The following is a 141,851-nucleotide window of genomic DNA, read 5'->3' as shown; positions in this document are numbered from 1 at the left end:
ACAGTATTCTGAGTTTTTAAATCTCATGTTTGGGGCGACATTCCCGCGCTGGCCGTCTGGTTGTCAATCGTGCGGCTCCTCTAGACTTTCCAAATGTTACTGGACCAAATGGACCAAATTCTGATAATGAAATGAGTCATTTTGTGGGGGTTGTGTGCACATTATATAATAATGAATTTTGAATTCCGTACATTACAGATCATACATTTCATTAATTTGGTATATGGTAGTTCAAATTTTATATAGATACTGACAAATAGCTGCAGCTAACCTCTGTAGGGTCAGTATATATGTATATGTGGGGGCAATAGGGTGCACAAAAGCAATTTGATGTATTGCTGAATAGGCAAATTGTTGAATGGAAATTTGACCATCAAGATGAATTATTATGTTGTCATATCCTTGGCATTTTTTTTTCTCTTTCCAGGATCACCAACTGAGATGTAAAAATGGTTGAACGGGCCTCTTGTCTAGCCTGGAGCTATGTCCAAATCTCTCATTCAAAATTTCTCAACCTCTGAAAGGTTCTCCTGCAGACAATTTCGATCTCTAATCCTTTAACTTCGTCTGTGATGGTTTAGATGTTCAAAAAAAAACCCAAAAAAACAAAACAAAATGAAAACTATGTATGAAAACATAGTGTGTGACTCACATGGTGTGACTGACAGAGAAAAAAATTTCCAATTACAGTACATGGTCCCCTACCTCCCTTAATCTGTCTGACCAGTGACTCCTTGGATTTTTTACTCCTTTTAAATGGGTTTCTGTGTTGTCAGCCATTCCAGCGTGACCTCCGGCACCTTCCTCACAACCCTCCGGCCTTCCAAAAAAATACATCTCCAGTGGAAACGTGGTATATGCACCTAGAAATGACTTTCTTTTCCCCGTGTCGGCACCCTGGCAGCAGCACGCTGACAGCTGGCATCACAATTCATTATGTCTGTGCCGGAAAAAGCTGCAAAGAGCCAGGGAGAAGCTCTCACCATATTTCACTATCGAGACCTGTCAGTAAAATCATCACTGACACTGACAAGTTGCCAGTGAGTTATTTTATTTTTTTTATTTTCATTCATATAAAACAGGCAGATGTTAGGAAAACACTAATGCTGGCTGTGGGATACACGTACTCTTCTTTGGCCCCTGTGTGAGGTCATGCTCCTGCACTCCGTCAGCATTTCGTGAGTTTTTCCAAGGCCCCTCTTCATATTTTCTCATTCATCACTGTCACCAGCTTCAAAGTATAATCTTAGAGTACTTTTCGCCCTCCAGCAAACACTGAGGCTGTGCTGAACCCAGAATAAGTGTTGCTCTTCCTGGCCTGATGAGTGTCAGGGAGAGGTGTGTTCATAAACCCTGGAGCAGAAACTTAAGCTTGCTCACAGCTTGATTGGAGGATTTATTCCCCAGTTTCCTTAAAGCAGCTATGATTGATATTTTTCAGTATTAACAGTGTATAAAATTACTGTGTGTAATGTCAGAGGTGTTGCTTGTAGTGATGAGACTACAGAGAATTATCACCCGACTCTGCAGCTTTGATTTTTTTCTGACTTAAATTTGAAAAACCAAAAGTTATTCAATTAGCACTGATATAAAAACAGACAAAAGCTGTGAACCAGCAAATGTCTGGTATTTTGCTTGATAAATGACTCCAACAAATAGCTCATAGTAAATATTAAAATTTGTATTAATTAATTTTCTGTTGGTTGACTAATTGATTAATCTGTTATTTGTTTAAACCTGCAGTGCAGAACTTTTACATAACGAGTTTACACAATGCTGATTAATCCTATCACTGCCAGAAAAATCTCCCTGTATTTCACAATATACACAGTTTTTAAATGTCATGTCGGGCGCGACAGTCCCATGCTGGCCATTTGACCATTAATCATGCAGCTCTTCGACACTTTATACACATTCTAATAGTGAAACGAGTCATTTCATGGGGGTTTGTGTGACGCTCAAAAATATTTATTCACCGTTTTAAAACCATAACAGGAGGTTACAGTCAGTACTGGCCATGGGGCATACAGGGACAAATCCTGATGGGCCAGCGGACTATCAGAAAATATGTTTTTTGGCCGGTGGACCATCAAAACACATCTGTTTTTACCGGCCCTCTGTGTGAGCCTGTCAATCAGGGTGCACATGAGAGCGTGTTGCATGCCTGTGTCAGGCAATCACAGCCAAGCACCCCCCTTTACTCTCACTGCTAGAATGGGGAGACAAAAGTCCTGCACTCTATCTTTAAAGCATCTATAATTAATATTTTTATAATACCAATATATCAAATAACAGTGTGTAATGTCTTGGCCGTGGCTCATAGTGATGAACCTCCAGAGAAATATCAGCGACTCCTCAGCTCCCCTCGACTTTATAGCGAGTTTCATCCCATTGTTTAACTGTCCGGCTGCAACTTTACAGTTTTGGTTCTCAGCATTCTCATAGTGTTGCTGTTTCAGAGAAATAGCTCTAAAAACCAACTGTACACTATCTGCTCAGCACCTAACGGCAAACAGACACAGTTAGCTGTAGACTAGCTGGTGAACATAGTGGAGCATTTAGCAGCTAAAGAGCCAGATATTCCCCTCAGGAGTTGGTAGAGAGCATAAACAGAAACTAAAAGAGAATGAATATTGGACTTAAATTCACCAGATGGACAGAGACACGACTCCAAATGAATGATAATGTTGCTCCGTAATTGCTGGATGTAGAAATTAGTTTGCTAACAGCTCACTTTATCAACTTAAAAGGTGATGATTTTGTGCATTTCTGCTGCCCCCAAGTGGCCAGAAAATGAGTAATTGCAGGTTTAAACATTCATTCAATATTCAAGCATTCTAGCACAAAGCTATAATTTGATGATACTGTACCACATTCCTACAATATGTACTATGACTTCTCAGTTGTCTTTTCTACATATTATTTATGCTGTGTTTTCATACCGTATTTATTTTATCATTAACTACATTTATTTTGGCTTTCAGTGAGACAGTTGATTAATGTGCTTTAAAGTCATTAAAACAGGTAATTTTGTTTGCACTAAATGAAGAGAACCCCTTCATTTTACACCTTAATGGTCCTGTACACTTCCTGTGTCAAAATGAAGGGGTAACAAGATAAAATAAACTTAAATGGTAGAGCAAATAAATTTATTATTTAGAAGATTCAAGTGAAGCATTAAATGCTGCTCATACTCCATAAACTGCTCTTACATGAATGATAAGGAGTTTTCATTTTATTTCATCACTTAATAATAACATCATTTTAGTAATTTTATTTAAGATGCCTGTTCCCTAATTTTGCAAATTTAAGCTCTGAGGACTAAATTTTGTCATACCAAGCAAGCAGTAATAGATTGTATATATGGTGGTTTAGATGTTGAGATATTTCACTGTGGACCAAGTCCCACAACCACCAATCCAAAGTACCAAAGCATGTCTCTGATGACTGTCAGCTTTGTCATTATCATCCACAATGTCATCCTGGATCAAAGGACAATTTCTCTCTTTTAAATTGTCTTTTAACTGAGGGACCGGCTCTTTGGTTGGGCCACCTCAGCTCCCTCTCGGGATTGTATGCAAAGGCTGCATTTTCTACTCGCCCTCAAGACTCGATTTAAAGGATCTGAGAAAGTGCCTCATTAAAGTGAGCATTAATTTGAGCTTGTTAAACACCCCGGCACGACTTTCATCTCATTTTGTGACAGAAACCACTTGCTGAAATTGACAGTAAAGGAAGTTTTCAGTTTTAAGTCGGGCAGCTGGATCTTTCCCTGTCAGGATGGATTGTGAAAGCAGGGTGAAGGAGCCGGGCAGAACTTTTCTGAAGTCCCTTTTTCTAATTAACTTTTCAAGTCTTTGAAGCACTATGTGTGTTCACGCCTGAGAGGAAGACGGGTGTTAAAATGTCACCGATTGCCCAGTGGGATGGATGTCATCACGGTGTCAAGGTTGAGCTTCCTGGGGTCATTACGGTTATTATTAGTGTTCAAATATAAAAATGTATTCAAGCCTTGGTGGTTGATGCTTGACTGAAATGTTTCATAGAGCTGATGGAACTGCAGAGTCAGGTGATAATTGTCTGTCGTTTAGATTAGAACATTTTGCAGTACATTTCGCTAATAATGCTTGCACATTTTTAATTAAGTGACATTTTCGATGCAATACTTACTTGAAAAGAAGTATTTTTACTTTACTTGTTTTGGAGTTATTTCTGGTGTCCATGGTTCCTGAAGTAAAAGTTCTGTTTTTCCTGTCCTGTTTTTTTTGTTTTGTTTTGTTTTGTTTTTGTTATTTTCTCTCATTTTCTGCATAGCCAATGTTAGGTGACTGACAGTTGAAGCACTTTGAACACATCCCACTTCTTAAGAAGCAGGCCTTTCTTGAAGAGCAGAGCAGCCAAGCAGGTAAACAACAAGATGGCAGAAAAGGCAGACAGCATGGAGATGGTCTTAACTGGAGAGTACTGGACATAAATACCATCCTCAAGAGTGCATCCTGGGAAGTGGAGGTATGCTGCTAGCACTATCGATGGCTCTCCACACAACAGTCTTAACACCAATCCTGCCACCCAACCCATAATAGTGCCGTAACCACTGGAGATGTTGAAGAAGAAGAGGACGCAGATGAGTTGAGGAAAGATTAAGCCACTTTAGTACCAAACAACCACAACATCAGGATGCTGTTTTTCAGGTTGGTGAGTGCTATAGCAGCCAGGCCTATTATCACCACAGCAACACTGATGACCCACTGGAGGTCTCTTTGTGTTGCCTTATTGAGCACAGAATAGAAAGCAGGAGTGACAGTTAAAGGGCCTGTTCAGCCAAAACACACACACAAAATACACATTTTCTTACTTACAGTGGTGGTATCTAGCCATGCAGATATCTACTGTTTTATGTTTAGAGTTTTTGAGATATGAGCAAAATTTTATTTGTGATATTCATCAAAAAGTCACATAGGAAAACATTAAAAATGTCTTATAATCCACAGACTTTGCAATGGACAATTTTCAGTTTCAGTTTCTTCAGTAGAAAGTAGTTCCATCATTTGAACATTATTTAAGATACACAAATTAAATGCCATTCACCTCCATTTTATTGTTTTTTTGTGTATTTTTATAAACCTCTCTTCTCTAAATGTACTTCTCTCCTTACCTCTTCTACACTGTACATATTAACAAGAGCAAACCTGATGCCTCGGGATGTTTTTGTAGATGTTAGAGGTGAAGATGAAGGCTGCAGACAACAAAGCGGCATCAGTTGATGATATAACAGCAGCGGTAATGGCTCCAATACCAAAGATGGAGATGTAGGATGGGGTGAGGTGCTGCAGGGTGATGGACAGTACTAGAACCGTCTCCCCCCCCGTTCAAATGGAGATGGAGAGCCATAAGAAGTCAGGTTCCAGTCTAAGAGACAAGACAGATTTGTTTGACAGTACAAGTTATGGTATATAACACATTATAAACAACCATATCAAACTGAGTATAATTAAAAAGTAGGTATGCGCTGATATGGGTCAAATACTAGTAGGGTTGAGCATTAAGCACCACTTCTGAACCAGAACTCCAAATTTGTGAAAACCAGGGAGCTGTTAACACATGTGAAGGTTCAAACTCCAGTACATTTTTATGAATTTGTGCCCTGCAACTTTGGTTTTGATGCATGCATGTCACAGCATAGGGCCTCACACTCCAATAGCTCTGAATGTAAACCTCCTTTTCAGCATCTAGGACTAAGGCTACAAAATAGCACTTAATAGAGTTGCATAAAAAAATGACTTAAAGTTACCTTTACCTTTCATATAGCTGGAATTTAGGGACACTAGCTTGCAGATAATTCTGATAATTATTATTCATTACTATTGTTATTATTTTTGGAAAGGCATACCACTTTACAAATTACTGTTGTTTGATAGTTGACCACTCAGTACAATTTTGCTAGCATAGCCCACAGATTATAGGAGCATTAGCCATGGTATACCAATCATGATAAAAGTGTCTATATAGGTTAACTTTTCAATAAACCCTAGCTTAATTTATAAGTACATTCTTCCCTATATTAAGTCTGGTATGTACAAGCATGGCCAATAATAAGTCATCACCTACAACTTTGTACCTTAAGTCACTTCTTAATAGTATATATTCTCTGTAGTAGAGATTACTGCAGTGACCACAAGAGCACCTGTTGCAAACAAAGCAGATTACTGAAAACAGGCGTGTCATGACTTTACATATCCATGGCAAAAAAGGAAAAAAATAGAGAATGTTAAGATCATTTTCACAGCATTATAAAGTGAAATCTCATAAGAGTTTTAAGATAGTAGCATCTCAATAGTCCCCCAACAGTCTCTCCAATGTCACAATACTTGCTGCATCAGCTGCCTCTATCATAAATATATCTTCTTACTTTATATTTCACTACGTTACACCAATCATTGGCTCCCTAGATAAAGAACATCAAAGGCGCTTCATATTAAACTATGTGAAACCTAATACAGGAGCAGGCTGGGGAGGTGGAGGGAATTCCTGATGCTGAACTCAGCGTTGTTGTATGCAAACTGAATGAGCACCAAATGGTTATATGAACCACCAATTGAGTGAAACAGGTTGTGGACATACATAATTGGAGGAAGTATGGACTTACTTGCCAAATCAAATCAAAGCCATTTGATTTGTCACTTCTCCTTTTGTGCCTCCTTCGTATAAACTTTTCATGGCAGGGAAGTTTATTTCCTTTGAGCATGGTTTATTTCCCTTCCTGCAGCTTGTGTGGATAGGCAAGAATAACCCTAATATCCTCTAACTTGTGTTGTTACAGTGGTGCAGCTTTAGGAAAAAGGGTGTATATGTTGTGCAGGGTGTGCATGAAAAAGTACATCTGTGATACATCTGTGATCATGTGTAATTAATTAATAGCATTAACAGCTGGATCAAGTGTCGGCCCCAAATAGCTTCCTAGTCACAGAGGGCGGCTTTATCAAAGTGAGACCTGCATGGCAGACGAATGAGTTCATAACTTATTACAAAAACAGAAATCCCACTATCCAAAACCAAAAATGTCATGAAGAAATACAATTTCTGGGTAATCATGACATTGTACAGTTTTGTACAGTTTTTGACCCTAGTATAGTCTGCAGTGCACTCACCTGACGTGGTGAAGATGCCCACCACCCAGGTGATGCTTTGGTTTTCCAGCAGGGCCATTTCCATTCTGGTGGCTGCACTCTTCTTCTGTTCCCTTTTGGACTTGAAGGAAGCCCAGATGCCGGTCCCAAGGACCAGCAGGTAGAAAAACACCATCACTATAACTCCTGGGATGCTAAAAGCCATAATGAACCAAACTTTTGATGGAATGTCTTTCTCATTAGCTGATGTTTTACTGAGCTAAAGAGTGTAGTCATTCCAGAGGGCGATAGGAAAAATACAAAACTTATCTAATCTTATATCTTAAAAGATATAAATCAGTTCTTGCCTTTTGTGAGAGATGCATATCTGGTCACTGCTCAGTTTTAATGATGGTAAATGGAAGGGTGATTTTAAGATTATGTTTATGTTTAAATATGCTTACAGTGACAATTTAGTTGTCTCTCTTGTGTTGATACTATTGCAACATGATCACATCTTTTAACAGATTTCTTTTACCCTTAATAAACCATCTCAAGATGAAGTTACTTGTCGTTTATTACAAACTTCTTTCTCTCCCTGACATTTATTATTATTATTAGTTTATTTGTCAGGGACGATGCAAAAAACATTGTAACAGGTTAAAATAACACGAAACAGATGTATTGCATATAGGATTTATAGCCAAGGCTAATTTGCAACCCCTGTCCCTGGTTAGGCTTTTTTACTTAAAATAGTCATAACATATCACTACCAGAAATACATTAATTAAATAAAGCTCATGATAAATAGTGACATTCTCAATAACAACAGTATTTACATCACATAAAAATCAATTTACATTTGTTAGGTTAAGATGATTGCAGTAAACAGCAATTTCAGGGATTTTGTCAAAAACACATTTTTACATGTGCACTCTATGAAAATCATTCCAAATATAACTGAAAAAAATCATGTGAGATTGTTATGGTACATGCAAAGTCTCACATATGAAAACAGTAGGTTCAACGGGTTTATTCAAGCATTGGATGCATTTTTCACATATGAACAGTTGATACAAGGCAACATGTTTTCAGCTTGAGATGTGACTCATACATGATTCATGTGAAGAATGTTATAGGCCTTCAATTTCTAAACATAAATGGCCAACACAAACAGTTACTGTGCAAGGACAACATTCAACACAGCATACCAATGATAAACACACATTAAGAATATATTAAAATTACATAAAAATATATTAAAATTCACAAAGTAATAATTATATAAAAAATGAGATAAAAACAAGGAAAAGTTTGCAATACAGAAGTCAAACAACCTAAACATAGTAAATTATGCAAAATAGCATGAGAAATTACAATCATAAGTAAAAACAGAATTAATTCTAAATAAAGTTTAGATTCAGGGAGAGTGCTTCTTTTAATGTAATGATCCTTATGATCCTATCATCTCAGACAGGTATGTGCATAATTAAAGGGCCTTTTAATACAAACACACATTAACACAGTATATATTTATGGTCAAACATGTTTTAGAAATTGTTTCTGTTTCATTTGATTCCACCATTTAAGATTCAGTCCCTGCTCTAAACTAACTCTCTTACTAAACAGTGTCAAGTATTTGCATATCATGCTGCTGCCATGATACTGAAATCTGTCCAATCAGGCCACTCTCCAGTGTTTAAACTGAAAAGTGTCAGTTCAGCAGGTTTATTCCTTTCAATTAGAGAAGGTACTGCTGTCGGATAGTCAGGGTCGAGCATTCTGAAGGCTTAGCCTTCAAATTCATCCAGTAAATACCCTTTTAATTAAACTAAATTGAAGAACCCTTTTTTCAAATGAGGCAAAGTGCATTTGAAAACAAATCTATGAAAAATAGAGAACTTTTAACTACTTCAACCACACAGACCCTTTAGTAGGTCCATCATCATAACAAACTCATATTTAGTGTTATTGCCAAAATGACGCCTTTGATTAGAAAGTTTAGTACAATCACTGTTCTTAACTATAAATAATAATGTAACTCACCAAAAATAGAGGGAAGAAATTATTCGTTGTGATGAATTACAGTCGATTTTCATGCCTGACTGATATGAATGGAACCTCTGGATGTATGAAAGGAGAAAAAAAAGTTGAAAAAGCCTTTGTTAATTGGCAATAATGTAATTTTTTAAAAGTACATACAAATGTATAGCTAATAGGCTAAAATATGAAAAAAAAACATTGCCATCTGATTAAGGTTGGGGATGATCATAGTCATGTTTTTTTGTTTTTTTTTAAATCAATCCTTCCACCCAACCAACCAATAACATCATGTGATTTCTGCCTTTTCTCAACTAGAGGGTGTTGTCACTTGAACAAAGATATATGTTGTTTTGGGGAATAAATGACTGATGACTGTTGTTTTTCTTGGGAAGACAGTCTATTTTGATATTTGATTAATCGTTTATTAATGATGTTATTAAAGATTCATTTTTTAAGAAAAACAAAGCCAAACTCTGATTCCAGCTTCTCAAATGTTAATATTTTCTGGTTTCTTTAGTCTTCTATGATAGTAAACTTTACATCTTTGTGTTGTGGACTGTTGGCGAGACAAATGAAGACATTAGAGGACATCACCTTGGACTTTGGGGAACAGTGATAGATATTTTTCACCATTTCCTTACCTTTTATGGACCAAGCAACAAATCCATTAATCCGGAAAATAATCAACAGATTCACTGATAATAAAAATAAGTGTTAGTTGCAGCCCTATAAATATGTCACCATTTGCTTTTGTGCTGTCAGGTGGATCAGTAAAGTTGGTTCCTGGCACCTTACCAATCATCTTTGTACGTCAAGCAAGTTGCACGTAGTCTGGCATGTCCCTCTGCAAAGTCACAGCAAGAATTTATGACCTTAAAATCGTCCGATGTCTGACTGTACAATGAACCCCTGACCAATCATAGCTTGCAGGCTTTCAAGACCAGAATGATGTGCAAAGGTGATCGGGCAGGCAGACTTCCGGGATCAGGAATGTCAAGGTCCAAAGTGTCATGTAGCATGTTGTAGATGTTGTCAAGAAGGCAAAAAATTGGTTCTTTTCCTCCATGACACACTACACAGGAATGTCTGTAGGATCATCTTATATCTGGTGCCATTATTAATCTCACATCTATAACAAAATGTACAGAGCAACGATATAATTACAAAATGGGACTTGAACCATGAGGAATAGCAACAGGATGTGAGCTGCATAAATTGCTATCCAGGATCTGCCAACTTAGAAGTGCTCATTTGAGCTTATACAAATACACAGTCTGTAAATTGAAGGACCACATGCCCCACTATGAAACGATTTTGAACCCTTTTAAATTTTGCTCATTCACCTCAGTAAGTGGAGGCTAAATAAGGATTTGTAAGCCTTATAAACATATTTTGGAGATTGCCCTAATATTTACATGGAAGTACAACCAAAGAAAACTGGTTAGATTGCCCACATACTCTTTATCAGTCAGATAAAAATAAAGTACTGAAAGAAGTTGTTATTTCACAAGCCAAGTAAAGAGTCTGCAACTCACTCTCTCCTGCAACCCCCCCACCACAACTCTCACTCCACTGTGTCTGTGCTGTTTATTTTAACTGTAAGCCCGCGTTGGCAGCTTGCCCGGAGGTTTTTGGGGAGGACTTGTAGGCCGCAAACCGCAGCACATTTGGAGGCTTTTAAATGCCCCATAAACACTGGTGCAGAAACACATAGAGCTCCAGCACACAGTGACAAGACGTCCATCCGCTGCCTCCCCCTAACACCCCCCCACCCCCTCCACCCCCCCACCGAGCCAAATACCGACTCCTTTTTCCCGAAAATGGCTTCAGTGAAAACTATTACATTTCTCAATCTGATACGCCTTTGCATAGGCATTTCCATGAAAGAGCCTTTTATGCTGAGGCGAACAAGAGGAGAAATTACAGTTGTTATACGATGTCTCGGCTGCCAGGAACATCAGAGGGTACAGTCCTTCTTATGAAACCCTTCCTAACTGATCGAATAGAGCAGACTGAGCCAGAGCGGATAAACAATTAAAAACCTTCTGGCTACTGTGGGGCAGGAGTCTCAGAAGTAGCTGATTAAACCTCTGTGCTTGTAAGTTTACACAAAGTAATTTGCTTTACTGAGTCATAGCTTAGCATTGATTCTGAACTGACCTACCTCTCAGCAGATCCTGGCAGCATCTGTCCTCCCCTGCCCTTTGTCTTACCTCCATCAGCGATAGCCATTACACAAACTACTGGTTTACCAGACCGCCTTTTTTGCAGCACATTTTGTAGAGGATCTTGTGGCTGGCTCAATGAGGAGCAGTCTGTGCTGTGTTTGGCTAAAATCTATTCAGGCTTGGATGTAGGCCCATTTGTGACCTCAGCACTCGACTCAGCAAAAAGTATAAGTGTCTCTTATTTACCAAGCGGGTAGCTCCAGGTCTCAAAAGTGAAGCCAATGTGTAAGTGACTTAAACCTGCATTCTCTCTTATGGCCAGCAGGGGGCACTTCCACTGCCTCCAAAAAGAAGTCAGATTGTATGGAAGTCTACGAGAAATTGACCCAGCTTCTGACTTGATTTATTACCTCAGGAAACAGTTTTTCTAATGAGTTTATGGTCTCAATCGCTTGTTTCAAGTCTTCTTCAATACAGCATGATGTTAATTTGTAAATTATGGTCCCATTTAGAGTAAAATAGACAATAAAGCAGGATATGCTTTAGAGTGTGTCTACATTGTGATTCACAAGTCGCTACCACAGCGACAACGTTGGTTAGGTAACGTAACCCTGGCGTAACCTCAGATTCACAGAGTATAGACATAGCTGTTGCTATTTCAGTGTATTTTCAGCTCATGAAAGTTAATTATAACATTTTGGTCGCCTAAAAAAGTCTTGTTCAGCTTTTGTGGTTGTAGTTAAAGACCCTCTAAGGAGTTGGATGTTCAGTTTTCCAGTAAGTACATTTTGTTTTAATGGTTTTAAGCCTGTTTTTCGCTAGCAAAAATTAGCATTAACATTAACGCAGTTAACCATAGATTGTAAGCACTGTGCTAACCGAGCTAGCAGGTAGTGTTAGGTCACTTCTAGCTCCAAAAATCCAAGATGGCAATGGTCAAATTGCCAAACTTGATGCTTCAAAACAGGAGTCCACAAACCATCACAGTGACTACGGCCATTTTTTTTTCAGTCTATGTTTTTTACCTGTTGTCCAGCAGCACCTTGCATCTTCAAAAGCACATTCATGATCTCACAGATGCTTTCTGTCTGCCCTGAACAATAAAATGTTTGCCTGGTTTGTCACGTTTAAATCCAATGTTTACACAAACTGCGCCACTTCACTTTGCCTGCTGAAAGATACTTTAAGTCCATCACTCAGGCTGCAGCAGTAGCAGGCAGAGACTGCAGGAATAGTACATTTAATGAATATGACTGGCGATTTTCTACTTTTTGTCTTATTAGTATCATGTGTGTATCCAAAGCCTCATATATCTTATTCCTCTGTGCCGTAGACCTCCGTTGTTGTCCAAAAACTATTAAAAACATCAAACGAGCCACACCACTGCACTGTTGTTCCATCATTACAAAGATTTTGGTTATGTCAGTTTGTTTAGAAATGCCTCCAAGGACTAAAAACAATGATTGCATTTTCAGTGTCAGGAGGTGCTTCACTTTTATAGTTAAATTATGCTTTTTCTGTCATGTATATACTGTTATGATGTTGGAAACCTGTGTTAAAACTGGTCAAAGTTCCAAAGCTTGAGGTGAACATATGTAGAAATACTCCCTGCATGTCAGAAGTATGGGCTTCAACCTGCCATAAACGCTTCATTAGCAACGTTTTTTTCTACCTCATATTTCAGATCAGATTCTGGCTCGAACATGTACAGATGTATTTGAGAAGTTGACATTTCAAGTAAAGAACAAGAAAAAGAAGGGAAATCCTACTACTATAGTTTGTTGACGTTGCCTCCCAAGTTGCCGGAAGTCAGCCGTGACGTGGCTTCCAGAAGCTAATCAATCAGAGCAGAGTGGGCTCATTGGGAAGGGGGCCTAAAAGAGACAGGAGCTAAAATAGCATGTTTCAGAGAGAAGCTGAACTTATGGATTGCATCAAGAGCCAGTATAAGACAAATAGGGAGTTTTTTGAAATGTTAATCATCCAAAGATATTCCAGTAGAGCCCCAGGAGAAAAATATAAACCTAGAAATGTGCATCATATGTTCCCTTTAATAGTTTTTGGACAACAACGGAGGTCTATGGCACAGAGGAATAAGATATATGAGACTTTGGATACACACATAATGCGTGTAAGTAGATCAGATCATTGTTGGTTTGGCTCTGAATACATGATTTGTTGACAAAAAGAAAGATATAGAAAATCAGCAGCCTTATTCTTTAAATGTTTTTTTTCATCATGTGCAAACATTTTGTCTTTCTGAACAGACAGAAGATACTGTATCTGCCAGATCACGAAAATAAGATACAACCCGCAGCTGGATAACAGGTCCCTATGGTTTTCTTTTGGAAGGCTATGTGACAGAATCACAGATTAACATACAGAGTGCTGAGGTCACACCCTGATCCTCTCTGTATGCCGTAAGATTGAAACCTTCTGTTATGGCAAAATGAAAGCTCAGCTACTACCGTGTGTGACTTTTAGATTCATTTCAATCTCAGTAGAGAAAGTCGGACAAAAAACAGTTTTTTCATACCTTGACAATGAAATTTCATTTTCCATCATTTGGATTTCCCTCGAGAATGTTTTGTCGTTTCTCTTCAGTCTCTTCAAATCTGTTCAAGTGTCATTTCCTTTCACAAGCACTAAGAAGAGGCGAGGGAACACGGCTTCACTTTGGCATAATAAAACAAACCTTAATGCAGAAAAGTCACAAACTACTCATATCTACTCTGTTACTGATGATTACTACATCTCCCAGCCTCCTTTCTCTCATCTTGGAAAGGTTGCCAACAGTTAATGTGTTTCTAAAATTTAAACTACTGTTTAAATTGGAAAATGGGAATTATCACAAATGTGATTTTACCTCAAATAATAACATCTGATCATGGGTTTTGCAGTAAGTGTTACTGTATTTGCATTATATTACATTGTGATATGATGTCAGTGAATGTGAACTGTTTAAGTTGATGCAGTCAGTTAGCACTATGACATATTGTATAAACAGTGTGAGCCAAAGGGGACTGCCCATTGGTCCAACAGCCCATTATTCCGAAACCCCAATAGTCCTAAAAATGTCCCGTTGGACCGAAATCCCATTAGTCTGACAGCCCGTTATCCCGAAAACAAATGTGCATTACTCCCAAGATACAAACTGTGGAGCTGTTGGAGTTCACTGACTGCCAGCCTTACTGCTTCCCTCACTCCGTTAACATATTGCTCAATTTAACAGATCTTGGTTCCCTGTTACACAGATGATACTCCTAAATCTTAACATATGACTTTGTATGACTCCTAAAGAAAGACTTCATTCTGGCTGACATTTAAGTTTAACAACTCCACTGTGAACTAAGTTAAATAAACTTAAGTATCCTAAAATGTGTAACGTTAGCCTGCTGTTTGACATTGTAAAACACCACCAGTCAGCACGTCCATGCAATTTTAATAATGTGATTTCATTAAACCAGAGTTCTGCTTTATGAAACATAATGCCAAATTTAGCAGAAGACCTCAGTAATATATAAAAAGTCTGTTTTGTCAGGTAATAAACATTATCAGTGATAACCAATAATGACACACTGCCATTAGGCTACCTCTGTCGTCTTGTCCTTAATATCTTAGTGTATTTTGACGTGTTTATTAAAAAATAGTTTTGTTTTGTCGACCATGTTGATGCCATGTGTAGATGGGACGTTAAAGTTGTATGAAAGAACCTGCGTGCTGGATGAGATTATTATTTTTTATTTTTTCCAGCTTCCACTTGAATCACTTATTTTAAAATTGTTTCCATTTGTGTGGCATTATCTCACCCCTTCATTTCTTGTTTATATATAAATATACCAGTCTTATCAGCTCATGACAGAAGCTACAACAGAATATGTCATTAGACACTGCTTTACCTACCCAGATGAAATTCTGGTCACTGCTAAGTTTTTACTACTCAGGACATCAAAAATCCAAAAGAGCCACAAAAAAAGCACCTGACATGACAAACATGACATTGTTTCTGGGAAGTAGAAAGTAAAAACTGTTTGCAGAGAGGTCTGTGGATGATCCAGCATAACTAGGACATTGTATCTGGAAAGAGATGTCGCTGTTAAAATTTTCAAAGTCATTTTTGAATGCTTTGACTACCACAAAGAAAATTCAAATCACCTCCATTGTGTTGTGACAGAAAGCTCAGGGATGAATCTCTCTAAACCTCAGCACAATATACTATAAGTACGGCTGGAGAGCACTAGTGGTAAGTGACAACACACTCAGAAACATTTAACATTCAAATTGATGCTCCTCACCGACGTGTAGAGTTACTAACAGCAGCTTTAAGGTTGTAAACTGTAAGGACATACAGTATATTTTGCTTTTTTATTTTTTTTGGCTGGCTGGCTGCCCTGTATTTTGTGGCACTTCCCTTTGCCACAATAAGAGCTGAGGTCAGTAGGCAGTTATGCGATATGGTTGGCATGCCAGGCAGTCGTGGCCTGATGCCTCACACACCCCAAGTGACCCGGTAGCGTGTCTCTGTGTGTGTGTGTGTGTGTGTGTGTGTGTCTGTTACTGGTTTAATCCAGAACGGTCAAGCGAAGCAGAGGTCTCGACTCAGCAGTTCAGACACTTTCACCCGGAGACAAGGACCCACCTGTGCTTGTCTGTTCCATGAGCGCTCTGATTTCACACGCAGCCTCATCTGTGCTCACGCTCTCTCTGCCTGCCATAACCTGTTCATCCTGCACCTGTCCTCACCAGTCCCCCCACTTCACCTCTCCTCTGCTGGCCTCCATCACTAGCTGCATTTACATGGACCCTTATATTCCACCAATAATCAGAATAATAGCCCAATTGGAATAGAAAGGCCTCATGTTACCACCTCAATCGGAAGAGAACGAATTTTCAATTGGGTTGAGAGGGGTGGTTTGATAATCTGTTCTGTAGGAAAATATTAGTGCCTAATAACCATGTAAATGCTTAATTAAATCACTTCTCTCTGGAATAGCTGGACTCTTTCTGCGTACGTTTGCCTCACATGGAGGTAACATTAGGTGGCGTGAACGAGCTTCCAGGAGGGACAGAAACATGGCGGAAGCAAAACAAAACTGGTCTAGTCTGTCTCTATTTTCCTGTTTGAGGACTGCAGGAGAAGTATGTGCTGCTGAGATTGCTGCTTAATTATAAAGAACAGCAGAAACGCAAATATTGTTCCCAGCACACGATGTGGATGCATCTTGAAAATTGCATCAACAGGCTGAACCACTTCTTCTTCTGTTATATTTCCAGCAGATTAGATGCTTCACAGCGGGCGGAACCACTTTGCACATGTCACAAAAGTTATATCCTGATTAAATAGCTTTGAGGCATGTAACCGCACAGTTTATCGGATCACTTTATTTAGCGTCCATGTAAACAGATAAATTAAATGAATCTCTAATCAGAATGATTTCAATCGGGTTAAAGAAATATTGTCCATGTAACCGCAGCTATTGCCCTGTTGGAGCCAGCTGGAAATCCCCCAGCACACTTGTTTAGGCCACACCCGACCATTCCACAGTGATAACTGTCAGCCAAAAGCTCAGTCTGCAGAAATCTGTCCTGCCAGACCGACTGTGTCCTTATTAAAAGAGAAAAACATGACTCAAAAGGTCAAAAGGTTCAAAAGTACTACTGGTACAAGTGAATATAATAAAAGTGGTGGGCAGTAATGCATTACTTTTTAACACATTAGTAATGTAATTACTTTCTTCAGTAACTATTAGTGTAAGGGATTGCAATTTGATATTCAGCGATTACTGCTTTGGCCCAAATGTAAGGTGGCCCTGATTATAAGACGACCCCCTTTATCAACACCTGTTTTTGAAAAAATACTTTTGAATATACGCTACACATTCTCTTACCGGGCTCTTGAAAGTGGTCAAAATTATTTTCTCCAGCAGTTTGCATTATTCAGAATGTCTGTTTGACTTTTTGAGCTCCTTATGGACTGTGAGACAGCGATAATTGGCAGCTTAAAAGATTATTCAGTCCGCAGTCTGTTTCTGCAGTAAAGACGTCGGAAGACGATTTGGACTTGTTTTCACTCTTCATGAATTTATTTCCTCTGTGGCAAAAAAGAAAGATGTTACACAAACTTTCAAAAACTCCTGCAGGTTAAACTGAGTTGACAAAACACTTTTAAACCGGTGCTTTCTCCGTTCTCCATTTCTCCATGATTTTTCTGTTACTGTTCTGATGTCGGATATCTATGCTAAACATGGTCAACATTCCAAAACTTGAGGTTAACGTATGTAGAAATGCTCCCTGCAAGTCAATATACAGGACTTCAACCTGATCTGAGCGCTTCGTTTGTGATGTTTTTTTCTACCTTGCAGTTCCTCAGCAAGGTAGAAAAAACATGTCCATTAACAGCCATCCGTTCTGTACATCCTCTTATGTGGACATCCACACTGGCTGTTGAATTTACAGTAAATTCATGGTAAAAAAAATATTGGTTTGATACTGTACAAAAAAATAGGATCATGCTTACAAAAACATAATTGTAATAATCATTATCCTACGGGCTCTCGGGGCACCCATCGAGGGCCCCGCCCCCGAAATGCGGCCAAAAATGGCTCCACAGCGCCACCTACAAAAATACAGATCGCTGTACAACAATGACATTTGGTCTGCATATATATCATGACCGGACGCACCAAAAACTCCCTTGGAGCCATACCCTAAATCCAACAGGAAGTCGTCCATTTTGGTTCAAAGTTGCCATTTTGACACCAATTTTCACGTTTTTAGCCTGCGTACTTTAACAAACTCCTCCTACAGAATTCATCGAAACGCCTTCGAAATCAGTATGTGTCATCTACGCTAGTGTATGATCAAAAGTTATCAAAAGATTTATCTTTCGTTGAAGCGTGTGGCCGTGGCATGGCGTTGAGTTTTGATGTTTCGCCATGACAGATGAACAACAACAACAACAACAAACAACAACGCAGGGTAGCACAGGCTCTCGGGGCAGCCGTCGAGGGCCCCGCGCCCCAAATTAAAAACATTGAAGAAATACTTTAAAACTACCTCATTTAATTCTGCAGCTGCTGTGAGGGTCGGAGGCAAAGTTGCCATTGTGTGTACATTGAAAAAAATACAGGCAAAAACGTTGACATCTATATAAAGTAAACCCCATACATTTATGGGAAAAGCCTGTAAATATATTGGAGAGTTGCTTGTAATTACTGTCACATAATGTTTATATAAAGTAAACCCTATACAATAATGGGAAAAACCTGTAAATATATTGGAGAGTTGATTTCAATTACTGTCAAAAAATGTTTATATAATGTATACCCCATACATTTATGGGAAAAGCCTGAAAATATATTGGAGAGCTGCTTGTAATTATTGTTGAATAATGTTTATATAAAGTTAACCTCATACATTAATGGGGAAATGTATGTAGATATATTTTACAGTTGCTTTTAAATAAGATCAAATAATGTTTATATAAAGTAAATCCCATACATTTATGGGAAAAGCCTGTAAATATATTGGAATTACTGTCAAATAATGTTTATATCAGGTAATCATTTTTAAAATTATGTTTTTGTAAACTATTATCACATGATCTTATTTTTTTGTACAGTATAAAACCAACAGTTACCAGGGATCTACTGTGAATAGATTGGATAATTACATAAAATAAAAGCTTAAAGCTCTCAAGATACCATTAATGGGATAGTTATTCTACAAAGAATTTTTTTTGAAAATACAGATATTTATTGTAGATGTTATCTGCATTTTTACAGTCCAACTGTTGTAAAATAAAAACAAAAAAAAACAAAAAAATATTGCTAGAATGCTAAATAAATGTATAAATGTGCACAAAAATGAAAAACATTGCAGAAATACCTTGAAATTACCTAATTTAAATAATGGCTTGTTTTATACAGTATTCTTTTGTAAATTCATAGAATTATCCAATTTATCCTTAAGACTGCCCCATCAAAGCACAAATTTCTGGATGTAAAACATAAAAAAATTATGTAAAATTATATTCAAATTATCCTCCTTTAACACCCATTAATGGTATCTTGAGAGCTTTAGGCTTTAATTGTATGTGATTATCTCATCTATTTACAGTAAATTCCTGGTAAAAATATTGGTTTGATACTGTACAAAAAAATAGGATCATGTGAAAATGGCATCATATGGCCAAAAGTATGTAGACATGTGAACATAAAACCCACAAGTGATCGTTGAACAACTTATTCCAGTACCACGGACTTTCCAACAGATTTTAGTGATGTTTGCGTAATTTCTGGTTGACAGTCAGTGTTCCAGTTCATCTTGAAAATGTTGACTTAAGAAGTTGACATTTTGAGTAAAGAATGATAAAAAGTAGTGAAATCCTACTAGTGTTTGTTGCATGGTTTGTTTACGGAGCCAGAGGAAGCTTCCTGAAGCTGGCCAATCAGAACAGAGTGGGCTCATGGGGAGGCAGGCCTTAAAGAGACAGGAGCTAAAGCGACCTGTTTCAGACAGAGGCTGAACTGAGGGGCTGCATAAAGGGTCAGTATAAGATATAAATAAGGATTTTTTTGAACTGTAGAGCCCCAGAATAAAAATATAGACCCGTAAATGTACATGATATGTCCTCTTTAAACACAAAAGATGGAATAAATGGCTGCGGAGGCTTTGAAGTTGTTTAAAAACCTTCAAAAAACCTTCAAAAGAAAAAAGCAATGTAACTACTTTTGCTGTTGAGTAATTAGTAAATTAATGAAATTACTGTTTTAATAAGTAATTTGTATTGTGTAAGTGATTACAAAAGTAAGTAAGTAACAAATAAAAATAATAATACAACTGGAATAATAGGCAGCATATCATAACTATATCACAAGATCACAACTCTTGGCAGTGTTATTATCTGGCCAACACCTTTAATGCCTCTGAGAAATACAGAGTCTGACTGAGAAGGGGGACGGATATAGACAGAAAATAATAATTAGAGATAGAAAGAATTGGGCAGAAGTTGGAAAACACACACAAAAAAAGAAATATATTCATATCCCTTACCCCAAAACAAACCCCTGCCCCCAACAAAGATGTCTGTATATGGTTTCACCCTTAAAAAGCAAAGTGTTCAGGTATCCAGATGTAAACATTAATTTGGATTCTCGCCATGTTTCCAAGTCCAACAGCCATTCTCCTTTTAGCTCTGTTTTGGTTTCTACCAATTTCCAAAAAGATATCTGGCTCTTTAGCTGCTAAATGTTTATTTACTTTCTTCACCAGTTAGTCTCTAACTTTGTCTTCCATTTTGGTGCTGGGCAGGTAGCGTACAGTGGGTTTATCAGCTGAAAACAGCTGCCTGCTACTGTTTCTGGAAACAGGGTTGATGAAAGTGCTGAGACTGATCCAAAACAGTAAATGTGCTGTAAAACCAAAACTATGAGTTAAAAGAGGCTAAAAAAAAAAAAAGAGCTGCAGAATCAGTGATAATTCTCTGTGAGTTTGTTCCTATAAGCAGCCCCATGAAATTGAAATGTATGCACTTAGAAAAGGTATAATTTGTTTGGTTGTTAATTAAAAAAAACTGATTAATGAAGCTTTAAACATGATCCATTGAACCTTTTGACCAGACTGACCAGTTATTTTTCTTTTCTGATGTCCTTTTTGGGGAGGACGGTGTATCAACATCATGTAAACCTGTATGTTTATACTGATTGGACATTCAAACAAGCATGCCTGGAGTAGTTTATTTGAACTCTGGAGAGTTAATGTCTTTAATACTATTTGTACTCAGATGACATCAAATAACCACAAGGAGAAGGTCAAAATATAAGTACAGTATAACAAGATAACTTCAGTGCGGTCTGTAAAGGAGTGAGAAGATAATCCTGAACAAATACAGTAAACGACCCAAAATCTAAGGGTTTATGGGTACAAGGAGACAGATGTTGGCGTCCGACTTCAGCCGTTCCTCATGCTTGGAAAGCTGAGCTGAGCATAACAAAAATGAACTGAAGGCAAACATAGAGCCAAGATGAGGTGAAATTCCTCTTTTAGGGCCAAGGAGTAAATTTCTCAACTCCTTTAAAAAAAAAAAAAAAAAGGGAAAGTAAAAGGCAAAGAGTGCAGAGAAGTCCGTCATGCTTAGCTTAAGTTACAAACACTGGATTTAGTTTGTGACATGCATGAAAACACAGTGTAAATCATTCTTAATGAGAACAGCGCAGGACAGAAATTTAAAAAGTAATAAAGTTTGACTTTGTGCTAAACAAACCTCTCACTGAAGGTTCAACCTCATCCAAAGTGACTTTGTATAGATTTTTGACTCTCAGTCGATGCAACGTTGATGGTGTGTCATTGGATTTTCATTCATTGCTGCACTGAAAACACAAGTGTTGTCTGAGACCGAAGTTATAGTTGAGGAAACGTAAAGAAAATAATTCAGAGCTGATGAGACTATACTATGCAAGTTTAAAGAAATCAACTGATCAGATATGTATATGTTATTATGTTATTATATTATATTTTCTCCCCCGTACAGTCTTTATTCTCATTTATAATTCATCAAATCATGTAGCTGTCACAATTCCCACTATGAAATATTATGGTCACAACCTTAAATTAAGTCTGGTATTTTTTCCATCCTGATTACACTTCTATTTTTTACTTTATTGAGGTTATAGCTACTCCCATAAACTCATCATTTCCCTCTCAACTCTTTTTCTAATCACTGAGTGAAAATTAGAGGCCAGTTTCTGCTGCCTTCCTTGCAGGAAGAAGAAAATTGTCTCTTTCAGTATTCTGCATCTCCTGAGTGGTGGTAGCAGAGCTGATTACTCTGCGGGTCATAAGTTAATTGTATATGTGACTTGCATGTCAGCGAGAAATATGTCACCCGCATCCATAAGAGAGGAATAAAAACCTTGACACTTGCATTGACATTAGAGAGCGAAGACAGCAGAAAGTTAAAGAAAAGAAAAAGTGTCAGAGATTAACCCACAGATCTCAGTAATCACCGACAATAACAAAACGCCTCCTCTCACCAGGTTATAGATATATTATTGCTTGTAACCAAAATAAACTACATGTTTCAACTGATAACATACTTACAGACGTGTTTAAAGTCAGAAACAGGATAATAGAAGCTTAAAGGTTATATACAGTATATATGGTTTTAGCATTGTTTAACTTGATATGAATCAGACAAGAAAGTGAACAAATGTGCTCACCAGATAAGTTTCTCTATCTGTCGGAAGATGATTTGTGTGCAAAATATCAAGTTAGTGATAGTAGTTTTGTGCTTGAGGGTAAGAGAAGTGTATATTTAATGGTGAATAAATTAATGAATCTACTCTGTTTAACACGGTCATGAATTTTAAAGTCTATAACAGGTGACATTTAATGAACTTTAGCATCTTTTTTAGCATCACACACTGCTGCATAACTCAAAACAAAACAAATGACACAGCATCTTTGAAAGTTTGACTATTTTAGTGGTGGAAAGTGGAAAAGAGTCACTCAGTCTGCTCCAAATTTCCATCCAATTTAACCATAAAACTCTGTGAACCGATATGAAACGAAGCTTTGTGCAAAAGAAAAATCATAGCCTCAATCATTTTTGATTTTTAAAATATAGAAATAAGATGGCTGGTTTTAAGGATAATCAAAGCTCAAATTTAATGGTGAGCAAACAACCTACTCTAGAGGTTTAACATTGACCTGGATTAGAAAGATCAATACAGAACTTAGAATACAGCACCACAGTAGAAATTTGTCTTGAGACTTCAACTTTGTATAAGTATGAAACATTGCAACATTAAAGCTGCACTAATCAATATTTTTTTTTTTATCAAAAATGAATTAAATGACTATGTATGATGTAAAAGCCATCGCTCGTAATGCTGCAAAAGAAAATTATTACCCGACTCTGTAATTCCCTGCAGCACTATGGAGCGTTTAAGCATCTTTTACAGCCCCCCTACAATGTTTGGTTCACTCTCACCACTCTCATCAACCTTGTTTCCAACAGCAGCTGTTATCAGCAACAAAAAAAAGATAAACTGAATATACTTTACTCGCACAGCACCAAATGATAGACAGACAAAGCTAGCAACAAGCTGGTGAACATTTAGCAGATACTAAAGAGCAAGACATTTCCCTCAGCTAGTGAAAACCAGTTCTAAAAGGAGAATAAATATCAGATGGCCAGAAACAAGTAAGACTCCAAATGAATGCTAATGTTGCTCTGTGTCTGCTCCATGTGTAAATCAGCAACTATTTGCTAGTACACTTACCATAACAACTTTACTGTATAGGGTGATTATATGTCGTGGTAGTGTTGTGATTACAATATGTTCCATTGCCCCAAAGTGGCCAAATAAATCTAATTAATATGTCTTTAAGTCATAAGAGCTGCATGCAATTCAGCATGGTGGTAATTTCAATTTTCATTTCTACTTTAAAAATCTAGTTTTGCTGGTGATTAAAGGTCCAGTGTGTAGAATTTAGTGGCATCTGGTGGAACGGACTTGGCCGAAATGGAATATAAAATTCAAAAGTATGTTTTAATTAGCGTATAATCCCATGAAAATGAGAATCATTGTGTTTTTGCTATCTTAGAATGAGTCCTTTATATCTACATAGGGAGCAAGTTGTCATGTTGCACCACCATGTTTCTACAGTAGCCCAGAACGGACAAACCAAACACTGACTCTAGAGAGGGCCTTTCATGTTTTTTGTGAGTTTTGGTGCCACCGTAAGTTCTCCTACACGCTTGGAAGAGGAGGATGAGGGGAGGTGTATTCATTTGGTTGCAATCTGCGACCTCACCACTAGATGCCACTAAATGTTACACACTCGTCTTTTAAGGTGAACAAATTCATTAAAACAAGATACTCTAGAAGGTTAATACTTTCCTGGATTTTCATTTTCAGTACAATTCAACTTCATGGTCACCCATTGTGGAAATTTGTCTTTGACTGCATATTAGCAGTGTAAGAAATGTCTACATTAGGACATGGGTGTGCCAATCTAAAATCCCGCCTAGTGCGCCAGCCCCGTTTCACAGTCTAGGCCTCCTTAGTTCTTTGAAATGTCCACCAGCTTGTCCACTGAAGCCTTCAAAGCTGCGTCTCGTTAAACTTCAGGAATTCCCATATTGCTCCATTTTTGCTAACTTCACCTCTCACAGCCGCCCACCTGCTCATGCTGACGACAGCAGCTTTGAGGCCGACCCGCCCATGGCTCATGCTGATACTCAATTAGTCCTGGAACAGCGGTACTCCCATCGAACTAATGATTCAGAGCAAACCCCCTCCACTTTCCCCTCTCTTTCTCTCTCCTCTCCTCACTCTGAGACATTTTTTCTCCTCCTTGAGCTCATTTTTTCTTTAAATTGCATGTCTCAAAATGGCGGCTCCTCAGGATCATTACTGTCGGCATGAGATTGAAGAGATGACAATTTTGAAGAATGCAGATTTCTCTTTGCAGGCGGTATCATGTTTAGTCTTTGTCACCCTAAATGAGTTTGGGGACGTGTGGAGAGTATGTGTGTGTGTGTGTGTGTGTGTTTGGAGAAAATGGAAGCCATGAGCGCAACCACAGGATTGATCTCGAAGACTCACCTCATTGATTTCTCTCTTCATCACCCATTTGTTTTCTTGTTCCATGAATCAACAGACATGCTTCATATGAGTCGCGCTCACATGGGAAAGAGGTGCAAACTGTTTTGTTTATGAATATGTAATAATTCCTGTTAATTTGTGTTCAACACATGCAGCACAGTTGCCGTCATTGTGCTTTATTACTGTATAGCTTCGTCAGTTTGTAAAAATGTGAGGTTTTTATAGTAACACAAGTCAAGTCGATTTTATTTATATAGCACAAAATCATAACAGAAGTTATTTCAGGACACTTTCCACATAGAGCAGGTCTAGACTGTACTCTTTACAATATTATTTACAGAGACGCATGATTCCCCCATGAGCAAGCACTTGGAAAAACTCCCCTTTAATGGAAAGAAACCTCAAGCAGAACTGGGCTCTAGGTGGACGGCCATCTGCCTTGACCAGTTGGGTTGAGAGAGAAAGAAGGGGCGAGAGAGAGCAGGAGGAGAGAGAGCATAGCACAATGCAGGCTCTACATAGAGATGTAGAGTAATACTAATGGTAATAATTATAATGGCAATGACGATAATAATAAGACTAATAATAATAATTGTCGATGTGGGTGTTGAGCAGGATTACATATCCAGGCTCTACAGCTCCGGAGGCAGAAATGCCTGCAGAGAGCAGGAGGGGAGAGAGAGGAGAAAACTACAGGAGAGAGAAGATGCTGACTTAGTAACATGCATTAATGGGACAAGAAAGTGTACAGATGGAGAGGGAGAGAAGGAGAGAGGAGTTCGATGTATCATGGGAAGTCCCCCGGCAGTCTAGGCCTATAGCAGCATAACTAGGGACTGGTCCGAGGCAAGTCTGGGCCAGCTCAGTATGATCAAAAAGGAAAGTTTTGAGCCTACTCTTAAACACAGAGAGGGAGTCTGCCTTCTGGACCCAAACTGGAAGATACAGGAGAGGAGCCTGATAGTTAAAGGCTCTGCCCCCCATTCTACCTTTGGAGACTCTGGGAACCACATGTAAGCCTGCATTTTGGGAGCACAGTGTTCTTTTGGGGTAATAGGGTACTATGAGCTCTTTAAGATATGATGGGTGCCTGATCATTAAGGGCTTTTTAGCTGAGAAGAAGGATTTTAAATTCTATTCAGGATTTTACACGAAGCCAGTGTAGCGAAGCTAATATGGGAGAAATTGTATCTTTTCCTAGTTCTTGTCAGTACATGTGCAGCTACACTCTGGAACAGCTGGAGAGTTTTTAGGACTTGTTGGGGCAGCCTAATAATTAGGAATTGCAATAATTCAGCATAGAAAGTAACAAAAGTATGGACTAGTTTTTCTGACTCTTTCTGAGACAGGATGTGCCTGATTTTTGCTGAAAGTTAGATAAGTGAAAAAAAAACAGTCCTTGAAGTAGTTCAGAAGAAGAGTGAATCACAGATTTTTGTCATCGCAGGACACCAACTTTGATAGACCCAGAATGGGCTCCTTTTCATTCACACGTTAAAGCTCCTCTGATCAATATGTTTGGAACATCCAGCAGCTGAAGAGCCAACAATTTTTCACAGGAGTTGGTGGAGACCAAACCGGTGCTAAGAGACATAGATATTGGAGTTACCTAATTTTGTTGGACAGAAATATGACTCCAAATTAATGCTAACACTGCTGATTTGTAAGCAATTGTTTGCTAATAACTTTATAAGCCGGTCATGTGGTGGCTATATATCTGTGTATCTGCCTGGATATTTTTTCTACTCCACTTGTGGCCAAAATCAATTAGTACAACTTTATTACCGTACCTTTCAAAGCCAACTGCAGCATAAATACTTACAATTTTACATTTGAATTTTTTCATTTTCAAAATTTAAGCAACATTAGCCATTTTAAATATATAGTTCACTCATGGTCACCTTTACTTACATTAACAAGTACTTACATTAAATATGTTCATTATTGCTGACTTCTAACCCACTTGACCACACTGGCAGGTAACTTTAAAAGCAAACAGTGTCTAGAATAAATATATCATTACCTAATGGCATTAGTTACCTAGTTTAACAAGTAGGCCCTTTGAGCATGCTATGGCTAATGCTAATAACATCTGTAGGTTATGCTAGCTAAATTGTACAGACACACCAACTATAAAACAAAAAGAACTTGTAGAGTGTTATGCCTGAGCAGAAATAATGATTAATTCATTCCAATATTAATTGAATATCGGACTTAAGTTGGATGGAAACATAACTCTAACTTAATGTTAGTGTTGTTCTGTGTCTTGCTGAATATGTGATAGGCATTCATTTATTTAATTTATTGCATCAGCCAAAACAACTTCATTAGGAAATACTATTCACATGTACGTGTTTTTCAGTTTGTTCCCTAGTCCCCTAGTGGCCAAAATAAATAGAACAGTTTTAAACCTGCTGTGCAGAGCTTTTACATATAAATGAACATCTGTTAGATTCAAGCCCTTGTCAAACGAGTTCACACAATGCTGATTAAGCCTGTCATCACCAAGTAAATCTCTCTGTATTTCACAGTATACCGGAGTTTTTAAATTTCATGTCAGGTGTGACATTCCTGCGCTGGTCAGATGAATCCATACTGCCCATGATCTATATATGCACCAGAGACCTCTGACGGCCGAGCGACTAACTTCCAATTAGCCTTCTGCTAACTTGAATGGGGATAAAACAATTAAATCATGCAGCTTTACTAGACTTTCCAAATGGATCAAATGCTGATAATGAGTCATTTTGCAGGGGGTTGTGTGATGCTTAAAAACAATTTATCTACCATTTTACAGCCACAACAGTAGTGACTGAGCAGGCTATAGCAGAGCCTATGACGGAAGTGTCAACAGTGTTTTTGTAATTACTCTCACTGCCAGAAGCGGGAGACAGAAGTCCCACACTCCAGCTTTAAATCTCTATTAGGGTTGGCAACAATACTATTATTGTTAAACTTAATTTATTCAGGAAATCTCATTTAGATCAAGATCTCTTTTTCATGAGAGACCTGAGAACAGATTACATATACACAGGATCACAATAAGACGGTTCATTCATGTCACAATCACAAAATAATCATCATACACACTCAAGACGCACTAAAAACAATCACAAACAGTATGAAGAATAGCAGCTAGTAAAACAGTCCCCCAGAGGAGCAAGTTACTTCAGCAGTTCATTCCAGTAGTAAGGCGCATAGTACCGAAAACCAGTCCTCCCCAGTTCGGAGTTTGTATGAGGAACTGTCTTGTGTAATGAATCAAATGGCGCTGTGGTAGTCCAGGGGTTTAAGGGTGCTGTCAGCAGCGTGAGCATACTGGATATCTCCATAATCCAATGTATAACATATGGTAGATTGTATAATGTTTTCTATTTTGAAAAGAAAAACATTGCTTTTTTGTTTTTGAGCAAGATGTTCAACATGAGTTCTGTAAGACGATCTGCTGTCTAACCAAAGTCCAAAGTATTTATAGTGCCTTACTGGGTCAATTAGTTCTCCATTTGGAGCATAGATAGGCATGGGAACATCAACGGTTTGTGCTCTTGGGAAAGTGTTTAGAACAAACTTTAAATCAAATAGAAAGGCCTGGAGGTCATCAAAGAAGACTATAACCTGCTTCCAGTCAGTTTAAGAGAAGTGTTTTTCCACACAACGGCATGGTAAAAGGTGTAGTTTGAGGCACATTGAGGTAAGCATCTCTAGCCTTAAGTGCTCCTTTCATTATTCCCCCCTTTTCCTTCTGAGCTGATCTGATGTCAGAAAAGTGCTGAAAATTTAGCATTCCTTTGTCGACCAGTTATTATTATGTTACAATGGGCTAAAAAACAATGAGACTGAGCTGTTAGATGGAGAACAGGGATGTAGGAGTGGACCATCACAGTTTGCCTTCCTCCCAAGCGGGACCAAAATATCACAGGACAGCGTGGTTATCTCCTGTTGTGACAGCTCAGTATTGTTAAAGATTATTGAGTTTGTTATTAAAGATTAGGCTGATGTTTGCTGGTTGGAAAGGTTTACTTGAGTTCAGCTACATTCAAATTCACACCTGTATACGCTTATTAAAAGTTCCCAGTTGGAAGACAGTTATTTTGCTGCACTAATACACAACGATCATTACAATAATAATTGTAATGGCCTGTTTTTGTGGTTTTAGGCAGATAACCAAGTGCCCTTGTTTTTGTGATTGTACTCAATTATTGACAGAAATTATTTACCTTTTTTCATTCCTGCTAGAGTAATCTTTTAGTGGCATTCAGTTTACAATTCTTAAAGAAGATGCAGTTCTTGAACAGACTGACATGAAATCAATTATGTTAATTTTAATGTCACGGAAGTGAAGAAGTTCAAGCTGTCCACATGATTGACAGGGCAACAAAATGACTCACTCTGCCTGTGCTCCAACTCTAGGGCTGCAAATTCCTGCAAATCCACTATTTCTCGCCAGCAAAGTAATTCTTTGATTTTGACAAACCACTGACATCAAATCAAGGTGATCCATCCGACAGACAGTAAACACTGAAGGGAAATGACGCGAGGCATATTTGTAAAAACTGAAGGGAAATGAGGCATATTCATCATCGTATGGTGTGAACTCCAATTCCATCAGTTCAGGTTTCTCATCAGTTTGCCTCATTAATTCAAATGATGTGACACAAAAAATCCTTGTTGTGGCAGTCAGAAGGTTAGTTAATCCAGCTAATTAGCCTGCAAGTGGCCGTAGACCGATCTCAGTCTTTGAAAGGGCTTCTGATCCCTCCCATTTGCACAGTAAACAACTAGATGAAGACAAAAGCATTGAGCCATTTTATTAGCCGAACTGTAGGGAGCTGGAGAAGAGTCTTTGGAGTGATTTCTATTTCTGCTCACAAGGGCAGAAGTCAGACATGATGTAATATCCCAAAAACACAAAAGGCTGCGTGTGTGCATATGTGGGTGGGGATGTAGGCTAGACAGCTTAAGATATAGTACAGTATAGAGTTGATTTTCTTCAGCCCCTCTGTAGGTGAAGGGCCCACAATTCTTCCAGACAGTCACTTTAGTAAATTAAACACTTGTCCACTTGGCTCATTGGTGCCGGCTTTCTTAGTGTACAATGTAACATCAGTTTATACTGACCGCCCCCGGACTCCCATCCAAACAATGTGTAACCACAGCCGTTAATTCCTCAAACACACAGGACGTCTCAGTTGAAAGATGCCAGTTGGATTCGTAGCTACATACTGACACCCTGTGGCCATGGACCGGTGGTGCAGGAAATCCTCATGCAGTCTGATTTGCTTTATCATCTCAACACAGGTTTTTTTTTTTTTTTTTTAAATCTTTCCTAAAGATGTCTGTGTAAAGGGCATACTATAAAAAAACACTGTTTTACTCTATTTTAACACATTGTTCTGTGACATTTGGAATTGACGGGTGTGTCATTTGTTTAGCTATTATGAAAACTTGTTTTGACTTCCTGAAAATAGGAGTTATTAATTAAGTTTAGCAAATCACATTACTTTTCCTGGTTTATTTAATAAAGAGACATAACAACTGGCATACTAACAGCACAACTTCACTTTCAGTCGTGCCAGGTCAGTTTATTTAAAGACCAGATTTACAATTTCATTTCATTTTAATTTAAAAACAATAAATGTTCAACACTTTTTTTTTTTTTTGGACGTACACATGACACTACATAGAGCTTGTACAACTAGATCAATATATGTTTAGGCAGAGTTGCGGTAAAAACAAAATTGATCCGGACTTAGACTGAGATGAAAAATAATTTATATAAAATGATTGACATACAACAGTCAATCATTATTACATTTAAATTAGTACTATAGAGCCATCAAGAGAAGACTGACAGCCTCCACTGTACTGTACATTTTATAGAAGCAGCACCCGGTCAGATTTGGATGGAAATGTGTTGGAATTAGTTATAATACAAAACAGAAGGAGGTCTTTGTTTTCCTAGTACACACTCTCACTGAGCTTAAGCTTTCAGAGTTTCTTGCAAAACAAGATGTACAGAAGACCATCTTGAGTCAGGCGTTTCAGAAACAAACATACAATCACAAACATGACAAAAGTGATCCTGCAGACTGTATTTAGACCAGAGGTCCGACTTCACTAAAGACAAAAAATAAAAAATATACATCAAGGAAACAATGTGGGTCTTTATACTCCAGCACTAACTGGCATAAGATAGATGTTACCAAATGTCATGACTGTTTCATTAGCTTATAGCAATTTTAAAGCTCCCAAAACATGGTTTAAAAAGTATTTCTCCATAACAATTAATATGCATGACTCAATAAGCAACCATCAAAGTTGAAGCCTTGAGAAAAACATCTTCAGGTATTATTTATCAAACCTACAATTATTTATTTCTTGGTAACTTGTAGGCAAAAGAAACAAGCTGTGAACACAACACTGACATATTATCACTTTATAGAACTGATATCATGACCTTGTTTATACATACATTTATACATCCAGCAGTTACAGAACAACATTAGTCTTCACTTGAAATTGTTTTTATGGCCACCAGGATACTTAAAATCCAATATTCACCCTCCTTTTAGATCAGTTTCCACCAACTCCTGAGAGAAATATCTGGCTCTTTAGTTGCTAAATGATCCAATATGTTCACCAGCTAGTCACTAACTTTGTCTGCCGGGGCTTTAGAGGGTTGCGTACAGTGGGGGTTTTATTTGCTGCAAACATGTACCTACTAGGAATCCATTGTTTATACAAAAATATTGATTATAGCCACTTGAAGTGTTAAACACAAAAAAACTGAGGACTTCAGGACTGCATGGGTGTGGTTTGATCAGATATGATTGACAGTTTCCAGACATTGTAAGCAAATTTTATTAAAATATTGCTAAATCCTGACTTGAGCATGGTGGCACATGACTACTTTTTCCCCCCAACAGAGGCCCACCCACTTAAAACCAGTGAGTCTAAACTTTTCCGAATTATGTGTTCATATGAAACCACATTTCTCATATTGAGAAGCTGATTGAAGAAAACATTTCAGGGCCTTAAATGATATGTTGTTATTTCAAAACACTGCACCTTTAAATTTTTAAAAGGCCATAAAAAGACCTCACACACACACAGAGCAGGTCCATTCAGTCAGCGTGACGTACAAGTCAAGAACTTAATTCTCATCATGTAAGCACAACGAGATTGCAACTGCATCATCCTCAAATGGTGCATTTGTATTAAAGACTTTCCGCAAACGCGGGTACAGCTATAGCTGTAAATGAGGATAACCAACCTCAAAAGAAGGATATTCTTTTCTAAGATCAGATGAATGAAATGCTCACACAGTAGCTATTAGTCCTGCAGGTTCCCACAAATACTCAATAATGCCTGAGACGCTCCTGGAGATTATTCAGGACTCCAAATTGGATTAGCAGAGATGCTTCTGCCGGCAATTAGTCTGAGGAAATAGATGAGCTGAAGGAAGCACAAAGCTATTAATTAAAGCTGGGGGGAGATGTGCCACTGAGTTCATACAGTAGCAATGAAGACGAGCCGCTGAGGGAGAAGAGGTGTCAAGCAAAGTAGCCCATCAGAGGAAAAGCCTTGAGAGGAGTGAGGAAATCAATAATGCCCTGAGCTGTGCTTTTAGTACCCTTGATGGCTGACTTGAGCGTGAGTTTTGTTTGCAAGAGAGTCTGTGGGAGCTCCAGAACTGCAAAAGTTTGTGAAGTGTGCGGTTGACGTGTTTTCTCACACACACAGCGGCCTCATTAGAAAATTTAATTTGAGAACTCTGTAAGCCATGCAGGCAACATGAAAGGCGCGTGTCGCGGGGATAGGGCAAGACCACAGGCTCACAAGAAATTGTCTCATCAGTCCACATATGCGACTCCCGAGCGTTCCCCAGAGTAGAGTGCACTCAAGTTGAATGTGAACTGCCTGCAAGTGTTGGACATACCTTTTTAAATGCAAATTCTGGGTTACATAACTGTTGCATGAGTCTAAGTGATATGGTCAAATTACTTTTCCTAGTTTCTGGAAATTCTTGACAAAAGAGAGCTATGAGCAATTATTCCTGCAGCAGCCTGACATCTGCAAAGGTCTGCTTCTGCCTTCAGTTATTCTTCATCTACCATTTATTTAGCGTTCACGGTCTTGGGATTACTGCTCATATTTGTGATATATCTGTTGCTTGTCAGCACTAGTGTTTTTCATGAAAGATACGTGTTCACTTTTTTAGTGTGTTGTTTCTTTGAAATTGGTTTTATATAAACTGTTGCGAGCAGGCGACATGAAAGGCACCTGTCAGGGGAATAAAGGGAGATTTGGAGAAATATTTTCATTTGTGCAATTCTAGCCCCCATTCTGCAATTGGCTTTTATTTATTATAACAAAGCAAACAAGACTTTTTTCTCTCTGCAACAGGGATTAGACTGCCAGTCATATTTTTCTTTGAGTTTAAGTAGTGTAAGCACTGTTTGTCATTCTTACATATAGTTAAATTTTCTCTGCGCTGATACTGTTCCGCTACTGGCAAAACTCACTTCACTTACGCTGACTTTGCAAATAAAGTGAAACTTTCACTTTCAGTATGAGGAGAATGACACAATCAGGACTCCCTTACTCACTCGTGCATGTATGTGCTGTATATATTTGGTTCCTCTGAACATTTGGAAATGTTTTTTAGATTCATTTCAGACTTTTTCTTTGTCTACTGCAAAAATACAACACCGAGAGTATCGAAAACTGAATGAAAAACTACCAAAAGCTGGATTCAAATGTTTATTTTTCACGTAGTTCTGAATTGAAGTCATAATTTTAGCAGTTTTTAGATCTTTTAAATTCAGGCGGCGTTCTTTTATGGCTGCTTAAGAGACCGTTTGACATTTGAAGTGTTTTCTCTTGTTAAATTGAAATAATGGTTTTGTTGGAAAACATGTACATATTCCTCGGAGTAAGTTATTGAATAAAGAATCATTTTGATGTCAATACTGAAAATCAAGTATCAAATTACGCAGTAATCAGCCACAGCGGGGGAGTGAGCTGAGGAGGTTTAGTGGGATAAATACAACACATTTGTTTTGAGTCATATTGTTATATATTTAAAAATCAGTTGGAGATCCGCCCTCAGTATCAGCAGGCATCACTTGTGGACTCTCTGCTTGTCATCTTCCAGGGTTCACATTAAATCAGCCCCCTCTGGGTCCCGGCCTGTTCTCTCTGGTTCTTGAGCCACATTTTTCTGCTGCGTAGCACTTCAAATCCTTTGCTGCTTGCTGGCCTGTCTCTGGTGTCATCTAGTCAGTCAACTCCTCACTTTCCAAGTTGGTTGTTCACCCTGCTTGCTCATTAACCAGCCATTCTGCTCTCTGCTCTCTGCTCAGTCTCTTTCCTTTTGTCAACCGGCTTCTCTGCCTCTCTGCTGCAGTTTTTTTTTTTTTTTTGTTATAAAAGGCTCATCTCAGTCTGCCCTCTGCCTCTCAGATCGCTAACCTTCCCCTAAGCATTCTCCTTCAGTCTCCTTAATCTATTTGTTCTCCAGTGTCCCAGTACTCCAGGTGTCTCTCTGTCGGACCCTGAGCCTGTTTCTCTTTCTGAGCCGTAGTCTCAACTTGTCCATTTGTCCAAACATGAATCTAAGTCTGTCTCACTCTGTCAGAGCCTGAGTTTAAAGTGTGAGCCTACGTCTTTCTCTCCGTATGAGACTGAACATGTCTCTGAGTTTGAGTCTGAACCTCTTCCTCTAAACCTGAACAAATCTTTTCTGAGCCTGAATCTTTCTGTCTGAGCCTGAAATTATTTTTCTATCTGAGCCTGAAGTTGTTTCTCTCTGTGAGCTCGAGTCTGAACCCGTTTCTTCTCCGTTCATGGATCAGAATCAGATGCATGTTTGACCTGAGAGTATACCTGCTTGAGTCTTTTCTGTTCTTCAGCACTTCTGTCTCTTTATTTTCAGATTAATTACATGTTTCCCAACCAGAGCCTGTTAGAGCCTATGCCTATGTTCACTTTTCCTTTTCTTTAACTTTAGCTCCAGTGTAACTCTACTGGTTCTCCATCCAAGTCGGTCTCTATTAGCTCTCTGTCCGACTCTGTCTCCCTCGCTTCTCTTCCCTAGTCTCTTTCTCTTTATGTCCCCTGTAGGCAGCGACCTGATCAGCTGTTGGGATCTGTTCATTATTATTGTGTCTGTTCTGAAATTTTCCTAAACCTTATCCTGCTTCACCTGCCCTGTAGGTGTCCTCTCTGAGCCTCTCTTCTCATTAAATCACCCAATCACCAGCTGAGCCAGCTGCTCCTCATTCATAAACAGAAGGTGCATATATACAGGCCAGTTTTCAGCCAGATTCTCTGTTTCAAAGGTGCTGCAGTCATTCAGCCATTCCTGTCACCTTTATCTGCCCACCTGTTACCTGCTTGTTATCTTCTTCCTCCCTGACGACTGGATATCTGCCTGACGACTGGCCTTCCTGCCCTCATTGGAAATGTTTGCCTGATTTGACTACCTGCCTGCGGCCAACTGTAAGTTGCTTCTTTTTTTTTTTTTTTGACTTGCATTTAAGCATATATGCTGTGTCAGTGTCTGAATTTGGGTCTATTTAACTGTATCTAATGGTTGTTTCAATGTTTGTCAGGTTGGGTATGTTTGGTAATGTGACCTGATTGCCTCATTGTCAACCAGATTATTCATACAGCATTTAAATATGCTTTAGGTGAGGTTATGACCTTTCTTTCACTTGCTGTGATTGTGCCTCAGACTCTAAAAAGTTCACAGTAGAGAAAGCTGCCAAAATTTAGTCCTAAAGCAGCTGAAAGTGAAGCAGCATCGCTATATATTTTATTTATTTTTGTACTTGTTCTGATGCAGTCAGACACATCATCAGGTTACCGTGTCCTGTGGGTCAAAATCAGGCGTCCCAGCCGGGGTCGATCAGTGTGTCTGTACTTAACGGAGTTCACGTCTTGATTCACAGCCATCTTGACACAAGCCAGGTAGGATTTACAAAATAAAAGGATAACTGAACTGCTGAGAGGTATCGAGAGGTGATGAGCAGGTCTGAACCGGCAGCTGCCAAGTTGTTGGCATCGTATCATGCAGCATGTGTTGGCTGTGAGTTTTGGCACTGTACTCTTTTTTTTTTTTTTTTTTTTTTTTCTCCTCCAGGCTGCTAAGATGACAATTTGCGTGATGTTTGTGTGTATTAAGGTTACTGATGCCCCTATCAGCCTTGTTGGCCAGATAAATATGTCTAAGGATCTGATTTTACTCCACCAGTGTCAAGCTGGGCCATATTTGTTTGAAAAGTGAAATATACCCGTTATAATTTCTCAGAGCCTAACGTGATGTCTTCTAATGTCAGTTATTTCAGTTTACTATCATATATATGTTAAAGAAAAGCTGCAGATTTTCACATTTGAACGACTGAAATGATTATTCAATCATCAAAAAAGTTACCAATTAATTTTCTGTTGGAAATGAACTGAATCCATGTCATTTTCAGGAATGATTTTCTAAATATTTAATCATTCATGGCATAAATATCTGATTTCGGTTGCTCTTATTCAAAAGAATTTGGTTTCCCTATCAGCATGTAAAAGCTTTTTATGATTTAAGCTGAATATATATGTGTTTGTGACCATTATGTTGTGGGAGCATCAACTAAGAGTTCACATAAATTTCTCTGCCACCTGTAAAAAATCAGTATCAGTTTCTCTCTCATCCACTTTCGCCGGTTCGTCTGTGTAGCTGCGTCCAAATATTTAGCAGTCAAACAAAGGAAATTTGATTTCTAGCCAAAGGAAGGCTTTGTGTTTACAAGGTCAGGTAGAGCTCCTCTGCAAGATTTCACTTCTGGAGGACTTGACAGGAGAGAGCAGAGAGGATGCTCGCCCTGCAGGGGCTGCGAGATGAGCTGGACCTGCCTCGGCCTTCGGTGACTAATGCATGAGGAGACCAAAGACTAAAAATCCACTGAACTGAAAACCTTCCTCAATATTTGACTCATCTGAATGATTCAACTGAACATTTACGAAAAGATGTTTTTAAGTTGTGTAGTTTAGCAGGTGCAGATTGTAGTGATGCAGTGCAGTCAGCTGTTAGTGCTGCCGGTATGCAGCACCGTGCAGCAGATGTTATGATGCTGTTTTCCATTAAAATAAATTCTATCTGGGAAGACATTAATTTCTCCCTCCATGACTTAAATTTATTTATGGGCATCTCTGGGAGGATAGACCGAAGGTTAGGGAGACACCTGCAGGGTTTGTTTGTAAGGAGTAAACATGCAAAGTGAAATCTGTCTGTTTACTTGTAATTTATTTATTAAAGTGTGCATCCTTTGAGGTGTCTTGCCTCAGAATTTTTGTAGTTTCAGCTGAGTGAATGAGCTTCTGCACGTGTGTCTTCTTATTTTATGTGTTTCTATTGTAATGTTTGATGTTGACGTTGCAGCAGCTCCCTCAATCCGAGACTGTTTTATCCTACGGGAGACAATAAAGGTAACCTTGAAAAACTGTCAGCTGTCATCATGATTCTCTGTCTGTGGGAGTATCTTTTGAATTCCCGTTGGTCACCATAGAGCCACCTCAGATGATCTGATCCATCTTTATCTGTCTAATATAAGTCTTCTCGAGAAGACTCCCATGATTTGTCCGCCCCAGATTAATCATTTAAGACAGAACCCCAACAGGTCCTCTAGTTCAAGCAGTTCTAATATGTGTCTTCACCTCGTCATTGGATGCTATGACAGTTTTTAAACATGTTTGAATTTCTCATAGCCAAAAACAGAATGTGCCTGTAGTTGAAGCACCTTGGAGACAGAAGAAAAGCAGCGTCCAGTGACACACACACAGGGCCAAATTAAAACAGCGCAGCACACAGCCACTGATTATATTATTACTACAGAAGTCATCAAACAAGCTTCATTGGATTTATTTATCTAATTCTGACAAAGAATCATTAGTTTATGTCTTTTATAAGTATGTCGCTCTCTGGATTTGAGTGGTGAGTTTACGCTGTGTCTTATATTAAGATGATATTAATCTCATCTTTGCTATTTTTACACCTGCTCTTTTGTTTGATGTGCACGTGCAAAACAATCTGATGGGAGAATATGATTCCTCTTAGTGGAGTAATCTTGTAATCAGTAAACCTCATCTGAGATCGGTTGTGTAGTTTGTGGATCCTCGTCGTGTTAACATGACAACAGTCTGGGACTAAAAGCAGCACAACAGCTCTGAGCTTTAGACTGACATGAGGAAATAAGTGTTGTGTTTATTTATCGGGACAGTGTACAGTTTTTTGTACCAGATTTAGCTTCAAGCTAATTTTCATCTGCAGTCCCTTACAGTTAAAACATATAACAGCACAATAACAAACAGTACAAAGCAAAAAACACACATGATGACACATTATACAAAATACAAAGCTACACATAATGAAATATCACATACACTCACAATGTCAACTAGAAAATTAATAAAAATATGAAATCGTAAAGTGATTAACTTAACATTAAGTGTCCATTTTGAGACAAAGAAACACTGTTTCACTGATTTGTTGCAGATATTTCACATCTTTCTCCTAAATGATTAACAATCTAAAAGTAAAATGAATCCTTACAGTTTTTAAACTAAGTTTGAATCAAATCTGATTATACAAGATTCAGCAAACCAGCCAGTGTTTATATTCAGACCAATCAAACTGTTGCTTTGTTTTTCCAGTAGTCAGTCACAGGTGCAGCGGAGGGCAAGAGACAAAGACTTTCAGTAAAACCACTTGAATCAGTGCTCATTGAGTTTAGTTCTGTAATGATGCATAGATCTGTTCCAGCAACCTCAGAATCAACGTTATTGGCAGAGCATGTTGGGACACAGATGGAATTTGTCTCCAGTTTCTAGTGGCTCTCGGTGTACTTGCATACAAATGTAGGAAGATACACAAACAGATAAAACAGCAAGCTAAACAGAGATAAGCACACGTAAACATACAGCAAGTTATGTACAGGCAAGTAGGTGAAAGAAGAAGACAATATATACAGACTACATATACTTTACATATATATATATATGTGTATAAACAATGATGGACTATAACGTACAGCATCTACATACAAACTGTCACTGTAATCTGGTGAAACTGTGCAAAAGTAGAGTCTTAATTTTTCTTCTGATCTTTGTCTTCTGAAGCATGAGCTGAGGACCGGGAGACTGACACAGCAGCAGTGAGAACCAATCGGCTACAGCTGCTGTCATAGCCGTCCAATCGGCAACTCCACAGCCAGGCTTTCATAACCATGTTGTGTACAGTGTATTTTATATATATATATATATGTGTGTGTTTCTATACTGAGAGTGTGAGATACATTATTAAAGCAGCTTGTTCGGTACAATTCCAGCTTTATGTTCAGTGTAAAAATGTTTACGGACAAAATGGTACAAATTAGGTCATGAATTATTAGAGTTTCCTGATGAGGTAACAGGCGCTCGCATGCTTATCTAAAAAGGGAAATTATAACCTTAAACAGGGTTTCTTAAACTTTTCTGACCTTATTTATAGGGTCAGAAATTCTCATTAATGCAGCTATTAAAGACGTGTCAAGTTGTTGTGTGAAGCGGAGGATGGCATATGGTATTTTTGTGTAATTTAAGTAAATAAAAAAATAATGAATGATGACCCCGAAGTTGTCGAACACTGACCTAAGACAGATAAACATAATGAGAGATGTTTTTTTGTGTTCACACTCCTCTTGTGAACTGTCAAGTCACAGTTACAAGATCTCATCCAAAATCTCTAGTTTTGTACTTTTTAAAACACCTTTTTTTATTAACTTAAGGGTGAAATATGCATGTAACAAGGACATTTAAGGAGTAAAATGACAGACTTTAACTGTCAGTGGAGTCCGCTCTTATATTAATGATTATGGGTTTAATGTTTGACTAACTTAAGGGGCTTGAGTTAAAAGGAATAGACTGACATCTCATCTGGAAATATGCTTATTCAGATGAGATCTGTCCCACTATATTCGTCTGGTAAATATGAAGCTACAGCCAAAAGATTCTCATCCTCATTCTCATCTAACTCTTGGTAGAAAAAAAAAAAAGCAAATAAGCATATTAAAATGTCAGACTATTCCTTTAAGGGTTTAACGCCTGACTGAACCCAAGGGGACCAGCACTAAGGGACTCTTAGTTTACATAAAGGGCTGTGTACATAGATAAAGAGATGACTGAAGTTAAACCCTTAAATAGACATCCTCTTCTCCTGCAGTTGAGCCTTTTATTCTATTCAGTCGCCCTCAGACTTATATAACCTGTAAAGGTGGGAAACCGCTTATCAAAGGGAGAAAAAAAAAAAAAAAACAGTAATCTTGAGTTTCAGTGGATTTAGTGCATCTGTCACCAGCTGCAGTTCTCACTAATCTCCACCAGGTGGCGATGCAGCCCAGCGTTTGGGATGCTGACAGTCGACTGAGGACATTATGTAACCTCAGATTTCCCTGCACAGTCACTCTCTGACCCCTTCATGGACCGTCACGTCCTCTCAGAGCTCTGGGGAGGGATTTTGTCTGTCAGAATGAGACGGCAAAGACTCCACAGCATGTCACTAAAAAATTCAAGGGACGAGCGTTTCTGCTTGAGATGCCCATCACACCGTAAGCCCCAAATTGTTGCTGCCCACATCCAGCTTGAGTTTACTCAACTACAAGTCTGCAGCAAAGTCTGCAGTGATTTCCCACCGGGTGGGTGTATCTCTGCTGGGTGTCATCTCTTATTAAAATGCGTAGTTTTTGCAGAATATGCTAACATGTAAACATCATAACAAAGTGTCCTCATAACGACTACAATAAGTCACTATAAACTCACATTTTGACCTCCTCTGATGCACTTTTTGAATTATTATGTTGTGTTTTTTTTCACCATATTTGTGATTATGACTCAATTTGCAAAGAGCATATGAGTGCCACACCTTTCCCTCATCCGCCTGCAATATATAGCCTACCTGGAGGATTGCTATGGCAACAGGTTGCCAGTAGCGACGGGGTACCACTACATCCCTGCCTGTGTGTGTGTGTGTCTGCGGGGATGAGCGGCGCGTCAGGACGAGCAGCAAAAAAAAAAAAAGAGAGAGAAAACAAGCGAGCAGCAGAGGGTGAGGTCTGCCCGGCTCAGCAAAGACAAAAACACACCACTGCGAGGCTTTTTCTGTCATGAAGTGAGGAGCCCTGCGGTCTGCGAGGACGCGTCTGTTCGCTGTTGTTTTCTGTGTAAAGAGCCTGAAAACACAATCGTCGGATCTACCGGAATGGAGAGCTGCTGGCGCTGACGGTTCCCGAGCTCCCCTGATAACAACAGGTTAGTGTTTACAGACTCGGTCACTTTCACCTGCAGCTGATGCGCACACGACAAATATTCATATTTAGCAAGGGGGGGAAGCTTTTTTCTTCAATGCGTTTATTTCATATTTTGACTTTTGTGCGGGAAAAGGTGTGAAATGTGACCGGAGAAGAAAAAGATTGTCTTTGGACGCGTTTTGACGCATCCACGTGTGCAGCCAGGAGTCCAGCTGTGGCTCATAGACCGGCTCATTAGTATGTAAAGCTGATAATGTGCAACCGGTTAATTAAAAGACATGAACAGCTGAGACAGTTTCAGATAAAATAGGTTCATTTTAAATGGCGGCTCATCATTTTTTTTGCATTGTTGTTGAGCATTCCTGCGTTGAAACTGCGGGTGTGTCTGCATTTGGATGGACCAGGAAAAATAAATTAATTAAAGCAGTATTAGGATTCATATTCAGATCACCACACTTTTGCATTCATAATTTATTACATGCATACTTATGCATATACTAATCTAGATGGCTCACATTTTTACTTTTGTCACTCCCTCTTTTATCTTTTTTCCTTTCTGAAAAATATGTTTATATGAAACTAGACATCTATAATGTATATTTTTACCATAAAACATATATACATAATATAAAATATTTTTCACAAATATATATTTTAGTGTGACAAATGTAATTTGTTATAGTAAAATTGCATTTTTTTAAAATCATGTTCAAATTCTTGTTTCACTGGGTTCACTAGGGCTGGGAAAGTGTGTGTTTGTTTGTTTGTGTTTTAGGGGTGCAACAACGACTGTTTTAATAATGGATTAATCTACCAATTATATTTTTGACTAATCAATTATTCATGTGGTTCCTAAAATATCAGTAAATTGTGAAAAATGTCCATCCCAAGTTCCCAGAGGCCATGATTAATCTTCAAAATGTCTTGTTTTGTCCGAGCATAGTCCGAAACGCAAAGATAATCGGCTTTTATTATCATAAAGGAGAATGAAAACCATAAAATGTTGATATTTGGGAAGCACGAACCAGCTGATAATCGATTAATTGATTAATCGTAGCAGCTCTGGCTCTGTGCGTGTATGTGTGTGTTTGTGTCGGCTTATAATTCAAAGTATTGTATCATAATGTACTTGCACAATCCATCAGTGGCTCTTCTACAAGCTGCTGTACAGTAACAATATGAGACATTTTATATAGTGTAATGATTGACAACATGCTGAAAAATAAAGTCCAATCACTTCCCTAAGCCATTTAATTTCACCTCCTCTAATGCCTTTTGAATTCTCCATTAGTCATAATCAACACACACACACCCACACACTGTCACACACACCCACACACACACACACACACACACCTAGCTTGCAGGGTCGATCAACTTTTCAATGCAACGTAATTGGTTTCATTTCTAAATTTGGCTTGATGTCCTCGTCGCTCTCACTTCCTTGTCGGTTTTAATCTCAGCGCCTGGCATCGTTTCATCTCCTCTCCTCACCGAGGCAACCGTCACTGATGCTGCACAGTTGGACCCAAAATAACTTATACTGTACAGTGTTGGTCAGATGCTAAAATCAGATATCTGCATCTCTGTCATCTGAAGGCGATTGCAGGGCTGCGGAATTCATTATTTTTCCCTGAAATGTAGCTGCTGATGAGCGCCGTAGATGGAAAGAAAGACAGAAAGGAGCTTCATATTTTCATTATTCGATCTACTGTTGGAATGGAAAGCAGATTCTGTGCTAAAGTTGTCAAGGGAAGCTTAAATGTTTAGTTTATCTCTGTGCAAGACTGTCAGAAAAAGCTCTAAACTCTGAGCACTTAGTCATGGAGCTGCTGCTGATGTAAATGTTGGGAGTCTTTGAAGTGTATTACATAAGCCGCAAGCAAATAGCAGAGTGATTTCTGGCCTAAAGTGTTAATACTCAGTAACCTCCCCGTGTCATTGGAGGACAAGAAGACGAGATTATGATTTGACAGTAAACGCTGATGAGAAACCGGCGCACAAAGAAAAACAGCCTCCTTCGTCGTCATTTTTCACCGCAAGGGCAATGAATCACCGCTGTGAAATATCATTTTTGAGTTTTAAGTGTGATGGATTACAGGCCGCTGATCAGTGAGGCAGGGCTGAAGGCTGCTCTCTCAGTCTCTCTCCTGAGAGTTGCCTACAGAGATTTTTTTTTTTTTTTTTTTTTTAGGCAGAGAGAGAGAGAGAGAGAGAGAGAGAGAGACAGCTCGCCTGCCCGTCTTGTCACTTGGAGCCATCTCATAACACATACACCACCCCTCCCGAGTGATATTGTCAGTCTCTGTGACGGCTCTTCATGCTTATTGAAGCGTAACCAAAGGACACAAAATGGGAAAAAAAAAAGATTGGAGTTCGGGCTAAGCAAACATTTCTCAGAGGTGATTGATAATCTGGTAATTATCTAATTGCTCTGGAAATGAATGGACGGAGAAAAAGAGGCGGTTTATCGAGTAAAGCGAGGACACGAGATGCGACCTGGGTTTCATTTTTTATAGTTTGGGCTCCTTTTTGGTTATAAGAGATGATTATTATACTCACAAACACACAACTTCTAAGATGATGCAGCAGCGTGACTACAAGCAACACTATCAATCAGCCAATCAGAGTTGTGAATGATTTTTAAATATCCATTTAGAAGTAAAAACACAACCTACTTTCTCTGTAAATGTGTATTTTGAGTTTACAAAGCTACTCTCCGGTTCAACTTCGGCCTTCTGTACTTATCATAATTGCAAATTGTGCTTTATTTACATTTTTCAATGCCAGTGACTATTGTAAAAACATTTGGGAGCATTCACCTCCATTTAACTTCCAGTTAATTTGGGTAATCTAATTACGTTCCTCTAATCTTTGCTTCGTTTTCTTGTGAATTACTGGGTTCATTTTAGTGTTTCAAACATTTTAAACAAACTATTCACATGAAACAAGGAAAAGAAATTCCTCTTGGTTGAACTGGTCATAACAAGGGGTCACAAATAGACGCATCTTCATTTTAACAGATCATAAACCAAAAACTTTGGGATCCGTTGATTGCATCTGACTGCTATCGTTGCTCCCTCTGATAGATTTTGTTGTGGCGATGTAACCACATCCTCACAACTCTGAATTAAGTTAGTGAATAGATTAGGATTGATGTCCTCAACTACAAAAATAACACATGAAAAAAAGAAAGTCCTTGAAGTTAAGCGAGAAAAACAACCTAAGATGTCGGAGCAATCTCACATATCTACGGTTTAATATAAAGGATTCTTGAGTGCGGTGCTTCTGTGCTGTAAAGATGAAGACAAATTCTGAGACTGGTTCGCAGTAATCATTCAGTGAGAGTTTCCTCAGCAGGAGAAACAACATCAAACGATGAACGGTCCTGCTGGCTGTTTTTGGATTAATGAATTTACCCCCACTCTGTGTTTAGAACAGACGACCCAACCGTCTTCTCTTCTATTTTTTGCCAGAACAAATGATGCACACAGAACGCTGCAAGCTGTTCTTCCTGTTCAATCTCTATTTTGGTGGGGGGGGAAAAAGTCATGTTTGTTTTTTTTGTTTTGTTTTTTTTCATTAGAACATTCTGTATCCGACTAAACCTGACTAACAAACTGACATAACTCAGTTTAAATAAGCTTTCTGAACTAGTTTAACCCCCAGAATCCACCTGCAGGCTCTGAATCTACGTCGGGGGGAAATACATTTTTGTCGCTCCCCCGACCTCTGTTGTGCCGAGCTTGTTGTGTTAATCGTGGAAGTGACGAGGTCAGAGCATAGAGACTAAAATGGCGTACAGACAGCATTGCAGGAATCTGCATGGTATGAGCTGTGAACTGAACCGAAGTTGATGGATTTAGAGGGGTTTTTTTATGCCTTTTGACCACTGTGACCAGTGGCAAACCGGCAGTTCGAGTACAAGGCTATTTCACATCTGCCCGAAGCTAGATTAAGCTGCCAGTGGAAAATTGAGCTGCTGGGCCTCTATTAACCCCCCGACTCCCAACTCTTTGTATGGATTAAAAGATAAGGCTGGTGTTATTCTTTATTTCTCTTATTGTCAACAAATCCCATGAAAAGACACAAACCAACAATGTGTTAGTCCATCTCTCTATAATTTCTGACTTCTCCGGCATGTTTGTAGCACTCAGCCTGTTTGTGGCACTCAGCCTTAAGCCTATTTCTTCCGACAGACATAGAGATCTTTAATAACTGGTTGTTTCGTTTCATTTTTTTCAAAAAGGACAATTAATTTCCTAAATTAGCTGGCCACTCCAGTTTTCTAGCAAACATTACTCAAACAGGAGTAAATAGGACATTTGTTAGGGACTATTTTCATCTGCGGATTAACACTGATTTTTGTGGACAATTGTTTGTGGAATTGAGTCAAAATTAACAACAGTTTGTGTGTGTGTTCATGTAAAGAAGGAAGGAAGGCTTATTAATGTGTTTTTAATATTTTTAGACAAAACTGGGACACACACGATTAGATTTGTCAGTTTCTTGTTGTTCATCGTTTCGTGGGGTTTTTTTACAGTAAGACAAATATGGAACATCACCCGCCTTATCCTTTAAACACTAATTAATTTAGGAATATGTGTCATGTAAGCATAAACTAGATTTTTTACACAGACCCCCCCCTGTAGCGACTACTTTTCAAAAAAGGCCGCTAAGAGACTCAGTCAGCTCCTATATGTGACACGTCCGTACAAAACCATCCCGAAGTCCAGATGACGTTTCAGTCCGACAAGCAGCTGTTGCACAAAAAATGCAATCTGACTGTGAAAATAAAGTGAACAGACGAAAGTAATGATGGTGACGATGGTGACGGTCAACAGAAAATATCAGAGCTCTACCAACTCCCTTTGTCCAAAAAACTCCCGCCACCACCTAAGTGAACAGGTTAAATAATAGGAAACCACACCCATGTGTCAAGCAACGTAAGTGACGCAATACGTGATGCCTACGTCAATATATAAACAGAAATAACAACGTATTTTGGCTCCTACACCCCCTATAAGACAGAGCCTCAAGATAATAAAGACCCTCACCATATCACTTGATACTGAACTTTAGTGATGTGTATTCCTAAACAATTCAAGTCAATTTTTATTTGTATAGCCTGATATCACAAACCACAAATTTGCCTTAAAAGGAGGCTTTACAGTCTATACAGCAATATAACATCCTCTGTCCTTAGATCCTCGATTCGAAATAAGGAAAAAATCCCCTAAAAAAACCTTTTTAATGGGGAAAAAATGGGAGAGCAACAGAGTAGGGATCCCTCTTTTAGGATGGACAGACGTGATATGAATGTGTGTACAGAATAGACCCGGTAGCACAATTACAGCAGTACAGCCTTGACAGACGAGATGACACAATTATAGATGGATTGATAACAAATGTTAAGTCACTTTGGGGCCATTTGTCCACTTAACACACAGCCTTCATAAATCTGCTGTAAACCTGTCTCCAACCTGTTCACATCATTTATATAACCTTGTCTTAGATGAGATATTAATTCCTCGTTGTGCATTATGTTACACACTAACATAAATGTTGCCACTCAATTAAAATTCCTGGTTCCATATTAACAGTATTTCTAGGAGACAGGGGGTTTGGAAATGTTCAAATAACAAGCTGTGGTTTAATGAAGCAGTGAAGCCAGTGATGTATCTACCTCCAGAGTAGTGTTGCCTCCAATAAATGTTGTATAACTCCACAGTGCCAATTCAAACCCTCTGAGCTTCTGAAAATTCAAGGCCAAAGACGTCCCTTGAGTCTTCTTTACTCACAGAGCGAGCTTTTCGCCCGTTCGCCTATGAGTTCCAAAAATAAACTGATCTGAGAGCCCTTCATTTCTGGTTTGAGACACATTTTGTTTTATTCTTATCTTCTGTTTTTTAAGATGTTTAGATTTTCTTTTCTTCTGTTCCTACAATTAAGTTGATAGATTGGTTTGCTGCTTCATCTGTCAAATCGTACAGAGGACAGGATCTATAATCCATCTGTCTGGATTCTCACACAGGTCTGTCTACTCAGCCCATCTTCCCCTCCAAAATCTTTAAGCAACCGTCAAAGAGCTGGAGCCGAGACGATCAAGCATGGATGTGCCCAGGATGGCTGAGGGCCTCTTCAGCAGCACGTTGTCCTCGTCGGGCGGCGGCCATCATGTGCCTTCGTACCTGACGCTGGAGCAGAAGGCCGCCTTCGTGTTCGTGCTGCTGCTGTTCATATTCCTGGCCCTGCTCATTGTGCGCTGTTTCCGCATCCTGCTGGACCCGTACCGCAGTATGCCCTCATCCAACTGGACAGACCACACCGAGAAGGACACGTTTGATTACCGCATCGTCTAAGCGGTCCTGTGGGAGCAGAAATGAGAGAGAAAAATAAATAGATAAATAAAAAAAGACTGATTTGATGCTTAAAAAGAGTACTTTTGCCCCCTCTAAGACCAAATGACTGCTGATTCACCAGGAAAAACAGCTTTCAGGAAGTCTTCTGAAAGTTCAGACTGAAAAGAATTTCGACGGCGGATTATCGTCGTCGTAATGAGCACTTAACCAGAGTTCAACAGCTTCTCCCTGCCAAATCAGACAAATTCTCAAGACAAACGGGACTATTCTATGAAGATTATACTGTATATCAAACCACAAACTACCACGACCCTGAGTCCAAGTGACGCACCGGTTCACCCATAACTCCCTTCCCCCCGCCATCAGTTCTCTTGTGGACTACCTCGTTCCTCCTCCATCTCATGTGTGGAAGACTCAGTATATTCTCACATCTCCACAGGGTCAAATATCTTTTGAGATCCAAGCCAGTTGGAAAATAACAAGTGTTTACATTTTATCATGTTTACGTCCTTTAGAGTTTTATCGATAATGTAGACAATCAGTGTTTAAAATAGTCGAAGAAAAAACAATTTCCTGAGTAAATAGTCGGAGGTCGTTTAGGGTCTTTCGGTTTATTTTGTTTTAAATTTGTGGACAGACACGAGAGGTCCAAAAGACTTTGTATGATTGATATGATTCAGGCGATGAGGAATTTAATGCCTTATGTCTTTGTAAGATATATTTGTGGTGGTCGTTACCTTCTAGATAATTAGGCGAGACCGTAAAAAAGACTGGTATCAAGGTCATAAAGCAGGTTTAATAATCACAAAGAAGGAAACTGTGGTGGAAAAGTTCTCCCTTTAAAGTTTTTGGAGAGGTCTGAATGGATAGATGCCAGCAGTGAGCTAACTATAACTGTTGTATGTGCGATTTAAAAAAAAAAAAAAAAAAAAGTATTTGTCCTCTCAGTCATGGAGGGGTCTTCGGTGTCCATGTCTTAGATGTCAACAACCAAAAGAGGTATTGAAGAAAAAAAATGTTTACTGTGCTGTACCGTGTGCCTAATTTGGGAACAAAAAAAAAGTTTAGATTGATGTTTTAGGAAAAAGAAAGACAATGGGTTCATATTTTTGTCTTAAATGTAGTTTTTTTCGGTGTAGTGCCCATTTAAAGAGATGAAACTTAACAGCATTTTACTGCCTGCAGTTGGTATATTGACAGTTGGTATGCCAGATCTGCAGTGTTGATAATGAAGATGATGCTTTTTTCACATCGAACCCTTTACGAACTGATGTTGTGGCTCTTTCGTTGGGCAACTTTTTCAACTGTGCGCCTTATAGTGTAGATTGTTTACAGTATCGTAGGTAGTGGAGACACTGGGAATCAGCCAGTCACTGATGCAACGGTGTCTTTGCACTTCACGGAGATGTCATTCAACCTGCTAAAAAGAAGAAATAAAAACGTTCCCTGCTTTCATTCCTGCCGGGACAGGAAGTGAACTCTGATCCTTTCGACGACGTGTGATGTTCTTGTGATCTGCTGTGGCCTTTTCCTACCTATCGCAGATGTTGCGATGTTGTGCTGAGGTGATGTGTTTTCTTTTTTTGTTTGTTTTTGTTTTTTCGGCATGTACCTCTCGCAGAGTATCCTCTCCATGCATGATAAATGGTGAAGTGCTTTAATCCTGGTGTTGTAGCTGTGGGTCAGTTGCTCAAGCAGCTATTTCCTGTCTGTACTGGAGCCATTTTTTGTTTCGATCTGTTTGACGCCCGCAGCCGCCGTTGTTTTTTGTAATAAAAATGATCAGAGTGTACAACTTCCTTTTTTTAATGTGTTTTATTTAATTAGGTTCATCCACCGGGCAGTAAAAGTGGCAGGTATTAAGGACAAACAAAAAAAAAATGGATTCTTCCAAACCACCCTGCCCTTTTCAAGGCGGGCGTATGCGCCCGAGGCCCAACGCATTCTTTTTCACATTTTATCAGCGGCTGGCAGCGGTAGCCAGCAGGTGTCTCAATTGGTTTTCTGTGAACCCAGACACTTTGTCTGGCTACAAATACACACAAACACACACACTAGTCTCCAGGCCCAGGCTGCTCTTTGAGCCGAAACCCTCCAGAACACCACACAGAATAACAATCTTCCTCTCTGACATCAACACTGAATATGTTGATATGCAATCATCTGCTGCACACTTCTCTCCCCTCCGAAAAAAAACCCCAAATTATTTCTCACACTGAAGCAAGACGTGAATGGCTCGACCTGTGAATTCGGTTTGCAAGTAAATAGCTGCATTTGTTGTGTGTGTGTGTGTGTGTGTGTGTGCGTGTTACTTAATAATTCCGCTGATATCACACATCCACGGGTTTTTTTGTGGAGGGCCGGGGAGCTGAAGTGGATCAGAATTTTAAATGCGAGCTGATCCCACAGAGGAGAAATGTGCAGTCTCTGCTTTTTGGATTATTATATAAGAGACAGCCTACGTCTTTATTGAAGCCTTTTCACTGTTTGTTCATTTTTTAAAAGTCAAAATAGTGATGCGGATGCCATCCTCGGCTGATTATGACTCTAATGTGAAAGCAGAGCTAAACGTGCACACCATTCATTCACACGGAAACTTCTAACACAATGCATGCTGGCAGGAGGAGGACGCCGGTTTGTTACACAAGCTGCAGTAAGTGGTGAAAACGATCTGCAGGGATGTAGGAACACACATCTGAGGAGCAATTAGATATCCATCATTTGAAAAGAAATAACACCTGACCTTAAACAGTTATCAGACGTCCTCCGCTTATCCAAAAACACTTTTCTTTTTGTGCAAGTATCACCCGAGGGCTTTTAAATTGTGATCATTTTGCAATATCCAAAATAGAAACAACTAATTTTGGAATGAAAGCCTTCATTTTCTGTCACTGAAATCTCATTAGTTCATGCCAAACAAAGATTATAATCCAATCTAAACACGCCCTTACACAGCTAGTGGGAGCGGCGACAGGGGGAACATTAACCATTGTGGATCAATATCACAGTCATGCTTTATGCAACATGACTCATATTAAAGAAAGCCACCAATAATTGAATTATTTTCATTCTCTGCTCGGCACGCTCAGGCGCCTTATGCTGAATTTATTCCCTTCCCAAACGCCCCATTTCACTATTCAGCCTTCAGTTAATTTAATGGTCTCTGAACAGGTTGGAAGGGACTTTTCCCCTGTGAGTGTGAGTAGCTGCGCAGAGGACAAAAAAGAAGGAGCTACTGATATTGCATAATTGATTTTGCAGTGATTCCTTTTATTCCCAAGAGCCAGTGACATTTAGTCTGTCACCTATTTCACTGACGAATGGTGTGAAGCTCCGGGGAACATTGGCGCCAAAGGAAAGACGATTTCCCCGACGGCATTTTTCAAAAATGTTTCAAGTCTGCACTTTTGAAATACACAAAAGTGCATCATTCATTACAAAACAATTAGTGCTTAAACCTGCAATATTTTCTTTCAGCCACTCAGCTTGTGAACACAACACTGACATAAAACTATTTACTTTACTGTGGCAAACTTGTTAGCAAGCAATTGCTTATTTAAACATCCAGCAGTTACGGAGCAACATTATCATTTATTTGAAGTTGTGTTTCTGTCCATCTGGTGAATGTAAGTCTAATATTCACGCTCTTTGAGCTCTGTTTTTGCTTTCTACCAACTCCTGAGGGAAATATCTGGTTCTTTAGCTGTTAAATTCTCCAATATGTTCAGCAGCTTGTTGCTAACTGTGTCTGTTTGAGAGGAAAGCTGCAGAGTCACTTATAACTCTCTGTAGGTTCATCACTATGAGTGATGCCTCTCACATTACACAGTCATTTCATATGTTATGATAAAAATGTTGATTATAAACACTTTAAACAAAGAGCAGATTATTCAATTAGTTAATAGACAGAAAATTAATGACAATTTTGATACTTAATTGGTGGAGTACCCTAATTTATCAATCAAAATGCCAGATATTTGCTGGTTCCAGCTTTTAAAATATGAGGATTTAGTGTTTTTCTCTGTATTTACATAAGTGCAAATTAAATATATATTTTTTGAGCTTTTGGTTGGAAAAAACTGTTTTGAAGACATCACTTAGACAGAGCCGTGTTAGCTGTTTCCCCATGTTCCCAGTCTTTACGCTAAGCTAAGCTAAGCTAAGCTAAATGGCTGACAGATATACATGAGAGTGATACTGGGCTTCTCATCCCCTGAATACTACTATTACTACTACTAATTTGTTTCTATATCACAATTCATGCATAAAATCTAACACATAGTGCTTAACATAAATGCAATAGTGAATTTACAGTAAAATAGAATAAAGTTCAAATAAGAAGACAAGATAAGACAGGATGGAATAAACATATTTCCCCCCCAAAATTGAACTATTTCTTTTAATGCCTTGTAATAAAAAGAAAACAAAGACAAAAAAAAAACACTGAGCTAAATCCAGGATAAGACTGCATTTTAAGCGGTGAATCAAGAGATGACAATGATTTAAGTAGCTAATCTCTTCAGGCAGGATGTTCTGAGCCTCAGGGCCCCGACAGAAGAGCTACTGTCACCCCTGGTCTCCATAGGACAGCCCGAGGGCTCCTGCAGGTGATCTCAGGCTTCGTGAGTGCTCATGCAGCCTTCAAAGCGCTATAAAATAGCAAAGACTCAGGCCATGAAGTGCTTCTAAAGCTAAAAAAATTGAGATTAGTTCTGACAAGTACAGGCAGCTTGTGTGTGGAGGATAAAGTAGGGGCAATGTGATCCCGTCTCCTACGTCTTGTTTAAAGTCTGGAGCTGGTCTGTCAGATTCATGTCACCCACAATCTGCTTTAGTCCTTAAAGTACATCAGAGGGAGACAGCTGTTCAGGAGCACACATCACATCAAATACCAGCGCTTACTCCCACTGAACCACTTTGTGCCCACTTTCCAGCCTCAGAAAAGCTGAGTGCAATGGTATTTTTCACCATGATGTCTGAGTGTTGGCCACTGGGAGCCTCCCAGTATAATGACAGTCATTAGTGGTGACCACTGGAGAGCAGCTGCAGGATAAATGCTTCCATTCACTGCAGTGAAAAAAAGTGTGTAAAATGTGCCTAAATGATTGCATAATGTCACATCCAAAGAAGTAAGTGTTTGGATCTTTATGTAGATGAAGATAAAATTTAAAGTGGAAACAAAAACATTTTATTTAGAGGATTTTACATTTTATTTCCAAAAGGTTTAGTGTCTTTCTCTCTTACACACTGAAAAATAATCTTAAAAAGAGGCTACATTATAAGAGTACTCCAGAGATTTTAGTATTACACTTCAATAAAGTTTGGAGACTCATAAGAGACGGATAAAAAAATGGTCAAATCGAAGCAGCAGAGACCAAGTCATTCTGGCTTTTAGTGTGCGTCAAGCACCAAAACCACTGGATTCTACAGTTTCCATATGCAACTTGATATAATCTTTCTTTAGACCCTCTAAAGCTGTTATAAATTTGTTGTCTCTGAGCCCAAGATAACCCCGATGACATCACTGGCGTCATTTTCTCAGACTTAACAAAGATGTTATACAGCTGTTTTATAACAGTAGTACTAACCTTGACTAGTAAACTGATCTCAATGTGTAAAATCTGCCGAGTGTCCCTTTAAGAAACTGGCAGTATCTTCAGAAAATAGTTTTCTTTTTTTTCCTTAAGCGCGTCCTTGATTTTGCATAAGAATTGCCCGAAGTTTTACCTTCAAACTCATTTAAAAGTCAGATTTTTCTGCTACTGCACAAATTAAACCCTTAAGTGCGAATGTGTAAGCAAATAAATTCATATTATTGATGAGTGTACTTTTTCTTTAGTGGAGAAAGACTTGCTTTTGGCCTCTTAACCAAATGATTTTCGACTCAGAACCCCAGACTGTTTCTTATCTTGTTCAAATGGACAATGGTATCACTACTGGCACTTAAGGGTGAAATTCTCCTCATAACCATGCACTCATGAATTTGGTGCTTTGAATGAGGGCATCTCCTAAATGATGAAACTATCATGCAAACAAGGAATTATAAACATTAACATATATTTTTCACCACCTTGTTGTTTTTTTGTTAAAAAGCACTCAGATCTGTCCTGATGTAACTCATATTATACTCATAATATTAAACTATAATAGAAACTGAGCGCATGGCGGATGAGTAGTTAAAGAGGCTGCTCCAAAACAAAAAGGTCACAAGTTTGATTACAAGAAAAGATAAGATGCATCCATCAACTGCCATATGTTCTGTTGAAGTGTCCTTGAGCCCGACGCTGAGCCGCTATCTGCTCACTGTAGGTCACCCTGGATAAGAGTGAATGCAGTGCTCTTACTGTAATTGCTTCATGATTATCTTTGTCTGTACTGTGCACTTCGACTGAGGGTCCATCACAGTCTGAGGGTCCATCACAGTCTGAGGGTCCATCACAGTCTGAGGGCCCTCGTCATGAAACCTGCCAGGAAATATAAACACAAAATACTTGAAAATAACTTTACAAAATACATCACAAAACATATCACTATCACTATGAGTGAGGACGGTATATTCACAGCACCAGCAACCACAGCTAATGATGCTAACGGTAGCATTAAGGAGACTTAAAGTAGCAACATGACAATGTCACAAGAAGTTAAATTTCTCAGTTTAACGCAGGATTCAAAGCTGTTGTTGTTGATGCTCCAATAATCAATGTGTTTTGTATTAACTATGGATCAGATAACTACATGTAATGTTAAAGGCACCACTCCCTTCACATCACTAGAGACAAACCTACAGATAATTATTGCCAGACTCTGCAGCTTTATGCAGATTTTTGGTCTTTTTGGTTTTATGGGAAACAACCAAATACGTTGTTTGACCCTGTGTACACCATAACGACACATAGGAGCATTTTCTAATCTAGAGCCCCTATCAGCAGTAATCGACAGGACAACATAACTTGTCTGTGCTTGTGCTGTTAAAAAATAATGATGTTCGGCCCTTAGACTTTACATTTGGATGCTTTTCTAGGCGTTAGGACAGTTTTACAGATATAAAACCTTCATGGATTAAAAATTCATAATACAAAGAGAAATAATTGACCTTATTTGCAGTTTGAGGTCTCCTGTTAACAGTTTTATAGACATCTCTAACAGACTCTTTGGATGTGTGGCAACAGGCAGATGTTTTCAGCAAACAAGCTCTGAAAAACCTACTATCGTCCTCACAGTCATAGCAGTGCTCTTTCTGCAGAAGCTGCTGCTGCTGCTGCTGCTGCTACTCCTGAGCTTTCCAATTGGCTTCCTGCAGCTTCTCCTCCAGCTATGTGTGACTTTCTTTGACCTTCTGAAATAGAAACAACCAGATTACTGTTTGAAGCATCAAATTCCTTGTAGATTTTCAACACCGACAACGTTCCTAATGCTGTCAAGCTCCAAAAAATATCAGTTACACAGACCTCTAACCAGCCAGGGGAAAACAATTTTATAGACTGATCTAACGTGAGGAGAATCTGAACAACTGAAAATGGACTCTTTCAAAGCATTTCATAGTTAATTAAACAGATTTTATTTAATTTGTATGTAAGAGATGAAGACTGAGATAATAAATTAATTAACTGTGATCTTAGAAGGTGAAAAAAGACACATTTAGTCTCTTTTTCTGGACGTCTTACCTTGTGCTGCTGCAGCCTTTATGTTAATATGACTGCTTCCAATTCAGACTTGTGCTGTGTTGAAAGTGATATGGAGATGTTGCCATTGTGACTTTTACATAAAAGACACAAGACCAAGATGTTAAATTGCCTTCAGATTACTGTAAAAGGTTTTATGTATTTATTTGCCATATTTACCTTGGATGTGTAATAGAAATAGCTTGGCCAGGCTTGCAACTTATGAACATTCACGTCATCAGACAACACAAAATGGTTGTGTGATTGCAGAGTTGGCGATGTAAGGGTTAAAAATACCTTCAGGAGGGCGCCACCCAGTCGCCTCTTTGTTGGCTCCATTAAATTTATGCAGATTCATGCTCTTTACGTTTGTTTTTACAATATTAGTTGTACTTTTTGTGAATAATATTGGACAATGATAACATATGATTATGAGTCACTCATCAGGACAGCGAAACGGTCCTGCTGCCAACTCTGCTACCTGGCCAGTGGAAGTTTTCAAATGTAAACATCGGAGTAAACATCAAGGAAAAGGTGGAGGGGATAAACACCAGCTAGATTTTACTCAACAATCTGCACATGATGATATAGTATTACAGATTCATGTTTTTTCTTTTCAGACAGTAATATCCTCCCATTATTCCCTCTGACCCTCCCAGCGATCCTCTCCCTGCTCATAAAAACAAAATAATGATAAATAAATAATAATAATAATAATATTTGAATAAATTAAATAAATACAGATAACAAAAAAATAATGGACAGCTACAAAACTATAATACTGATAATATAACATAATATGGTATAGAATGGGCGGGTGGTAATACACAAAATCAACATGTCAACCTAACCTTAAGCGCTGCCTGCATCCGTCAAGATCACAGTCCAAGATGTACCTGTACACTGTTACATCTGCACACGTTTACCCACTCACACATACATTTAATGTACCTACGTACACACAAATATATGCATATGCGTGCATACACACCCCCATCAATCCGCAGTTATCCACATCCAAACATACTTCCAACACCTTAGTTCAATGGGATGGTAAATGGTAAATGGACTGCATTTATAAAGCACCTTTCTAGACTTCCGACCACTCAAAGTACTTTAAAGCACTTTACACTACATACCATATTCACACAGACATTCATAAACTGATGGCAGAGGCTGTCATCCAATGTGCCTGTTCATCAGGAGGAGTTTCTAATCATTCACACACACTCACACACTAATCGCACACTGATGGGGTTCAGTATCTTGCCCAAGGACACTTTGACATGCAGACTGAATGAGCCAAGGATTGAACCGCCGCTTTTCTGATTAGTGGACAACCTGCTGTACCTCCTGAGCCGCCCCACGCTAGATTGCATTGTTTCAAAGCGAGAGATGAAAGGCTCCCAGTGTTTGTAAAAATTTTCAGCTGAACTACAGACAGCAAATTTGATCTTTTTCAATTTCAGAAATGACATTAAGCCCTGCAGCCAGGATGCCTTTGAGGGAGGGTGAGCGACTTTTCCTTTAGAGGAAAATTTGACGACGGACAATTAAAGATGCAGAGGAGATTACATTAATGTGTTTAGCAGTCATTCTAACACCTTCCTCAGGGACACCAAAGATAGCAATCTGAGGCGATGGGTCCAGGGTCAGTTCCAATATCTCCAATATAAGATCAAAACAAGACCTCCAGTATTCCGATAAGCACAACCAGAACACGTGAGTCAAGTCTGCTGGTGCCTGAGAGCATCTGTCACAAATATATCAGAGAGGTTTGGATAAATCTTTAATAATCTAGCTTTGCTAAAATTGATCCTACTAAGTTCTTTGAACTGAATTAAGCTAAGCCTCGCACAGGGGGAGGATGAATTTATTGCATCTAATGCCTCGTCCCGCCATTGATCTGACAAAGTGATACCCAGCTCAGTTTCCCAACCTGTCTTGGGATGCTGATGAAAGATCGTATATGAAAGAAATTTGGCCTTTTGACAAGTCAGTAACTGCAAGTAGATGGTCAGTGCCTGAGGCCAGCAGAGCCTGTGGGAATGCTAAGGTGTCTAGCAAAGTTGCAAATTTGGAGATACCTAAACAGATTAGAGTGTTGAAGGTGGAATGTGAAGCATAATTGTGAAAAGCAAGCAAACAGGAACATAAAGGTCACCCACAGAGGATAGGCGTCGTCTGCACCAGACGGCAAACCCTGAATCAATCTTGGCCAGTTGAAAGAATTGATAATTACAAATAGATATAGCTAGGGGCAGAGAAGTCCAGTCGAACTGAAGAAGGTTATGACTCATTTCATCAACATATTGACTGTGCCACAAGGCGAATAAACACTTTGGATCACTGCTACACGTCATTCAAAAATGGCTACAGAGCAAAATCACTACCCACTTTCGGGAAGAGCGACCACGGGCCGTCTTGCTGTCAAAGCATGTAAACAAAGTATGACGCATGCCACCAGTGACGTGAGAGGTTAGGAGATGTGTCAGGCCAATCAGGGGCTGCCCTACAGTCTGTACTACAGTCTGGAGCATGCTCCAGGACACCACCGTCGACGTCATGGATGACATCAATGGATTCACTGAGTCTGTGGTGGATTTAATTTGTGAAACAACAGAAGCAAATGTACCGAAAACTACAGTTAAATTATTATACAACCAGAAACCGTGGATTACCAGAACCATCTGTGATGCCATAAACACACACACACTGCAGCCTACAACTTAGGGCTGCAGCCTGAAAACATGGACAATTATAAAGCAGCTGCCTAAAATGTTAGAAGAGCAGTAAAGGAGGCAAAAAGGGACTACGGGAAGAAAGTGGAACTACAATTCCAGGAGGGCAAACCCAGAAACATGTGGCAAGGTCTAAGAATTATCACAGATTATAAACCCACCCCCCGTCCTTTTAATATTAACGGGTCCTTGGTGGAGAGGATGGACAGCTTCAAGTACCTTGGCGTCCACATCCCCGAGGGCCTGACCTGGGCGCTGCATACTCACGCAGTGGTGAGACAGGCATGGCAGAGACTATTTCACTATTTCACGCTTGAGGAAATTCCAGATATCGTCTCAAATACTGTGGAATGTCTACTCCTGCACCATCAAGAACATCCTAATGGGGAACATCACCACCTGGTACGGAAACTGCACTGAACAGGACCGCAAGGCCCTGCAAAGAGTGGTTCATTTGGTTGAGCATGCAATAGGTGGTGCACTATCCTGCCTAAAGGATATTTACACCAGGTGCTGCAAGAGGAAGGCTAGGAGAATCATTAATGATCCCAACCACCCGGATAACAGCCTTTTCTCCCTGCTGTGGTTGGGGAGAAGGTACCAGATACACCAGGTCAGCACTGACAGACTTAGGAAGAGCTTCTAACGTCAGGCCACTAGGATCCTAAACCTAAATCTCCAATCATACACATATATTTATTACTCTTACTATTCTATTTAAACTCTTTTTTAGACGCAGGTTGAAGGAACTGGTGGGATTACATTTCACTGCGATTGTACCTTATATGATTACATATGAGAAATAAACTTGATTGATTGATTGATATATCCATTAAATGTGTGTTTTATTACCAAAAATGACAAACTGTGACTGTTTGTTGGTTTTATTAAGAGCGAAGCTTTCATAAAAATCTGAGCTTCCCTGACGTAATTCTGACATGGATGTTAACAGGAATAATATTACAGTTTATGACATGAATGCGGCACTAGACTGGAAGTATTACATTACAGTGAATTTCAGGCTGAAATAAAATTGTAATGTAACCTTGTTGTAGCAGATACAATGAAAAACCTGCACACATAAAATCACTGAATCAATTCATTTTTCCTCTATTAGATCACCAGGTAATTATTTTAGATGGTATATTGTTAATCTATAATCTATAAAAGAGAGCAGACTCATGTCCCAGATCCCTTAGCTGTTGCAACAACCTGTAGACAGTACTTACATGGAGCTGCCATAAAGTATTAAGTAAATAAGTCATAAGATAACACCAGCGTATGAAAGGTTTAAACAGGTGATACGTACCTATGCAGTCCTGGCTCACCTTGTCTTTTCAGCTGATGTGATTGACTGCAGGGTCTGTTTTGAGGTGTGGGCTGCTGGGGCTCCTCCACCACTACCTCCTTTGCAATGGTGCCAGCTGGCAAAGCCACAACTGCAACTGCAAAACAGGAAAGTGTCTGAAATGCATCAGTGCACAACAATGATTTGTTTTAGATTTTGTTGTTTACATGGATACCTGTGCCAGTGCCACTTAATCATATCTAGACATTAATATTAAAGTCTTAAGATGCTGATTTAGAAATGTTAGTCTGTTTAGTATTTTAAGTGGTAAGCAGCTTCCTGCCACCTAATATGCAGTCAGGATTTGTTCCAAGGTTTTTACAGGTTCAACTTTGAATCCAACACACAAGTAAACACAAACTGCAATGTCATCTGGAGGTTGTCTGAACCTGTCTCAGCAACTATTACTGTGAGACTCCACATGCGACTTCAGTGCCTCTGTTTTGTTTGAATTCTCCACAGCGTCTGCAGAATTGTAATGCTTTAAATGCGTGTATTGTTGTTTTATTGTTGGTATATTCCTGCTGTTTTTAAAGAGCTAACCAAAAATATCTGCAATTATTATGTGCATCCCTGTTCTCTCTCCTGATCAGTATTCGAGAGTAATAAACCCGTCTGCTGCCCACTCACTCTGCTGCACCTGCCCCTGACGATGAACTGCTGGCCCAGGGCTGCTGGCTGCAGGTTGTCGTGTTGGTCCATCACTATGGTGATGACCCTCTGCCCGCTATTGCCCACCATATGCTGAATGGCCAACTCGGCAGCCATTGTGTCCTCTGATATGCCTGAAGACAACAGGTGGCATGCGTTGTTAGATGACAACACCAAGGACTAACATTATGGAGGTATAGAAAAATGAAACAGGGCCAGAAAGTTACACGAGCACGGAGGGAAAAAAGGATTATGTTAACATTTTCAGACTCTTGTTTGCTAGTTAAAGGAATTTCCAAATTAAAATTGTTGCCACTGAGATGCTGATGTTATTTTATTTTATTCTAAACTCACGTTGGACTGTTAGATGTGTCTCCTTATAACTGTTTTTATCAGGAGTGCTTATTTTAAGTGATTTTAACATGCATGTTTGCTGCCCCACAGGTTCCCCTTTTACTTTAGATTTTTTTAATATGAATTCTTTCAATCTTGTTCAGTCAGTCGAGGGTCCAAGTCACGTAAAGGGACAAACCCTTGACATCATTCTTTCCTCTGAACTCTACTATGACCTTGAAGGCTCAGTTTCCACCTCCTGCTTCCATAGTGTCTCCATTGGCTTCTTCTTGCATCCTCAATAAGACCTTCTCAACTGCATCTTTACATAGTAACTGAAAAATATAATATCTGTGTTGACGATTTATAGGATTTCACATGCAAAGCAGTGCTGGATTCTATATGACCTGCAAAAATATGATAAAAAATGACACCAATCACAAGCTGTCCTGGCTAAATAACACTATCAGACAAATAAAGACAAAATATAGACAAACAGAATGGAAATTGAAAAAAGACTGATTGCATGTGTCATTTGAAATTGCACTCACTGGTACATTCACCGGCACATTTTCATTTATCTTTTATTTCTGTCGTCACTTTGGAAGATCTTAATTGTTTGTCCTACTATTGCTTTCCATTTTGCTTCTGCTCTAGTTTGCTGGTGACCAGTCCAGTCCAGTTTCTTGTTTGTTGTCAGGTATGATTATACGTCCCCTTGAGATAACAGTAAGTCTCTTGAGGTTTCTTTTTTTTCTCACATCCCTTCCATCTGCTGTGCGTTCATAATGTTTGTCACTTAATTTCTGTACTTTATCCCTGCACCTAAACACAACAGATGGATGCCTTGCCTTGTCTTGCCTACCTGCAACGGTCTTGGCGGTGGTGATCAGCTCTGAGAGGTTGACCAAGGATGATGTAGTGGGACTCTGGGTTCATGTGATCCGCGGTTCATATAAAAATATTGATTATAGCTGATTTAAAACACACAGTAACTGCAGAATCTTGGGTTCGAAATCCTCCTGTTATTTTGTATATCTGATATTAACCCAGAAAGAAACTGAAATCTAAGTCTTAATTTCTGGTTAACTATGGTTTTACATTGACATTTACATGCCCTTTACAGAGAGACAGAGCAATATAATACCATTTCTGATCTCTTGTAGCATATTAGATTATTATATTAGATTAATACTTGATCCAATTAAAACAACATTACAGGCATAAAATGAAACTCTGAAACACTCTGATGTGTAAAATAAGACCATGACAATTGTTTCCATTTTTATCTGTGTGAAACTAATGGTTCACACACGAGATAACGGAGCAATCATCCAGTATTAGTATCCTCAGTTGAAATCACTAAGTTTATACAAAGTAAGATGGCATCTGACACTTTTATCCACAAGTAATTTATTCCATTTAAACAATTTAACATAAAGCACTTTTAGCTGCATGGTATGTATGAAAGGTGCTCTACAAATAAAGTTATCATTATTATTATAATTAGAAAGAGTCAGAGCTCATCTGTTTTTAGGGTTCAAACGCCCTTAAGAGCTGCAGGTGAAATTGCTCCGCGGTGCTGAAGGTGACATTCTACTTTTTAAAAAATGGCCCATTTTCAGACCAAATGTAATCATACGGTTAATGGTGTATAAAAATATAATGGCAGCAGTTGATGTAGGCTGAGGTTTAAAACTAATAGTTCATTTTATCGTTCATCTACTGATGGTTTCATTCTCAGTGGAGTTTGGCATCTCGTAGTGTTGGCAGCAGAGACGTTTTATCTGCACTGACTTGATAAGTGAAGAGAAACTGTCTTTATATCAGGGACAAGATATGAACATTTTTGTGGTTTTTTATGTTTGTGTATCAACCTAAAAAGTCCAACTACAACAAAAGTGACACCCACAAAAATCGCTTTACGCTGTACAGTAACTTAATTTCAATGAATAGATATTATCGTGCATGTATAGTGATTCAGCCCTCCTAAACAATGACCTCAGGGGAGCGTTACATATTCAAGGCCAAGGTGGGTGTTTATGTATCATAAGCAGTGCCCTCTCTGTATGCAGCCACCGTGCATGGGTCAAGCAGTTGCTTTCGCCTCAGGCTCTACTATGCGTATCTATCCGGCTAGTAGAGGAGTCCTGTCCGAGGAGGATAGACAGATGATCTAATGGTAACTCAAACCTCCTACGTACTACCTGAAGGGCCCACACACCCCCTTTACATAAGGCCTCGGTAAGAGAGCATGTGGGCCTTTATATAAACATTTCTCCAAATACTGTTCCCACTAATTTCAACATAATCCGTGACCAAAATTCTGTTCTTTTAATTATCGGTGTGGATTCTTTATATTTTCAAAGACAACTAATCTAATCCGACCTTGTGTGAAATGCTGTCTAAATGCGGGTGTTATGATGAGAACTGTTTGCAACATGGCTGTCTGACAGAGAGAGAAGCTGCATGGCCACTGAAACCATAGCAACGCCGCTGAAAGTCCGACTGGAGCTTCGCTAGTCGCACTTAAAAAACATCAAACGTATTTTTTTGAAATCAGAGGGGGGCTGAGCAAACACGTCTGCGCCTGCGATCTCACACTTTTGTCTTCTTATTCTCTTTATACTTTTCTCCTCTTCTGCTCGTCTTTGTGTGAATCTCCTCTGCTTCTCGTCTTCCCCCCCCTCCTTTCTGTTTCGCTCTCCCCCCCTAATCTTCGTCCATCTTCCTCTCAACCTACCTCCTTATTTCTCACAAACCTCTCATTTATCCATCTATATCTCCTTGTCTTCCCCTGCCTTCATCTATCTGTCCATCTCTCCATCTTCATTTTTACCTGCCTTGGCTGAAATGTGCTTGGTCATTTACTGTCTTTTTTCGAACGTCTCCTGTTCTGTTACCTTGTTTTATAACCTTGCACCAAAGTGTTTGGGGTTTGAGACGCCTACAGAGACAGATTACCTGATTCAACTTGTCTCTGCTTCCCTGTCGTCTTCTCTGCAAGTCTGTCCTCTCCCTTCCCTCTCTGTTGTCTGCACATATAGTACCAGTCACACTTTCTCATTCAAGTGAATGGAAACGTGTCCAAACGTTTGACCGGTACTGTATGTCTGCATTGCCTCCTATATATCTACCTAATTTTTATTCATTTCCCTCCCCCATTCAGTCTGTTTCTCTCTTTCTTTTTGCTCATCACCATTCTCCATGTGTCTTTATCCCCCCATGTCCCTCTCTCTCTCTCTCTCCTTCATCTGTCTTTCTGACTTCTCACATCTCATTCGCTGTCTTAGCCCCGTCCTGTTTTTTCCCCCCTCAACTCTGTCTGAATGTCTGTCTCTGCACATCCCCACCCTCCATCCATCCACCTGTAGCAGCAGTATCATCAGCTCAGTGTTGCTGGTATCCATGGCTTATGTCGAAGGGCGTCTTGTCAAACTTGTTGAGACAGTGGACGTCTGCGCCGTTGCTCAGCGGGAACTCGGCCACCACCCTGTGGCCGCGCTGAGCCGTCCAGTGCAGCACCGTCATCTTCAGCATGTCTTTGGCGTGGATGTTGGTGCCGTTCTGCACAGATGCATGGTGCCCCCCAGTGATGGGAAAAGGAAAAAACAAAAAAAAGAGATAGATAAAAGGGAGGCGATGAGAGCAGATGTCTGTGACTAGGCAGTTCAGAAAGGTAAGATAGATAAGATGGTGTGTACAGGCAGACTGTAAGTTAACACAACGTTTAATCATTTAAACACACTTTAGAGTCTCTGAGACAAGCTGCAATTTTTTTGTGTCTGCAATGCAGAGTTTAGGAAAAAAATTGATGACCCTTTGATTCATGTTACTTTGTAAGATGTTAATTTGTAAGTCTTATTTCATAAATGTGTAATGGCACAATGGCACATCATACATCATAGGGCCAAATGCATGTGAACATAGGTCTGAGGCTGATTTTCATGGTTTAGACCCTTTAGTTCTAATGAAGGAAAATCTAAATGGTACAGCAATAGAGCTGCATTGATTAGTTGATTGACAGAAAATGAATTTTGATGATCCATTAATCATTTTGAGTCATTTTTGAGAAAAAAATGTCCAGATTCCAGCTTCTCAAATGTGAAAGCTTTCTAGTTCCTTTATTATTATTCTTGCCCCCAAGAGTGATTGTAAATAAATACATGAAATACATAAAAAGAATACATGAAATATGCTTGAAATTTCATTCTGCACCTTATCACCTGAACAGTTTATGATGTTGTATATGGTATCATTGTAATCCTTGACCATCAAAACATAGTGGTAGACATCACCTTTTCTGTGTTATCATGTTTGGTTCAGGAGATTTGATACAAAATACATAATTCGGTTATGGCGGTAAGTAAATTGGCCGCCATGGCTGCCATGAGGCGTTTTTGCAATGGCTCCATTTCTGAAAATGTTCAGGGCCCCAAACTGTTCAAGTGTGCTAAGTTTCATGCTTTTATGAAAAAGTGAACATAATTTTCACATATCACCTGGACTATTAGTGCTCTATGGTAGGATGTCACCTTAGGCTTTGGGAGACAATAATCGACTTTTTCTTTTTTTTTTTTTACTATTTTCTGACATGCTATAGGTGAAATGACTAACCATTTAATAGAGAAAATAATCAACAGATTAATCAATACTGAAAACAATCATTGGTTGCTGCCCTATACAGCATACAACAATATTTCAGACAATAGTGTTTGTCAACTTTGTGTCTGAGTTCGGGGAAGGTTCTTTCCCTTTTCAACATGACGATGCCCCGGTGCACAAAGTGAGATCCATAAACTAATGGTTTTCCTAGTTTGGTGTAGAAGAACTCCTCTTTCCTGCACAGAGTCCTAATCTTTACCCCATCCAAAATGTTTGAGATGAGCTAGTACACCAACTAAAGGCCAGGCCTTATCATCCAACATAAGTGGCCGACTTCACCAGAGCTCTTTTGCTGCATGGGAGCAAATCTCTGCAGCCAGATTCCAACATCCTGTGGAAAACCTTTACAGGAGAGTGGAGGCTGTTATAACAGAAGATTAATGCATATGATTTCTGCAATCACATACTGCCGGCCATCCGTCCCCACTAGACTCTTCCTATCTATTGTATTCTACTATAATAGTATGAATAACATGATATGATCACATCATTGCAAATGATTCCAGTCAAAGTCAACTAACAATTATTGACTTATTCCTACATTAATAGTTCACACACATACACGCTCGACCACACTGTAACTGCACCGAAGAAGATGTCTCTCCTCATCCTTACTAACAGGTCTACTATGGTGGAGTGTCCCCTCGACGCGGCCATGTGGAGAGGGGTCCGGGCGTCCCTGCTGACGCTGGCACGCAGCAGCACCACCTCAGCATTAGATTGATGACCACACTGAGCAGCCAGATGCAGCAGTGACAAGCCCAACTGAAGCAAAAAGAGGAAAGAGAGGGAAAAAGCCACGTGAAGGAGCAGCTGGAGGTGGTGAGATTTGTAAGATGATTTTTATTTTCTTTATCCAGGGAAGTTTCACTTGTACATTGATTTGTATTCAAAAGGTTAAACACCATCACATCTGGGAGAGGCAGAGCTCAACTACAGCTAATGATCAGTGTTTGAGGGAAACTCAGCAGTGGTCATTGAAGAAGGATGAAGTTTATATCATTCATTTTTGGATTAGAAGCTCAATTCTCTGACTTTTTAGGCGACTGCAACATTAGTCATAGATAACAAGGTGTACTTGAAGATATGATATCGAAGAACTTTATAAGAGTAGTCCAGTGATTTAATATTGCACTTCAATAAAGTTGGGAGGATTGATAGACAAATTAAAAACAGGAAGGTCAAAATCGATGCAGCACAGGGTCAACCTCACTTCCCATAATGCAACCTGATGGTGATTGACCCGCCTGTCTGGTGAACGTCCATATCTTCACACTCCATACTTCCAGGATGCAGCACAGTCTTTCTGTTAAAGGGGAATTCCACCTATTTTACACATCACTTTGTGTGTACAGGTCTTGGGGAGAACTACTGCATCTGATAAATTGCCTCAAGATTACATGTTTGAAAATAAAAACTCTGGCGGTGTTGAGTTAGAAAGAAGTGAGGTTACCGGACGTCTGTAGTCTGCTCTTCATCTCCGCTTGAGGCTGGCAGCTCCAGACTACGTTAGCCGCAACTAGCATAACACACCAAACTCCGACTGAACTTTTGGCAAAGATGTTGCATTATGGGTAATGTAGGTGCCAGGTTTTGACAAGGAAGAAGGATGTATGAAATAGAAAGACGACATCTCTAACACATCAATTTTGATCCTTTTTTTTTTAACCTTTCATCATGAGTCTGACAGTTTTTTAGAAGTGCAATGCTAAATTGTTTGAGGACTCTTTTGACATTTTTTTTGGAAACCCAACCCAAAGTTACTCGAGTTGTGTCATTTGAGTAATTTTCTCAGGGATTAGAGTTGTTGGCACAGATGTTATACGTTCCTTCTGTTACATTTTAGGCCCCAAACCACTACATACAAGTCAGCTCTATTGCTGCGTTCCCGTCATGTCAGATTTATTTACACAGACTGCTGACTAAGAGAGAATCCTCACAGTTTTTCAGTGTAATAACAACAAGAACAAGAACGATAAAGTTGTATTCACACTTTTACTTAAATGCATTAATGGCTGATTTTGCATTCATAAATGTAAATTACCTGGATTACGATTGTTCCAACAAATAAAAAAGGGTGAAGGCTCCTGTTTCTCCACTAAATCCTCTGCCCTTCAACACTGCAGCTTCTCTTCCATGTACATTTCCAAAAAATGTGACACATTTTACAGATGTGACAGAAATACTCTTTAAATTTGAATGATTTGATGACAGACTTTACTTTGTTATGTTGTTGTATGGTAGATACAGCTGACACTAGGGGAAATGAAGGGAAAGAGTAAATTCAATAACGGTGTACAGTTTGCCCGTGAGCAGTAAATTATAAATGAATGTTATATATAGATATGTTAATAAGATTGAGAGGAAATGCCTGCTGATATTTTATGAAGGCTTGTGTATTTTTTAAAAAAATCTAAATTATTTAGAACAATTGTTCATTTATTATTTTAAGTATATGGAGACATTTGTTGTACCACATTTGTTGTTGTGCCAATGCAATTCATTAAAAATGCCCGCCACAATAAAATGACGTTAAATACACTGAATGCTCTGTGCTCAAGCTTATACAACAACATTAAGTTGCAATGGAGGTTAACAAAATAAATGATGTGATTCAGCTGTAACCCTTTCGCTAATTAGACTGAGCGCTTGTGTAAAAACATGATATATGAGCTATAATGTAACAGGTTACACATGCAACATAGAGTCAGTTGGTTTCAGGTGCAAACTTGAAAAGTCTTGTCAACATAGAATGAATGATCGTTTCCGTTGCACACTGCACTGCAACCTGGTTGGACTGCATCTGCATGCAATTCAGTTTAATTTGTCATTTTTCAATAAACATAAAGAGAAGACATTCAGTAGATATACAGACAGATTAAAGACAGTAATTTAAGAGTGTCTGAGTGTTGTTTTTTCCTTCAGTAAGGGGCTGTTTAGTGTTTCTTTGACTTTTTCTTGTCTCTCCAGCTCAATATGAAGCCTCAGCACTACTGTCACACTGCCACTGCGCCGCGACAAAGTCCAACATGACTATAAGAGCCGCCAATCTCTGTTTCTTGGCAGCAGATGAGCGTTGACACTCATCTTATTACGGATTAGCCTGTAGATTATTCCATAATTAACCCATATCAGCCTCACCCAGTCTGTGCTGAATGGAGACCCAATTGGTCATCAGGGCTCTGACATCATCATCCTGTCCAGTTCGCACCGCCTCCAGAAGCCACTTCCCAAGATACACCACTGACATCTGTTGACAGGGAGGAGAAACACTGTGATGCTCGGAAGAGGAGACAAAGTAGTCTGGCAAGGAAAGACGTTTGAAATGGGTCTATGGGTGATATTGTAGTAAATTAAAAGATCCATATACAGTGTTTTAATGCTGGTTTGGTCTTGGGTTCAGGCTTTGTTTTGCACTACATCAAATCATGATCTTCACAAATGTTACAATATCTTCTTTCAGTTTTATGAGAAGACACACTGTCACACTGTTTATCAAGCAAAAACACCAACTATATCCTCTAATACGAGCTTCTCGAATGTGAGGATTTTCTGCTTCTCTCTAAGAAAGTCAGTGGGGTGTTTGCTCCCGTCACTCTGAACATAATGCATTTTTTTTTTTTAAGTGAAGGTGCCAGCTCCTTTGCTGAGTTGGAACGGTTGGGTAATGTTAGAAGCTGGAGATTTAAGGCTTGAGTGTTGGAGGTTTTTTTTCTGTTAGGGTGCCAAGGGACAGGGCAGGAGCCCAAAGGAACCAATAAGGTTTGACTGCCAGACCCTTCTCAAAAAAGCTCCCTGGATTGGCCAAGAGGTTTCTCTGATCTCTGAACAGTGCCCACCCCTGGCTTTGCACAAATCACTTTTGCTCCACATTTCACTGGGATATGTGGTGCAAAAGTGAGAGTGTGTGGAACTTGTTATTTGTGAGCAAAAAAAAAACAGCATTTGAGACTCGTAGCAGCAGATTCAAGCAGTTATTGACTTGTGTTTGTTCTAGACAAATATCCAAGAGAAAAAATGTATTTCTGAGAAAATATTCTACAGGTGTGCAACATATTGATTTGTGGATTGTACAAATTTTGTCCATGACTTCACATTATTTGCACCATATTCACTACAGCAACTGTAGCAAAAATGTGTTATGGGTTAATTTGTGATTCGTAGAAAAGCATTTGTGCACCTGCAATGAAGAATCTGAGTTCAAATTTACTGATACACATGTGAGACTACTTTACAACTACAAATTCCACTGTTGCAGGTGCTCAGTTGTTTTTGCCCCAATAATACCTTCAGACTGGAAGGCTGTTTTCACATTCTTCTGCTAAAGTGGAAAGTTTCTTTGTGCTCATTGAAAATGTGATTTTAAGGAGTGGGCCTATTCATAGATTCTGGACTTTTTAATGAGGTTTTCCCTCATTAAAAAGTCTAGATGACTACTAGATGTCATTTTAAAGATTTTAACGAGAGTATTGAACTTTTTTGTGGAAAAGCTATATCAGACACAAATTCTTATTGAGAGTAGAGTCATTTATATACATCTTAAAACATGTCTGGAGGAGGTTTTTAAGGGGCAGATAACTCTAGTTCACACGCCAACATAGTGGTTGGCGCTAATGCACCGTAACGGTGGTTTCCACCCGCCATAAAACCGAAAGAAAGAATAAAAAGACTTCAAGTTGCATTTTTGACTACATTTCCCACAAACCCCCGCGGCGCGTAATGGAAGATTACGTCCCGTGCGCGTCCAGCTTCCGGTTGAAGTGTTAAATGGATACATGACACAGTTGTTTGGGGGGAAAGCTATCTTTTGTAAAACCGTGAACGTCCACAAAACTACCGACGCGGGTTTTAACATCGTAACGGCTGACAGTCCCGTATAGAGTCGGCCGCGATGGAGGCGGTCCCGCGGATGCCCATGATCTGGCTGGATCTGAAGGAGGCTGGGGAGTTCCAGTTCAGCCCGTCCGTCAGGCAGGTGAGCTGGGTGGGGAACGGAGCAACAGGGCTGAAGTCGAAAGTCAAACAAACAAGGATTATGGACGACTGTATAACCCCATGAAGAAGCTAACGCTAGCTGACGCTGATACTAACTAACCGTTGGCTGTGACAGCTTGTCGGGAATACGAGAATTTCCCAGAACTGGTCGCTGGCCAGCTAGCTAAAGCCTGCAAATCCCTCCTGACCACCGCCTATTGTTTGCTAACGTTAGCTTCTTGTTAGATGATAAAACGGTACACGCTCAAGTTCATAATTAGCCATGAACTAAACTTAGAAATTCAGTGAATTCAGAGGTAAACAACTCTATAAAAATAACCAGCGTGGCTCCTCACGGCCCAGTCTGACTGCCGACATGTAAATAATAAACAGTGAGCTCATTGTCACATGCACCAGGTGCTCCAGAAATGAACCGTTATGATACCAACTCAAGAAGACGTTGGTGTAAACTCTGCCGTTTGTAGAGAGCTCAGAGAAACGTTGGCACATTTATTTTGGTCTTTGGCCCACATACAAAACAACTGTGGAGTAAATTGTCACTTTACTTTGGGAAAACGTATTGTTTGGATTCACTGAGTATGACAGGAAATTAAAGTTTATATTCACAAATCATAATTCTTGAGCAAAAGCCAAAACTTTTCAGAGCTGACTGTCTATATCAAACAATACATTTCTCATTTAACTCCCACAACCTTTACAACATAATTATTAAACTATTTATTTGTTTATTACAACCTTAAGTCCACTTGGCGTGTTAGTATGTAAGTTATAAACTGTAAACTTGTTGTACACTTGTTACCGTAAAGCTAAATTAGTATACCTGCTGCCAACAGGTATGGAAAATAACTAAATACATTCAATCAAGTACTGTAGTTAAGTACAATTTTAAGGAGTATTTTCATATTATGCTACTTTATACTTCCACTCCACTACATTTAAGAAGGAAATATTGTACTTTTTACTCCACTACATTATTTGACAGCTATAATAATAATATTATTACTAATAATAACAATAAACTTTATTTCTGTAGCGCCTTTCAAAACCAGAGTTACAAAGTGCTTCACAAAATAGAATATCATAAAATATAGGTGCAAAGATAGTGAACATAGAGAAAGTTACAATAAAACATAAGAAGAATGACATAAAAACGTTTGAGTCAACGGTATAAAAATATTATACAAATGCCAGTCTGTACAGGTGAGTTTTTAAAAGCTTTTTATAGAGTTAAAGCAGATGATCTCCTGTGTTTTAAGTCTGGACTGTGGAACTTTTAGCAACATTTGGTTCTCTGATCTGAGGGGTCTCGTTGCAGAATAAAGGGTTAAGTTTTCTAAAATGTAAAAGCGGAGCAAGACAATGATGCAACTGCTGCATTGTTAGGCAAGTAAATAATGAACTGCAGTCGTATAAGTGAGAGGAAATGAGGGAGCGTTGGTTTAACTTTGGCAGTATTTCTTGATTTTCTTGATTTGTTTCTTAGTTTATTTCTTTAGTTACTTCTTAAGTTCAAACTGTACATAAAAAAACATAATAACAAGTATAAATGACACTGCATTGTTAAAGATTAAACCAGTGGTTCCCAGACTTTTTTGCTTGTGGCTTACAAAATAATCAGAGAGTATTTGTGTCTCTTTGTCATGTTTTAGATGTCTATGAGTTGTTTCCAGTTCCACCAAAGAGACATTTCCCCTCTAAATTTCCCCTCACATGGTTTCAAATAAATAGCCTAAATGTTTGAGGTGAAACTCTCCAATATCTCACAAAAACTTAATCCAAATGTATGTAGCAGAACTGTATTTTTTCTTTCTTTCCTACCCAATCTATCATCTCAACACCCCTCAGATTGATCTCTTATAAAGGTCTTATAAAGCACTTCAGACTAGCTCCACATCCAACAGCTATACTTTTACTTAAGCAGGTTTTAAATGCAGGACTTTAACTTGTTTGTTTACATTGTGGTATTGATACTTTTCTTCCAACACTGGCTGCTAAAGGAAAGAAAACCGATTAAATCAACAGCATGACTTGTTCTCAAGCAGAGATACACATTTCATTTGCAAATCATTCTACAGTTACATCCACAGGAAAAAAAAAGAAAGCACCTGTCACGACTCTGACCTGAACCAATCAAATTGGTGTTCGGAGTTCCTGTTCCAAATGTCACGATAACATAACAAATATCCGAGGAAGATAATAAAAACAACATAAAACACAAGAGGAGATGTGGATGTTTTGATGATTTAATTCAGTCTGTCCTCCAGGAAAACTTCATGTGTGTGTGTGAAGTTCAGTACAGTAACATGATATGATCACGCAAGACGATATCAAAAAGGTGTTTGACAGTCAGACTGTTGGCTTTCAAAACACAAATTCAATATTCATTTTGAGACGTCATGATTTGCTGTTACAACACTGAGACGTACAATCAATCATTCACATCCTGCGTGTGTTTCACTCAGTTTCATCTTTATCTGGTGACCCATTTTCTTGCTCCTCCCTGAAGCAGATAAAATAACAGATCTTTGACCTCTCTAACTGGAATTCCTTAATATAATAATCCTGCAAGATGTTTTGCAACGGAGCATCGTCGTTCAAAAAACCTGCTGTGAAGAATGTTGCTACCTGAGATTCACGCTGTTAAATAAACTCTAGACAATGGTTTCATTCATGTGCGTTCATGCAGAACAATGAGTCATACAGGTTCATGTTGCGTGTCTTTTTGGCAAACACATATTACTTAGATTATCATTTAAGACTATATCTAAATTAGCTTATAATTTCCTTCATTTGCGCAGGGGGGCGAAGGACACAATTGTACATATTTACCAAGCGGATGTGGAAACAGGACAATGCCGGTCTTGTTGCTGTGTCATTGTGCATCTTTCCGGTAGCCATGTGACCTCTCCTGCTGCCATGATTTCATTATAAACAGAAACAGAAGCATCGGGGAAAAGATTGAGTATGTCTTCAGGGTTGTTTACCTCCTGACCTGGCATTAAGTCGCTTACTGCTTATTATGGTGGCTCATGAGGTCAGGGAAAGTCTTGGCAAAGCATGATGGGAGACTTTGAGAACCTGCAAGAGACTCTAATCTAATTTGTTCAAGACCAAAGATTAGCATAATGAATAATTAGCCAGTGTGTGTGTGTCTTCTAAACTGTTATCCTGCTTGTCAGATAGTATTAAATAAGATATTTATACCTTACAGAGTGTTGAGTCATAGTTTGTTTTGGATCTCATGTATTATAAATGCATTATTATGTATACTTTTTAAAATGCAACACGTTTACTTGCTTGTGTCTATATCTTCTCCTCTAGTTTATTTTGAAGAACTATGGAGAAAATCCGGATAATTACAACGAGCAGCTGAAGAAACTGGAGACGCTGCGGCAGGTAGGTGCAGTGAGACGACGGGGGATAATTTCCTTAATCTGTTGTGGCTCTGATTACCGTTCTGTAGGTTTCTTTTTGTGCAGTTTATGAATTGAAATGTATCGGTGAGTGTCAGATAAATGACAAAAAAATGAAGTTAAGTACCGTACAGTCTTGTTTGATTATATATATACCACTTTAATACAACAAACAAGACTTGCAAGTGTTTTGAGGGTTCAGTTCAGTTTCGAAAATCTGACGGTAAATATTAAAATGTTATCTGTACCTGCAGTTAAACCAGCAGTTTAAAGTCTGCTCAGGAGCCAGAATGATTTAATTTGCTTAATTTTCAATTTTATTTATTTATATAGCACCAAATCATAAGAAATGTTATCTCAGGGCACTTTTCACATTGAGCAGGTCTAGACTGTACTCTTCAAAGTTTCTGATGTTACATTGGTAAATAAAAAATCAAAGCACCTCAAAGCCCAATAATGTGTGAAAAAAAGTTCTGATAAATATAAAAAAATGCATCAAACTAACACACTATGCTTATTTTTCTAGTACCAGGCATTCATTGCCCCAAAGTTGAAGATCTAAAAATCAAAGACAGCAGCAGGAGAAACATTAATGATGCATTTCATCCAGTTTTACCAGTTTCAGTGTTATTACTGATACCTGTATTATTTCTGCTAATACAAGTCAGAATGAGCTACAAACATGTTTTTAATTTGTCTGCTGATGGAACAGATATGCATATTTTTTATAGTACTCACTTTATTGAATTTAGACAGAAAGCAACATTAAGTACATAACAAACACATTTAACCATCCTAACAGTCAGTCTGCACAACATAAACTACATTACAGGTCATTTGTGTTTTATGCACATAGCTGCAACCTGATGCATCAAGTCTGTTTTCTTCGCACACATAGCTAAGTAGATTTTTTTTTTTTTTTATCGGGCTATGAACACTGCCAAAACAGTTCTAGTGCACAGCAACACCAGGGCTCAACAGATCCAACACAAAGCAGACGTGCTGCTTTTGCAACACACACAGCCAGTGAAAACAAGGTATTATTAAGAACGTCAGCGCCCGGTTTCTCTTTCTCTTGGTTTGTTTCCACTTCTCCATTTTCTACTGGCTACTTGATATTGAAAATAAATCTCCTTTCTCTCTAATAATTGCACATTTTTAATCCCATCCACTCAAAACTGCATCTAGTGCTTCATAACTGCAGAACCCGCCATGAAGTAAGATGCCGTTGAGTTCATCAATGATGAGGATGTAATCATGAGTGTGTGCGGTCTTTCTTGAGACTTTATATGTCCTGGGGGACGTCCTAATGGTAGATGAGTAGAGTCAGATGCTAACAGCTAACAGCTGAATAATATCTGTTGTGTTTTCCACTCAGTGCTGGTGTTTCGGTGCCACGTTGCACATCCATCCTTCCTCTCATCCCAGTTATGGCTCAAGTCAACACTGACACACCTAAATATGAACTCTCCAGAAATGTCATGAAGAAAACGATCGATTCTAGACATCGAGTGCCAAAACGTTTTTTTTTTTTTTTTTTTTTTTTTTTTTTATTAAAGAAGGAACAACTGAGTTATTTCATTGTGTTTGCATAGATTCAGTTGCAACAAACAGCTGAAACACAGTGTTTGTGTGTGTTGTTCCGCAGGGCGCGGTGAATGTGACGAGGGATTTCGAGGGATGCAGCACACTGAGGAAGTACTTTGGCCAGCTGCATTACCTCCAGAGCCGAGTACCAATGGGAACGGGCCAGGAGGCTGCCGTGCCCATCTCATGGTAGAAACACACACACACACACACACACACACAGAAATAAATGGAAGCAGTACCATACAGTCCTGCAGAGAGTACTTTTCTTTGCCAGAACTCAAGAGCTCAATCTCAGAATCCATCGGCTATCTGCCTGAAAATGATTTAGCCTCTGGGGGCTTTGGGGGTTCTGGTTTAGCTAGCAGATATCCAAATATCTGGGCCAAGAGTTCATTATTAAATGATAGCCAATGGGTTCCAAAGTTGCATTTCGGCCAATGCGTTCTGCTTCTTTTGCTCTCCACATGGACTGTTTACCTGCATGAAACCAAAGCCTGCTAAAACATGATTGGTCAATGCTACTGGGACTACAAACGGAAACCAGAACGCTTCCAGTTCCAAAATCTTGTCCCCTTGCCTACAGATTCTGCCTTCATATGCAGATATCTGTTTATAGAGAATAGCTTGAGTTTATTTTAGCTTTGTATAGTTTGCTCTGGTTACAAATGTCCACTCACTGCCCTAAATGTTTATGTACAAACCAGTGTAATCCAGTGAAATATCTAATGATCAGTCCTCTGTTAAGACTGTGTCATTAGTCTTTAATTTATGCTTTTGTTGCAGTAGATTGGATAATAACTTCCTGTTGATTTTCCTTTTTGGTAAATATTTTTTTTTAAATCCCCCAGTGACATTTTCTTTCTCTAATGTGAATTAACAGCAGCATGAAAGCCTGTAAAATAAGATATTTAGCATATTAATATTTACCTGAGACATTTAATTTATAGCATGATTTATAAAATAGCCTCTAACTAGTATCTTATTTTGTAGTTGTAGTCTAATTTTTCAAATGGATATCTCATTTATGAATGATTACTGTTTACAATATCAATGTGTAAACACACTGAACTCCGTTGTGTTTTAATTGTAATATTTCCTTTTTTCTTTGTTACTGTTCAGGACTGAAATTTTCTCTGGAAAAACCGTCACTCATGATGACATCAGCTATGAGCAAGCCTGCATCCTCTATAATCTTGGTGAGTCAAGTCATGTGATGATTTATAGTTTTGTTTTCAACTTGAGCAGTTAAAGCAGTTAAATTTTCTAGTGTAAATTACCTTTGCAGGATAGCTGTAAAAAGCCTGAAAGATCAAATGAGATCTTTCAGATTCAGATTTTCTATATTTCTCTTCTTTCTCTCATTATACATAAAAGCATTGAGATACAGTTTAAATCTTAATCTCCAAACCCCACTGAATGTATCTGTGGATTCTCCGTAGGGGCCCTGCACTCTATGTTGGGAGCCATGGATAACAGGGTATCTGAGGAGGTAAGACACACAAACACACACTCACAACAAACTTGCACATGTACTGTACATACACACAGTCTCACTGACTCTCTGCTCTCCGTCCAGGGGATGAAAGTGTCGTGCACACACTTCCAGTGCTCCGCCGGGGCTTTCTCCTACCTGAGGGACCATTTTAGCCACAACTTCAGCGTGGACATGAGCCACCAGATCCTTAATCTCAACATCAACCTTATGCTGGTAGGTTACATACTTGCATATATACACACACATACACGACCACACATAAAAATAAAGGTCTGATCACCCTGTGTGTGCCTCCCAGGGCCAGGCTCAGGAGTGTCTTCTGGAGAAGTCCATGTTGGACAACAGGAAAAGTTTCCTGGTCGCTCGCATCAGTGCTCAGGTTGACTTCTTACTTTTAAATATGAGTTTCATTCAATTATATCACATGAGTTGTTAAAAATGTGAGGGGTTAATAACTCTGGCTGTGGTGCTGCAGGTGGTGGATTACTATAAAGAGGCCTGCAGGGCTCTGGAGAACTCGGAGACGGCCTCGATGCTGGGAAAGGTCCAGAAAGACTGGAAGAAACTGGTTCAGATGAAGATCTACTACTTTGCTTCTATTGCACATGTGAGTCAAGCGGAAGGGAAGGGGAAAGAGAGAGCGGTTGTGTGTTGTATTAATGTGTGTATGAACATGTCTGTGTGTTTATAGATGCACACACACACACACACACACACACACCTTCGTCCTTTGTCTCAGTTTTTCTCTCTCTCAACAGCTCCATATGGGAAAACAGGCTGAGGAGCAGCAGAAGTACGGAGAGCGGGTAGGACCAAAGTTTCACATGGAGGAATTTTTTTCCCTCCACAGGGTGCTGCGGCTTTAATCTGTGCTGTCATTACTGTTTGTGTATATAATGTTTGTTGCATTGTTGCTGACAGGAATTAAGTCCTTCCATGAATTTGTGAACAATAGTTCCCACAAGAATTGTGAAATCTTTTTTCAAACCCAATTTTTCTGCAAAACCGGAAAAATATCTTGTCAAGTTCAATGCTGTTTTCAATATATAAATAGTTCAATTCAGAACTACTTTTAAAAGCCAAATAAACAAACAATCTTCCTTGTAACTACGCTGGAACTCGTCTTCTAAAGCAGCTCTTACCTCCACGCTGTGCATCGCTCTCAACAAGATTCTGCAGTTGACCTAAACCTAACTAGTCAGCAGGGCCACATGACATGTTGAAAGCTCTAACGTTACCTTATAGACTAAATTCAGGGGGGAAGAATCACAGAAGCACATTCAGCTTCTCAGTCTGAACAGGCGAACGGTTACTGACACAAACACTCACAAACAGGCTTTCTTGAGATCCCAGAAAGAAACATATTAAATATCATGATTATCAGCAAATTCTTTCAACAGTCTGAATTTTGCAAAGCAGGTTTGCAGTTTTTAAATATTACCACAATTTATGTCAAATTAAACACAAAAATGTTCGTAAATTTTAGCTCAGTAATTTTGGGCCACAATAATCATACAAACTTGTTTAGCTACTGTATTTATTGTTATTGTAAGTTGCTTCTCCATCAGCTAAATGCCTGAAACACAACATGTATTTTTTTACGGTTGTCCACTCTCCTGCATTTCTTCTTCTCGCTTATGTAAATTCTCTTTTTCCAACAGTTGGCGTACCTCCAGAGCTCCTTGGACAAACTCAATGAAGCCATCAAACTGGCCAAGGTAAAAAAATGGAGATACTCTTCAGCAACATGTTAGCGTCACTGTAAACTGTTTGGTGTGCATGTTGTTGTATAAACTAAACTCTCCTCTGGCTTGTCTCGGTACAAACAGGGTCAACCTGATAGTGTGCAAGACGCCTTGCGGTTCACCATGGATGTTATCGGTGGAAAGTGAGCATCTGATGTCTGATGTTATGTCCCAGTTATGACATTTTCATAGTTTCACTAGTGATCAAACCCCGAAGAGAATGAGTAAAAATGTTTCCTTTGAACTTTTAGGTTTAATTCTGCTAAAAAGGACAATGACTTCATCTATCACGAGTCGGTTCCATCTCTGGAAACTCTGGCCTCCGTCAAAGGTAACAGGAAGATTCAGTGTGTTCAGTGTATTTACACTTTATCACTTTATCACTTTGTTCATGCAAATCTGATTTTGCATATAGATGAATTTTGCTGAATGTATGTGTGCAGAAGGCTATGAATAGCTTCTGAGTTTAAGTTCCTGTTTGACTCAAACTTGGCACACCCGCGTTTACTGTGACATCCTGTAGATTATAAGTGTGTGACTAAGCAGGTTTCACCAACATAACAGCCTGAACTTTTACATGTATTTTGGTGACTTAAGTGACTCTGATACAGTTTGTTTTCATCAGGTCATACCAGAGCAGCCTGTGATGCTGCAGCCACATTTATGTATTTGAAGCCAGACTTCATGCACAGTCAAACTCAAATTTGTAAAATAATCTCTGTGGTAGCAGGTTTAAAAAAAAATCAGTGTAGATAAATTTAATGTATAAAACCCTAATATGCTTTTAAGAATAAGGCAAAAAACTCCATGAAAAGCCTTTTTTTAAAATCTTGATTTAATCAGTCTCATTGAGATTGAGATCTCTCTTTCAAGAGAGACATGAGAACAAACAACATTTATAATCAGACAAGCACACAATCAACAAAGAATTAGTAAAAACAGTTACAAGTGTCATAAAAAATATCAGATAATAAAGTTTTTTAAATCTCCAAGGGGTATGAAAGACTCTAGATTGAGGGCAGTTTGCAGTTCATTCCAAGATTTCAATATAAAAGTGCACAGTACCTGAAACCAGTTCCTCAATGATGAGTAGGTATGTGAAGGATATCTGAGGTTAAGTAGTCACTGGATCTTTAACAGGTAAAAAAAAGCAGAACCTTCTGTTGATGCTTTTATTTTTTTAAAAAAGCGTATGTGTTATTCTGCTAGTAAAAGCAAACACTCTGCCCTTCCAGGTGCCCCACTGGTGAAAGCTCTTCCAGTCAATCCCACTGACCCCAGTGTCACTGGACCGGACCTGTTTTCCAAGCTGGTGCCCATGGCAGCCCATGAAGCCTCTTCTCTGTACAGGTATGTACCTTCACTAGGTGTTAGACACATGTTAGTGTGTTCAGCATATATATATACAGTATATAGAAAGAGAGTTCATGTCTGTGTTGACGGTTCTGTCTCGTGTTCTTCCAGTGAGGAGAAGGCGAAGCTGCTGAGAGACGTCATGGTCAAGATTGAAAGCAAGAACGAAACACTAGAGTGAGTTTGTGTTTAACTGTGCACGAGGATTAATAATTCAGCTGCTAATTATGGACTTTTTACTTGCAGAAGAAATAAACTTAAGTGATGACATAAAGCCATATATTCATTATGATAAAAAATGACAAATTTTGACAATCCTGTCTTTTTGAATGATGGAAATGTGCAATACATGGGCACAAAAATACACATTTCATTGTGCGATCTGGTAAATGATTGCATGTGTAATGTGTCTTCATATGTTCTCATCTGCAGTTGATATTTTGAATCATCATGGCCATAAACAAGAAGAACATTGGACATCTCACTGCCAGAACAAACAGGAGATGTTTATGGGGATGTTTTTCTTTTCTTCTCTTTCTTCTCCTCTTGCAGACAGTTCATGGACTCTCTGGGCTTGGAGCCCGAGTCTGTAGACAACCTGGACATGTACAGCCACATCCCCCCGGTCCTAATGGAGAAGTGTGCTGCTCTCAGCGTCCGACCCGACACTGTCAAGAGCCTCATCCAGTCCATGCAGGGTCAGCAGCAATGCACACACACACACACAGTCGCACACACACAGAGCAGACAACAGCAATACAATGTTTGTAGTGTTTTACTGTGAGAGTGCAGAGGATAGACGGTGAAGAAATAATAGCCGATCACTGTTTGTTTGTCATTGTTTTCCCAGCCATGACAACTAAGGCGGTGCCATGTCAATAAACTTTCAACTTTCTTTAACGATGAAAAAATCATGATTTACGACACACTGTAATTGTTTCTAACTAGCTAAAAGAGATTCATTATACAATAAGCCACCGGAGAAAAACCCTGACTGTTTTGAAAAATCACTTGAACAGTACTTTTAATCTTCCAATTACATGAATCATTACCTCAAATTTTCACAGTGAGAATGTTTAAATTTTTATGAGTTTTTAACATTGAGGGATGTAAATTCTCAGAATATGTGTCTGAGCTTTAGAAGAACAGGTCCAATGATGTATGCAAAGTTTATTCTACATTTTCATTGCAAATTATTGAATAAAATAGCAATAAATCTTCATGTCAGAATACTAAAACTATTTCAAACATAGTTTATGAACAGCATTTTAAAAGTCTTAACGAGTGCCCTCATGTCCACATTGATATTGTTACACTTCTTTGCACAAATACTCATGTATAAATTCGAAAATGGGCCATTTTACTGTTAGTTTACTTATAAACGCTTCTGTGTAACTAATGTCTCTCACATTCCTCGCCTCTGTAGTGCTCTCAGGTGTCTTCACTGATGTGGAATCCTCACTGAAAGAGATCAGAGACGTCCTCGAGTCAGACGAGACCGGCGAGCAATCCCTCCAGGAAGTTGGTGGCCCTCCTGCTGGCGAGGTGCACCCAGCGGCGCAGGCCCAGGCTCTGGCTGAGATCCGCAGGGACCTGGAGAAATACATGGAGGCCCACGAGAAGGCCAGTTTCACCAACACAGAGCTTCACCGGGCCATGAACCTGCACATCAGCAATCTGCGTCTGCTGGGTGGACCACTGGAAAGTCTGAGAGATGCCTTGCCCCGACCCCAACTCAGCGAAGGTGAGGGTGTGTTTGATGGGTTAAACAGTATAATTTTAAAAATATAATTAAGATTTATGAATGTAACCCTGTGTGTGTGTGTATATGCAGAGGAGGTAGCAGGGCTGCAGTGTATGAAGCGGATCCTTGGGAAAGTTCAGGAGATGAGGGAACAGCGAGGCTCTTTGGAGAAACAGCTCCGTGACCTCATCCAGCAGGACGACATCACTTCCATCCTCGTCACCACAGAAAGGGCCGACATGAAGGTATGTGGCTGCACACGGTTCCCCTCCACACAAACATGCAGATTGAGAAGAAAAATGAAAGCTAGAATGATTCATGGATGAGTCTGCATGCTTAAAATGCACCAATTGAAAAATAGAAGTTGCTAAATGTTGCCTTGACAATTTTGAAGATAAGAAAAACAACAATTAATCACCAAAATTTTTTTTTACCAATATATAAGAAACCTCTAACTAACCTGTGTCCTTCCAGCGTATCTTTGAGGAGCAGCTGAAGAAGTACGAGCAGGTGAAGGTCTACATTGACCAGAACCTGGCAGCTCAGGAGAACATCCTGAAGGCCCTGACCGAAGCCAACGTCCAGTACGCCTCAGTTCGCAAGGGCCTGAGCCAGACTGAGCAGCAGTGGAACAGCACCGTCCAGGGACTGGTTGGGTCATACGAAGCCTACGAGGACCTGATGAAGAAGTCGCAGGAGGGGAAGGAGTTCTACGATGACCTGGAGGCCAAAGCGTCACATCTGCTGGAGAGAGCGAAGACCCTCTGCCAGACCAGGGCGGAGGAGAGGAAGCCCATTCTGGAAAAGTAAGGACATTGAAACAAATTAAGTTTTATTATTAGGAATTTCAGTTAAAAAAAAGTTTAAAAAACTGAATTCAACAAACCTAATTTGAGTGGTTACCATGGCAACGAGGCTTTGAGCTCTGCCATGTCACACAGTCAGACCCTTCGCTCATGTTTTGTCATGCATTTGCTATCAAATTAACAGTATGTTGACTACATTTTGTCATTTTTCTAAAGAAAAAGTTATAAACTATACAAATATGACCTCATGGAAGAAGGTTCAGCTTCCCTTTGCTAATGGTGAAAACTTCTGTTTACATCCCTGATTTTCATGATGTACCCCTGCTCTCTCTTGTTTGTCTGCTCTTCAGAGACACGCAGAAAAAGCCCCCGGCAAGGCCTACAGCAGCGAAGCCCTCCTTGAAGCCAAAGGCTCCAGATGTCGACTCTGCCTGCTCTAGCCTGGAGGACCCAGAATTGGCCCAGCTTAGTGCAGCCATCTTGGCCCTGGGTGGTGATCTACCAGAAGATCTCCGCAGCCTCCCACCCGACATTCCTTCCCTCCCCACCGCTGCAGCTCGTCTGCCTGGTCCTGAAGCCTTCCTTCCCCCTGGTGCTAACCTTGGCGGCAGCAGTTCTCTGCCTTGGCCTGGTGCTCCAGCTGCTGGTCTTCCTCGCTTCCCTGCCAACCTGCCACCTCCAGAGCTCCTGGCCCGGATCGCTCAGTTTCCTACTTCTGGGGCTCTAGCATCACAGGGACCTATGCCACGTGGACCCCTCCCTCAAATGACTCCACAGATGCCTCCACAAATGCCAACTCAGGCAGCAGTGTCAGGTTACAGGCCACATGCCCCACAACCTGGACCTGTTGCCCCTGCACCAGTCCGGCCCTCAACCACCACTGTAGATAGTATCCAGGCCCCTATCCCCAGCTATGCCTCTACACCACACCACCCTGTCCCACCAGCAGCCTCAACTGGCTATACTGTACCCCCACAGATGGGTGCCTACCCCCAGTTCATTCCCCAACCAGGGATACCCATGCAAGGCCCAGCCCAAAGTCCTGCACCCCAACCACAGCAACAGAAGCAGCCACAGCAGTACCCCCAGCCTGTTGGACAACCATTGCCTCAGGGGTACCAGGCTGGTCCGAGGGCTATTCCTGGCCCTCACCCTTCTCTCCACCCACAGCAAACATACCCACATGGATATATGCCCCCGCAGCCTGGTGTTCCTCCCCAGTACCAGCAGCCATTCCCAGGTCAGCTGCATCCACATCAACAAAATGGCTATCAGCCCCGGCCTCAGATACCCCAAGGCTACCAGACTCCACAGGGCTATGTACCCCAGCAGCACCCTCAGATGATGCCAGGCTCCATGCCAAGACCACCTCAGGGCCAGATGCCACCTCAAACAGCACATCCACCCACAACTTCTCAGCCAGCACCCCCTGCATCTCAAGCCTACCTTCCCCATCCCAACCAACAGATGCCCCCTGGACTCCCTCACCACATGTTGCCACAACAGCAACAAATCTCAATGCCCCCCAATACACAGCAGATTCCACCTCATCCACAGATGCAGATACCAGGTGGTCCCAGAGCACAAATGCCCCCCACAAGTCAGCCAATGCCTCCAGCCTCACAGAATTACATGCCCCCCACTAGCCAGCCCATTCACCCTAACATGCGCCCACAGATGCCTCCTGCCTCACAACCTCATGTGGTTCCTGGTCCTCAGGTCCACTTGCCAAGGGGCCCAATGCCTCAAATGCCCTCCAATACACTCCCCCCGCAGCATCACCCCCACCCTGGACAACCCCCTATACAAAACATGCCCCAGCAACCCATACGGATGCCCGGACAACCCCAGGTTCAGCCCCCTTACCCTGGGGGAGTATGCTACCCTGGAGGGGCACCAATGATGCCTCAACAGCCCCTGGCACCACAGCCTGCGGCTTCCCAACAACCTCAGGCTCCTCTTCCCATGACCCATCCGCAGCCTTCTACTATGTACCCTTCAGCTCCAGGAGCTAATGTACCCCCAAGTGCCCCACAGCAACCCACTGCCATGGGCCCACATGGTCCACACGTTCCCCCCACTCAGCACATGATCCAACCCTCTCCTGGAGGTCCTTCACCGGCTCAACCACCTGTTCCTCCTTCCCCTTCGCCTTCCCCCTCCCCATCTCCTTCCCCAGGTCCTACTTCTCTGGGTCTGAACCCCCAGCAGAGACCCACACCAGCCCCCACCCCTGGAAGCACAGTTCCTCCAACTCTTCCCTCCCCCTCTGCTGTCTCTCCCTCCACGTCACTGTTTCAGCGCCAGAACTCAAGCACAGATGATCTCCTCTCCTCTAGCCCAGAGAGCCAACCTGGAGGCACCAAGGCCCCCACCAATGTCCTCCAACCTACCAAAGCTGACCCACAGGATGGGGATCGTCGAAAGAAGAGCTCCCAGGGACTTCTCCTCATCCACGGTGACCCATACCAAGCTCCAGAACGTGTCGCCCATCTTTACGGCGAACTGGAACGTTACAGAGCCCAAGTAGAATCCCTTGAGCACCCTTCAGAGCATGAGGGTGGCCTGTCGGTGCTGGACGCCCGCTGGAAAGAGCTCCAGGACCAGCAGGAGAAGGACGCCCGGCAGCTCTCTATCGCTATTGCCCGCTGCTACACCATGAAAAACCGTCACCAGGATGTCATGCCCTATGACCTTAACCGTGTGGTGCTGCAATCAGGCAAAGATGACTACATCAACGCTAGCTATGTGGAAGACCTGTCACCGTACTGCCCACGCCTTATTGCCACACAAGCGCCACTCACCGGCACAGCAGCAGACTTCTGGCTGATGGTGTATGAGCAGAAGGTGTCACTGGTAGTCATGCTGGTTTCAGAGCAGGAGCTGGATAAGGTACTGGGTTTATAATTACTGAAAATTCTTTGTATTGGGATTGACACATTTATAATCTTGACTATAGAAAGGATGTTTTGTATTTTCTGTTCTGTTTTTAATTATTATATTTTACATTTTAAGTTCTTTTTCAATCTTTCAACACAGATCCTATAGATACCCACTGTACATGTAATTTACTCATTCTTTACCTGCTCTGTTGTTCCCTTTTGTGGGTTTAACTCCCGTCTTCTCAATCTCTCCCAGGGAAAGGTTCTGCGCTACTTCCCAACGGAGCGCGGCCAGCAGCTCTCTCAGGGACCAATCACACTTAGCCTAACCACGCAGAAGACAACACCGACCCATGTGGAGCGCATGATCAGCCTGCAGTACCGTGACCAAAGCCTGAAACGCACGGTCGTCCATCTCCAGTTCACCTCCTGGCCAGAGCTGTAAATCGTTTTTTTTATTACTTCCTGTAGACAAACGAGTAGCTCTGAACATTTGTTGATTGTCCTGTAGGGAGTCATCATTATAACCTAATAAGGTAATTTCATTTAGGCCTGAGGACTCATCATTTCCTTATATTTCTCATCAGGGGGCTTCCTGACAGCAAGAGCAACCTGCTGCGGTTCATCCAGGAGGTTCATGGACACTACCTCCACCAGAGGCCCTTACATACACCCATTGTGGTGCACTGCAGGTGAGTGTGTGTCTGACAATTTCTCTAAATTTCTAAAACCAACAATCCAAGTAATTTGTACATGTGTGTGTGTGGAGGTGAGAAAGCTCTCTTGATTTAATTCTTTACACAACTATTTCTGTAGTTTTTCTTGTGTACAGAAGAGTGTAACACTATGAACGCCTTCGAGGAGAGACTGTCTGAAAATGTGAGCCGTTATCCTCATATTTGAATGTTTATCACGTCTCACCACTCTGTGACTGCCAATTTTTAACCTTGCCTTCGAGTGTGTCTGTCACAACAACTATAAACTTTTTTGCCTCCTCAGGTGGTCAGAATATAATGAAACTATAACACATCACAATTCTAAAAATACCCCAAAACATTCAGTCAGGAGAGGAAGTAGTTTTTGCAGCAATGATTTGAATTCATAGAGAGACCATATTTCTCAGTTTTAGATCTACTTGCACAAGATTCGAGGCAGATGAAGCAGCATTCATACGTTTTTCAAATAGAGATAGAGACAATATATGTCTGAGCAACATTCAGTGTTTAAAGAAAAGTGGCGTCAATTAACCTGCACACCTTCCGTCTCAGCTCGGGTGTCGGACGCACCGGCGCCTTCTGCCTGCTGTATGCGGCGCTGCAGGAGCTGGAGGCAGGAAACGGGATCCCAGACCTTCCACTGCTTGTAAAGAAGATGAGACAACAGAGGAAGAACATGCTACAGGAGAAGGTCAGATACACAAAAGGAATCTGGAGTCGTGTTTGGGGCTCATATTTGATTTATAGCATACGTTTAAAGCTACACTAAGCAGGTTTGCACCAGTGCCAGCAAGAGGCCATTTTAATTGAATGTGACATAAATTTCCTCTTAGTGGCTGATAGTTGAATAGACAGTTGTTGGATGAGGCTCTAGCACTTCCTCCTACATGGTTTATCTTCTCTTTTCTTGACTATACTGATTCCTATGTGATAAGAATATTAATTTTGATGTCCTGGATAGGGGTGACTGCAGTGTCTATTTTAGTGCCACTTTGAGATGTACGCTGATAATATAGGTGCACTGTTCCAGATAAAACCTTCATCACCCAGAAACCTTAGACTGAACATCTCTAAACCTTATATATCTTATTATATATAATATCAAGATACATATGATTTACATTAAAAATAAAGAACCCAACTATGTGATGTAAATACAGTGTAGCCACATAAAAGTCAAGCTTCATGTTAACATCCTCCTGTGTTTTGTCTCCAGCTGCACCTGAAGTTCTGCTATGAGGCAGTGTTGAAGCACGCGGAGCAGGTCCTTCAGCGACACGGCATCACTACCGCCACCTGCAGCAAGAACACCAACTCTGCAGCCACAAAGGTTTGACACTCATCTGGTCCAAAACTCTTATTTAGGTGGAAAAAATTGTTAAACTGGCTTTAGATTCCCAGCATCTGTTGTCAGTAGACGTGACCAGCTTTCAGTATGTAGTTTGAAACCCGACCCGACCCTCAGTGTGTCCCATAATTCAAAGCTGTTAGGAGAGTTGTAATAGTGGTGTAGTCTTTAAATCTCAGTCCCTGGTTGGTCCAATCTGTTCCATTATTTGTAGCTGGGCTTTAATGTTCTATTTGCTTATGTTTTGCACTCCTGATTGTTCCAAAGGGATTCTACGAGCTCTGGTCAGACGAGGTACTCCTTTTATTTTCAGTAGAGCTGTTAACAGCAGATTGAGGGACTTAGTCTTCTGTGAATGTCTCTCGTTATTTTAACCTTTCTTCCTTTTCTGAACCTTCTCTCTGCAGCCTTACCCCAGACAGGAGTCCCAGCAGGATATCGTCCTCGGCGGTGACATGCCCATCAGCTCCATCCAAGCCACCATCGCCAAGCTCAGCATCCGGCCGCCCAGCGCCACAGACCCAGCCATGGAGGCCGGCGGCCCCTGTGGCCTGGAAGAGCAAGCTGTTCCCATCTTATCTGACTTAGACTCGCTGTGTGACGTCCAGCCCCTCCAGGACATCTGTCCCGCCACAGATCCTCACCCCCCCTCCTCCTTCAGCCCACCTATCTCCTCCCCCGCCCACTCGCCACCACCGCCCAACGGCCTGGATGCCGTCTCCCCCTCCACGCCACCCGCAGACAACCACCAACCAGTCCCAGACGCTGCTCCCAGCGTCAGCCCGCCTCCCGCTTCCTCTGCTCCAGCTCCTTCATCCTTGGAGCTGCTGGCCTCGCTGACGCCCGAGGCCTTCTCCATGGAGGGCGGGGGCAAGGGGAAGCAGCGTGTGACCAAGCAGAGCTTCCTGCAACCGGCGGAGGGTCAGGGTCTCCACGGGACCCGGGGGGAAGAAGGTGACGACCCGCTCAGTAGCCTGGACCCCCTCTGGAGCCTCAACAAGCACTGAGACGAGTCCACCACAGATCGCTGCCTTTCTCACTTCTTCACCACCAGGTGTCATCGGAGGCCTGGAGCTCTTTCTAATCCTGCTTTGAAGATGAAGAACACGCTGAATCCTGGGAGACATTGTAGTAGTGTTGATTACCAAGACGTGCCTGGTGGCAGACGGTATGGGGGTTCAGTTTGACGTTGGGTGTATTTCCACTGCTTTAGGGGTGTGATACCTGAAACACAAAAACACACTAGCTTCTCCTTCCATCACTGCTGGCTTGTGGGACCAGATCACTATGCACTCGTCTGTATCCGTTCATTCCTTCTGTCGCTCTTTGCTGCTTTTCTTTCGATGTCTGTGATGGATGGAACCTATTCTGCACTTCCAGCACCAGATCTGGCTCCCCCCCCCCCCCCCCCCCCCCCCCCCCCCTCCAAAAAAAAAAAATCCCAGCATGCACTCCACTATCATAGCACCTTTTAGCAGGTGGTCGACAAGGCAACACCAGGTTGTGACTGCGTTTGGCTGCTCCTGTCTGCACTGGTATGTGATGGTTTTAATGACTGGAATAATGGATGCATGGAGTTGCAGGCAGATGGAAGGAGCTGGGTGGAGCTTTTGTAAAGACACAACACACACACACCCCCACCCCACCCCCAACTCAATCATTGCGTGTAGCTCAGTCGTTATGGTAACACAGAGCAGCAAACAAATCAGCACGTCTTAACAAGTTGATTATTTTTCTTTGTCTGTAACACTGTAAATATCTTGAATAAAGTTAGACTTATTCCAACATTCACTAATCATCCATTATTGTAAAAAATATCAAATAAAACCAGTAGACAGCCTGTTGTGGTATCAAAGCCTCTTTATTTGAAAATTAGTACAAAGTCTCGTGCTTTTTTTTGTGTTACAAAATGGTAAATAAGTTACCTCCACTACTACAGCCTGCGTAGATTGTAGCCAGCCAATGAAGGGAGGAGGGGAGGGGTGGGGGGAAGGGGCAGACCTGGGAACAGTTTTTAATAGACTTGCAATTATTAATGATTTGTTTTTTCGCCACAGCTTTTCCTGACAGTTGTCTATACAGTGACAAACGACACAAAATATGATATCTCCTCATTTACGCAGCCGGCGAGGATCAGACGTAAACCACAGTGTTTTAAAAGTCACATATCTGACGTTACTGTAAGGATGCAGATGCAAGAAATGTTCCTTTTTTCCTCTTTAACAAGTTATAGGATAAAAAGGACATCCGAGGCTGCATCTTCAAAACTCTTGACATGATACACTGACAGCTGGATGATGGGTATGTTTGAAGCAGCTGAAATAAATTGGGCAGAACCGTATTCATTAACTGACAGTATTGTTGGATATGGATTGTTACAAGGCCAAATCTATTATGACAAAGCAAAACATTAAAAATTCAGCTAAGATTCAGTTAAAATTGCCATACCAACCCCTCCCTCCCTCCTTAAAGGATAAGACTGGCGATTTTCTACATTTTTCTTATCCAAAGCCTCATAAATCATATTCCTCTATGCCATGAGCTCCGCTGTTGTCCAAAAAAACATTAAAAACCCATCAATGAGCCACACCGCTGCACCGGGTGACACGTTGCTTCATTATGAAGAGTTTGGGTGCGTTAGTTTGTTGGAACAGCGATCACGTTTTTAATCTCAGTGGAGTAGTTCTGTGTAAGGAGGACCCCACTGAGCATGCTCAGGAACGCAGGTCTGTTTACAGCTTCATCACTAGCTTGTTGTGCTACATATCACAACCTCTTGACTTTGTACTACATTGTAAAAAAAAAAAAAAAAATTGGTATAAAGTTAAGAGGTTGTGATATGTAGCACAACAAGTTAGCTGTAAATTGAAGCATGTTCCTTACATGGAACTACTCTCTGGAGATTGAAAATGTGATCGTTGTTCGTGTTTGAAGCTGTTTCTAGTCAAACTAAGTGCAACGGTGTGGCTCACTGACGTGTTTTTAATAGTTTTTGGACAACGACGGAGGTGTACGGCAGAGAGGAATAAGATATGTCAGGCTTTGGATCCACACAAAATACTTATAAGTAGATAAGTTCTGGTCTCATGTGCATTTGGCTCTGCACATGAGATTTGTTGACAATAATAAAAAAAAAGAGAAAATCACCAGCCTTATCCTTTAAATCAAACTGACATCGCTAGAAAACAAGTTAAAAAAAAAACAACAAAATTTAAAAACTACACATTTTCCCATTTCTAAAGCTTTCTCGCCTACCGTTTACAACAGAAAACACAAAGCTAATAAATTAAAAAAAAAAGGAGGTCACACGTCTGGTTTCTGTGGGGATGCAGGTGCCACAGGCGTCCCGCGCTCATCTTTAAAAAGTTAGAATTTATTAAATGTGAATACTGACACCGAAGGTCAACAGTTGTCATAAAACATCACTTTCAGCTGCTTGTTTGTTTGTTTTTTTTTTTTTTTTTGTGCGACCGCCTTTCGGCCGCTGCATCCCTGAGGAACCAGAACCGTAATCCATGACACGTTTGCGGTGTGCGTGTTTGCAAATTACTAGTTACGTCCACATTTTTCCTGTATGTGAGCTGATGTTCACAAAAGTGCCTAAGGTGTGTGAGCATGTTTGTCAGAGAGGGTTAATGCATTGTGTTGCGATGCGATACTGTTAAGGATTTTAGTTGCTGGTTTTTTTGTTGTTGTTGTTGTTTTTGTTTTTTTTTAAAGCGGATTTGTTCGTCACGCCTCCTGGAACTACATTCAGTAGACACTGATACAGTAGATGGTGGATGATTTGGAGAAAATACATTCTTTATGTTGTTGGTGCCAGTCAGGGAAAGGTCTTAAACCTGGAGGACTACATTCTTACAAACAGGAGTCCAGAGTAAACAGGTGAAGTTCAGGCACCACCTACAACAACAAGCTAATGGGGGTTCAAATACGTCCCAAAATTGTCTGGCTACTTTCAGACTTTAAAAAAAATCACATAAAATGTTTTGAAATAAAATAAAAATCTGCCAAAAACAAAAGTTGGCTCTGTGAGTAGACAAACAACAAATTTAACAGTTTGGTTAATGACTAGTGATGGATTTCCACGTTTGCGGAGAGGAATGTGATTTTCACAGTAAAAACTCTTCACACCTGAATCATTCCATCACTGGTAAAGTGTTACTTTTATCTCGCAGATACTAACTAATCTTTATTCATCTCTTACCAGTCATACATCTGACTGAGAGGATTATGTTAGCGTATCAACACTGCAAGCTGTTTAACCCTTACTATGTGACTATTCAGTGAGAGGAAGAGCAAAAAAAATAATTAGAAAATTGGAGAAATTATGGGTTTAATGGTTGAACTTCAGCGTTATCAACTAAATCTTGTAAAATAATGAAAAAGGGGCTTCATGTTAAAGACTTTTAGTATTTGTACTAGTCGTGTTGAATTATAGAGCATCGCAGCAGATTACTGTTTATATATCGTGTGGATTTTAAACCAACCAATGTGATTTATAACGGTTTTCAGCGATAAATATTAAAACTGCACACAGCGTCTTTGCTCCCACAATCATTTTGAATTCACTGCTGCTGTGCAATGTTTCTGACACTCATAGAAGACAAAGCATCACAACAAAACATATATATACATATAAAAAAAAAAAACAAGACAAAAAGCAACATATGGCTTTGCTTTCCAATTTTTGTCATCTGTAGCTGTACACATTTGCTTAAGGTTGTAACCGATGGCCGTTTGTTGTTTATCGTCATCGCCGCTTTGAGTTGATATGTGAAGCTTAAGGAAATGTTTCGTGCCTGATGAAGATCTATTACTGACTGAGACTTTGCACAACAACAGTGAAAAAAAAAGAATATTATGGGAACCAATAAACAGTGTGTGAATTCAAAATTTTTGCTCGTTTGGTCCAGCAGGAGATTTTTTTTGATGTGCGTACCTCTCAAAGTTTATAAGAAATGAAATGCAGACAACAGTTAGTTGAAGTGTCACAGCTCTGGGATACATCAGGAGTCCGATTCAGTTGCAGATTTTTAGAATTAAATGTCAAATATATTAACAAATTTAAGTATGAAACATTGTCTAACAGCAAGGGTGACGCTTTTGAGCATCTGTGTATATATTATGTATATTTTTAGCTAATAGGGGCATAAAATTGAGCAACATTTTTAAAAGGAGACACAAAGTCTTTGGGTGCCGTTTGATTTATAGCTATCTTTTTTTTTTTTTTAACAGCTATTTGTTGCCTTCACATTTTCACTGACTGGCTCCACTTCCGTGTGCATCAACAACATGGCGATGGCTAGAAAACGTACTGTAATGTGATGTGAGGTCCAACGTCGGACAAAGTACAGTCAAGTTTTATTTTTGCTTGTGGCCAAAATGGAAAATCCGGGATTGAAAACTGTTTAAGATGAATCAGTTACAGTAAACAGCAATTTAAAAAAAAAAAAAAAAAAAAAATCTCTAAAGGGCACAAATTTTTAAAAAAATACAGTAGCCAATGTAAACATGACGTCAGCCGTCGACAGCCTGTGCGCGGCGATGACGTCAGTATTCTCATCCAAAATTCAAGCAGTTTTGGAAAATGGAGGTAGCCTGATGAAGGTGTAGCATACAGGGGGCCTGAGGGGTGGGGGGCCTCGGGGGGGGGGGGGGGCCCTCGAACAGCATCAGTAACCCCAGAATCAGAGGCTTAAACCCCCCCGACTCCATAACGACAAACACTTCAGTGTTTCCAGTTCAATATTACAAATAATTATTTTAAAACCAATGCCCCACCCCGCTCCCCCTCCCCCTCCCCTCCCCAAAAAAAATCACCATCTTACAGTTATGTCACCATCTCCACATTATATTCTTGTATAAGAGCCAGGATTAGCCATTCATAAACAAACTGTTATTAAAAATGTATCGCTAATAAATAATAGATTTATACATATAAAAACAGCCCCCTCTGGAGGTTTACTTTATACAGTAATCATCAGTTCTCTCTCTCACACACACACACACACACACACACACACACGTAACCAATCGATTTTTGTTCTCAGCAGTGTTTTGTCATAAAAAGGGCAGATTCATTCATGCATTCAGTCTCACGTCCTCTCTCTCTCTCTCTCAAACACACACACACACACACACACACACACACACACACATTTCTGTATAACTGCTTAGCTTATCCCAACAGGCCGTGGACCCGTCGAGCTGTGGCTGCGCTTCGCTGTGGAGCGAACGAGGCAGCGGGAATATTTAAAAAATAAGAAGACCGTTTTTATCTTCCTCTCTGGGCGGGTGGGGAGGAGGGGGGGTGGGGGGGTCCTCCCTCAGAAGCCCCACTCGTATCAGCAGCATAGAGGGCAGAGCCACAAAAACAAACACACACACACACACACACACAAAAGCACAAACTGGTGACTGGTGGATCCTCTTTAGGGAAGAGAAACATCCAGCTTTTTCTTGAACGGACCTCATGACCCTCGTTAAATGTCATGTGATCTCGTGGGGGGGGGTCTGTCACCCTCTGATGATAAAATAAATGCAGCAGGTTGTGTCTTTGTCGTTACACCCGGGCTTGCATTTAAAACTCACTGCTATAAAAAAAAAAAAAAAAAAGAGCCTTGTGTATGATCTAATGATCAATAAACAACAAAAAGAGCAAAAAAAAAAAAACAGTGGGAAAGTCGAAATGATGAACAGGAGAAGAATGTTTTGAGTGCATGTTTTTTTTTTGTTTCTTCGAGTGCTCCCACCGACATTAACCGCCACGTCTTTACCGTCCGTCTCTCTCAGTCCAGTTTCTCCAGCACCGAGGGTACGTACACCAGGCTGAGCTCGCTGCCGAAGTCGCAGACGATGGCGGCGTTGTCGAGCACCAGCAGCTGCCGGACTCCTTGGCCGTCGCTGCTCTGGCCCAGGTAGACCGTCTGCAGCAGGTCCCCAAAGTTCAGGTCCCAGAAAGAGACGCAGCCCTGACCCCCCGTCACCAGGAGAGACTCTGAGATCACTCCCAGACTGGCCCCACAGCCCACGTCCTGGTGAGGAGAGAGAGAGACGTTAGAACAACCCGGAAAGAAAACAGAAGAAACGAGAGTCAGAGGTCAGAGATTCAACTATTTGAATCTGCAAAGTCACAAAATTGGGAAAGTCCAAGTCCAAGGTGATGCATTCAAGTGATTTGTTTTTTTCCTTCTGACAGCATAAGACCCCAAGATTTCAATTTAATGATATAAACTGAAGAAAAGCAAAAAACTCTCCTTTCTGAGAAGCTGGAATCAGCAAATGTTTTGCATTTTTTGCAGAATAAAAGACTAAATTGTTACTCAAATAAAATCAAAATACCTTTTCTGATCAACTTATAAATGAATGAACTTATTGTGTCGGTAAAATGTCTAAACGGTCTCTGACTTTAGAGTTGATCATATTTCCAGACGTTCCCGCTCTGAAATACACCAAGAATCCAAAAAAATCAGAAATGGGTTAAACCGTTTAAGGATAAAGCTGCTTACATTCTATATTTTCCATTTTGTCAACATGTCCCATAAAAAGACCAAGAACAACAGTGAATTAATCCTTCTGACAAGTCTTTATATATATAAATATATATGAAGTCTTTTTCCTCTGTACAGCTTCATTTTTTCCCTCCCAAAAAAAAACTAAAAGCACATCAATGAGCCGCACTGTTACACCGGATGACGTGTTTCTTCATTAGCATGAACACACACTTTGTAGTTTATTTTGAGTCATTCAACACACACACACACACACACACGCACACATCCTGCTGCTGTAAATAATCACTATGTGGGTTAATCTGCAGCTGGAAATAGTCCTTTACAAATGCACCAATTACTCCTGTTTGCAAAAAAATAAAAAAAACTACAGTGCCCAGCTGCTTTAGGACATCACTGTGCCTTTTTAAACAAAAATGAAACTATATATTTGTAACCAGCTTTTAAGATTTGGTGCAGAGAGAGATGGACGGGGTAGACAAGGAAGTTCTGGTTTAGCTGCAGGCTCGCTGGTGATTGGTGCGTCTGGCGTACCTGCTGTATGGAGTAGAGCTTGATCCCCGTGCTGCGGTCCCAGATACAGATGAGGTCATCCAGTCCTGAGCTGATGACACAAGAGGTGGTGCAGACCAGCGAGGTGACGTCGCCGCGGTGACCGTAAACATGGCTGACGCGGCTCCCTGTCAGGACGTCCCACAGGCAGATGGCGCCGTCCTGCCCGCCGCTCGCCAGAACCATCGTCTGAGGAGACCGAGACTCAGAATAATAAAAGTTTGACTGAAGATTTGACCATTTATATGTCAACACAGGAGTCCAGAGTTATATATTATGATCATTAATGCAGCATTTCTACACCAAAATGTCACTAAAATCACTATTAATAATCAATAATTAATAACACTGACTGGACTTAAAGGTGATTTAATGTTCAGCAACAGCTTATAAACAAACTTTCTGCTCATAAAATAACTAAAAGCACAAAGCTGATTTGTGTATGAGGTCAACAGTAAACAGCAGTGGAGGGAAACAATAGATTTGGAGTATTGGGGTCAGGGTTTAGTACTGACCTGGTCTATGTAAATGGCTGTGATCCCTCCAGAGTGACCCTGCAGGGTGAAGAGGCAGCACGAGTCCTCCAGACGATAAACCTGACAAATAAACAACAGAGAGAGAATTTATTAGGATCAGACGCTGACATTAATAACACTGTTAGTCTATTTATATCTGTGCTTTCTGTACACTTGATAATTCTTCTTACAACCTCTCCTAAACATCAGACATGTCAGTGTTCAGTCTTGTTTACCCGGACTGTGTGATCCTGGCTGCCGGTGACCACCCTCCCGGCGGCCGCTCGCAGCACCGTGATCGGCTTCTGATGAGCGCACTGCACCGAGCGCGTGAGCTGGCAGCTGATCACGTCCTCGCTGCTGTAACAGGGAGAGGGAGGCATGCTGCCTCGCCCGGGGGCACCTGCAGGAGGACAACAGATGGGTGTTTTTTTTCCCCCCATAAATTATCTGGAATCTTTACGCCTCCTATTTCATCTTTATTTAAGTGGAATTAACACGATTTAGATACTGTAATCTGTCAGTATATATATATACAAATATATGCTTTTTGTTCAATTTTGTTATCACTTACTTCACATTAAGCTCATTAAAACCTTTAACTGGCTCATCAGAACAATTTAACATTAAAAAAGACATTAATCACTGCTGTAAGAATATACAGAATAAAACAACACATTTTAATGGTCAAGATTAAAAACACGTCACTACACAGATGTGATGAAACTGGTGACGGTGTTTGAGTGTGAGCCTCACCTCTGTACTGCAGCAGACCCAGAGGTTTGTTTATCTCAACTGTGAAGAAGTCTAGAGACCCGTTGAGCCGAGCCGCTACGATTCTGAGGAGAAACACGGAGACTCAGTATGATTTATATTCATTTAGATGCAACAAGCTGGAGGATACATCGACATCGTGGGTGTATGTGTGTAGTTTTGTATTTTGTATGGTGTGTTCTGTGTGTGTGTGTTTTTTTGTTGGGGACTACAGATGCAAAGCTTCAAGCTAACTCTGGTACATCTTCAATGTTTCAAACTGCACAATGTCCCAGTCAATTAATCAATCAATCAATAAATCAATACACCTTTTTTTTTTTTTTTTTTTAATTGTGGCCTACATTTGACATGTGAAGGTAAATCCTGGGTTGACCTTTACTTTTGCTTTAAACACATTATGTCCTCATAGAAATGCTCTACAACAGTTAGTACAGGGTTTCCTGCAGTGTTTTATTGAGGAGTTGCCTGAAATAAAGAGCTCCTCTTTATTAAAGCACCAAATTAAAAATTTTCTGAAATGTAATATTAGGCTATTACACTTCAGGGAAAATGAGTAGCGGCGCCACATCGCAGAGCAAAGGCCATGTGTTTAATGACTAAGGCGACTGTTTCAACATTGATCCAGTAATAAATCCATAACAGGATGAAACATAACAGAATCTGTCTGATTCAAGTCAGCAGGCGACTGACTGACCAATCACATCACACTTTCACTTCCCCAACTCCTCTAACCAATCTACTGGAAAAAAGTATGTGCATACTGTTCATAAACAGCGGTTATATCACAGCAAATCACTGAAATAAAATGTAAAGATGTAACCTGCACTTGAATAAAACCTGAAACAAACGTCGTGTCTGTGAGTTTTGTTTCTGTTTTCGTACCTGTTGTTGAGGAAGGCTAGAGCTGTGATCCCCGAGACGCCGTCTTCGTTACTGCAGCGTAGCGACCCTTCCACCGCGTCCCACAACTGTAACCAAACGTAGCACTCTATTCATTTTTACTGATGTTTTACACAGAATGACAGAAGAAGGAAAAGAGGAGTTCAGTTATCTTCTTCACAAGTTTTCAGACACATGACGAGTTCTCTAAACCGCTGCGCCTCCGTTCGGCTTCCGCGATATTTCACCTGCGTCTGATTTTAATTTGAATGTGACTGAGAATGAAAATATTTCCAAACAGGAAGAAGCATGTGAAGGATCATTTGACAGCTGATGAATTTTTGTGATTGCACGTCACAATTTAAGATTCAATACAAGAGGTGTTATTTCATTTAAAAAGGTTGTCAGATATCGTGAATATCTTTAGAAGTGGACAGATTCAGAAAACACAAGACACAAAACAAGAATTAAAACTCATAAAAACTTGCATTTCTCCATTTTTTGCTTTTGAAAATAATAGATAGGGTATCTTTTCTTTTTTACAACAACACGTCTCATTTTACACACCTCCAGTTTCCCGCTGCTCCTCCCGGCAGCTATCAGATTTCCTCTCAGCTCCATGGCCCAGACTGAGCTGTCCCAGTCCGCGGTTGCATGTGTCCCTGCTGCGGAGGCCCTCTCTTGGTTCAGAGGGGCTCCTGCATCCCCTAAACTATGGAGCTGAGCACCTGAGGGCGGTGAGGATGAGGCTGAAGAAGGAGAAGGGTATGCGGAGGGCGAGGGGGGCTCGTGCTCCATGTAGGCACGCTCCACCAGGCCTCCAAAGTCAAAGCCTCCTCTGGGAGGGGTGGAGAGGTGGCAGGGTGGCTGAGAGGTGAAGTTGGTGTCGATGAGCGGGGTGAGATCCGGCTGGTCGGTGAAGAGGACGGGCCGGGCAGGCGCGGTGCGGCGTCTCAGCGGGTAGCCCTCGTCCTCCGATAGGCCGTCGCCGCTGATGGACGTGTCGCGACCTTCGGAGCCTAAACATTCCGACTCGGCGGCTCCGCTCATGCTGTCCCAGCCGTCCCGCTGATCCCAGCAACCGCTGCTGCTGCTCCGCCTCAGCCTGACAAAGAGACACAGAATGCACAGTTTCAATATTTCTTTTTAGATTACAGTTGAAGTGACTGTCACAGATGAAGGCTGGAAAATAGCGAACGAAAATCACTTTATACTCGTTCTAACTGCCAGAATGAATACAGACAAGATTTAAATATCTGTCTAAATGTCTGTTAAATGTCAGAAAAAGTCCCGACACAATGACTGTCAAAGCACAAAGCGTTCTCACCCGTGGTTTGGGATGACAGTCAGACAGTCACCAGTCTGGGCGTCCCAAACCCGAATCTGTCCCGCCAGGCAGCAGCTAGCCAGCAGCATCCCGTCGCTGGCCAAACACTCGATGTCCTGCCAGACGGAAACGCAAAGCGTGAGCCAGTTTCTTATAAAAACAAACACATCATCTCGTATTTCCTCAGTTTGTATCTTTTTAACCTACAGTTGTCCGCCTACAGTTGCATCCAATCAAATAAAAAGGTCTTATTTATTGCGAGCACTTTGACCTTTGAACCTTGTAACAATGTTTTTAAGAGCAGGTGTCAGTTTATTCTTGGCTTACATGACATTATCTTTGAGTCACAACCGATTTTCTATTCCTGTTCAAGTGTCCCTGACTGACACAGTGACCTCCTGTTGTTGCTCCAAACTGACACTGTAATCTGACTCTTCTGGTGAAACGCACACACGCACACGAGACTTTCATAATTACAGCTTGTGAAACACGACAACTGAAATCAACACTGTCACTGTTTCTATTTAACAGACACAAGTGAAGCGAGTGAATTGTTTTTCTAAAGCAATACTTAAAGGTGTTTATGTGTTTTCTTTATCTGAGTCCATCCTCACCATACTGTGGCCCCTCAGCAGGAGCGGTGAGATCTCGCTGACGGGCGGCGAGTAGCCGTAATCGTCACAGGGCAGGTCCCCTCGGCGCCGGCGCCCGTGGGCGACGCCGTTCTGTCCGTAGTTCCTCGGACACAGAACCCGGTAGAGACAGAAGAGCAGCAGAACCAGCAGGACGCCCGCAGCCAGGCCCAGAGCTGCCACCCTGGATAGAAGAAGGGACAAAAGAGGAGTCAAATATGGAAAGTTTTTTTGTTGTATTTACCTAAGCATGTTTGTTTTTGTCATTATTGCGTTGTGTCCTGTAGTATTTTGTCTTGATTTGATCTGTTGTGGCAGGAAGGTTTGGACCAGATGCAGGTAACCTCTCCAGTCTAATGTCTGATGTCAAACCAGTCACCTTCAGCTCAGTGTTTATGGTCAAGTATCACTGCAAAGTTATCAAGTGATGTCATCTTAATTACATGTTATAATAGCACCAAAAAAAACAGCTACAGTTCAGGTCATTTACTGACCAGCAGCAGGAACTAAATGACAGAAATTTCAAGAATGAAGTAAAAAAGTTGCACAGCATCCAAAGCCGACTTTCTTCCTGCTAACCCAGTAATCTGCTCTCTTTGGTCGCTGCATTCACTCAAAATGAAATTTATTTCGGTCTGTAAGTAATTACACACAAACAACTTGGCATAAAAGAAGAAAAACACAACAAACGGAGGAAACTGTTCCCATCAAAACAGTTCAGTAGCAAAACAATACAGCAAGATTTCCTAGTGCACCATCTCTCTATTATTTATTATTATTTGTTATTTATTATCTGTTTTTAAGTGAGTGCACTTTTTAATGACTTTCAGTAATGTCTTGTTTGTTGCACATGTTGAAATGTGGAGGATGGTATTTTGCTCCCATGTATGCTGAGTTTGTACTGTGGAAGTGACAATAAACACAATTCTGATTTAATTTTATGAATAAATACACTTTGTGTGTTTTAGATTAACAAAAAAAGCAAAGACAAATTCTCAATCACTTCAACGTGACAACCGGGAGTTTAGTTTCCATGACAAAAAAATAAATAAACACTACACCCCTTGCAGGTCCAACCATACAAACCCAATCCTCTTGCACCGTGCGGTGACCTGGCGGAGCACCACATAGCACGTACGGTATACCTGCTCTACTACCTGCTGTGTGGAATGTAGCAGAGCTGTGATGATGAAATCTGCCACAGAGGTGCGACCTGCTCTGCCTGAAACACCGCTCCTTAAAATCCATCTGCTGCCCCGAAACTAAGGCTGAGTTTTTTGTTTTTTTTTTTTTAAACAAAAGGCTACAAGTACTTATTTTACACATGTGAGGAATGTTGTGTCATTCAACAAAAGCTGTAAGATAGAGAGTTGAATTTTTAAGTAAATGTTTGTCTTCTTCTGCCTTTATTATACAGAACAAAGTTTAGATGAGAGCTACAACAATTAGTCAATTAATTAATTACTTGATTTATCTTTTTATTTATACTGTATTTATATTTTTATGCCTTTATTATACAGCAAAAGATTAGAGATGAAAGGAAACAAGGGGAGAGAGAGTTGCAGATATGTGGCACACATCTTAACCGGTGCACTTTTTTGGCAGAATCTGAAGCAAAAACTTTCCAACCTGTGAGAATAACTGGACCCTAAAACTTATTCCGGCCAAAGGACATAAAACATAACAATTAGCTGACAACCTTTGCACAGTCTCCTCATCAACAATCTTAAATGTAGCAATAAAAAACAGTTGCTGATTATTTTTCTCTTATCGTTGCATTGTGTTTTTATTGTTGTATTTGGGAGCAATTACACACTAAACAGAAATAGTGCGTATTATGATGATATGCTGATAGCACCTGATGACTGCACGAGTCTTTGAGAGCTGCTGGAGGATTGTGTGATGATATCAGGAGGCAGAACAATGTTTTTTTTATCAGTAACGTGGTTTGGTGGTTTAAATAGTGTCAACAAACTGGACTCTTTATTCCTCAGGTAACAAGATAAACCACTATTTCTCCTCTTAGACTTTGAGCCCGTTGTTTAATGGAGACCTTTATGAAAGGAAATCCTACTTCTTTCTCTCTCTTGACTTTAGGCAAACATTTGTTGACACGGTCTGTTTCCCCGAGGTTATGAACACATACTGAGAGAAAGATTGTAAATTCTAACTAATCTAAATGCTAATGCGGGAGGAGGTTGGGTTTGTTGCGAGGCAGGTGTTAGTCTAGAAGAATGATGCAGCGCCGTGTCTCCAACGCAGAGGCTTAAAAACAGAAGAGCTGCTTTAACATCCTGTCACAGGTTCATCTTTACAGAACATGCCTGCCCGTACTAGCACTACTGCTGCGAGGCTCCAGTGAGGATTTATCTCCTTGCATGTTTAGATCTTTCCTTGTGATTGCAGACGAGTCCTTGTCACACCTTTAAACCCGGCGTCTGTGTCACTCCCTGTGTTGCAACCTGCTCTGAATCCCCGCTGTTACGTTTTGTTCACCTTTATCACACCTGGCCTTCTCTCCGTCTCAGGTTGTGAAATCGGCTGCCGCTTCCCCGCTGTGAAGGTCACGACCCTGACCCGATCTCCAGCTGATAGCCGTCGTATCTACTGGCTAAAAGGTGAAGTGAAGAAGCGATCCTTCCACTCAGCAGTCTGGGTGATAACACGCTGCCTTACACAACTATGAGAGCTCAACTGCAGACTCTGATATTGTTGGTGAGGGGGATAGTGTAAATGGGTCATAAGATGTAACAGAAAAGGAGATGGAAAGCCAAAGCCTCAACGAGGAAGTATACAAAGTAGTATATGTGACAACTGAATTTCTCTCCAAGATAAAAGTAGTCTGATCATCTAGTTCACAGGCTTCCCAACAGATATGTCATTAATCTTGTGTAAAACCTCACAAGTGTGTGCAACAATCTGTCCATAATATAACAAAGATGAACCAGGATGAAGCTGTCAGTGCTTCTTATGCTTCTTTGGCCACTTTGCCAAGATGCATTTACACTATTGCAGAGAATTTACTCCATGACTTTTCCATTTTTTACTGAACATTTTTATAATGTTTCATCACATACAAAAAACAAGGCAACAATTAAATTGTATCATATTGTATTTTCAAATGTATCTACAGAAGAAGAAACATCTAAATCATCAGGCAGCCAAGACTGGTGCTGCCAGTTGTCATAGTGACACAACATGCTTTCTGGCACACAAGTTTTCCTATGTGCCCAACAGTCGGAAATAATGACATGACATGTCAGAGCAGTAATAAACAATCTGTCACTGCATGAACGGCTGCCTGATTAGCAATGCTAGCAGCTCTATGAGGCTGTACTTAGCAACAACTTGATCTAAATGCTAACGTCAGCATGCTAACATGACAATCGCAATCACAGTGCTAACATGCTGATGCTAGGCAGGTGTAATGCTTACAATGATCACCATCTTAGTTTAGTGTGTTAGCACGCTAACACCAAAGTGACTGCAGCTCATCCTGATGGGAACATGAATTTTTAAGGCAATCAAATCAATAGCTGTGAATATATTTCACTTGGTGGCGCTAGAGGGGCATTCATCCTCTGAGCGCCATGAATGTCTGTACAGTATTTCACAGCAATCAAACTATTAGTTGATGAAATATTTCAGTTTGGGCCAAAGTCTCAAATCACTGCTGTATTGTGCAAACTTTGCATCATAAGTGGTGAAAGTTGTTGATTGATGTCAGACTTTTGACCCGGATAACATTGATGCGTGTGACCTTTGAGTTTCTCTCTCATAACTCAGTTAGCATGTGGGGAAGAAACCTCCTGCAAGTTGAGACAAGAAAAACCATCTTTCCCTCCTTTTAAAAGCAACCAGTCAGCCAAGCTGGTCCGGTCAGTTTGAGTCAAGAACACGTTGCCTCCCTTTTCTTTGTCTTTGTCTCATTTTTTTGTCTCAGATAAAGCAACAAAGACTCCGGTGACACTTAACACAGTGCACTTTATGCAAATCCAAGTCAAAGAACTATTCCTTTTTCTGTATTCACTTCCTCTAGAAGTAAAAGTAAACAGTTCCTGCAAGGTTTTGACTTGTGGTAAAATTTCAGTATAACACAGTCATTTATATTCTGATCATTCCACACATATCAGAGTATGATCTACATGACCTTGGCCCTGGATCACCTTGGACTCTATTCAGCTTTACTGCTCCGACTCCAGCTGCAGGACTGCTTTAGACGAGGCTTAAATAAAAGGTTTCAATGTTCACTGTGCAATCAGTTCAATGACACTCTGGTGCCAAGGACCTGTAAGTGCTGTAAGGGCCCTGGCTTACTTTGGAGTGTGACTGTGAATTAGGGCGACATGACTGATACAATGTCTTTTTCTTTAACAGCTGCATGTTTCCAAAAAACCTTTTCTTCCTAACTGATGAATTTATGGCAGTCTCAAAAAGAAAACAAAGCTTATATCATCAGTTAGACCCGGTTGTAGAGATATGCTTTCATTTTGACATACAGTGTGATTTGATGTTGTAAAACAGTGAGTACGAGGTGTGTTGAAGGGTTTTTATAGCCACTGTACAAACAATTAACACTCAATCCGTTTATATGACAATCATAACTGCACTGTGCAATATTTTTTAAAATTTTGTGGCTCTATTTTACATTTTAAAAAGGATGTAATTCACTTTTTCATTTAATTTACATGCAAAAAAAGAACCGAGGAGCACATTTACATGCAGCTGGTCAGTTATGAAATCTCTCCCTTACTTAGCGCCATATTTGATGTTTTTTAGTAACACAACACTACAGCTCTGTAGTGAACATTCTTCCTTACTTTGAGCATGTCTGGATTTTACAAATAACCTTCTGTTGAGGTGTTGAAACTGACTTATTAGCTCAGTTTCAGTCAGACTTTGGACTGAATAAGTTTTGTCATGCACATCTGGTAAAAACCATGCTAGGAGTGTAGATGAATGTGTGTGTGTGTGTCCCAGTACTGACTTGTAGAGGGTGAGGTCCGTCTGTAGATCTGCAGAGACCTTGGGAATGGGTGGCGGTGGGTGCCTGGTGTCCTGAGGGTGACGCGTCTCGATGGCCTCCTGCGGGCTCAGGTGAACGGTGACGGGAATGACGGGTAAGATGCTGATGTACCTGAAACAGGACAGACAATAACAGAGAGGATGTAACGAAACATGACGGGGCGCCTGGACAAAACACCTTTCATATAGAAAAAATATACAGTGGGAGGAGGAACTGGCTTTTCCTACAATAGATATATGATGAAGAGTCGTCAGAATGTCATGTTTATGTCCTTTTATTAGTTTGTTTTTTTACAGAACACAGTAGCTGTGAGTCTTCAGACTTTTCTTTCATCGTTTATTTGGATATGATAGATGAGAAAAAAACATCTGCCAGCACAGAAGTATGAAATCGTGTGATTTACACCATCTTAGAAGGTTAGTTAGCTGATAATTTGAGAGTCAGTAATTTTAATTATTGCTTTATTCCATCTTTTTATTGATATCGAAGTCTCGACTTTCCTTTTTCCTTTCACCGGTTCAACTTTCCTAACGAGCCAAAAATCAATAGTGGAAGAAATGAGATATTTTCCCTGCTTTAGTTGCCTGTTTGACTTGTAAATCTTTAATTTAAATTATAGCACAGATACCAAAGTTTCCAAAGATACCAAATATGTTGGGCTGAATTTTGAAGAAATGTGTGTAAAATTATGCACAAGACAGCTAACATTTTTCATTTAATGGAATGACTTAACCTGTGGATATTTCACTCAGTATAAATATCATAGAGTACAGCTTCAATTAAGAGTTTGAAGAGTACAGAATATATATGATACTGTAAAATAAATGATTTACTCAACCTTTAAGCTGTTTAAATGGTAAACGGACTGCACTTATGTAGCGCCTTTCTAATCTTCTGACCACTCAAAGCGCTTTTACACAACAAGCCACATTCACCCATTCACACACAAACACATTCATACGCTGATGGCAGGTGCTGCCATGCAAGGTGCCAACCTGCTCATCATTCACACACACATTCACACACCAATGGTGCAGCCATCGGGAGAAATTTAGGGTTCAAGATCTTGCCCGAGGACAATCTACCTCCTGAGCCACAGTCAGCCCAAGGGAAATTAAAAAGGAGTTAATTAAGAAGGAAGTCTGACATCTTAACATCTCAGCCTGAAATAAACTAACTTGGGTAAACAGGTAAAGAACAGAGTTTCCCTGCTCCTCTCACCTCTTGGCTAAAGTGATGTTATAGTAGCTGAAGAGCGATGGCCAGTGCCTGAAGGAGAGTCTCCTCCATCCCTCCTCGTCCTCCGACCCCCAGGTGATCTGAGGCACGGTGGGCGGGGCCTGGGGGAGAGGCTCTGCCCTGCCTGAGCCGTGGTGACCCTGCGATTGGTTCTCGGGTAAGGGGGTCGGATCCGGTGCGGGGTGGACGCTGAGGGTGCTGGTAGGATCTCCTCCGCGGAAGACGGGGGCCACCCCCAGGTGAGGGGGCAGCCCGCCTCCCCCGGGGTCACCCAGAGGGCTTTGCTCAGACACCTGCGCGGCCAGGTAGGTGCGCAGCCCGGCCGGGTCGGTATAGACGAGGATGCCGATCCAGATCACCGTGCCGACCTGGAAGTGAAGCAATTTCTCTCATATATCATGTTACACTGGGAGTATCTTTTATCATATAAACTTGTCTCATTAAATAATCTCTCACAAAAGAACCTAATCTCATAAAAGAACATAATTCTCTAGTCTTAGTCTTGTCAATGCAAAATTATTAGTCATCTGAGAAGAAGTTTGAACTGCAGGCAAACATGGACGTCAGCTCGAGGGTGCAGCCGTGCTCATGCGTCACTGAACTATCAAAATAGTTGACAGATAACGTTGCTGCCAGTCTTTGTTTGTTTTTCTGGCATTTATAAGGATTTGATTAACGACACAATAAATCCAGACACACAATGCAACAACGTGGGATAAACGACAGACAGCAAACGGTTTCCGATCCGTCTTCTCACCATGATAATGCGCTGAGCCAGGCGTGTGCGGGCCAGGAAGTAAACCACACGCAGCCTCTTGGGAAGCCTCAGGTTCCTGAAGGCCGGGGTCTGCAGGGTGATCGTGTGAGGGGAAGGTCGTGGGGGAGGGGGGACCTCACGTGGACGCAGCGGGCCGGGCTTGGGTGGAGGAAGACCCGCTTCCGCTGGCAGGCGGCGGTTCAGGTCAGCCAGCTGGAGAGACGAGGTGGTTTAGATGTTTGTTTACACTGATTGGTTTCTGCCTTCTAAGAAAGTCAAACACTAATTCTTTTACTCAAAGTCCAGAGGCAGAGTTAGACGCCGCTAGATGATTTCATTGATTAGTTAAGTGTACAACTCTCGTGCATTTGTTGCTTTCTTCTGTTTCATATTATTCTACGTAGAATATCTTCAAGCGTTGCACTGTTGGTCAGAATAAAACAAGCTATTTTAAGAAATCACTACTAGCTCTGCCAAACTGTGTTGGACCTGTTTCATGGTTTTCCAGTTTTTAAACAAAATGATTTATTAAATAAATAATAAAACCAACAGATCGATGAGGAAAATAACTGTTAGTTCGTCACAGCCCTGTTAATCACGTATTTCACATATTCTTCTCAGGATTAAGGTTTTATGGATACTTAAGCAGATTTTCTTTGTGTATGTAAATGTATGGGCTTTATAGCCAGCTTATGGTGCTAATGCTCATTTAGCAAGGCATTGAGATAAAGACTAGTAAGTGTGTGACAGGAAAAAAGGCCGAACGGTGGAGCAGTAAGAGGTTTTAAAGTAAGAAGTGCACACACGTGTGGAAAGAGTTATCTGAAAACTATGTGATGAATGTATGTGGGCCTGTGACCGCCACCTGACCTGCTGTATGACCTACTTCTGCTAATTGTGATATTACTGCTGATTCACAGATGTCAGATATGAAGAATAAATATTAAGAGTTTTACTTGTATTTACTTTGTGAGGGAACATTTGGCTTTTATTATGTCTGAAATGTAAAATGATGATTTTATGAGGCTCAAACTGAGGTTTATGTGTGTGTGTGTGTGTGTGTGAGAACTCTGACCTCCATGCGGCGGATGTCTATAGATAGTACTGTGGTGAAGAAGAACATCTGCAAGAAGAAGTCAGACACCAGCCCCACCACAGCAAACAGACAGAACTCCTGTAAACATACAGAGACATCACATGTTAGCACGTCTCACTGGAACAGACGCGTACGGCCCGTGACTAGCTAGCTTGATACAGAAGTATGCACCGCTAACTTTTGTGAAATTTCAATGAGAAATGCTTAGTGTGAAGTGGAGCGCTTCAATCTAGCTTAAGTCTAACTTGAGCGTTGTGTTTTATTGGATGAAGGCTTGGAACAGGTTACACTTCTCAAATGTTATTTATTAAGAAACATCTCTCTCTCTCCTCCCAACACCTTCTACAACCCATGTCTGCATATTTATTTACTGTTTACAACATTTCAACGATATTTCTGTTACCTGGATAGCTGGCACTAGAGTGAAATATCCAATGAGGATGATGCACAGTTCAGTGGCCATGTTCTTCATGATAGACCAGCTCTCATTACTAAGGCCTGCGGACACAAAGGACATTTTTGAAAATAAGCGAGACGTACTCGAGCTGCTAAATGTCCAGATCCTTCCTCTCATTAATATAGGAAATTATGACACATGCAAAAAAAATGACACACATATTCCATCCTCCAAGAATCCTGACTGGATAAACTTAAACCCTAATGACTAATGACTAGTAAAACCGTTGATGTACTAATGCATCCGAAAACACGCTGACTGTCTCACTCTTACCCTGAGCGATGCGGAGTTTGACCTCGAGGTCGACGGGCGTGGACACCACAGACTTGGTGAGGACCAAGACGTTCTCCAGGCCGATCACCACCACGAGGTACGGAAAAATCTCACTGCGGAGAGGAAACAGGAAAAATCTATAACCTCGAGACTAAAAGTGGAAAACAAAACCGGGATTCATTTCTGAGTCTGTATACAGTGTTCACAGTGTCATGATCATCACTAGGGTTAATTTTCCGTCGCCACATAAGTATGTTATTGAATCTCTGTTCTCTGCTTGTTTCCCACATTAGAGAATCCGAAAATAAACCCAGGAACTCCGTCTTTTGGTGAGTCCACCACTTGGATGGATGGATTTCCATGACGTTCAAGACATTCATGGTCTTTAGAGGACGAACCCTCATAACTTTGCTGATCCACTGACTTTTGTTCTAGCGCCATGAGGTTCACATTTATGGTTTTGAGTGAAATGTGATGGACTGCCATGAAATCTGGTGCACACATTCATGATCAGATAAGGATCAACAAGATTAAGATCAGGTGACGTCATCTGTTGGTGACTAAAGGCTGGATCTTAAAATTCATTGACAACAGCTAAAACTGCAACATTTAGTATTTAAACTAGAAATACCATCTTCACCAACCAGTCAAGTTGCAGTTTACATCCACGTCTCTCCAGACTCATAACATTTGTAGTGAAGACTTTGAAGGAATTTAATAAAATCACCACAGTTTCAAGGTGGGAACCAAGATCAGTGTCACTGATTCAGTATCTGACCAAATGTGAAATATGGTCTCAATCTGACCTTTGGATATAAAATGTCATCACTTCATCCTATAAGGCATTTATAGCATATGAATTCTTGAGTTACGGCCAAACACGTGTTTCGTGAGGCCACAGTGTCTTTGACCTTTCGACACCAAAATCTAATCAGTTCATCCTTGAGTCCATGTGGACGTTTGTGCCAAATTTGAAGAAAGTCCCTCATGGCGTTCCTGAGATATCGCGTTCACAATCATTCACATCGCCGGCCGTCACCGGCACGGAGGCGTAAAAAAAAAAAATTCCTGTAATTTTCCTGCTAGAGCAGCTGACAGAATAAAAGTAAATAATCAAATACGCTGGAAATTATTTATCAATAGTTGTCAGGTATCTGCTGGGAACTTCCAGCTCTGAGGAAGTGTAGAGACAGATTAGATTGAGAATAAAGATAAGCCGGTGCTATAGAAGTAAGAGCATAAGTGGGTCACAGAGTCAACAGCTCTGCACGTTACATCAGTCACACTCACTAACATTGTACACAACAAAACACACACACACACAACTTATCGCTATCACTATCTCAGCAGCTCTGTGAAGTCAGCTATGACTAAGCAGGATGTGTGTATGTATAGCGTGGTTATGTCGACCTCGATGTCTGTTTATGCAAACTCATACAAAAGCACAACCCATGGCTCGTGGTCTATGGTTGGACGACGGTGTGCTGCTGTTGTCACGCCACGACGTCTGCTTTCTAGTAACCCTCAAACGATTGGACGGCCGCTACGTGTCAATATGATGACATCTCCGCCCCCTTCGCGAAGTCCCGCCCCCACGTCCTCTCTTCTTTGTCCACACTAACACACTGACTTTTTGCCCCCCTGCTGTAAACATTAACGCAAAACCACAGAAGGTAAATGCAGAGGAAGTAGGAAACCGTCAATAAGCTGATGTGTGTGTGTGTGTGTGTGTGTGTGTGTGTGTGTGGATCTGTCCTTGTCTTTCTGAGAAAAAGATAAGAGATGAATTGAAACGGTGTGTTCGAGCTGTAAATATTAACAGGATTCATTTGAGGAGTATAATGAGGAGCTGCAGATATCGTTCCAACATTAAAACTATAACTACAAGCATTCTCTCAGACACCAACATCTAAAATATATATAAATAGATATACTGACAGACAGGAAAACTGACTTAGCGGATGTTCAGACTAAAATCAGCCCTGTGTTGAAACAATGAAAGGGGCTCCGACGGTGGGGGTGTGTTGCTTCAGGTACCGGTAAGACATGAAATACAAACCAGGAAATCCAGTAACGGATCAGTGAATTCGAAGGCTTCTCAGCAGTTGATAACACTATGAGATTTTTCTGGAAAGTTATCACCGCTCAGGGTTAATAGTTGATTTGAAAGCGGTCTAACGAGGATGCGGACACGACCTCTTTTTGGTAATCTTCCAAAACTGAAGTATGCAGGGAAAAAAAATTCCTACCCTCCATTGAGCGTGGGTGTCAGTCCAAACAGTGTACACAATCCCACAGACATGAGCAGAGAGCTGAGAACTGTGACCACAGCAGCCAGAGCCAGACCCCACTTGGACTTCACCATGTCGATCTTACCTGCAAGAGGAAGAGGAGAAGAGGAAGACATGTTGAGGACAACTGTGCCTGTTTAACACCTCAACCATAGAGACAGATGCACTCTCAGTCCTGTTCATTTACTGATAAACAGATTCACAAAAAGGAACAAATCTTTCAAATGACAGTTGGGAACCTGCCACAATTGTGTGGAACAGAATTCCTGCAATTAAGTTTAAATATTTACGGTAGATGCCAGTTATTGAGATATGGCAGCACTTTTGCTATTAAAATAAACATGAACTGTAGACTATAATAAATGCTAAGCTAACAGTGGAGAAAATGGAGAAACTCTCAGAGGTATTTAGGTTTTACAATCCAACATTGTTACAGTATTAACAACCTTTTAAAAACACAGACTTTTGATCCAAATTCTTTTAATCAAAAACATTTAAAGCCTTTTAAAACCTTCAGAAACCTCAGCTAAGTATATTTTTAAAATCCCTTCACTGTAAAGATCCAGTTTCCACATGTGTGTGAAATGGTCTTTGTGTTTGATTAACATAAGGAACTGGTATTTGATATCTATGCCAGCAAATAGGGAATAAATTTAATTTCTGGACAAGAAGAAGAACCTTTACAATCTGAAATAAAAACAATAAAATGATCAAAACTGTTAAACTTTACACATGACATTTGAAATTAAAGTCCTTAACAAGTTGCCAAATGTTTAGTTACCTAATCAGCTTAAGATGTGCATATTAATTTTGTGTACTTTGAGTACGTGCGTGTTTGCCCCCCTGAACTAATGTTTGTACTGGCGAGTCAATGAGGGTTAGCTGGGTGCGTTCTTAACAGCGGTGTGCAATGTTCCTGCGTGAGGATTATCCCTGCACCAGACAGGAACAACCTTGGCACACAAACGCACGTGCGTACACAAAAAGGCACACTGGAGGTAGGAGATCTTTAGCACATTTGAAAGATTAAGCGGTGTGAGTAAGTTGTGTGAACAAGGAGGAAAAAAAAAAACAAAACAAATAAAGCAAGAAGGAAAGTCTGGGACTGACGTGTGGAGAAGTAGATGTAGGCGAAAAGGATGATGTATGTGGTGACGAGGGGGATGAGCTCTGCGATGCCGATCTCCTCCTTGAAGTGGACGTGAACCATGTGGTCGTCTCTCAGGCTGCAGTTGGCTGACGGGTGGAGCTGCTTCAGACGAGCCCGCAGGCTGCCAAGGAACCTGGAAAACACCAATCATCATCATCATCATCATTATTATTATTATCATCATCATCATCCATAACGCAAATGCAGCCAACTACCTGATTGACTGCCATAACTGCCAAGTATGAGATGATGAGAACTGGCCTCTATCTCAGGCCGCTGAATTGTTTATGCAGCTGGTCAAGACCGAATGTTGATGAATGTTTCTGTCCATGTGGTAAAAATGGTTTCTTGCAGCTCAGATGATTTTAGAGGCCGTAAAGAACTGCTCTTCTCAGTAATACCCTTGTTATTCTTTATAACAGATTAAAAATACGCTTAAAGTGACCTTTTAGAAAGCACTAGGGCGTATTTCTTTAGGATTAATACAGAATATGTAAAGATAATTGCATAATCAAATTATTCTACACTCGACAGAAAAACAGAATAATCACTAAGCTTGTACTTCAGATTGAAATGATATGTAAAAACACTTCAATGCACAACTCATCACAGAAGAAACAAGCTTTATTTGGTTTCTGGCTCATGAGAAAAACTGCTTATTTATTGCTCTTCTTCTGCATCATTTGTAACTGACCTTGCATCGTAGCTGGACAGCACTACAGTGATCGTGTATGTCACCACCCTCTTCCTGTTGTAGTGATTGACACCTGTGTACTTCCCGGGAACGCCGAACAGCAGGTCTGAAACACACACATGCACACAGCAGAGCACATTGGTGTAAATAAAATCTAAATCAATAGTCATTCATTAGTCGCCTGTCTAGTAGTTATGCAGTTATATAACAGCCGATTCCTACAGCTGTTGTATTATATCGCCTCTTGAAGTGTGCTCAATAAAAAATTTGTGTAGCATTTAATTTTAATGAGCTTCATAAAGGGTGTGATGCCTTTTTTTTTTATGAACTTGCATTGATGTAGAGCGGGGCTGGGAGGGAGTGGAGGCTGCAGGTTGCCAGCGGTCTGACAGGTCTTACATTACCTCGATGTGAACAAGAGTATCAGTCTGACTGTATCTGGCAGCCGAGCTGTCCCTGACTCCGGCTCCAGAATAAGCTTCCCCACCTCTAAATCACTTGAGCTGGAAGGTGAGGCAGAATGCTGAGCTGGCTTTGGGCAGCCAGAGAGGGTGATTTGGTTCACTATGTCAGTGGGCAAAGTTTTAAGAGAATTAAATAAGTTCCCAGGGAATGAAACTGCTTGTTCTCTGTAAATATGAAAGCCTCTTAGTTTAGCTGATACCACTAATCCCCTTGCTCACTACCTCCCTACAATTCTCCTGCTGAATGATAGCGGACTGCTTCCAACAAAGCAGAGTAGAAAAAGGACCCTGGATAACCTCCACTCCTTTACTTTGCACCGTCATTTCTAAAATAGATTTTCTATAAGTCTAAAGTGGTGGGAGGAGTTGAGAATAGATGGAATTTCGTGGATTGAATATGACACTTCTGACATCCACATAACTCAGAGACGAGTCGATGAGTTGACGAACTCTTCTGTAAAAGTTTGGACAAATGTGACAAATGGGTGATGTTTCACAGCACTTTGTCACAAGTTCAAACAGGTTCGTCATTTTTGATTGAGTTGGGATATTTTTGGGACGAGGCACGAGTCTGTAAGAAATACTGTTCATGGGAGCGTGACAGGTAACAGATACACGTGACTCTTCCTCACACTCTTCAGAACAAATGCACACAAAACACCTTGAGGGTCGGGGGCGGTGAAAGAAATGCTCACACAAAAATACTGGAGGCACTAAATATCCTGGAGGCAAGAGAAAAATGGGACAAAGACATTTATTTCTCTATTAGCATGTGTGCAGGCAGCCTATTAGTCTTCCTCATCCTTACCTCGCAGCGTGGCCGAGGTGTGCAGGCCTTTAGGTTCGTGCTTCTGGATGGTCTTGAGGAGGTCCGAGTCCGAGTCGAACAGCTCGCGCTGGTTCTGCCAGTAGTTTCCAGGAGAGACGAGCAGGCAGCCGTGCTCCGGCAGCACCGACTGCATCCGCCGTAATCCTGGAAACAGGTCTGTCACCTGGAGACACAGCGTCTCCAGACTCCGAACCCCCGAGCTGACAGGAGACGAACGAGGAGAAGACGGAGGTGAGGAACAGAGGAGCAGAGGGGAGGAGTAGTTGATGTAAATATAGATCGTAGATACCAACAGCTCCAATCCTTATTACCATTTCAACAGGAGATAATATATCAATTTGTGTAAAGATAATTAGACGAGGAGAGAACCATGTCGATAATTTTACTCTTGGGAAAAGGTTTTATTTTTAAACAGACTTCATTAGGATCAGCTGCACTTTAAAACCTTCAAGCAAAACAAGAAGCTGTCCGACCAATCAGCACTCATATCAGTGTTTGGTACAGTACAGCTGTCGAACAAACAAAGAGCTCCAACACAGCACCTGCCCGGCAAAGTCAGACCTTGTAGTTTAATCAATAGAGCGTTTTCCATCACTCAAGGTCATGGATGTTTTTCTTTCTTTCTCTAAAGGTTAGTTTTGGGTTCATGGCTTGACTTTGAACAGGCTAACGTGTTGAAGGGACAGACCGATGTTTTTTTTAAAAAATGGGGGCAAACTTTATACAATAATTCATTCATCTTTAACTTCACTAAGAGATAGAGAGAAAAAAAGAACTTTCCCTTCGCCTCGAGAAACAGAAATAAGTATTTATGGAAGAATAGTTGCAGTTTTATTTATAGTTGGGACAATTGTGTTCAGGTGTTGGTGGAGTTTGACGTCAGGTTTGTCGTCTAACGTTGTGTATGTGTGGACGTTTACCCGTCAGAGTGGACATGGTTGCGGATCTCCTCCAGCAGGCTGAAGACTTGGCCCAGCGGCGATCGGAACATGTCCACCGGCACCAGGCTGCTGTCCCACGGAGACACCGCCGCCTTCACCAACACCTGCTGGATGTAGGCGACCGGAGGGCCCCGATACTACAGCAAACACACAACACACACGTATAGAAACACGTTCAGAGACGCGGGAAACGGAAAAAAGCGGTCCTTAAACAGTGGAAGTGTTCTGGGAATGCTGTTTGTGCTCTGATCTCAAAGGCTTACAAGCGAACCCAACTACTACTGCTGACAAGTGAGCCGTCACTTTGTGTTCTTACATTATTTATGAGGCTCCATCTTTACTGTCAAACTAGTTTGCATGAAAGTGCTTTAGGGTAGGGTGAGGATTGTGGTTAAAGATTAGAATTAATCCTATGTTAGGATGAGGATTTGGTTTTAAGGTTAGGAAATTAAAAAGCTTTCTCTTCTCCTACCCAGTCGGGCCTTTCTCCGAGGTCTCCCTGTGGCTCATGGGAAGGGACGCTGTAGTCTCGCACCCCTGTGGTGAACTCCACAGGACCTGTCCCGGGCAGGGGAAGCCTCAACAACGGATAGCTGGGAGAGAGAAAGGAAGGAGAGGAGGGGGGGGGTCACTGGGTAAATATTAGATATGGAGCACAAGTGTGAGAATGACTGAGCTCTTCAAAGTGCGCTGATTTGATCGGTTTGGAAATGTTTTCAACGAGGAAATTCAGCTGATATTTAAGCATCTGCAACATTAAAATTGAGAAATATAAGGAAAGAGAACAACATTAGATTTACTGCTGCAAGGATGGTTTTTTTTTTCCAATGTGTCGTGTGTGTATAATAACACACTCCTTGGTGATGCTGTCATGGTAAAGGTGAGCGCTTCAGTTTGAAGTGTGATGTGTGTTCACTGCGCAACACTTCTGACAACATGGAAGCGGGGCCTCCTGCTTTTCTTTGCCAGATTAAATACTACCTGGAGCGACCCACTCCCTCTTTTTCCTGGAAATGGGTGGGTCCCTATGAAACAAGTTCCCTGTGAGCACCGCACCACGTGTGTGTGTGTGTGTGTGTGTGTGTGTGTGTGTGTGTGTGTGTGTAGGGCTAGTAAGTTTATTTTGAAATGGTAGTGTTGGGCAACCCAGAATCACGGGCTGAGCTTTCACTGGTGCCAGAGGAGATTGATAGATAACAGGACAAAGCTTTACACAGCCTTTTGTTGTCTTTCTGATGGAGAAAAGAGCTTGTTTCTGTTGGCCTGTACGCTTTCTTCCTGCTTGCTGATCGTGTATAACCCTTCTAAAAATCACAATTGTGGGAGAAAAACATGTAGCACTAAACCACTGACTGTCAGACTGACATTATTCAAGAGTTATGTTATTATCAGCTAACAGTAGGTGATGGAGACGGGACAAAGCACCTCAACGACAGCTGATCAAGACAAGTCAAAGACAGCACAGTAAGAGTGTGCTCACATTAAGCCATTTGAATTTGAAAACACATATTTTTCTTTCCATTTAAGCCCTCTTTCCATCCTATGCTTGAGTTTTTTCTCACTCAAAAACAGATTTACCAGTGCCTGGTTGACAGGTCGTCTATATTAACCACGATCAAACCACATATTTATATTTGTTCTGTCGTTTGACAACAGAAACAGAAAAATACAAACATGAGAACAACTAAATTGTGAGTTTGGCTGTGAAGAAACACAGTATAGGTGATCATAGAGGAGTAAAGGAGTAACTGGGCTGTCTCTGAGCCACTCCTTACCAGATGTCAGGTTTTTGATGCACAGTTTTGTTGTTTTTGTAAAACACAGACGGCTTAGTGTGGACGTAGGGGATTGAAAGAGTCATGAAACCGGTTGCGACACTGTGGCTGTGAATCTCGGCGGCTGATAATGGAATCGCTGAGTCACTGGTATTGACCAATGACATTATCAACTTCCACGCAGACAGTGCATGGTCATTTCAGCTGTTGGGTTAGTACAAATATTGCTAATTTCTCTTTTAGAGTTGGATAGAAAGCTCTCTTCTCTCTCTCTCTCTGCTTTTCTCCCACCTCCTTCCCTCCATTGACTCCCCTCTGCCTCCCCCCACTCTCCAAGGTCACTGTACCTCCACAAAGGCCTCTTTTGTGCGGCGCCGGCCCCCCTCCTGACAGGCAGATGGAGGGACAAGCCTCCCATTCTCACAGAGCCATTTTCTCACAGCCCCGCGCTCTAGTACTCCCTTTAACATCCTCGTCGTTCAGCTCTTTTCTTTCGCTTCGCCACCGTCTGGGGGTCAGTCAAGCATTTGGTCAGCGCCCCTGCTGTAAGGTGCTGGGAGGACGGCATGCAGCAGGTGCACATGTGCGTTTCAGGGGGGATTGTTTTACAATGCCTTTACTGATGAAACTCTCTGACCTATGTCCTCTCTTTTGACCAGCAGTTTAGCAAGAGTGGATGTGTGCACGTGTTAAGTGAATGTTTGTATCGTGGTGTCAGTGGGGGTGGGGGGGTGGGGGCTGTTATGTGTGTGCAGATGGCCAGTTCATATGAGTCTACTTGTCTCCTCTGTCAAAACACTTTTCTCTACATTTCACTCTGTCCACACTGGATGAAAAAGGCAAGTCTGGAGTCGTGCATCAATCCAAACACCAGCCCTACTATCAGTCCCTCACAAAGACTAAATCTATCTTTCTATCTAATCTATCTTGCCAAACAGAAGTACATTCACCACTCCCTTGTCACTATCACCTCCTCATAGCTCGGAGGCTCGGTCATAAGTAGCATATTTCAGTGTTTGCACTATATTCATGGGAATGGAATTGTTTTGAGTCATCTTCCCTCTCCTCATTCTTCAAAGGACATCTATGTAAAAGATACTGTTATAAGAGTAGCGTGGCTCTGTTAAGGAACAGGGCAGTGTGAAATGTGTGTGCGTAGCGAGCGTGTGGTTGAGCGAGTGCAGAGATGCGAGCGCAGCAGAGGAATAAGTTGTCAGTCTGGCAGTAAATGTACAGCACAGGCTACAGTGTGTCAGTTAATAAACGCTGCAGCTTCTCAAGACCAAAAATCTCGTCTATTGTTTCCCCAACTGCTGGAAAAGTGAAGGGAGTTAGCCTCGAAGTTAGCGACGAGGGGTTAGCCTAACCTGACCAGGCTCACTTAAGGTGGACTGACCTTTAAGGTGGACCAGCAATTCTCATTTTAGTGTCAATCTCAGCCACAGCTATTCAATTGGTGATTGAATGAATGACTGTTTGGATATTTAGATTACTCCAGATAGAGTTTCAGTTAAGTATTCCTTTAAAAACACTAGTCTAAAAAAAACAACCAAATTGTACTATAAGGGCACTTTTGTATTGTATTACAAGATGTTGTCTATTTCTCATACAACATATAGCATTTGCTCTAAATTTTGAGCACAGAAAAACAAAAAAACAAACACTTAATCCGAGTCAGAATACCTACCAGCAGGTGAGGATGCTAGCAGATGTGAAGAGGATGATGGGTACTGGGTAGGAGGCGCACAGCAGCCCGTGGCGGTAAAAGGCCGCCGAGATCTTCTCCCTTAGCTGCTCGCGCAGCGTCATCCTGGTGGGCGGGGTCAACTCCCGGCCATTGGGAAGCACTGGGCGGCCGAGGACAAGGCACCGTGGGGCATCCAGGGACCTGGAGGAGCAAGCGAGCCGACAGTTTAACAGATGGTTTAACCAGGTGTCACAAATATGAGGATACGTGTGGAGTTCACACAGCAAAACTCACAGTTATTAGGTTTTATTTCACGTCCTAGAAGCTACCATGTTGATAGTGTGTATTCCCCACACATTCACCTGAACATCTAAGTCATGGACAGTTGATATAGGCCTAATTCTCAAATTTTATGCTAAACAGCATAATTTTACCCAGTTGGGGAATGTAGTGTAGTGTGGAGTCTATCTGTGCTGATGATGTGTGTTGAAAAATGATATTTACATTTTCTTAAATTAAGAAAATATTTAATACTTGCTGTTTTAAAGACACTTAAAGTGTCATTTTTCATACACAGACTATTTTCATAATCACAAGTCTACGCCATCAGGTGTTTCTAATCGACAGAAAACAAAAAATATTAAATTTACATTTCTAAAAATCTGAGAAAAACAGAAATCCTCTTTTTTGAGCAGCTGTAACCAGTGAATATTTAGCATTAACCATCAGTTAATATTCAGAGAACTGACTAAGGAATGATTCAAAGAGGGCACTTCATCTGTTAAAATAAATTCATCTGAGTTATAAGTGTGCTTTCAACTTTTTTAGATGCATCACTGGAAAGCCACAGTTGTGTAGAACCCAGTAGATGGTGAATATACTGTTTATATAGGCACAGCTGACAACCCCATGGTGTATTTTTGCAGATTTGTATCCCAATGCTGAAACATTTTTTAAAACATTTTCTATCATTAAAACAACAGATTTAGAGGTTTGTGCAGCTTTGGCAAAGTGTGATCTAGTCTTCTAGAGTGAAAGCACAGGGTTAATAAATATGTGTGTGAAACGAAACTATAGCCTAGGGGTACATTTTTATAAATATCACCTTGCATTTCATCGGAACTAATGTTTTGGTATATCCCCACACACGCAGTAGGCAACACACACACGCAAGCCAACTCTTGTAGGACTGCTCTGTCCTAAACACCTAATTAGATACATACTCCTTGTGTTGGTACACATGCTGCCGAGAACAGACAGGGTGTGTTTTTCCTTCGAATCAGCTCATACAGGGGTCACATGCTAGATGGCACTTAAACAGACACCTCATTCAGCAGCCAAAAAGGTGTAGAAACCTCCCCCTCCCTGTAAGAAGCATGCAACTCTGGCTGAGCAACTAGACTGAAGCAAACAGATGAAGCTGTCTCATAAATCATACCTGGGTAAAAACGCGGCCACCACGTTGCCTGTTAACAGCCTTTTGTTATAAAACGTTTCCACTTCCCTTTAGGTAGAAAACACAGAGGGAGAAGCTGGCCAAGGAGGTGGCATTTAATGGAGGACCTGTATTAATAAAATTAGCTGATTAATGACTAATTCACAACAATTTTGATAATGAAAAATCACATTCAATGCATGGTTCCAGCTGCTCAAATGTGAGGGTTTTCTCTTTATATATATATAATTATAAGTAGGGTTGGGTGATATTTACTGGATTGGCATTATGACGATGTCCGCAGTGAAACATCACGATGGACGATCATCATATAAACTCCTCTATTAATTACTATTTCTATTTTTTGCACATTTGAACCCATTCACATCCTCACCTACTCATCTGCTCTTTCCTTACTTTTCCTCCCTATAGCCTCTGCTTAAGCTACTCCATTAAGCAGATCATCTGATTATAAAAAAAAACATTTTAAATACTTGTCATAGTGATGTAACTGCAGAACATACCAGTGAATTTAAAAAACAAACAAACAAACAAACAAAAAGAAAAACAGCAGTCAGCCCAGCAGATATGAGCAGATATCGATCAGTGATGGTGGTAAATCACCACGCATTATGGCGACAACAAACCTGTTCACTAAAAAAAAATTAACCGCTTCACTTGTGAGGTGGTGTGCAGGATTTGTGCTAATGTAATCCGCGCAAAAGACGGACGGGAGACGGATCTTCACCACCATCTGCATGTACACCATCCCATTGATTATGCAACATTTAGTAAGTAAGAAAGTAATAAATACATTTTTATATGTTATAACACTGGAATTAGAACATTTTTTTGTATTTTTGTGAGTGCAGTGTCTGTCACTATTGTCAATCTCTGCTTGGTGTAGTTTACTGTGTGGCATGCAGATTTGATCTGGGCTGGCCATACCAAATTGTGTGTGTGTATGTGTGTGTGTGTATGTGTGTGTGTGTGTGTGTGTGTGTATGTGTGTGTGTGTGTGTGTGTGTGTGTGTGTGTGTGTGTGTGGCAGGGTGCGCCCTGGTGTTGGTGTGGACCGGAGGGGCGGCGACGGCGGCTTTCAAATCACACTGTTACATTGGCAGAGGGCTCAGTGGTCGGTGACTGTCAGCCATGTGAGTTCTGGCTGTTGGTTGGACAAAATAAACAAACTGAAGACGTCACATTGGGCTTTTTTTTTTTTTTTTTTTTAACCATTTTCTAACATTTTATGGACTAAATGATTAATTGATCAGCCATAAAAGAAAAGGGGGGGGGGGGGGGTTAACGGGACAGAGTGCACAGTGAACTCAACAGTCACACATTCCTCTGTTCTGTATTTCTCTGTTTTGTGTCTTCAGGTTATGCTAACCCATTGTTGCTAACTTTGGAGCTAACAACCTCCTTCACTTTTCTAGCATTTGGGGAAACAATTGACGTGACTTTTTAGCATTTATCAACTGACACACTGTAGTCTGTACTGTACTGACAACTTACTACTAACTTTTTCCTCTGCCCCGCTCGCATCCACCGTCACTTCTCTGCCCCTCGCTCTTTCCCATCCGCTACGCAAACATACTCCTTAACGGAACCACGCGACCAGTGGTTTCCCAGGCAACGACAGAGGTTGACTCACGTACCGGAACAGCGCTGCACAGAGACTCCCAAACGCTGTCGATTTCCGGATGAATGGATGTTCATTCGGAAAATCAAATATTAAAAAATATTTCTTTTTGGCCTGGCGGGGGTTCTCGTTGTGTCATTATGGAGAAACACAGATTCAGTAAACGTTCGGTACGTTCAATAAACGTTGAGTACAGTTAGACCCAACAGTCTCCATTAGGTTGGGCGAGTTCAAAGTTGTGAAAACAACGGGGGTGTTTTGAATACACCCCCGTTGTTTTCACAGGTAATTTGTTAGTCTGTCCCTCCCGCCGCAGGAAATAATGGATTAATCCTGGAAAGCTACTGATGTAGCAGTTTTCTCCTTATGAAAATAACACGGAGATTATTCGACCAATGAGAAATTAGTCGGACGAGAGCATATCGACCAACTAATCGACCAGTCGACCAGCAGACTACATCCCTAATAATCATTAGTTGCAGCCACTGCCATGAAGTCAAGAAACAAGAAGTTAATTTAGAGCCCATCAGTTTCATAACAAGGAAGCCCTGAAGCAACGTTCACCACAGTTATCCTGTTTCCTCATTAGTGATGTTAAAATAGGAGATTTTGCTCATCAACAGCCAACCAGCCGGCTACAGCAGCAACAACTGTTAGTGATTAGTTTAATCTAAGGAAGGGCTGGATAATATGGATGAAATCAATATCATTATGTTAAGAATCTTTCTCTGGTTTCAAGTATAGTTAAGTCAATTCGATTTATAATTAAAAACACACCTCAAAGGGCTTTAATGCATCATTACATTTATCACAATATGGCAAACGTACACAAAATCACACATGCAAAACAAAAACTTCATAGTTTTGAATTACAATGTGCTCAGAATCATTCATTTAGACAAGAGAACGTTATAAAATTATAACTAAGGCTGCAACTAACAACTCTTTTCGTTATCAATTAATCTGACGATTATTTTCTTGATTAATCTGTTAATCGTTGGTTCTTTAAAACATTTGAAAACAGTAAAAAAATGTCCATCACAGTTTCCTAAAATCCAAATTGACATGTTCAAATTGCCTTGTTTGTTAGGCCAACAGTCCAAAAAAAGTCCAAAGATAATCAATTTACTATTGCATAAGACTAACAAAAGCAGTCAAATGCTCACAAATGACTGGCTGGAACTTCAAAATGACTGAAACAATTAATCGAATATCAAAATAGTTGCTGATAATTTTTCTATCGACCAATCGTTGCTAATTATAACACAATATGTTCATACCGCCACTATATGATTCCACTGAAAGGCATTAAATTATTATAGTGCTCAATACGAAAACACTGATTTATTTTTTATAAAAAAAAGAGCAGAGTCCAGTAATATATTAAATCTTTGTCTTCTGGGTGATTCACCTCAATTCAAACAGAATCAGCTGTCTTCAGTTTCTCTTATCTCCTGTGCCCAATCTCAGCTTGTCTCAACAGACAGGTTCAGCATTTCCTATCAGTGTTTGTAGTTACACCCTCCTCTATTACAATGTTGAACAGGCTGCCCTGGCACACATACTGCAGCTGGACAGTATCACAATCTACAGACCATTAACCTCTTTTCCAAGTCTCTCTGCCTCAGCTTCTCACATGGTGCCAAAAAGCAGAATTGTATTATTTGGCAACCAAAACACAACAACAACAACAACAACAACAACAGCTCTGTCATGTCAGTCTTGAGTCTCTGAGACCGTACCTGCTAATAGGAGACCAGGTTATCTCTCTGGCTCGCAGCCGTTTACGTCCCCTGAAGGCAGCAGCACTGGGTTTTTTGAGCTTAAAAGGTGCTTTGTGGTTTACGTAGTGCTCCCTTCTCGATTCAGGCAAAGTGTGCGGCTGCTCGGCTCGTCCCCCAGGGAGCAACGGAAACATTCCCTGGGAGGAATTCGGCCCAGGAGTCTCTTGATCTGCTGTTATAAATACACTATACAGTAAACACGGCAACGTCCCGGTAAGCTTTCACAATGGGTTCTGCAAAGGTCAGAGAAGGGCTTTGAAGTAGTGCCTTTCTGCTCTCCGGATCTGAAGGAAAGTCGACTCTCGGCCGGGTTCTGGTCCAGCTCGCTGTCTTGCGAGAGAAAACTTTCAATGAATGCCTCCATCTCTCAGCTGTCTCTCCAGTTCGCTGTGTTCTGTGAGGGTTACGTGGGTGTAGCGGCGAAGCCTGATTTGGCAAAGGCTCAGCAACATCTCCGTCAGTGAACTAATCCGGGATTGAGCGAGCAGCGCTCAGGCCCTATGGCCACCCCCCACCCGCTTCCCTCCTTCTCTGGTCACAGCTCGCGGGGCAGTCTATCCTGTACGTGATAGCATGCCAAGACATTCACGTCTCAAGAATGACAGAGTTTGAGGGAGGCTTTAAAAGCAAAACAGACCGGCTGTGGGCCAAGAGCTGGGTAATTGTTGTTTCAGGCTGGCTAGTTTGTGTACTCTTCAGCCACTTTGGCAGGTGACCAGCGATTGTTTGGAAATCCTTTTTTTTTTTCTGTCTGGATGGATGGTGTTTGTGGGATATACCAGCTACTATGGCTGATGAAATAAAAATAACATTTCTATCCAAAGCCAGCCAGCCACAAATAAATCTTTATGACAACAACGTGGAAAACGTCTCAGTTCAAGAACCCTGGTACTTTTACGCATACGTGCCAGACAGCTAATAATCCGACAAAGAGCGGTCTATGCGCCTCGTCACGTGAGACGCTAGCGCACTTACCCGCAAACAAAAACATACCCAGTGAAATGACAAACGCAGTGTTTCACATTGCAAGTGCAAATTCAGTTAGGGAGATCATTGTGGTTCCCTACAGCTTAATTATGTGGCTTGCAGATTAAGGTAGATTTATAAAGCCACATGCCTACAATATTACTGTGAGCAAAAACTCTGCACTGAGCTTATGCATGAACTGTATGAAAGCTTTTTTTAAAAACTAAGATAGTACACTTGCAAAGACTCAACACTGGAGTGGGAGATTTAAAAAGTATGCAAATAAAGCAGCTTACCTCCTTTCAACACTTCCTAAAATGCCCAACTTGAAGGCATCTCCAGGACTTAAAGCTTCCAATGACATAATCAGCAACTTTATGTATATTAAATGTCTTCATGTGAATTTTACTGTAAACCAAAAAACTACAAAAATATCCATTAACATTCCAGAGAGCTTTACGCTGCGTCCATATTCTGTAACATAACTGCATCGACATTCAGTGCCATAGTTGCGTAATGTGACAGCATGCTCCTCTCGAAGCCCATTAGTCCGGTTGTAAATGTGGAGGCAACCTCGACATGGATGAGCAGATTACTGCAACACAGCCTTTTACAACCAGTGCCGATGACAAAGGAGGGAAATGTCCTGTCAATCAGTAACCATACTGTAATAATGGATGTGTTTCAAATAGGCAGTCTGCTTCTGCACAAGAGTTTATTTTTTCTCATGTATTGTTTAGAGTGGGTAGAACAAAATAAAGTGTAATAAATAGATACTAAATCTTGACTTTTTTGAGAATTATACCAAGAGGTTATAATGGACATGTCTTGAACAACAGAGTGTTACAGTTGGCAAAGCTCCAAAAATAATCTTTTTCTAGCGCATGTACCTGCTTTTATCATCTACAGAGCACATTAAACTTAACACAAAATGGTGAAATAGCTATCACAAGACAGTGAACACATGCTGGGATGATGGGGCTGATGCAACCCTGTCGCAACATTACCTGCCAAGAACCAGCCAGCACAGTGCTTCCCAAATCCAGGCTCAAGGATGCCCAAGGGTCCCTGATATGGTGCCCAAATAAATCATTTTTCATATAGTGTAGACTTTGACAAAGCAAAACAGAAGGATTTAGCTAAGATTGACTGATCCATCACAGGTTTCCCCTTCAGCAGACATTCTGTGCATCAGTTACCACAAAGCATGTATCAGGGCAGTAGATGTCTTAAAAAAACACCTCAAGCAAAACAGCCAGCAATATGTTAAATAGTCTGACATGAGAGGATGTATAGTTTCAAGTTTTGTATTGTTACATCTCTTCACACAAGTGTAAGAGAGTACAAATCTTAGGTTTCAGCTCTTTTACAATGCAGCATGGAAAAAAAGAAATAGGCTATTTTAAAATAGTTAAAGCAATAGTGATAGATAATAGTATAAACAACAAAAAGAGGATGAAACATATGAGTGTATGTGTGAATGTAAAGTGCCGTGTACATGTGTCCTACCTCTAATATATGAATGAATATCTATGTGTGTATATTATATCAGCATGTACAAATATGTGTGCTCATGTATGTGTGTGTGACATCAGACAGGCTGCAGGCCGTATAAACCACTGAGCTAACACATGCAAATAATAACCTAACTTATTACATCTATGTGCGACTCATTTTTTCCGAAGATAACAAACCAATTAACTTCGCTGTTTGTCTTGAAGCGTTGATGCTTTTTTTTTCCATAACCGAATCTCTTCTTGAGAACCGGCTGTCAAGTGTCAACTTGCTGCTGAAGCTAGCTAGCGTTAGTAAAAACAGCCAGCTAACATTACCGACCAGTATCATGCAGTATGTCTGCAACTTACACTACTTAACAAATAGTTTAAGACCTTTATAACGTCTGTTATAAGTAGCTACTATAGATGTTAAGACCCCAGTTTTCAAATTAGCGTAAATAACGTTAAGTTGGATTTTTTTTCAACTTGAAAAGTTTGTTACCGACAAACCAACGAGCGGTTAATTAAGTTATCCAGCAACCAAAGCAGTTTAAAAGCCATAATACCAACTTCACACTTTATGTTGCTATTTCTTATATTCACGGCACAGCTGGCTAAGTAAACGATACACCATATTTGTGTACATGTTTTGTTTCTGCAGACAACATTGGGTGGCACCGTGTGAAAGGCTAACATTTACATTAGCTGGCTAGCAGCTGCTAACTCTGTTAGCCACTCGATGAACCCAGTGAACCCGCACCCAATCTATATTTATATTGCAAATTAACTAACTTACATGGGCTTGTCGTAAATAGGCACATATCCTATATGTCGTGGGGTCTAGCGTTTGGATTAAAACAATGGTCAGTGTGACAGAGTAGCTTGTAGCGAACGACGCTACCTTGCTAAATTAAAGTTAGCATGTTTAGTTAGCACTGTGACGATGATGCCAGTTGCTGTGATTTAGGATGTCAAGGGTTTACATATCTGCTTTTGCAAAACAAAATTGAGCCACCGCGAGTGCAACCTTGCTGCTGCGGCCATAACACCGCCTCCGTATCTGTTTTTATTGTGAGTGATAATACAATCCAACAGCTCCCATGCTTTCCTCCACCACGGGGCTAACTTTCGCAACATCAGCTAAAGCTAGCGGGTTTATTGCTTAACGTACCTGGACACACTTCAGAGATCCCCGATGTGAGCTGTTGTTGTGGTCCTCCTGGGCAAACTGACAAAACCGCCGTGTTACTCCTTTGTTTTGGAAATGAGCAAAAGGCTAACTTGCATGCCTCGGATCGGATGCTGACATGCAGGAGAAGCGTTTCAAATCTACTGGTTGTCAAATCCCACAGAGACCTCTCCACTCCGACCTCTCACCCGGCGGAGAGGAGAGAAGGAACAGAGCGACCTCTAGTGTGGACACAGACATCATTACGACAACATTTTCCACTGTTTTAATAGCTTTTTATTCAACCAGCATCCATGCAGTAAGGCCAGTTGTGTCATGTATCTAAGTACATTTACTCAAGTACTGTACTTCATAAAAGTTTGAGGTAATTGCACTTCACCTACCTTACGCTTCCACTCCACTACATTTCAGAGGGAAATACTGTACTTTCTACTCCACTGCATTTATTTCACAGCTACAGTTAACAGTAGTGATGGAAGAAGTACTCAGATACTTTACTTAAGTAAAAGTATCAACACAGCAATGTAAAAATTCTCCATTACAAGTTCTGTATGAAAAATCCTTCTTAAGTAAAAGTACATAGTATTAGCAGCAACATGTAGTTTAAGTATTGCAGTAAAAGTAGTGGTTTGGTCCCTCTGACTGATATATTATTATATATGACATCATTAGATTATTAATACTGAAGCATCAGTATTAGAGCAGCATGTTACTGTTGTAGCTGCTGGAGGTGGAGCTAGTTTCAACTACTTTATATACAGTTTAGTCCAGTGGTTCCCAACCTAGGGGTCGGGCCCCTCCAGAGGGTCACCAGATAAATCTGAGGGGTTGTGAGATGATTAATGGGAGAGGAAAGAATAAAAAACAAAGTTCTGATACACAAATCTGTTTTCAGTTTAAAGTAGCATCAAATGGAAATATTCAAGTAAAGTGCAAGTACCTCAAAATTGTACTTAAGTACAGTAATTGAGTAAATATACTGAGTTACTTTCCACCACTGGTACTAGTTACTTTTCAGATCATTATTTTATATGTAAAACACATTCATAGAATATGCATGTTTATAGACTATTCAATAATATGTTGTTCAAATTTTCTCTACCTTAACATTAAAATGCTGCTTATATGTACACATCATTTCATTAGTTTTAATATTCAAATAACATATATACACGTATGATAAATATGACACTCTAAATTGGGCTATTTTGCATAATGAGTACTTTTACTTTTTATACTCAAAGTACATTTTGCTGAAAATACTTACATACTTTTACTTTGGTAAAATTTTGAATGCAGGACTTTTACATGTACCTGAGTATTTATTTCATCATGGTATTGCTACTTTTACTTCCTCCACCACAGAGTAAGATGATTCTGGGTGGAAATAATCATCTCATTTTTCATAAGTAATCTCTCGACAAACACAAAAACTGACCAACGATGTACTTTGTTTATTGCAGATTTTTAACATAATTTAGGAAAAAACAATGAAAAATAAATTACAAGAAGCAGAAAAAATGAACAGAAAAACTAACCAATCAGTAGACAAAAATCCAATAAAAACAATTATCAGTCCATTGGCCATATAGTGTTCACTAACCATTAAAAACGTAAACTGTGTGCATTCTAAGCACACAGTCAACACACGAAAACGGATTCATCCAGACGACCAAATACTGACAAAAGCACAAGCCTTTAGTAACACCTACGATAGACTGGCCTGATATTCTGACTGCATTACCATTTTGTTTTCACTTCACTTATCTGAATAGCTGAAAAGAAATGTGAGAAGTGTGCAGCAACTCAGAGGTCTGTGAGCAGACTATTAACCGGCAGGATCACTGTGCCCACCGTCCAGACAGTGTGAGGTCCAGACATGACCGGCCAAAAGCTTCGCTACAGCTGGTGAGTTTGTCTTACTCACCGACCACTTTGGCAACTAATCAACCATCATTTATATTGTCTGGTGATATTTTCATACAACAGTGAAAGTGGCCAGTCAGTTGCCACATGTAGAAGAGGCAAAAGGCAAACAAGGACACTTGGATGTGGAACTAAAGAACGGCGCTGGACGTCCCACGAGCGAAGAATGACGCTCCTTTATCATGGACCTTGTACTGAAAGAGTTTCTTCTGTGTGTGCTGCCCATCAGCTTGTCTCCTCCTCCAACACACTTCCACCTGAAAACCAAGGAATACTGGAGGTTAACATATATACTTAATGCAGGATTTCCTAATCTCATAATGTGTCCTAAACAGATTGCAGATCTTATGCCATGTTTATCACTATTTGATTTGTCTTTTAAAAGTTACTGATATGTCTGTGTACCAATTACACCAAGACATACTTAAAAAGGTACAATCTGTTATCCAGATGTTCACATATTGTTTCCCCACAGTTTGGTCAATTGTGGTCAGTTGAGAAATGTATATTTTTTAATTTATATGTCAATATACTTATATACATATATACACACAGGTAGTAGTAACAAAACCCAGCCTGAGACTTTATGCACTGTACAAACACATAAACACACACCTGCCCGTGGATGTCCCTGCAGTAGCCGGTGGGGAGACCCCGTACTTGAAGAGCGAGGCTACACTGGTGGCTCAGGCCCTTCAGGAGTCTCTCTGAGCCTTCATCATCTCCGTCGTCCTCCTCGTCTTCTTCGCCATCACAGCGCACCAGCATCACCACGTTACCCTGCAGTCACAGTCAAAGTCAAGGTGATAAGGGATTTAATTTTTATGTGAGCTTTTGCAGAATGATTATAAGAATAAAGTAAGTAATTCCAATAGTGAGGAGAACAAACTTTTCCCTGTGAGTTTTATTCTAACTTTACAGCAGCAAATCAGCAAGTTTTTGTGATATGTATATTAGCAACGCATCACATACACATTACATGTAAAAATTTGGTTGAAAAGATTTGGCCGTTTAAGTCATAGCTTTAATTCATCACGATCCACACTCTGCTATACAGTCTTTGACAAGAAGAATCCAACCTGTTGCTGGGAGCAGACGGTGGCTCGGCAGTAGTGGCTGAAGTCCAGCACGGCTCCGACGCTCACCCCCAGACTCAGCAGCACACTGAGGTCGTCCACCAGCAGCACCAGGGGTCCCCACTCCTCTTCCCCACTGCCAGGACTGCTCACACTGGAGCGGACGAACTCGTACAGACACCGCAGGCCAACAGCGGGATCCCTGACGGCAGAGATACATTCATGATTATTATTTAGGTAATTCACATACTGGTAATGAATACAAGGGAAATGATAAATTGATAGCATGATGATAACAATATATAAATATGCAGGCAACACAGAAACAAAGTGACTCGTGAAAATACATGAGAAAAACATCATATAACATATGATAAATGATTTGCGTGTACCTGAGGAAGTCCATGGCTTGACTTCCTGTGTTGGCTTCTTGAGGATCCAAAATAGACAACGACTCCTTCAGTCCTTCTAGGAAAACTAGTTGACCTTTTTCCTTTGCCTGTGCGAGACTTACACCCTGAGGACACACAATCCACAGCACAGATTTACAAAGATTCAACGTCATCATTCAGTGTGTAATTACCTTCATGTGACAATGTCAAGCATTTTATCCAGTGCTCATCTGGAGTTGAATGATGGAAAATGCTTACATTTCTATAAGGCTGCAACTAACAATTATTTTCATTATCGTTTAATCTGTCGATTATTTTCTTGATGAATCGATTAGTTGTTTGGTCTATAAAATGTCAGAAAATGGTGAAAAATGTTGATCACTGTTTCCCAAAGTCCAAGATGGCATCATCAAATGTCTTGTTTTGTCTCGACAGCCCACAACTTAAAGATATTTAGTTTACAATCATAGAAACCAGAACATATTCACATTTTAGAAGCTGGAATCTGAGAATTTTTTTTTTGTAATACAGAATAATCAAGGATGGAAGTAGAAGAGATTTGTTATGGTGAGTTTGATTGTTCCAGCAGAATGATTTTTAATGTTTTTTTATTCTAACTTGTTTATTGAACATACAGCCAGTCAGCAAGTATTTGTAACATGTATATAAGCGGCTGATCCTATACATGTTACAAATGCGTACGACTTTTGTTGAAAGGATGTTGATGTGTCAAAATCGAAAATGTGTCACTGACGTTCACAAAGTATTTCCAGACCTTTCTAAGCAATTGACATTAGAAGGAACCAATCATGAATAACAGACTCTGGCAATATCTCTGTGTTCAAAAATATTATGTAATACAGAATAATCAAGGATGGAAGTAGAAAAGTGTGTTTTAAAGCAGGTTGAAACACATATGATGGATATGGCACAATGATAATGATTCAGGTGAATGACAGCTAACTTTAGTCATTATTTTTGGTTGACTGCAATGTCAATTTTTTATGTCATAAGATCTTAAAATAACATTCTTTTCTTACTGTGTTCCTATAAAATGAAGATACATCACGGTAGAAACTCACCAGTCTCTGGCTGACTGCACTGTAGTGACTGAAGGACTGCACTAGACCCAGAAAACACACTTTGCAGCGCGCTGAAATAACAGAGAGACAGCATCAGTGGTTTATACCTGAATTAACTGTTTCTCTGATTTTGACAGCACACCGGCAGCTGTTACAACTCACCTCGTAGGTAAAAAGACAGGAAATGGTGAATGAGGAAAGAGGCATCACTCTGTCTCTCAGAGACCAAGATAAATTCTCCCTGTAAGGTTTAAGACGATGTTACAAACATGACATTAGGAAAAAATAGGGATTTTGTATCATTTGCAGGCTACATAGCTGCAATAGATATAACAGGAACCCACATGTTGTAACGTTACTATGTGAGAGGGTGTGTTATATCTTAATAAAGCAATGTATCACAGTACATATCGCAATGCTAGATGAATTAAAAATGTTAAATCATCACCTGTGTGAAGCTGTCGGGAGTGGTGTTCAGGATGCTGTTGAGCTCTGTAAACATGGCTAACTTTACTAGCTAACCTGTAACGTAATTAACACAAGTTTGACAGTTAGTAAGAGAGCTCAAATAACGTTACAAAGTAGGTGCTGCGAGGAGGAGTTACTCAAAAACTTTGTCTTGTAAATTCACGGGTTAAAAAGTAACGTCAAAGACTCTATTTTAATCAATTAGTTAGACAGCTTTTCTCTCTGCTAGCAGCGGCGCTAACGTCAACTAGCATGCTACCAAAGAGGAGTAAACGCTTAACAGGAAGCTTCACTCTGCACTGATTTCTGGTAGCGGAAAGTCATTTCGACCAATTAATAAATATTACTGCTGCATATGTCTTGCGTTTCAGGACTATTCGTGGGAATTTTAATCAGTCTATACCACATAAAAAACAAAAACCTTAATTTTCATGTCAAAATTATATATTTTCATGCACTGTGTTATTTTTGGTAAACACAACGTCTGTAGCAGAATGGTTTCCATGGTGACAGATGAAGGCGACTGCTTCGCGATAGACGATCTTTGCTAGCACATGGCGACTTCTTCGTTGTGTTTCTTTCCTGGTTGAGATGCAGACAGAGCCGCCTGCTGGTAACACTATGTTAATGAAGCAGTAGAAGCAGTGGTATAACAACATGTGGTAGCAGTTGTGTAGCTGTGCTGATAGAAGCAATATTAGTAGTTTTAGTAGTATCAGTACAAGTAGCAATTACATTCAGGACGATTAAATAAAGGCCAGTAAAGACATGGTTTCTATCACAATGGTGACACCCTCTGTAGGAGCTATTTATTAGTTAATTTGTTCTAGTAATAATAAATAGTATTTGGTTTAAGTGGTTTATTACTCTTGTTATTTGCTTTATTTAGATTAGATTTTTATTTTGCTAGTTATTTGTTAGTTTCATTGTTTGCATGTTTAGCATATTTAGTTTTACTTTACTACCATTTTGCTTTGTTTTATGTTATTTTTTGAGAACTGGGTATCACTATGGGCACCTCAGGTTATATAGATAGGTTGGCAGGTATAGGACCAGCATGCACCTGTGAGGAGAGGCAGCAGGAGCCATGATCTGATTCTACATTTGGAAGAAATTTGATTTTGATTATTGACAAACAGCCACAGCCACAAAGATACCAAATCTGCACTCTGTTCCTCAGTGTTCCTCTCTGAATCAGATTTGTTATTTGTTTACAGTTATTTTTGTTGCCGACCATCCCAAATTGATAAAATTGAGATTGTCCAAGTGTTTTTATGCTTAGTTAACCATCAAAAATTTAATGTTTAATAAATTTCATATTTCCAGGATATCAGATAATGATAAAATCAGATAAAATTCATTCATGCCATCGCTGTGCTAGATAAGGATGGATTATGGGAACATTAATTGTCAAGTATGTTGAGGTTTTTACACAGGAAATATCATCTTATGTCAGGAAACATTTTAAAAACACTCAGCAGAGGACGGCTTTAATCACTCTTTTTTTTGGCTCTGCATACTCTGTCTTTATCACTCTGCTTCCCGCTCATAACATTATATATTTAAGTGGAGTTACCTTTGAGGAAATGACCTTAATAAATCAGACATCATCCATTCTACACTAAAAGGGGGGACATTAAGGCATCAGCGTAACTCTGATTAATGTTTTCAGCATCACAGCTCTTTAACCTGAGTGGAATAAAGACATATACTGTATGTATGTTATATTACACTGTAGTTATACCTGTTAGTTGAGGGTAGTTTTACACATCAACCTCTGGGTCATCAACCCAGCACTCTCACTTCATTTCTTTTCTCTGAATACAAATATGAGGATATTGTTTTTATTTCCCAAGTGGTATTAGCATCAAATCATAGTAGAAGATGCTGTTTATGAAGGAGCATCGTTCAATAAAACAACAACAAAACAAAAATTATGGTTTTAATACAACACATATTGGGTTATTTCAAGGTGGAACAAGTGACATAACCCAAAATTTCTGCCATATTTTACGACCTCAAATGCAGACATGTAGACTTGATGCTTTTTTTTTCTCATCAGTGCTTAAAGATTAATGCCAACAAAAGCTGTGTGGCTGTGCAACAAATCTTCATTCATTTTCTTTTTCTTAAATGTATGGTCATCCATCTTGCATCCATGATTCTGCAGAACAGCAGAATAAAACATTTATGAGTAAGATGGGAGATAGAATATCAGCAACTGACCATGTTTTTTGAATCAGCAGATGGCAGTGTGTGACTCTCAACCAGCTCAATATCACAGTCATCAAGACTATAAATGCAATGAATCTGCATTTTAGTCTTTAAACATGTTTCATAGTGCTTTACCACTAACACAGTAAGTACCCTTAAGGGTCTCAGACAGAGAAGACCATCCCTGAGCAGCTGGACTCCTGTTGGAATACTTACACTTGATTAAATCCTACATTGTTGCAGCCAAGTCACAACACTGACTCCACTTTACTCTGCAAACTCAAGTCCAAGAAGAGAGCTCATGCAAATATACATTTGTCACATGGAAATCTAGTTTTATTAGATATAATGTTGACAATTGTGAATTTTGGTCATTTTTTTTGTTGATTTGTCTCCAAAATACTGTAAATCCAAAAATGAGACATTAAAGCTGCATTTTGATTGATTTATTTATTTATTTTTGCCCACTAGGGGGCAGTGGAACAAGCTGTAAACACAACATGTACACATCCAGCAGACACCTGGCAACATCATCGTTCATTCATTTGGAGTTGTATTTGTGTCCACCTGATGTATGCGAGTTAAATATTCACTCTCCTTTTAGCTCCGCTTTGATCTCAGCCACCTCTCATGTAGCTGTTAAATGCTTCACTATGTTTACCAGTTAAATGATACCATTGCATGTCAGCTGTTTGGTGCTGCAGCGCTCAGTGGGTTTATCGGCGCTAGTCTGCTGAAAACTGCTGGAAACGAGGTTGATGAAAGCGGTGAGATTGAACCAAAACAGTAAAGTTGTGGGCCGCAAATCCAAAACAAACAGCTGAAAGATGCTAAAAGTCTCCATAGAGCTGAGAGAAGAACTGCAGACCCAGATTCTCATCATTATGAGCCAGTGATGCAGTGATTTGATCAAATATTAATATAAAAATATTGACAAGTGCAAAGAAAATTATAAAGCTATTGCATTTAACAGTCAGCAGTTTAGCAGTTGAAGCACCATCCTTTAAATGGATGTGTCTTAATGTACGTTTTCACCAACGCTGCCTACATACTACCTCGTAATCTGGATCAGTTACATAATCAGCTACATGCAAATTAAGGTCAATATGAAAAGACGTCTGAGGTTATCGAGTTCAAGTTCTGAGAATAAAAATATCCAAGTAATGTGACGTCAAACCTGAGACTCAAGTTGGACCAGATTTCTGCCACAAGCACTGTCTTCAAGAAAAAAAAAAACTCTTCCATTAAGGATCAATAAAGTATCACATACAGTAATTAATATTCTACACATGTATACAGACATCAGTTATGTACTGCTGAGTCAGATGTGAGTGGGTTGAATGTACCAGTATCAGAGTACGGCCACTATGTCACTTGAGAAGAGAAATATAGAACAATCCAATGTGCTTTCATTGGCTTGTCCTGGTATAACTGTTGGCACAAATACACAAATGTATAAATAAAGGCCTCTGCCAAAGTTCTCACCAACATTTCTGGTTCAAGACTCTCCTGTAACCTAAAGATCACAAGTCTGATTCCTGTAGTCCCTGAGATGTTCCTGGGCAAGTCACTGAGGTTCAATACTGTCATAATTTTTATATTGTTTTATATAAATAGTTTCTTCATTATTACTGCTCTTAGTCCTGTTTGCTCATTTTATTTTTGTGATCTGATCTTTACCTTTCGTTGTTTATTCATTTCTCGTATCATTCTGTAAATCACTCTGCAATCACCGGTTTTCATAAATGCTATATAAATAAAATGTATTATTGTTATTGTCAGCTAATTCTCCATGTCAAATGAGTAGTTATTAATCAGTTAATAATATATAAATATAAAATAAATATATATATTTTCTTGTATCTTAAACTTATACCTCTAGTAGAACAGTTAGGGTTTATGTCGACAAACTAAAGACTAACACCATTTGAAAATTCATATAAAACCTGCAATTTAACAATAATTGGGTGGTTTTTTTTTTACCTGAAAAAACTCTATTTCCTTTCCTGAAGACACCATAGTTGCATCCCATTTGCTGAAACTGATTCATTTTTGGGAATCCAGATTTTGTGGCAGTCACCAGAGACGGCCGGTAGTCGTCTTCAACAAAATGCAAGCTAGCATCCAGTTCACAGTCCATGTGAGTCCTGGGCCGAGCCAGACTAATTTCCACCTTACATACGTCAAACTATAGAAACAAAACCCCGTAGAAATGATTGTGACTTTAAGTTTCCCTGAATAAGAGCTTCAGCTACAACACCTAAAAAATGTGTGCATTCACAGAAACACTTTCAAGGTGAGAGCCAGGACAGCGAGACGCTAGAGCAGGAGTTCGTCAAGGGGTGTAGGGGTTGAGAGTCCACGGCCTCGACCGGTGAAGCTCGTTGATCATGGAGGCGGGTAGTGAGTGTGTGCTGATGGGGCTGCAGACAGAACAAGGGGGAGAAGGCGGGTATGTGTCGTCCTCCCAACGCAAGGTTCGGTCCTTAGCTCTGCTGGGGCCGTTCATAGTCTTGGTACGGGGCCCGTTGCGGACTCGTGGTTTGGTTTTGGGCACCCTGTAGAGGTAGACGTCGTAGCGGGCGAGAGGATTTCCGGAAGGTTTCAACTTAGTCCTCTTGGCGAGGTGGAGCTCCAAGTCGATGGTCACCTTATATAATGCAGGAATACACAGGTTACTGACATGCGAATTCACAAGACACACAATATACAGTTTACATATATACATGTACAGCACATATTATATATATTGATCTGTATGAGCGCTGCACAGGGTTTGACATCTATGTAAACATTTTACATGAATGCAGCACAAAATAAACTTAACCTTCACCTGTTCTTTTATTGCCACTTTGGAGCCTATGAGTCCACATTTAAGCTCACTTTCAAGTAATAGTTTGAGATTAACGTGAGATTAACTTGTTGTTTTTATAATACAGTGTGTACAGATTAAACAAATGAACAATAAGGTGTAATTTAATGAGCTTTAGAAGTGCTATTAGGGGGATTTTGTTACTTTGGACAGAGCCAGGCTAGCTGTTTCCCCCTGCTTCCAGTTTTTATGCTAGGCTATGCTAACCATCTCCTGGCTCTAGCTTCATATTTACTGTACAGACATGAGAGCGGTATCATTTTTCTCATTTCATTGTGTCAAACTATTCCTTTAATGGCTCCTTGGATGCCTGTTTGTCTTTGTGTTCAAGCTCTCTTTGTGTTTTTTGTGATATATTTATTTTGCCTGTTGAGCAATGATAGCTGCTAGGGTTTATTTGGCAAAGAAAAGCACTTTATCAACAGTAAATCCAAACACAACACTCCCACAAACACTTTTTGACTGATGTGTGATAATTTTTAGGATGTGGTGAAGAAGGAACCAAAGATGGAGCTCACACGAAGAAAACACTACATCATAGACCACAACAACACCAACACAAAAAAGTCACAGGCCAAGACTTTATTTTAGTCACAAGGCCTCATCATTATCATCATCCTCATTATCCTCATCCTCATCATGATCATCATCATCGTCTAACTATAGAGTCTGCTGAAGCGAACAGTTGGGTCACATCGTTCACTCAGTCGCCTGAAGTCGCTGCCATCACACTGCTCTGCTGCCAAACCAGTCACTCATTCACATGTATGGGGGAACTTGGGGTGGGGGGGTTTACTCTGCTTTCGCTACATTTCCATCAGAAAAGAAGCCAATGTGTCCTGTTCTGATCAGCAGCATTCCTCAGAGCCTCATTAGTAAACTAGACTGTGCCAGAATGATTCATTTAGACTTGAACCCCCCCCCCTCCGCCCCCCCTCCTGCTTCTCTCCTCTTTCCTTTTGGTTTCAATCCCCTCCTTTCAGACGGCTTTGTAAGGCACACTGTGTGCTTGTGTGTGTGCATGCATGTCATTCTAAATGCATGTGTGTGTGTGTGTGTGTGTGCGTACCTTTGTGTCACTATCTGTTGTTTTTGTGTGTTTATAGGCATGCATGTTAATCCAAAAGTGTGACTTTGATGTGTGTGTGTGTCTTTGCATGCATACATGTATGACTTGTGTTTGCTTGTGCATGCCTTCATCATATGTGTGTGTGTGTATGTGTGTATGTGTGTGTGTGTGTGTGTCTGCACCAGCCAATCCTAACAGCCCCTTCTGGATCCTAACACCATCATTCCACCACATCGTCAGCCAATCACAGGCTGCTGATGTATCCCAAGTCCCAGCAGGGATGACTCGGAACAGCAGAGAGAGAGAGAGAGAGAGAGAGAGAGAGAAAAAAAATCTTGACACGCCTTCACCATGTTCTCTTTCCATTTCTTTTCCTGCACCCCCTCTTATACCCTCAATACCCTCCACACACACACTTTACACCCCTGAGAACACTCTTTCCCTTTCTTCTTTCTGCTGTGTGATTTCGGATAAAATGATGGTTTTGTGTCATCATGGAGAGTAGAAGTAGAGGTACTTCTATTTAATACGTGTACTCTACTTGAATATTTCCATTTTATGCTACTTTATATTTCTACTCCACTACATTTATATGACATTTATAGTTAGTAGTTACTTTGCAGATTTAGATTTTTACATACAAGACATATGATCGACAAATCTGATGTGATGTGTAAATTGGCTGTAAATTGTTGCTTTATTCTTATAAAATACTGGAGAGCTTGAGCTCCTCTGCTTTCTACCAGTTACTCAAATAAAACAAACTGGGAGGTTTAGACGGAAAAATCCATCATGTGCTCATAACTTATAGACACGTTCAACCTGATGATGATGAAACAGATGCTGCTTCACCAAGATAAAGATCCACCACTGGAATAAACAACAATTACACAACATTAAAATGTTGTTTACTTGTTAACACATTAAAAAACAATAACCTTTATGAAAATATACACTATTATTATTGAAAACACTCTCAATGGAATCATTCTGCATAATAAACACTGTTACTTTTGTATTGGGAACATTTTGCTGCTAATGCTTCTATACTTTTACCTGCAATAACTGATTTTTTTGGCCAGCTGGGTACAACAGAAACAAGCTGTAAACACAATACTGACATATTAGCACCATTTAGGTAGATGTGATGAGCTTATTAGCAAAAATAAGCAACATTAGCAGTCATTTTGAGTCATTCTCTGGCCACCTGGTGAATATAAGTCCAATATTCGTTCTCCTTTTAGCTCTGGCTGCTGCTGTTTTGGTCTCCACTAAGGGAAATTATCTGGCTCTTTAGCTGCTAAACGCTCCACTGTGAACAGCGCTGATGAGAGCAGTGAGACTGAAGCAAAACAGTAATAGTTGTAGAACTTAAAACCAAAACAATGAGCTGAAAAAAGGCTTTAAAGCGCAGTTGAAATAAGAAGAACTGCAGAGTCGGGAGTCACCGCGAGTGAGCCCTTTCACATAATATCATAATATAACAACATATATATTAGCTACGTTATGTTAATATAAAAATACTTCATTATAATATTTCTACCTTTCCTTTAATAATATTATTTCACAGAGAAATCATAATTTGATATGATGTTTGCGTGCACACTGTCACCATAATGATTATTTATAGCTGACGTTATAATTGAAATGAAACATTTTCTTAATTCATAATATTTAAATTCTTTGCTGATGTGAAGACTAAAAGCTAAAATCTGACTAGTGTCATGATGAGGACAGCGCTGTGTGTGTGTGTGTGTGTGTATGTGCGCCTGAGACAACTGTAAGTGACAGCTGGGCAGCTGTGTAAGAAGGGATTAGGGTCGTCTGAAGAGATCGCAGGGTGCAATGTTCAACCTAATGTGGAGCTGAGAGCAGTTTTAATGCTCTGATAGTCCACAGTTTGGCTAGATGAGAGTAAAGCTGCATAAGAGTCACTTAATCTGGCCCCATCAATACTGTTGCGGAGCCCGTAGGTCACCGAGTTTGGACGGCTCCTCCTGCTTAGACTGTAGCATCGGAATCGGTTTCCATGGAAACGGCGCCCTCTCTGTCTGAAGATGCATGAAATCGCCGCCAGCAGCAGCAGCAGCAGATAAGTGAGAGTGAAAGAGAGGGATGTACTGAACGCGCTTAAAAGGTCGGTGGCTATGGTGCACACACACACACATGCACACACACACACACACACACACACTCACAGGAGGATAATGTGTCCTTTTGCGGCTGTAATAAATACGGATCAACCAGTTTCTGTCTGTAGTCAGAGGGATCAGGAGTGATCAGGTCGGCGTCCGTGTCATTGAAATCAGTCTTTTCAAACTCTTCTTGCCTCCTATTATCATTGTTCACACGGTCATGAGAATGTTTTGTGGATTATTTTGCAGCTCTGACCTTTGACCTCGTTATCTAATTCCTAGAGAGCATCAGACACATATCTGCATGCAGCATGTACTGTACATATTATATCATTTTTTAGGTGTAAAGACTAACATTAAACAGCTTTAGATACAATTTTATGATTTTACAAAACATACATGTGTACTCAAAAAATATTAGTGTCACCTGAACTTTAAGACATTATTTATCATGCATTTTAAGTGTTGGTGCAGGCTTGAATCAATGCCAAAAATGTTATTGGATAGTTGGAGTGACTGAAATGGAGCTTTATGATTTTGTTGTTGTGGATAATTAGTGTCTCCTTCCAAGGGGAAACATTTAGTACACAGTAAGTGATACGTTACATCTGACATTTCTGGCTGCGGCATTATTTTGTTCAGAATAAAGAGAAGAAGAAGCGGCATCAGTATAAGCTTCATGACCGAGCAAAAACAGGAGCACCACCTACAAAAACTCTGGTGAGGTTCACGCTCATGTGGCTTCATTAAAAATTGATGTTCAAGTGTGAACACTGCAATGGTAAAACTGTTTAAAAACCCATTTCATCCTCTCTTTATGGTGGCCAATGGGAGCATTGTGCGATAAAGCTGCCATCCGATGCAGAGTACGGATAGACTAAAGACATATTTCCAAGTAAAGCAGCACTTTCAGCAGAGTAAAGCTGCATTAAGTCTCCTTTGAGAGCCTCTTTGAGATCAATTATTTAGTGTTTTAATATAGCCACACACACACAATAAAGGTATTTTCACTGACATGTCTTCCTGTTGCCATTGTAAGACCGGTAATAAATTTCTTTATTATCCCTGCTTACTGTCAGGTCAGAGGTCAGCGGTGTTTTTTATCCTCCTACCTAATTTATCCTCTCAGAAAAGTATTTTTGACAAGAGTGGAAAATAGCTGCAGGAAGACGAAGCTCAAAAACGGATAAAAATGATGTGTTTCCAGATTGATCTGCTTTCATTGGGCCAAAAATAAGACAGAACATTTAAGGAGAAAGAGACAACAATGTTTGATTGACAGCTGATCCCTAGAAAGAAGAGACACCACTGCAATGAGCACTTATCACCAAAAATGACCAAAAAAAAAAGATAAATTGACGACGGATTTGAGGATTAGCACTTAGCAGCAACACTTTCCAGTTGATCATAATGACTTTTTAAAATTTATTATCATTTTTTAACTGTATTTAATGGCTGTAAACTGATGAAAGTTGCTTTACTCTTGTAAACAAGCTCATAAAGGGTCACTCTGCCAAAGCATTACTCTCAGAGCAATGACAGCACCTCCCCCATCCCGTTTCACTTTCTCTGTTGGTAATGTAATGCCCACTTGTTGCCATGGCGTCCACTGGTACTTCTGGCTTCACTCGTTTCAATTCAGAGGACCCTCCTTTAGTGTGTGTGTGTGTGTATGTGTGTGTGTGTGTGTGTGTGTGCAGTCATGTGCTACTGCATGTGCCAACTTCCACAAGAGTGTGTGTGTGTGTGTGTGTGTGTGTGTGTGTGTGTGTGTGTGTGTGTGTGTGTGTGTGTGTGTGTGTGTGTGTGAGAGAGAGAGAGAGAGAGAGAGAGAGAGGCTGACAGGAATAAAAGAGGGTGATAATCACTGTTGCTGCTGTTTTTGCAGCTCGCCTACTGCTGTTTCCTATTCTAGAGAAAAAGTCTTTTCTTCTACCTTCTGGGGGCTGAAATGCTCCCTTACACCCCCCCACCCCACCCCCCCTCTTTATTTATTTGACGAAAGAGAAGGGCACCCAGACCTTTCCCCCCCCCCCCACTCCCACCACCCATCAGCACCCCTCCACCCTGGGAAGGATCCCCAACAATACTGTGTTTAACCCGTTGCTTTCTCAGTGATCCAAA

General features: G+C 40.4%; 5 protein-coding genes across 12 annotated transcripts; 2 read left to right on the top strand and 3 right to left on the bottom strand.

Annotated features, from left to right (window-relative positions):
* Nucleotides 1–5,075: 5,075 nt before the first annotated feature.
* Nucleotides 5,076–7,657, bottom strand: LOC122986800 (high-affinity choline transporter 1-like). Its single transcript, XM_044358195.1, has 2 exons — nt 7,149–7,657; nt 5,076–5,409 (listed from the first exon to the last, which is right to left on the bottom strand). The coding sequence occupies exons 1-2, from the start codon at nt 7,330–7,332 to the stop codon at nt 5,348–5,350; spliced, it is 246 nt and encodes an 81-aa protein (XP_044214130.1). The 5' UTR covers nt 7,333–7,657; the 3' UTR covers nt 5,076–5,347.
* Nucleotides 7,658–34,905: 27,248 nt separating this feature from the next.
* On the top strand, nt 34,906–49,422 carry LOC122988144 (cortexin-3). 5 transcript variants are annotated; one of them, XR_006404715.1, is made up of 5 exons: nt 34,906–35,433; nt 35,547–35,624; nt 35,780–35,904; nt 39,097–41,262; nt 47,296–47,380. XR_006404715.1 is itself a non-coding variant. In XM_044360311.1 (2 exons), the coding sequence occupies exon 2, from the start codon at nt 47,372–47,374 to the stop codon at nt 47,621–47,623; it is 252 nt and encodes an 83-aa protein (XP_044216246.1). In that variant the 5' UTR covers nt 35,157–35,433; nt 47,296–47,371; the 3' UTR covers nt 47,624–49,422. The 5 variants fall into 5 exon arrangements, 2 of the variants coding, with proteins under 2 accessions (XP_044216246.1, XP_044216245.1); XR_006404714.1 differs by lacking the exon at nt 35,547–35,624 and having other exon boundaries at nt 34,907–35,433; XR_006404716.1 differs by lacking the exons at nt 35,547–35,624; nt 39,097–41,262; nt 47,296–47,380 and adding an exon at nt 36,077–37,401 and having other exon boundaries at nt 35,162–35,433.
* Nucleotides 49,423–69,681: 20,259 nt separating this feature from the next.
* Nucleotides 69,682–88,525, top strand: ptpn23a (protein tyrosine phosphatase, non-receptor type 23, a). The gene is made up of 24 exons (XM_044360354.1): nt 69,682–69,997; nt 73,339–73,413; nt 75,079–75,206; nt 76,140–76,216; nt 76,460–76,509; nt 76,597–76,728; nt 76,814–76,894; nt 76,991–77,122; nt 77,274–77,321; nt 78,177–78,233; nt 78,345–78,403; nt 78,512–78,591; nt 79,496–79,610; nt 79,725–79,790; nt 80,166–80,311; nt 81,040–81,357; nt 81,448–81,602; nt 81,832–82,163; nt 82,514–85,055; nt 85,302–85,486; nt 85,633–85,737; nt 86,314–86,452; nt 86,978–87,091; nt 87,517–88,525. Exons 1-24 carry the CDS (start codon nt 69,914–69,916, stop codon nt 88,114–88,116), a joined length of 5,820 nt encoding a protein of 1,939 aa, XP_044216289.1. The 5' UTR covers nt 69,682–69,913; the 3' UTR covers nt 88,117–88,525.
* Nucleotides 88,526–90,801: 2,276 nt separating this feature from the next.
* LOC122988173 (SREBF chaperone) lies at nt 90,802–126,695 on the bottom strand. Of its 4 annotated transcripts, none has more exons than XM_044360357.1 (23): nt 126,476–126,695; nt 117,982–118,182; nt 114,992–115,112; nt 114,499–114,656; nt 113,558–113,778; nt 112,286–112,391; nt 111,552–111,724; nt 110,400–110,526; nt 108,151–108,263; nt 107,824–107,918; nt 107,400–107,498; nt 106,325–106,537; nt 105,550–105,935; nt 104,290–104,439; nt 99,285–99,486; nt 98,671–98,786; nt 97,911–98,448; nt 97,347–97,432; nt 96,447–96,529; nt 95,927–96,093; nt 95,691–95,771; nt 95,158–95,364; nt 90,802–94,146 (listed from the first exon to the last, which is right to left on the bottom strand). In XM_044360357.1, exons 2-23 carry the CDS (start codon nt 118,101–118,103, stop codon nt 93,901–93,903), a joined length of 3,810 nt encoding a protein of 1,269 aa, XP_044216292.1. In that variant the 5' UTR covers nt 118,104–118,182; nt 126,476–126,695; the 3' UTR covers nt 90,802–93,900. The 4 variants fall into 4 exon arrangements, with proteins under 4 accessions (XP_044216292.1, XP_044216290.1, XP_044216291.1 ...); XM_044360355.1 differs by lacking the exon at nt 126,476–126,695 and adding an exon at nt 122,801–123,559; XM_044360356.1 differs by lacking the exon at nt 126,476–126,695 and adding an exon at nt 120,939–120,980.
* A 1,228-nt stretch (nt 126,696–127,923) lies between these two features.
* Nucleotides 127,924–131,718, bottom strand: elp6 (elongator acetyltransferase complex subunit 6). The gene is made up of 7 exons (XM_044359059.1): nt 131,418–131,718; nt 131,132–131,210; nt 130,970–131,040; nt 129,888–130,012; nt 129,499–129,697; nt 129,035–129,199; nt 127,924–128,676 (listed from the first exon to the last, which is right to left on the bottom strand). Exons 1-7 carry the CDS (start codon nt 131,469–131,471, stop codon nt 128,551–128,553), a joined length of 819 nt encoding a protein of 272 aa, XP_044214994.1. The 5' UTR covers nt 131,472–131,718; the 3' UTR covers nt 127,924–128,550.
* Nucleotides 131,719–141,851: the final 10,133 nt, after the last annotated feature.

Source organism: Thunnus albacares, chromosome 8 (assembly GCF_914725855.1).
Source record: "Thunnus albacares chromosome 8, fThuAlb1.1, whole genome shotgun sequence".
Lineage (NCBI taxonomy): Eukaryota > Metazoa > Chordata > Actinopteri > Scombriformes > Scombridae > Thunnus > Thunnus albacares.
Note: the sequence above shows the minus strand (reverse complement) of the source record. Positions and strands in the feature narration are given on the sequence as shown.

Excerpts from the sequence above, each read along its gene's own strand:
- LOC122986800 (XM_044358195.1), bottom strand. The coding sequence starts at position 7,332 with ATGGCTTTTAGCATCCCAGGAGTTATAGTGATGGTGTTTTTCTACCTG. Across the intron at positions 5,410-7,148 it reads GGGCATCTTCACCACGTCAG|ACTGGAACCTGACTTCTTAT; the intron begins GTGAGTGCACTG and ends CTTGTCTCTTAG.
- LOC122988173 (XM_044360355.1), bottom strand. The coding sequence starts at position 122,976 with ATGTTTCCGTTGCTCCCTGGGGGACGAGCCGAGCAGCCGCACACTTTG. Across the intron at positions 110,527-111,551 it reads CTACATCTACTTCTCCACAC|GTAAGATCGACATGGTGAAG; the intron begins GTCAGTCCCAGA and ends TTCCTCTTGCAG. Across the intron at positions 94,147-95,157 it reads AGCTCTACTCCATACAGCAG|GACGTGGGCTGTGGGGCCAG; the intron begins GTACGCCAGACG and ends TCTCCTCACCAG.
- LOC122988144 (XM_044360311.1), top strand. The coding sequence starts at position 47,372 with ATGGATGTGCCCAGGATGGCTGAGGGCCTCTTCAGCAGCACGTTGTCC.
- elp6 (XM_044359059.1), bottom strand. The coding sequence starts at position 131,471 with ATGTTTACAGAGCTCAACAGCATCCTGAACACCACTCCCGACAGCTTC. Across the intron at positions 130,013-130,969 it reads GTGCAGTCAGCCAGAGACTG|GGTGTAAGTCTCGCACAGGC; the intron begins GTGAGTTTCTAC and ends GTGTGTCCTCAG. Across the intron at positions 128,677-129,034 it reads GCAGGGACATCCACGGGCAG|GTGGAAGTGTGTTGGAGGAG; the intron begins GTGTGTGTTTAT and ends CTTGGTTTTCAG.
- ptpn23a (XM_044360354.1), top strand. The coding sequence starts at position 69,914 with ATGGAGGCGGTCCCGCGGATGCCCATGATCTGGCTGGATCTGAAGGAG. Across the intron at positions 77,123-77,273 it reads ACTTTGCTTCTATTGCACAT|CTCCATATGGGAAAACAGGC; the intron begins GTGAGTCAAGCG and ends CTCTCTCAACAG. Across the intron at positions 85,056-85,301 it reads CAGAGCAGGAGCTGGATAAG|GGAAAGGTTCTGCGCTACTT; the intron begins GTACTGGGTTTA and ends AATCTCTCCCAG.